Raw genomic sequence first — 140,204 nt, forward strand, 5'->3', positions numbered from 1 at the left:
CTCGTAATTACGGGCTGCTGTATGTACAGGGGCATTTAAAGCACACGGAGGTGACTCTGCAAACCTTTGCCAGGGCAGGGAGGGTTTGCCAAGTTCAGGGCCCATGTTATTGACAACGACGACAGAAAATAATCCTCTAAGTCAGTACTAGGGTCGGGCCTCCTGTGTCAATCTTTATTTAGGCACCAGAGACGTCTCCTTTCCAGTGCCATAGGCTGGAGCAGCTCCTTCATAAAGTAAATGCAGAGGGGCTGTTAAGTCGCTGGATTATACGGCTGCCGCCCGTGCATACTGAACCTGCTTAGTCTAAACCTTCCCAAAACTTTCACTAAAAAATGAATATAAATGTTCAACACGTTTGTAACCACCAAACCGAGCTGTTCAAACACAGCTTCGCCCCAGCACGGCACCACCGGGCACCCCGGGGCCCAGCCCGAGCACCCTCCGGCTGGTGGAAGTTCCAAGTCAGCTGGGCTTTAAAGCATCTTTAATTAAATAGAGGTGCACAAACCCATTCAAAAGCATCACCAGAGGTCCAGGCGGCAGCTCCAAAGCTGCTCTCAAACTCTGGGTTCTGAATTTGAAGCTGGAGCGACTTTTTTTCTGCGGGTGAGCAGGACCATGAGGTGTCCTGCACGTCCCTGGCCTCGGAGAAGGCACTGCCAGCATCCCCCCCAGGCCCTGGCCCCGCACCCCCCCGAGCACCCCACTCTCCTTATCAGCCGCAAGCATTTAACGCACCCAGGTAAATTAAGAGTGTGCTTAATTCCTTATCGTGCCTTTCCCTTCTTATTTTTTATCCAGGAACTTTCTTTTGTGGGAGTTTTTGTTTTGTGTTCCTTTGTTGTGTCAGTCTGCTGATAAAAGTGTGCCGTGAGTCGCATTGTGCCGTTAATTCTCCTTTTGGTGTGCTGGCTGCAGTGACTTATTCTGCGTCTGATATATGAGTTATCCAATTTTTGTAAGCTGATTTTAAATATGTTACTACGCAAACCCTTTGTACAGCCTGTGCAGCTTTTGATTATGAATGAGTGCAGACGTACACGCAGGAGTATTATTTATATAAAATATATAAGCAGGGAGAATCTTCATAAATCACAAACCGCTATTATCCTCGGGGTTCATGACAGCCATATCTTTTTGTACGGAAAAGCAGAATACATTAAACACCCCGGGCATCCGAAGGGGACGTTTCAAAAACTGTACAATTGCTGTTTATTCCATTCGTGTAGGAGGTAGCATTTAACACCTAAAGTCTGGTTTACGCAAATAAATCTTAAAATTAAGATTTAAGTAAGAATTTATTGAGGGAAGCTACTGTATCTGCCTGTAGTAATACTGTGGTTTATGACCTGAGGAATACAGCAATAAAAAGCAGCAAGCTTCAGCTGGGTGGGAGTTAATCCTGGGGGGAGAGCTTCCAGAAAGCTGTTTTACATCAGGCTCCGCGGGTGATCTCGTGCCTGTTTGGGAGCACCCGCGTGTGTACGGGCACGGAGCCCCCCGCGCCGAGGGGCTCTGCCGAGGCTGTGCCTGGGCCGGGGGGCTGCAGGAGGGCTGGGATAATGCAGGAGGGATGGGATGCTGCAGGAGCGCTGGGATGCTGCAGGAGGGAGGACTGGGATGCTGCAGGAGGGAGGACTGGGATGCTGCAGGAGGGCTGGGAGGCTGCAGGAGGGAGGACTGGGATGCTGCAGGAGGGAGGACTGGGATGCTGCAGGAGGGATGGGATGCTGCAGGAGGGAGGACTGGGAGGCTGCAGAAGGACTGGGATGCTGCAGGAGCATCGCTGTCCTGCGGTGGCACCTCACTAGATCTGTTACAGAAAGCCCCGTGCCTGGGTTGCCCTAATCAATAGCTGTGCCTACCAGTTTGCTGTACCGTTTAATTAAACAAATTTACCTTTTGAAGGAAAATCCATCACAAGCCATTTAGATGCTGGTGCATCGCAACCTTTTTGGAGGTTACTAGTGCTTTTAACCACTGTCTAAAGTGCATATAGTGTTAATTAGCATATTTAGGATTAAGTAGATTTACCATGCAGTAATCATTCTCTAATTCAGTAAGAACTATCTCTGGTGAATAGTGGACATTAATGACAGTTGCAAGAGCTTAGATATTACATAATCACTAATTACATTCCGCACAATTAGCGGAGACTCCTCAATGTGAATCGCTAATGGCTGATTCGTGTCAGCAGCCTGTTCTGGCTGTAAAGAAATATAAACAGCCTGCATAATTTTCTGGTGGCATTAGCACGGGGAAGGAGGTTATTAACGAAGCTGGGAGGAGCGGGGAGGGATGGAGCGCGTCGCCCTGCCGTACCCTGCCTCGACACGCACCCGATGCCGCCTCGTGCTGCGGGCGCTCGGCTCCCGGGGGAGGAAACCGGCACCCGAGGGGCCTCTGCGGTGGTCTGGGGGCTGTTCAGCTCAGCACAGGGCTAAGGGGTGCGGAACCGGCTCCTGAACCCAAACCTTCAGCCTTGGGGGGTCTCGGGCTCGGTGTATCGGGGACGGTGCGCAGCCCGCGGTGGCAAACGTAGGGAGAGGCCAGCTGAGCTGAAAGTGCTGGTTGACTCATTTTGGGGTTGTTTTTTCCACTACTCAGCCTTTGGCAAGCAAAAATGCAGTGTTTTCTTGCAGTGCTGTGTTCAGCAGTTCCTTACTTTGAACCATTTTCTAAAACTATGAAAAAATAGGCTGAATTTTGCATTTCCCCCCATCTCGTGGATAAAGCTGAGTATGTAGGGAGAGCACCTTCCTCGTTAGCTGAACACGACAGGTCTGGACAACAGCGAGGTGCCAGGCAGGCTTCACTTCTTCAAAGAGATAAATCTTTGCTCAATTGCTTTTTAGGGATGTTTGGATCAGGCCCAGAGTTTCTGACAAGCAGAGTTCAGCCTCCCGCGTTTGCTGCGTGATTAGAACGAGGAGCTGTGGTATTAAGGCAGGGGAATTGCTTTGGGCACACCCCAGACTGGAGACCAGCGCGGGGGCCCGTCCCTTTAGGTAGTGGGTGTTTTAAATGAAGATTGCACACGGTTTTAAAAGGCATTGTCGGAGCAAAAGCAATTTAACAAAAGGCAATGTATCTGGCGACGACTCTTCTGCCTGCCAAGTGCTCTTCTCCGCGAGCGCATTGTAGGGACGGCAGATTACATCTGCGGAATATTTTTGTCTGTCGCTCGGTTCATTTTCATAATAATAACTTGCATCCTCCTCTATCCTTTCATGTTGAAGGGCTGCAAACTATTACACAAACAGGCCCACTCCTGAGACGCAGCCACCTCCGAGGGGGAAGACGGCGGCTTTCGGGGAGCGGGAGGTGGCAGCCCCGCCGGGGACGCAGTGGGGAGCGAGCGCGGTGCCCCCCGATGGGGTGCCAAGGGCTTCGGGGGAGCCCTGGCTGCTCCACACCCCACCTTGTACCACCACCGTATGCCAAGGGCTGCGGGGGAGCCCTGGCTGCTCCACACCCCACCTTGTACCCCCAGCGTGTGCCTCGGCGCGGAGAAACCCGGAGCCCGCGGGTCCCCGTCCTGCCCGCGCCGCTGGGGCGAACCCGCGGAGGGGCCCGAGCAGTCAGCAAGCTCTGCGCTCGCTGCTGGGGCTGCACCTGGGTTTTGGGGGGAAAAGAGAAAATCCAGAGCATAACCAGCCCTTCTGCCCCACGGTGTGTGCGAACCCATCTGGGTCGGCGGCAGGAAGGGCTGGGCAGCAGCGTCGGGCGGGCGCGATGCGCGCTGAGGCGTCCTCTGCCGCTCCCACGTCAGCGGAGCGGGCTGCAGACAGAGCCTCCGCTCACCCTCGTCCCAAAACAACACCCAAAATACTGTTTCTCTGGCAGCAGAAGAATGGCTAGCTGCTTATTCAGATCCCTGCGTGTCATTGCTAACGAATCGTTAACGAACGGTCCCAACAGCAACACTTCAGACCGCTGCGAGGCTGCCGGGCTGCCCCTGCCCCAGCACACGAGTTGCTCCGCTCGGTTTCACACCACCAGGTACGGCTTTGAAAGGGCTTATAACATCTTTAGTGTTATTTCGCCAGCAGCCAGGATGGCAGAGCGTTCGTTCTCGAGTCTGAAAATATTGGCCTTTAAGTGCCTTGTCTGGAAACTCCACTTTTTATCTCGGCGGGGCCAGTGGTGGGGCTGACGGGATGAAGGCCAGCACGGCGAGCAGCGGTGGGGATGAGGCCAACCAGCTCGCTGCTAAAAGCAATTAAACAGTGCAGATGCAGCGCGGCAAGCACTGGTTTTAATTATGGATTCTTCAAAGACACATGTTCAGCGTTGCTGGTACCTTTTTCCCCGGTGTTCTGACCTGGCTAGCAAGGGCTGAGCGCCGTGCGTGCCCTCGGAGCACCCCGGCTGCTCCAGGGCCGGGCTGGAGGGTCAGTGCAGGGCCTGGCCCGGACAAGGACAGCATTTCCAGAAGAGCTGTTTGCCAGGCAGGTGCTCTTCCTTACATGATCGCCAGAACATTTAAATCTTAATGACTGGCATTGTTGTCTCAAAGACGGTGTTTTTCCTGCTGAGAAACTGCATTAGATTGGCGAAGGGGAGCTCATTTCCATTCGCTCGGCAGTCTCTCTAGAAATGACATGCAGTGCTTGAAACTGTTTATTTCCAAATTCAGGCCTCCTCCGCATCAGTCATCAGCTTCAATTACCAGTTTTCCGGAGCCGAGCCATCAGGCAGTCTGACACGAGGGTCCAACCTAATTCCCACCTTCTCCAAAGTCAAGAGCATAATGTGCAGATGAAAAGGTGGAAAATAGCCCGGAGTTCATTAGCATGCAGAGCCCGGCTGTTCATTTGCTTGCTGCGAATGGAAGTTCTGACACTCGGCGCCGGCTGCAATATGAGAAAAGTCCTCTTCAGAGTATATGATGTCCTCGCCAGCCAGGAAAGGTCATCAAAAAGGCAGGCGCTGACCTCGCTCCCTGCTCTTCATGACTAGTTTATTGATTCCAGGAACACCTCATTACATGCCGGATCAACATATTATTGCCATGTTCAGCGGCTGAATTGTTTACAAGTGTCTTTATAACCAGCAAAAGCCTTCTGGATGATGCATGACTACACTCATTTGGATGTGACCTGCCAATTAGATGTTATCCGATCCGGTGCTGTGTGCCTTGATCCCTGACCGGGCCCGCTGCCCTGCATCAGCACGGGCCCATTTACTACTTCTTTCTAACCGCTCTTTGGGAAAGTGTCCATTAGCCTGTCAGTCTGTAAATATTTTATTCCTTTTCTTCACCCCCGCTGCCGGCACCGCGAGCGTTATTGCTGTGTCATTTGCTATGCATGAGGTTCATAATCAGCCGGGGGAAGAGGTGGGTTTTTTTTATGGCGGCGCCTGATAACCCGCCCGATTTGCAGTCAGCGTGCACGGCGAGCGGAGCCCTGCCGGAGAGACCTGTCATATTTTATTCAGGCGTGAGCACTGCGAGGCCGGTGATTTATTTGCAGGAGGGAAGGTGGGAGCAAACCCCCAGCCTCTCCCTTCCCTGCCTCTAAACTTACCACCCAGCAAATGCATTTTCCTCTTCTACATATTTTTCCGTGGTTTGCATTCCCTAAAGATATTGCGATGCGTTATTTATCCTCGGCCCGCAGCCGGGTGACTTTGTGTAGCTCACATGCACACAGACACAAGAATTTCAGAGATAAATCACAGGGCACGACTACTATTTTAATTTCTCTTACAGACACTTCGCTGGCTCAATAAAGAGCAGCACAGCAAGTCCACAACGAGCGATCGCTCCAAAAAGTGGCACTGAGAAAGTGGCTTACACACACCCGTCGGCGCAGGCTTGACGTGCCTTCCCCTGCCTCTGGCTGTCACCAGCCTCCGGCGAGGACGCGGCGTGTGAAGGGCACGCGATGGCAGCGGTGCTGCTCGGGGATGCTCTCCTGAGCTGAACCAGACCCACAGTGTCCTCACACTGGTGTTGGCTGGTTGATCTGGTGCAGGACGGTGGAGCTCTGTGAGTGAGAGGCAGTGTGTCCCCACGGTGTCCTGTCCCACAGTGTGTCCCTGCAGCATCCTATCCCAGCTGTACAGGGTACGGTACTGCTTTTAAAACAAAACAAAACCAAAAAACACACAACAACAACAACAACCCCACGAAATAACCAGCTGGCATCACCTGAAGCTGTTTGGGAGTGCGTTTATTTTGCACCTACAGCGTACAGGTGGTTTTCTTTAAGTGTTTCACACTGGACCTGGCTGCGGTACAAGAGTGGTGACGGAGCGTGACAGAAAGCAGGTAGGGGTCCAGGTCCCTCCTTACAACACGGAGCGTTTGGGTTTGGGGGCTGTGGAGGAGGAATTTGAATTTCTTACAGCAGCCCCTTCAGCTTCCAAAATAAAACCTGGGTTTGCATGTGGCTTTTTAATTAGAGCTGGGGCAAAACACAGTCTCAGGTCAGAACAGCCTCAGGCTCTGGAGACAGCACAGCGCATTGATCTGAATCTGAATTTTGGGAAGGAGGGGAAAAAGCGTCCATGTCCCAGCAAATCCCTGGCTCTGAGCCGCCCTGGAGCTGCGGGTGTTGAATATTCAAGGGCTGATTCTCCACGGAGAGCCTCGGGGTTACGCTGGCGTGGTGCTGCCCAACGTGGTGCTGCAGCCGGGTAACGCCGTGCCCCGGCGGGGGGAATCCAGTCTGCAGACCTCGGTGGGGGTCCCCGCCGCGGCGCTGGGGCTTTGTGTCATTCCCAGATTCCTGTTCATCGTGTAAAGTTTCTCTTTAAAAGGGAGGGAAAAATCACCTCTCCACGACAGCAAACAGGGAAGTTACATGACTTAATAGTCATGTAACCTTTCCTCTAGCCTGAAGAACTTCCTAATCTTCTTAAAATCAACTTTTTATTAATTTTGGAGTGATGCTTAATGCCTGATGGAAGTGAGAAGCAGCAGCATCATCAGGGGAACGCTTTGCAACTCCTCCTGTGTGTAATTCCAGATCTGGCCTAAAGCGAGCGTGGCTGTGGGTGCTGTGGGAGCCGTGGCAGCCCCGCTGGCGAGGGCAGCTGTCCTTTGCCGTGGCCTCTCCTAACATTCCCATGCCCACAGGCCAGCTGTGGCTCCTTCAGACCCGCCGCTGACTCCAAGGGACTCGGGAACCAGAGCTGGCCTCGCCGCCCGTGGCTGCCGGGAGCCCACCAGCACGGCCGTGCTCTGGGGAGCAGGTGCTGCCGCTCCGACGGTCGGACAGGGCTTCCCTGGGGAGGGGGGACGCTGAGCGAGGATGATGTCCTCATCATCGGGAGGATGGTAACGGCAGGAGATGCCACAGCGCTACCTCTTGGCGGCCTCGCCGGGAGGCTCGTTAGCAGAAAAACGCGGTGGCCGCTGGGTTTATTAACAGCACCCTGTGTGCAAATTTAATTTTCCTTCCCGTTGCACTCCAGCAGAGTAATTGGACGTGCGGTCCAGGGCAGGGACAAAGGACAAGGTCAGTTATTTGTCTGGCAAACACAATTACACGTAGCTCTGAGGAGAACCCGCGTTCCCTGGCCGCGTCCCGCAGCGTCTCGCCCTACGTCAAGATCCTGGAGCGTGAGCTGGGAACGTGCCCCCTGCCATCCCCCCCGGGAGAGGACCCCGTCGTCAGCGCGGCCAAAAAGCAAACTCGGGAGGTGCACGAAGGGCGACTGCCCCCAGCAAACGCACCTCGGACGAGCCCACGTGGGGTTTGGGTGGCCACCACCCGCTCGGATGGCCGCGCTGCCCTGGTGCCCTGGCAGTGTGCACCGTGCTGGCCGCGGCCCCGCTGGCAGCCGGGTGTTCAACCTCTGCGGCGTTCAGAGATCCCTGCCAGGTGCCCTCGCTCCAGGACGCTGAGCCTCGCGCTCCTCACCAAGCCTACCCCGAACTTCCGTGTAGTCTCCAATTGCTCCGAGCGCTGTGGCCGCGCGTGCTGCGTTGCCCACAAAAAGGGATCATTGTGCACGTTCGGTTTAGCCCCGTGAGCTGAGGAGCAATCTGAAATCCAGCGAGGGAGGCCAGGCTGTTTAAAGGACGGATCCTGCTGGGCACCCGCTCCTCAGCCCGCCCCGCGCCCGCTGCCAGCCAAGGCGGCTGACTGCTGTACGCCGGAGCAAACGAGCCCTTCGTTCATCTTCATTAGCCACGCAGCTCCGCGGGGTCCGAGCTCACAAGTGGGTTCCCAATATCTATGGAAATCCTTCTCTTTCTACACGTCCTCACTCACGTCTGTTAGCAGGTACCAGGAGCGACACTCCAAGTACGCGCCGCGCAGGAGAGGAAATCAGTGAGGGCCGTCCGTGTGTGCGCAGGGTTATCGTCCCGCTTACGCCGTGCAGAGCCGAGCGTTTGGGCATTACCCCTGTAATTATTGTTCTTGGTTGGGCATGAAATGCGTGCATTTAAAAACAAACCAGGCGAGCCCAGCGCCGTCGCGGCGGTTTGATGCATCGCCGCGGGCCGTGGCGGAGGATGCGGCGGTCGGCCAGCGCGGGGCTGGACCTCTGCGTCCCTGCTGGGACGGGGGACGGAGCCGCCCCAGTTCCCCAGGACTGGGATTGCCCCTGGAAACCAGTGGGGGACCCCAGCCCCGCAGCAGCCCCGGCACGCACTGGGCCCTGCGCCCCGTGGGCTGCGGCCCCCTCCTGTACCCCTGCACCCTCCCACAACAGGGCTGGGGGGGCTTTTATTAATTACTGGCAATGGCTGATTTTACATAGTTATTGATGGTTTTTTGTCGCCAGTAGCTGGTTATATTTAGGAGGTAAGGAGGGAAAATGTCTGCCCGGGCAGCTAAATCACTGCAACGGGGCTACAAAGCGCCGGCCGCCGCCGCAGCCCTTGCCAAGTGTTTCAAAACTGAATAGTCATTGGGCTGGCAGATAATTCAGAAACTATTTGTATGAGCTGTTTATCAAATTATTAACTGCACAGATGTTGTTTGGTTGAAGAGCAGCTGAACCTTCTCTCTGCCAGCCGTGGAGACAAAGGTCTGCAGGAATAATTGGAGATGTGCGTGGAATATTAAATTAATTTACTGCTCTTAATTCTTATGCAAATCCTGACCTCTGATAGAGCCTATCAATTACCCTGCATACAGGGAAAAGAAAGGAGAACAGTTTCTTTCTTTTCTTTTTCCCCCTCTTCTTTTTTTCCTGTTGTTCTTCAGTTTGGGGTTTTGTTTCTTTTTTTTTTTTTTTTTAGTCCTCCTGTTTGAAAAGGAACTTGGAAATATTTGGAGGAGGGAAAAAGCCGTTTGTGGGAGCAGCAAAGGAGTGGGATTATTTCACTGACTCTCCTGGTCGCAGCGGAGTCCCCCGGGGGTCTGGCCGCGGTTTTTAAGCAGGGGGGGGGGGCCCGGCCCGGCTGACATCGCTGCACAGGCTCCGGGGGGGGCTTTGGGGTGCCCTGATCTGCTGGGGGGTGTCCGGGGGGGACACGCCGCTGGGAGCGGGGCTGAGCCCGCCGGTAATTAACGGCGAAGAAGAAAGGCAATTTGTCCTCAGGTCTGGTGTGAGAGCCCAGGTAAAATGAAGTAGGATTTAATTGGGCCTCGTTAAAAAGAGCTATTTTTCTAATACGGGGAGAAGGCCGCGTCTTGGGCGCTGGTTTTAATTGGGGTTGTGTACGCGCTGCTTAGTCAATGTTTAAAAAAGACTCCGGGCCTTATTCTTTCATCATATTTTCTAATAAGGGTAAATAAATAGGGTGAATAATGCGATCGGTCTATCCCCCGACCTCGGCGAGACCTCAGCAGCGAAATGATGTTTCAGGCTCCGCTCGCCACATCCAATATGCGCTGCCTTTGAGCTCCGCGCAGCCCCGACAAAAGCCCTACAACAATATCAATTAATCATGCGGCAGGCAAACAAGGAGATTTATTCCGCTACAAATAGCCTCACAGAGAGGCGCTGAATGGGCTCCATTAGCATGAGAAAAGGGGAGCAAAACTCCACAGTTCAACAGCTAAAGAGCAATTTGATGGGGCTGGGATTGGGAAATTACTTGATTAGTGTCTGTCGGCGGAGAACACGGTCCGGGCCCCGCCGCGGGGATGGGGTCTGGGGCCGGCCTGGCCGGGGCGGGGGGGAAAGGGGGGGGGGGAAGAAAAGGATTTTTTTTCCTTTTTTTTTTTTTTTTTTTTTTCCCCGGGAATCGCCGGGAGACTCCGCTCCCCCTCGCCCGCAGCCCATTGGGGTAATTTCATTTATCCCGCCAATCTAATTAGTAATCCGCGGATGACATTAATACCGAGATGATGAAGCCCGTGATGACCGCACCGGCAGGCGCCCACCCGGAGCCTTAAAGGCACATCGCGCCTCGGCACCCGCTTTTTAAAGCAGGGGGGCTCCTCTTAAATAAAAAACCAACCTAAAAGAGCCGGGAGGGGGGAGGAAAAGCCGCAGGTCGGGCTTAGCGGCTCCGACCGTGGGAGCCGCGCTGTGCCGAGCGCCGCTCGCCCGCCGGCCCCTTCCCGGCTCGCTCCCGTTCCCGTGGGGTTGTTCGGAAAGAAGGGGAGGGAAAGGGGAAAAAAAAAAAAGAAGCGAAAGCCCAAAGAGTCGCTGTGCAATTTGTTCCAATGGGTGGCTTTTAAGAAGCTGGCAATTTGAGGCGGCTGGGTGTTATTTAGTGCGATATGAAATCGAATGATCCTATTTCTGAAATAACAGTGTCTGGGAGGAGACGCGGACGCGCTGAAAAGGTAATTGTCTCCTGATGCTATTCCCATTACAGCCCGATCCCGGCCTAAAGGCTGCCGGTGCCGGGCTGGGAGCGGTGCGGGAGCAAGGACGGGCTCTCCGCCGGCAGCCCGGCCCGCTGCCCGCGGGGGACGGAGGGCACGGGCAGGGCAGGGGGCCCGAGGGCAGCATCCCCGGCACTAACGCCCCTCGCTCGGGGCAGGGGGGCTCTGGGGGAAGGCTCTGACCCTTCGTTACCGCCGGCCCCGCCGCGGAGCAGCCGAGGTAAGGAGCGCGGCGGGGGGACCTCGGGGCAGCCCGTTACCAACGGACCGATTCTGCACCCAGCCCGGCGGGCGTGTGTCCCCCCGCCCCGGGGAGCGGCTCTCGGGGTGCTCTGCCCCCCCCCGCTGCCCTCGCACCCACCCGAGTCGCAATCCCCGCAGCCCCCGGCCGGCCCCCGGCTCGCACAAGCCGCTGCCCTCAGTCACTGATCGTTACTGTCGGTCCCGTTCCCCCCGAGCCGCTGGAAACGCGGCGGGGATGAGCCCGGAGGGGTCCCGCTCCCCCGGCCCCGGCACGGAACCCCCGGAGCTGCGGTGGGAGCGAGCGGCCCCCGCGCTGCCGAAAAGATAAAATCACCAGAATGAAACCACTCGAGGGGAACGACGGGGGAAAACAAAAGAGACGGGAAGGCGGTGAGGAGGAGGAGGAGGAGGCAAAGCAAGCGGGACCTACCTGAGCCCGAGCGGGGCAGGCGCTGCCCGGGCCGGGCCCGGCGGGGGGACGGGACGGCCCCCGGTGACACCGGCCCCCGGTAACACCGGTGGAGGAGCGGGGACCGGAGGCTGCCCCGAGGAGCGAGCGGGGCTCCTGCAGCAGCTCCCCGAACCGTCGCTTTCCCCCGCGGCGGGCGGAGGGGATCGTCCTCGGGCTGCTCGCTCGGAGCGGGGGGGCTGTTCCCTTGCTTCCTTCTTTTTTTTTGTTCTTTTTTTCCCCTTTTCTCCTTCTGTTCCAGCCCCCCGGGGCGGTGCGGAGCGGCGAGCCCAGATTTCGCCCTGGCCCTTCGGCTAATTGCTGCCTAATTGCGGCGAAAGGGCCGGGCGTCGCCGGCAGCGCGGCCCCGGGCGCTTTGGGGAGCGGCGAATAAATGCACTTGTGCCAAAAAAAAAAAAAAGGCGAGCGGAGTGTATTAATTGAGCAAGAATAAAGGCTGGCTCGTGACAAAGTTTGCTGGAGGGATGTAATTGTCTGCGCTGCTCCGGGGGGGCAAGAACTTGCCCTCGGATGTGTGACACCCGAAGTCGCACGGGGCACGGCACTGCTGCAGGCGGGGGACACCGGGGGGGCAGCTGCGGACCCCCCCAGGGTCTGGCCCTCTCCTAATGCAAACAGGGCACCCTCCAGCCACCCTCCAGCCACCCTCCAGCCACCCTCCTGCTCTTGGAGGGGTCAGTACGGCGTGTGCGTCTGCAGTCAAGACATTTTGGACCCGAAGGCTGTAAGTCAGCCTGGACCTTTGCCACTCACAGGCCCCCTGCCCACCCAGCTGACAGGGGTATGTCCGCACAAGCAGCTCTAAAACGAGTTTTCAAGCACTATCTACACGCTCTGTTGGAATATTTTCCATCTCTTAAGCCTTTTTGCCAGCTTTGGGTTCCTATTTACTGTAGCACATACTGAAGGCAGGGCCCCGCGATGCCGAGCTCTGAGCACACACGGTGTAATTAATTTAACAGTCTTATGCTTGTTCTGCTTTGCAAATGAATGAATGGTCTATACGTACGGATCCTTTCATTCATCACCAGAACAATCTTCAGCGCAGGACAGAGGGGAAAATGCTTAATAATCACGGAAAAATGGCCTGGTGGTTTGGGGCAGGCAGTGGAAAAGGCCACATCCACTTGAAACTGGGATTCAAAGAAACAGGGAGTTCAGAGAAGCAGCGTCTGGTTATTGCCCCCCCTGAAACCTGGCCTGGCTCTGCAGGCAGCGCCTGCTGAACAACGAGGCAGCTTCTCCGGCACTTCGCAGGGTCCAACCTTCAGAAGTAGAAATGAAAAGGAGACAGCAACCACAGAGGGACCAGAAATCAGTCCAGGTTTACACATCATCCTGGCTCAGGGGAACGCGTTTATGTTCCACGCACGCTGCCACCGCCGTTGTGCTGATTTCTTCGGAGTCACTGATGACTTGCAAACATTCATGCTGAAATATAAACGTCTTTAACAGGGCTTAAATATTTTGGTTTACGGTAGGGAGGGATTCTCAGGAGCCTCTGTGTGTGTCTGGTGCAGCTCCCTGCCCGTGCGCTGGGGAGGAACGGCCCTTGGATCCTGTTTCCCTTGCCCCAAACAGCACGAACCCGCCAGGCTCGCCCAAGTGCCTCCCTTTGTTTCACACCCTTGTAGCCTGGAGCACTTGTTGAACTTGTCGACAAGTGCATCAAAGTGGCTGGCAATTATGAAATAAACAAATATAATCGGAGGCATTTTGGAGCAGAATGCGTAGATTACCTTATTGATGTCGTTATCGTACTGAATATTATTCATACTTGTGATATTTCTGCTGCGCAGCAGCGTTCCCTGCTCAGCAAACATGGAATTATCTCACTACGCAAAAGGCTTCATTAATCAAACCAGACAATAGGCCAGACGCTCTCCCTTTGAGCCCGGGGTTTTGGATCTCCCAGGCTTTTACCTTGTCTAAACGCCTTGTCCCTATCGACACCGAATGCAACTCTTCAAAACAGATCGCTGTAAAACGTGGTGCTAAAAAGGGAAACATTATCTAATCCACTTAAAAGAATTCCCCAGTTATTTCACATTTTCCTTTTAATTTTTCATGACTTGTAGAGGAAAAACTTTTTCAGTATTTCAGTCAGTACATGAGATTAATCCACTCATTTGTTAAAATACCACTGAAGGAGCCTGATAGATCTCTCTTTTAAAAGAGCAGCAGCAAGTGCTGAAATCAAGGATGGAGCTGGCTGGGTCACGCTGCAGCCTGCAAGCGGAGCAGTGCTCCCTGCTGCGGGACCCCAGCGGGCCTTTGTGGGCTTCTCAGTCCTGGGATTGCTTTTGGCTACGTGGCTGTGAGCCATCGTCGGCTGCTGGCTTTTTTTTGTTACCACAGGCCTGAAGGAGACATTCCATAATCTTCCAGAATAGCACAGTATAGTGTTTACTGCACAGAAATAGATTAGAAGTGTTTCAGATTGAGCAGCAGAAATTAAAGTAGTGGTTGTGTGGGGTGCTCCAGAGCACGAGGCAGAGATTTTGGAATTGAGCCTTTTGCTGTGAGTGCTCTAGTTCAGACTCAGCCTCTTGTCTCGCATCTCAGCAAACCTAAATTCAGCTCTCATTTCTCCAGGGACAGGGAAGCTCGACACCGTCAATCTCCTCTCCCCTCTTCAGACAACAGCAGACACTTAAATGGAGACTGGTTAATTCCTCGTGACTACGTCTTAGAAAACGAAGTGACTTTGAGTTACTGGGAAAGCAGAGAGCCCCGAAATCTGCCAGACACCCTCTCCAGACCCTTGGCCTTGGGAAAGCCAGAGAGGAGTCGGGTCATACCTGATCCCTCCTGGTGTTGGAGCCTCCCATGCCCCGTAGGAGACTCGAAAAGCACTTGCAGATGGCTGGAGGGAAGGGATGCTTCCCAGCTCTAAACTGGTCCCCTCCTGTGCCACGGCATTTCTGTTGCTCTGTAACAACACAGAGCTGTAAACAATGGCATGTGTCTAAATTCTCCGGAATTAATTCAAAATTCATTGATGACGACATTACTGGAGACTTTTCAATTATGTCAGTAGGCTTTGGATAAGGCCCTTGATAAACATTATATAGTTTTAAATGCTGTAGCCTTGTTCTTAAGTTTTTTATTTAATCAGCCATTATCGTTGGCTTCTGTGTTAACAAGTTCTTGCTGGAGGAACTCATTTCACCTGTCCTGCCCACAGCAAAACCCGCCTTCCTCAGTAAGCCAGTGTGTTTTCTATTTATGCATCAGAAACGAGTAATAATAGGTTTCAAGGAACTGTAGCATTTAATAAAAGCATTTTATTACATTTAAATTTATTAAAATTTAAACATTACATTCAACATGTTAATTACCATTTCCATGCATTGACACTGACAGTCGGAAATGGATCCACACAACTGCTCTGCTGAGATATGTTCACTGCTGCTATTTGCTCTTTGATTACTAATGTGTTATTAGTGCTCTTCATTTGGGACTTGATTCATTAACAAAAAGCCTTATATGGGCATTATGTAAATTTTTTGTGTGTCTTTTATACAGCTACCAGGGCGTGTATTGTGAATCTAATTGAAAAGGAAACAAATAAAATAGAAAGAAAATGTATTTGGTTCTGTGCTGACTTGTGGGCCGGCTCTCGGCTGTCTCTGGAGGCATGCAGTGGTCAGTCCCTCACCCTCTTTTTTTTTTCCCCTACAAAGATATATTCTTTTTCACTTCCTTTTCTTTTTCTCACCCTTTTTTTCTCCAGGTGGTGAGCACCCTCATCACAATGAGGCGAATTCTGCACCTTCCGGGGTGCTGTTACCTCTCCAGGGGAAAGCAGGATGCTAAAAGCACACGTGGTTTCCTCCCTAAATTAAAGAGTGTGTGTAAAGCTGTTAAGATTAGTGCACATCAATCCCTGCATCTGAATCAAGAGATACTTTTGTTCAGCAGCTATTGGGGAAAAAAACATAATTTCATTCAAAGTGCATTTAATAAGACAGAAGGAGACAGATTTGTTTCACAGTTTTACAGCCCTTATCAGATTACATTAAAATTAAATTAAAACAATCTAAAAGAAGTGTTAAGTACTGCAGGGAGAACACGAACAGAACACTCCTCTTTGTAGGCTTTCAGGGACGGGGTACTGATGCTAGTTATGCGGGATGTGAGTAACAAGATTATTCTTATAGGAATAATCTTATTATTTCTTACTTAGGAATACTTAGGAGCCCCTCAGCGTCAGCACGAGGGATCACGTCGCAGGCTGGGGGCTGCGGAGGGTGAGTGTGTGCCCTGCACCGAGACAAGGAGCAGAAGGGCAGGAGGAACAAAATGGGAGATACACTGGGGGACCAGGCCACGGCTCCTTATTTTTTGTTTAATAAAACATCAGGGTGTTGAGCCCTGTTTGCCACCTCCTCCTCAGCAGCAGCGCTGGCCGCCGAGCACAGGAGCACCCTCGAGCCCCCTGCCCCTCTCGTGGTCCACGACCTGCCAGCGATGGGAAGGGCCACCAAAGACACAGACTGTGCGGTCCTGTGAATCCCAGCTGAGCTGCCAGGAGATCAACCCCCTTCAACTGAAACCTGCAGATCCTGGTTTGGGAATCAGGCTTTCCAGGGTGTAAATCTAACGTGTGCTCCTCATTTTAGGTGGCACTAGAAGCGTTTGAAAGTTTTGATATTATTTTAGCAAGCACAAATATTTTCGAGAGCAGTTTAGTCTTCCAGAACCAAACCTGGTATGTCCCTGGTACAGGCTTAAGAAAGGCAGATTCTTTGCCTGTTTTGAAAAATAACAAATTTGTGGGATATGAAGGTGTTTTCTTATTCAAACGCCATCCAGCCTCTGACAGTTTTCTGCTCTGACAATCAGCGATGCGTTCCAAATATGCGTCAGCCCGACAGAGCGCGGTTCATGGCCGACGTTCTGGAATAACGAGTTCTTAGTGTCTCACCTCGGTGTCAAAGGGGAGGCTATTTATTTTGACGTAGATATTAGCCATGAGAGCTGTTATGAGGGAGCCTCCGAGGGGGAAAAAAGCAATTTAATGATGAAGCAGCCATGAAAACCTTCTTATTTCCATTTTATCTGTGCCCGTGACTGAGCAGGAGCACCATGCTGGTACAAAGGCTCCAGAGAAGCCCTAGCACTACAAGCAACTCGCAAGGAGGGCGGAGGATCACGTCGCAGCTGCGATGCCAAAGCTCCATTTCTTCCCCCACGTATTTTTAAAGGAAAGAGCAAGCCGTGGCGGACCTGGGTTGCAAAGTCAGGATGTGGGGAAAAAATGCCCAACTTTGGAACGTAGTTGAGCTCAGGCCCAGATCTCACCCGTCAGTTCTCGTGGAGGTGTGAACTCGCGCTGTGACGGAGCTGTCCGTAGCACGTCTGGGCTTTCAGTGAACAAGAGTGAGAAAGAACAGTACGTCTTCTGTTACAAGTGCGTTTTATGTGAGTTCAACAGTAAAAGGCTCCCAAATCTGCAAATCCTTTGCCTATGCATTTCTCGAGGAGGTAAGCCCTTAGGTGAGCTAAAGCCTGAGCCATTTATTTACAGCGGATACGCAAAGGCTCAGCCAGGCAGCAGCGGTGGTTAGTCAAGTGACAGAAGCTAATTTGGGGACTGTTAAGTACTGCTACATCAATTCAGCAAAGCTTTTGACTTCACATTTAAATGTGGTTTATCCGAGTTTGAGGCTGAAGGTGTTGAAAACCACCGGGAGCCCTGTGGCACGACAGGAGCCTGGCAGAGGAACCCCGACCCGCAGGAGCCCAGAGCTCGCCCTGGTGCTCTTGAGCCTCCCGGACCCCCCAGCGTGGGCACGTGGCTGGAGCCGTGTCCTCAGCCGTGCCGTCGCTACCTCGCAGCCACAGCTGATGCTTTCATGTGGCAGTTGTCGGACAGAAGTTCTAATGAAGGGTAATTACGCTGATGATCTCGTACTAATTGTATACTGATTGCTGTTCTAATTATGCTCAAGCGTTTCATAGCTATCCGCAATTTCGTCTATTGATGTAGCATTTCTTCTCCTTAAATTCAACTAATCTTGCAGCATTTGAACATTCTTTATTGGGGCACTGGCATTTAAGCACTAATTTGGCAACTTCCTTTCAAAGGGATCTAAGTTTTTATATGAAAACGAACAAAAATAGTGTTTTTCTTCTCCACTTTGTTTACCAGCTAGCAATGTGAATGCGGGGTTTGTCAGGGCTGGTCCAGTGGGCTCTGCCAGCTAGACAAAGCGCCAGTTCAGAGGAGGAATCGTGAATTTTATTGAGATGTTTGATTTCTAGATAAGTGGAAAGAAGCCACTTGCATTTTCTGGTTAGTTTTTTCCTGAAAAACATAGTGTACAATAAACCCAGTAAAACAGACTATTAAAGGGCGGGCCCCTGGTACCATAGTGGTTCAGCAGCTCCCAATTGTTTTTAGAATTAATGTCCTGGTGCCTTCCAAAGTCCCTGTTCCCCCCTTTTCCCGAGCCAGGGCGATTACTGCCTGCCCCAGGCTACCGACCAGGCTGGGCCCAGTTCTCCTCAGCACCAGGCTGGAGACATGACTGGGCATTACAGCCATTTCAACTGCTGTAGTAACACCGAAATTAACAGATTTAATAATGTTATATGAACAGATAAAGTAATAATTTAGGAATAAGTACTTTAAATCTCAATAGTCCCCAAACTGATGCAGATTTCCAACGCAACGGTGGGGAGCCCTCTCACGCCTCTCAGGTGCGTGCCCACCATCTCCCGCACTGGCAACGCTCTCCATAGCCCTCATTTTTAAGCCATTTTAAGCCATTAAAGGCTTAAAAATGCCTTAAAGGTGGCCCCCGGGGCGCCTCTGAGGAACACTGAGGAGGCCCCATTCCCTGCCCGGTGCTCGGCGGAGGGCAGCAGGCCTGCACCCGCACCCGCTGCCCAGCCCCTCGCCCGTTCTGGGTCTCCCCGTGCTCGCTGGATGGGGACAAGCCGGCTTCGCCCTCTCACACCTACAGGGTGGCCCAAGGCCACCCATCCCTGTCACCGCGGGCCCAGGGGCCCACAGGCCGGCGGGGCCTGGTCAGGGCCGCGGGGAGGAGCGCGGGCACCGCTCGGGGGGCTGCGGCCCCGCGGGTGCCCCCCCGCTGTGGATGCGTACGGGTACGTGTGTGTGTAGGTACGTGTGTGTGTATCTATGTGCACACGGATGTCCAGAGCCGCGCCCCGGGGCGGGGGGCCGGGCCGGGCCCTGCCCGCGCCTCAGCACGGCGGGAGGCGCCATGGCAACGCGCGCGGGCGGGGCGGGGAGGCGCCGCTTCCGGGGCGGGGCCGGCGCGGGGCACGGCGGGAGCCGTCGCTGTGGCCACCGGCGTAAACAGGGCGGCATGAGCGGGCCCGGCCCGGCCGCCCCCGGCGCCCCCCGCCATGGCTGCCAGGGGCTCGGCGGCCTCCTGCAGCGCCTCCGCCACAGGTGAGGAGACCGCGCTTCCCCCCCACACCCCCAGGCCCCTGCCGCCGGGACGGGGAGCGAGGGGCGGGCGGCACTCGCGGGCTGTCCTGCCAGCCGCTGCCGCCGGCCCGGAGCCGGCCCGCTGCCCCCGCCGCTCTCCCGAGCCGCAGGGCGGCTGCCGGGTCTCCGCCCCGGGCCGCGAGGACGCGGGGGAGGCGGGTTCTCGCCTTCCCGGGGCCGCGCTGAGGTGGGGGGAGCGCGAAGTGGGGCTCACGGGGGCTTTCCCCGGGGCGGGGGGGACAGCCCGGCGTCCCCAGCAGTGTCTCAGCAGGGCGCTGCTGCTCTGTCGCCTTCTGCCGGCTGGTTGTGTGTCGGGGGGGGGGATGCTTCAGCTCATCGGTACCCCCGACTCCTGTGTTTCCAGCCCGGCTGCTGTGCTAGCACAGCGGGGGGCTTCTGAAGGTGCCGTAGGGCCCTCACTGCTTGTCCGAGAAGTCCTGCAGCACTTCTGGCAATACCTACTAAATTACTTGTTACTTTAAGCAAACAAGCAAATAACATTAGGTGCTGGTATTTCAGAGCTGGCTAGCTGATGAAACAAGCTGGCTGGACGATGGACATATACAGATGTTTCTCCTACACACATCTTTAAAAAAAGATTTTTGGGGTGTTTCGGTTTGTGGGTGCTTCAGGGCAGGTCTGACCCTCAGGACAACAGCAGGCGTGTGTGGTGGTGGAAGCTTTCTGAAGGGGCTTTGGCCTGGGGGATGGCAGTCCCCGCTCAGTCCCTCTGAAGCTGTGCACAATTAGGGACGCTCCCGGCCTGTTCCTGCAATAACCGCGGTAATTGGTGTCAATTAGCGCTCTCTTTTCTGGCCAGAGGAAGTCTCTCCAGATCATTTATGGTATGCTGTTATGAAGTTGCTTTTTAAGCAGCCTATTTTATGTCTGATACAGCAGAGTGATTTGTGGGTCTCACGCTAGCACCTCCAAACGCAGTATTAGCAGAAACAATAACGCCGTGGCCACGAGAATCTACACTTGGATGTAGAGAGTGCTTTTACAGAAGTGCTGTGTGTATCTTCGCTAATATCCTCTTCTGGCCTGGAAGACCACTGGCAAACAACACAGAAATCACTTGCTGTTTAAAGGACTGGATAAGAACACAAAGTATACTTTTATTGTATAGAAATTATTAAAGATGTGGGCCCTAGATAGGGCAGACACTTTATCTAAATTGTGGCGTTAGAAAAGGAAGGGAGAGGGCAGATTGAAATCTGAGTGTTCTAGGCTGCGTGCTGCTGTAAACTGTCTCTTTGTGTGCAGATATCCCTCGTGTTAGGATTAGAGATGCCTTGTGCTTCCCGAGAGCCCGATCTGCATGAAGTTTTGTCACCTCTTTTTGTAGCTTCTCCGAGCTAGGGCTGAGCTCACGCTGCACAGATGCACTACCCCTCTTCAGCTCCTCTGGGAACATAGGACACTTCAGAGGTCAGCTCCTCTAACTCAGCTGCACCAAAAGGCTCAGGAGTTATTTGGGGAAGGGGGATTGCTGGCAGACAGCATGATTGCAGAAGCTGTGCTTCCTTTGGAGACTCAGTTTAACAGGTCTTGTGATAATAAACAGACCCTTCCTGCCTGGCACACTTCTGTTGTAGGTACTTTAAAATATAAAATAAACGATGTATTTGTACTTGCTGGTAATTTTTATGCCAGACTGCAACTTGTATGCCGCTGCTGCCTCTGGGAATGGTGCTGCAGAGGCATTTGCCTCTTCAGAATTTCTCGGAGTGATACCTTTTATCTAAACAACTCTTAAAATGTAAAATATAAAAACTTTTGTTAAACCACTGGAGCATTTCAGCTTTTTAAGTCCCGCTGTGGAATTCTGCGCTGATCTAATTTCAAGTCTCCTCTTCTAAGACCTGAAGTACCTGGCAGCTGTTTCACCCCTGACTGCAGCCCTGCTTTCAGCTCGCAGTTGTGCTTAAGCGAACAATGAGCCACTGCTAATAAGCTGTATGTGCAAGAGATGGAATATGGTGAGGGAGCTGCTGCTTGCTTCTGTTCCCCGTCTGACCTGGTGAACTAGAAGGGAGTTCTTATGAATATTTCTTTTCCACCTGCTCTCATAAATGTCTTTTTTCCTTTAAATATCTAAGTTCTGCAGTGCTTGAGAGATTAGCCACCAGATATTAAGCTTCTGATAAATGGTCGGCATGGACTGCCTTGAGGCTTGTGCAAAGCCTCCCTAACTGTACCTTCAATTCTGTGTAAGACTCCATTGGCCATGTTGGTATTGGTAACGCTGGTACTTTGTCCAATCTAAATATAAAAATTACTGCATGCATAGATCTCTGTGTGCAGGTCAGTGGTATCTGTTGTGTGCAGAATTGTACAGAATTAGGTTTAAGGTGTCTAGGGTAAGTGAAGTGGGGCAGAGAGCTTGCCTCCTGTGTTTTGTGCAGACCTGACCACGTTGTGATCACTCAGCACCCCATCTTCAGCGCCTGCTGGTGAGAAAGGCAGTGTCTGAGCGGTTGGGCGATGAAGTAAAGCACTGAACTATAGAATTATTAGTTTCAGAAATGTCTGCTGTTATCAGTTGTGTGGAGAAGGTGGTGCTAAACAGGCCCTCCCTAACCCACAGGGGGGACCGGCGCACTTGGCTAAGGCTTGAGCAGGCTCTGGCCAGGCTCCAGGCCAGTAAGGTGGATGCAGCTCAGTGCTCAACAGTTGATTTAATGTCGGATTGGTGCAGGAAAACAACTGTAAAAATAACATTTCTTACTTTTATGGGGAGATTGCGTTGCGCCCAAGTGTTGCACGATTTCTAGGTACTTATCTCAACAGGGTATTATGGCAGTAGCGCTGTTATTCCTACATTATGGATGTGGAACTGAAGCACAAAGAGACTAAGGCCTGGTATCTCAAAAAATATTGAGGCGTCTTAGTCCTGCTGGTTTAAATGGGAGGTGAGGGATCAAATATCACTGCAGATTGATGCCTGGTGAAATGCCAGATTAGAGAGAGCTTGTGGCTGACCAGGGAATTTAATTCTGCTCTCAAATCCCAAGCTAACACACTTTCTCTGTAGCCTGAAGATTCAGGATTGTTTGAAAGTGAGTCACCTGGATCCTTACAGAGTTCTCAAGTGTGCTGGTTTTGCCCATTTAAGAAAAAAGTAGATACCTATTTGCCCAACTTTAACCTAACACAAAACTGCGTGAACAAGTGCAAGTTTCAGGCCGAGCGCTTTGTTTTGCATGTGAAAAAAGGAGGTGGTGGTGCAGTGGAGAGGCCGGAATGATCCTTGTACTGCTTCAAGCTTCACTTCTGTCACTGGCACAGAGAAACTGTGCTGGAACCTTGCCACAACCTGGGCAAGCAAATCTACAAGTCTTGGTTGCCTCTAATTCAGTGCTTGGACAGAGCTGTGCTGCAGAACACCAGAAGCTGTGCCGTGATCGTTTTAGGCATCCATAATGATGGTACTCAGTGCTGAGAGGCTCTTACCTGATGCTTTTATACTGCTTGGTCTTGCCTTGAGAAGACCTTACTTATATATTTGTGTGCTAAGTAGCTGTAACAGACTAGTGAATGGGCCACGGAAAAACCGTGCTGGTGGGAAGGAAGCGATCTTTCAGGAGCTGAGGAATGTGATGTGCCACCTGTGGTATGGGAGGATGAGAGACAGGCCTGGAGCCAATGGCTGTTGGCATCCATCAGCTTTTACATCCATCAGGATATCGGCGTTCTTCACTGAGTCATGAAAATTACTTCTAGAGGTGTAAAAGCAAGATCTTGAAATCTGCTTTTGCTTGGCTGTCCGTCATGTAAAAGGAAATTGAAAGGATGAGATCCCAGATGAAGCGTGGCTTTTAAATTGCATGCATGACATGAAAACCTAATCTTGTTTCAGATGGTGGTGGGATCAGATGGGTAAAATGGATGCCTTGATCTCTCAGGCTAAGAAGCAGAAGGAGGTTTTTTCTTGCTTTCCTGTGCAGGGCAGCCGGGAGGAGGCAGATGTGTGTGGCAATGACATGGCCATGTTTGCAGGGAGCACACAAATCCACAGATGAGCATGCCTAGCGTATGGGTGCGTGCAGCCTCGGGTACCTGCCCGTATCACCTGCCTGGCCAGTAAGAATTTTAATTAGGTTTTAATAAGCAACTTGGGGTCCTTGCTTTGGTTGTTGCAGGGTTTGTGATGTGAATCTGCTGGCAGCCTTTGTCTTATCAACTGATTATTTTTTTTGCTCATGGGATGGTTGCTCGTCTTCAGATGCAATTTGTAATTATTAAATAATAGCAGCTTTACTCTTTTTCTCTTCCTGAAAGTAGATTCTCTTTGAAATAGATTATAGGTGAGGTATGGAGTTTGTCCTTAAGCAGTCTGAGCATCCCCATGGGATGCACCCCCATCCCCTGGCACTCCTTTGGCAGATACAGATGGCCCCACAGCATTTTCACAACCATGAATATTTTTGATGGTTACTTTTATCTGTTACCCTTTAGTCAGTTCTGGCAGGTAGTGCTACTGTATCTCTAGATGTACTTGGCCCTAATGCATAAGTGTGAAATATGTGATTTTAAGTTCAAATCATTAAATAAAATACTTGGATAGGACATTGGGTCTGGAAGCTGGGGAAGAGTTGGGATTTTTTGGATGTGTTGGTACATGCCTATGAGAGGTTCTGGGGAGCTGCCCTTTGAACAAGGCCAGCGAAGGATTTCCTGTGCTGAAAGAGGTGACTTGGAGCGGGGAAGGACGGGAGAGATGAGCTCATGAACCACCAGTCTTGGGGCTCAGAGCCCTTCCTGGGGCTGCTGGAGAAAGGGCTTGAAGCATCAGCCTAAGCTGGGCAGAAGCCTGGCTATTTTGGTGGGTCTTGTGTGGATATATACATGTTCAGGCAGCTTTTCCCCTTAAAACAACCTAGTTCTTCTTCCAACAAGGAAGAAAGAGAGAAGTAAAAGCTTTGAGGCTGTTTTTTTTTGTGATAAGCTCGGCTGGCAGATCAGTCTCTAAGGCTACCAATCTAGCAAAGATGTGCTCTCTGCTCTGAAAAGTTTATGCTCTGTGAAATGCTTTATTTCTTACATTTGCAGAATTTAAACTGTGAAATAGTCTCATCTTACTCTGTTGTTTGTTTTCTTCCAGTGAAGCCAAACGGCTGGAATTAGAAAGAAAACTGATGGAATACAGGAAGTCTGATGCATACCTGTAAGCCTGTTTAAAAGCTTCTTATGGGTTATTTTATTTTAGTTACAAAGACTTGGGTACCATGGAATGCATCTAGAATGGTTTCTTGAAGTTTTTGTTATAACAATAAATTTATATTCATATGTTAAGTATAATGTAAGACTTACGTCTGTAAGTTAATGATGAAATAAATAACTTCAGCAATAATATAACTACCTTATTCTGTTCATACTGAAATGTTGGTATCTTAGGAATAACTAACATGCAAGTTGATTGTGTGCAACTTCTGCAAAACCACTGTAGCATGGTTTGTGCTAGAAAGTCTTGAAAGTTTTGGGAAGTCCCAGAGGATATTCTAAGTTCTGGTCCTGCTCCTTGGATTGTTTCTGCATTATCTATTTAATGTAAATTGTATATACAGTCTGTACAAAAAAAAAAACAACCCAACCAACAACAAAAGAGGGCTGAGAAGTGTCTCACCCAGTGTTCCTTTCCTCAAATGTGTCTTGTGAAGCTCATAGAGGTGGCTCTTCTGTCTTGGCTGGATGGACTGAGGGCTAGGTACAATCATGGCCAATCCCTTAGGAACTCCTCTTCTGAAAGAGGGCCTTTAGGTTAGAAAATGAAGATGTAAATTTAATAAATAAATGCCTGAACAGGTGGGGAAACATGACGTGTCCTTTATTTTCTGTTTTTATTTGATTTATTTTAATCTAACAGGTTTTGAACTGAAGTTTCTCTGGAAATATCGTCAGCTTGGGGGATTTAGGTTGCAATTTCACAACTGATTTAAGCAGGTGTAGGCAGATGGAGACCAGAAGATGCTCCTGGCTGCCCCTGGTTCACGTTTTCCCTTTGCTGGCACTAACGCTTGCGTGGCTGCCCTGTAATCAGATAAGAAAATAGGTCTGGCTGAAAGTGAGTCTGATTTTTTTGGGTGGGTGAGAGCTGGTTTAGATGGATTTTCAGCTGGATTACTCTTGGCCTAATTTGCCATGTGGCCACACAGCAGATAGTAGTATTGGCACCAAAAAGGAAAGGCTTGGAGTGAGCTGCCTGTTTTGGTGGCAGCATGGATTTAGGGTGGCTTAAAGCAGTGGTGAAACGCAGCCTTAGTGTCACGATTTGTGTGGCTTTCAGAGCACGTTCTTCTAAAGACAATTTTGATTTAATGGGATACAAGTGACTAAAACATAATCCATTTAAAACTAATTAACAAGAGTTATTAATATACTTATTTTGAACACCAAACCCCCTGTTTAAACGTGAAGTTATGCAGGAGCCCTCCTGTCAGCTGTACAATGCAGGTTTGGACAGCTGTGCAGAACGTGTCTGCTCCTTCTTGGGGGAGGCAACTCCTACAGAAGTGTTGGTATGGATGTGTCTGCAGAAAAGTGGTTGTAATGGAGGTGCTTGTTGTAATTCCATACTCTTTTAAGTTACAGTTTCTTTTTCCCCTGTAGAGTGAAACTAAAATACATGAAGCTGAAAAAACACTTGAAAGAACTAGATGAACGGCACAAAGCAGCTCTCCTGCGAAACCAGACCTTTTTGAAGGAATTTGACCAGTTTGAAGCTCGTATGAAAACTTCAGGTTCAGAGATGATTCAGAAGGTGAAAGTAACTTCCTACAAGACTTAATACGTTCGTGTTTACTGTCATTACAGGGTTGCTAAGTTGGTTTTGTCTGAGTATTGTGCACATCAAGGCTTCAGCTGTTAGTAAAACCTCATCATATGTTTTGGAGTGCTTAAACTGGTAGTGTTTGGAAATTTGAAATGAACCCAACCTCTGCTAATATATGATGTACAGACCCTCCTGTAGCTGCAGAGGTAGTCAGCAACACTTCAGAGCTCTGCATTTAGCCTACAGTAAAGTGCCCTGTGCTTCTTGGAAGTGAGGGAGAGCTGAGATCCAGCATATGTGGAAATGGTTCATGTGTTTCTTATAAGAAACAGCCACGCTCTGAGGATTTTTGAATCATATTATTAATATGTTGTCTTGCTATTCACTGAAGAACAATTTGGGGTGTTGCAAAGTGATACAGATTGATAATGATGTCGGATTTAAAAAAAAATAGTGGCAGGTACTCATGCCATTGATATGTGGAGTCAGATTTTTTTGAGGAGCTGAAAACTGGGAGGGAAATGTTTGTATCTGCTTTCTAAGAGCAATAGTGTTCTTCAGAAATATCTGGCAGGGGCAATTCCTGTCCCTCTGCCACTCCCATTTTTTTAACTTGCTGGAAGAAAGGAGAGAAGGAAACAAATTGGTTGAGGTATTTAAAGCCCCTGTGATGTGGTACTGGCACACCACTTTTGTGTGGCTGTCGGGAGCTCAGTGGTGATTGGTTTTTATGTCTCTGAAATGCAGTTTGAATTAAAACAGGAACAGTGTTCTCAGGGTGTCCTGCTTTCCTCCCTCTCTCCTCTGTTCAGAGGCACACCCCGCTTGATCTGAGACAGCAGAACTTGGACTGTGATCCTCTTAACAGGAGGTCTCTGAAAAGCCTGGGTCCAGGTTCCAGGAAATGTGAATGTGCACCAGCACCCTTGGATGGCACTGGTGCAGGACTGGGAGGTGTGGGGTGGCTGAGGTGCTCAGAGACAGCAAGTATGTGGGGAAAAAAAACATAAGCACTTGTGAAAAAAGCTAAGAGGAGGAAAGGATCAGACTGCAACATAAAAACAGGGGGATTGGAAGGGGAAAAAGTATAAAATGATGTAGAAGTTTGAAAACAAACGAGCAAACCTGACTTCAAAATATTTTTGGAAACTTTTCTCTTAATATGCTCTGGCAACACCGCACAAGGAAGCGTTATTAGAGCTTAGCCTGGGGTAGGGCTGTGGAAGCAGCAAGGTACTTTATTTTGTAGGTTTTTTTCTCTGGTTTGGCTTTCACTAGGTGCATCCCAGTAAAGGGTAAGAAACCCTTTGTATGCAGTTCCTTCCTTCAGCTTGGTAACGTAGAGGTTACAGCCTGTCCCTGGGGGTGTGTGCATGACTGCCCCCCTCCTTTTATTTTTTAATTTTTATTTAAAGCAGAGCAGGACCAGGGCTCTGTTGTGATGCTACGTTTCCCCTGTTGTTTTTAAGGATTTTTTTTTTGCTGAGCAGCCCTAATGCACACCAGTTTGACCAGCAGTACGTTGTTGTAACACACTGGTGTGAGCCACAGTTGTGCCACGGGTGGATCTGCGTGCAGGGTTTTCATTCATTCCTTCCATGTTGATGTTTCTGTGCCATCCATTTTATTTTTGCTGGGTTAGACTTATTTTTCTGAGCTGTTGGAACAAAGCACGGATTACATATCCTCTGTGCTACAGTTATGAAAAGCTCCCTTGTTGTGGATTGTGTAAGAATTATGGAGCATGTAATCATTTAATCTATCATGGAAGTACACAGAAAGAAATTATTACTATTTTCTCTTTTTTTTTCATAAAGAAAGAACGCCCTTTAGGAGTGCTTTATCATAACGATGAGCACAGTTTACTGTATGGCTGTAGCTGACAAAACTTCGTTTCTTTCTGAAAAATTAACTTTTTTTTCTATGTGTGTCTGCAATTTGTTCAGTAATTTTTGGGAGTATTAGTAAATTCACTTAAGCTTTTGGGAAAATCTAGTAGTTACATTTGAGTTTATTTAGAGCATCTTTAGTTCTCATGTGGTTAGTTTTTGTTTCTTAAAATTTCATGTTTAAAATTTTATGAACAGCTTCTCTTACCTGGGAAATAGCAGCCTTGCTGAATGCACCACTGGAGTGAAGCGCAGAGCTGGTTAAGTTAATTATTCTAAAGATTTATTTCCATGCATATTACCTGATGCAAATAGGTGTTGAAGTGCTTTCACTCGGGGCCGATGTAACTTGTTATTGGGGTTTACGGTTCCTAACAAACAGGATTAATTATAGGTGCTGCCTGTGCTTGGCTTTCAAGCAGCATCCTGCTATGGAGGCGTTACGTTTGGTCAATTAAACAGTGGAGTGGAGGTGAGGACGGTTTGTGCAGTTGTTTGTTAGTAACACTACAGCAAGTTGCCCTTCATGCTGGGCTGCTCTTCATAACATCTGCCGTATATTTTCCTTATAATAGCTCAGTGAGTCTTAAGATGATTTATGTAAACCAAAAACAAATTCTAAAGCTCATTTCATCCCAAAGCAGCGGAGTCATTGTCTGGATAGAGCAGAAATAATTTGGCGTTACAATTACTAGTTGGGATGAAATAAATGTGAGTCAACAAGTTATTACTGTTCTGTAGGATTCTAAATTATGTGAATGAAAAAATGTGTATTAAAACCCTGCAGGAGATTGTGTGCAGGCCACGTCATTTGTTCAGAGGAGTGGAAAAGTTAGGAGGAAATGGGATCTCTGGCTTTTTAAATAGAGTCCAAGTGAAAAAAAGACATTACATCTAAAAGTGCCCAGTTTGCAAAGTGATACTTGTTGTTTTGTGGTGGGGTTTTTTTGGCCTTCAACTGTGTGTAATGGTTTTGTTCACATTTAGGCATGGTGTGGAAGAGAAATTAAAAGTATGTTGTTGCTTCAAGAGGGTGACTTGTCAGCAGAAGGTGACAAGGAGGAAGAATACAATGAGCAGGTAATGCGGAAGAAGGAGGGGGAAATGTGTTTTATTATTGCTGTGCTTCCCCCTGGGCTGCTGCGTGAGGCAGGCATTGCTGAGCAGCCTGTGCGTGGGGCATTTGGGGTGTGAAATACTGCTTAGTGCCTGAGCAAAGTGGAGTAACCTGGGTAAAAAGTGCAATTATTTCAACCAAAGAACTAGAATGAAAAAGGGGGGAGAACTCTGTGTTCATCTTCGTGTTGGTTTTTACAGATCCTGTGCTGAATAGTGTGAAAATGGTCTTGGCCGAGGAGGAAATTCTTAATGACTGGTGTTTTTTAAGATGCAGCAGTCTATTCATACGGCGTATTTCTAATTTTGTGCGTTTTGACCTTTTCTCAGAAGCAGCAAAAAGAGATTGCATATCTAAGGGACAGACAAAAAGACTGACAAGGAATACTTAAATATATTCTGCTATATATCTGCAGTAATGCAGGCTTCTAATCCCTCCTCCTATCTCCATATAAATGATACGGTTCAAGACCGTGGCTGTTTTCTTCACTAAAAGCAGTAAAGCTCTTTTAGATGAAATGTCTAAAAACATCTTGTAATAACTTGGAGCATGCTGGCAAGAGTAGTCACTTGTGACTGTGTGTGAAAGCCCCTCAGCCAGGCGATATTGTAATAAGCAGCAACGGTCGCATCACTCCATTATTCAGAGGAGCCAACAGCATGCTTGTCCCTTAGGCTACAGCCTTCATTAAGACAAGCTTACTGGGCTGAAAGCTGGGAGCAGATGATAACGGGATATGATTTTCATATTTAATGCATTCCTTGGAAGAGTATGTGTGCTGCAGATTGATAGAAGAATCAACTGCTACTTTACTAAAAGACTTTCTAGTTTGCCCTATAGCTACCGATGGAATCATTCAGCCAAGAAATTAACTTTTTCTCCTTTTACCTGCTTTATATATCTGCTAAGCAGGCTGCCTGGCTGCCAGGAAATGTTATTATGCAGTTAAATGTTTGGTATTTAAGACTCTTATCAGAAAAGAAACAGAGGCCACACTATTTTGTTTTTATAGTAGGAGGAAGGTTTTCGGTCTTCTTTCTTCAGTGCATTAGCAGTCGTTAATCTGAGTTTATAGGAAGTTTTCCCCATAGATTAAAAAGTTAAAAACCTTGAATTTAGAGCGTTCTTTAAACTGCAATATACAAAGCAATGAACCCGAGAAACCTTGACCTATATAAGCAGGCCTCCAGCAGTCTGCGAATAACGTTTTTAATTCAGACGTAGGTGAGAAGGTGAGTTTATTTTTGAACGCTAGATTCTTCGATTAGAAGCAGTCGGTGTAGGAGATGTGATTTCTAACCTGTGGAAGAGTTTACATAAATACTAGAACACCAGAGGCTCACGGCGTGACTTAGATTTTTAAAAACTGTTAGCAGATTTTGGACAGGACAAGAACTTGGTGCGTACCCAAATACGTCACTTTATGTTGAAGTACAGTTAATAGCTTGGCTGTGGAGTTTTTTCTCCCCTGTCTTCTTTCTCCTTCTCTTCTCCCTCCATAAATACAAAGGTAACTTCAACTAAATTGTGTATCCTCTTGCCTTGTCTGTGTGCTGTGTCTCAAATCTTACTCTGTAACTCTGTTTTTTTTTTTTTGGACTGATTGTGCCTGTGTCACTGTCATAGCGAGCACGTGTGGTTAGCAGGTGATATATCCAGTACACAAACCATCACAGCTTAGAACTGGTTTTATTTACTGCCTCTGGTATCGTGATGGTTTCCTTCAGGCTAGTCAGGATGCCAGTGACCATGTGATAACCTCATCAGTGGTGCATCTTGGAGACCAAGAAGGACAATCCCAGAAGCAATCTCCTAGAGATGGTCAGTATCCCAGTGCCCCGAAGACACCGGTGTGAGTATCTGGTACTTCTCTGAGCCATGGGCTACGTGCCCTTTTGATCACTCAATTTTTATGGGAGCCCTTAAGCTCGGAAATCATATACCCAAGCAGTGTTTGTCTAGAAAACCATGATTTTCCATGGAAAAGACTTGAGCACGAGCCTTTTGCAGCCCCGTGTAATGGCAATCCAGCGCCACAAGTTGGAGGAGAGGTCCCGTGCTGAAGAGGTCCTTCTCAGCTGGCAGAGCTGTATGACCTGGGCTTCTGAAACCTTTGTGCAATGAAGTCTGGCTTCTTCAACTTCAAAACACTTTTTTGACGTCTTTGAAGACTTTGGACTTGTGCATCTTGGCACTGCCATGTCTGTTGGACATAGGGCACCTCCCAGGAGCACCTTGGCTGGCAGAGCATCCTTCCCCAAGAAATGGGGTGTCACCAGATAAGAGGAACGCCTGGACCTGGAAGAGACAAGCCTCTGGCTCCACTTCACCTCCCTAGCTTTCATGTAGTGGTCTGCTGCGGGAGGAGACTGGGCCCTTTTGTAAGTCCTAATGGAAGGGTTTTTTTTCTTATCTCTGTTCTCTTCAAAACACTTTAATGCTAATAAAAATACAATTGTATTTGTTACTGGAGGAAGAAGTGGGGAGCCTGCACTCCACAGCCAAAAAGAGGATTGTAAGTGTGCTTTGTGCAGAGGCTTCATTTAACTCCCAGCTGAAGTGACATGAAGTTCAGTAATTTTGTTGACTGTTTTAGGTAAGTTATCTGCATGTTTTTACTGGTTTGGTGGCAAAAACAGGACCTAGACCAACGCTATCTGTCATACTTTTGCTTTGAGAATGCGAAGGCGGTGAAGAGATGATTTTTTCTTCTGCAATCAAAGAGGAGTTTTGGAGATGTGTGGCTGTTATGACTCTGCCAAGCACTCGTACCTGTTTGAATTGCATTTGTTTTGGAACACTCCATCCGGGAGCTGCTAAATCCATGAAGTACTTGCTAGATGTGTTTTAAAGCAGCAAATCCAAGACCCAAAAAGTAATTAGGAGGAACCTGAGAGCAGTGGTGATGGAATAAGCTGTGAACTTAATCTGAGTAGAGAACCTTTACTCCTGCTTAAGATAACTTCATGGCTTTTTGTTCTGCTTCTTGTTAGGTGGAATTTGAGCCTTTTAAATGAAACTTGGTCGCAGACTAGACAAGATGCCTTTGTTCCCTTTAAGCTCGGCTTGGCAGCTGAGTTTGTATGGTAGGAAGAGGTCAGGCAATGAAAGAGAGGAGAGAGGTGTGGAGGTGACTGTAAATTGTCCTGCTGTGGTTTGGGGCTGAGAAGTAAGCCCTGCTTAGTGTGAACAGTGGTATTACGACAGCTAATTTTGGCTTTGCATCAACTGGCAGTGACCTTTTAGTAGTAGTGGTGCAGTAGCCACTCCTCCTAAATTGTTCTGATTGAGTAGGTTTGCAAAGGAAAAAAGGCAAGTATTAAACACTGGGATTTAGAAGCAGAGTGGTTATAGTGTGGGGACTATTTTTATGCAAGTTCAGTGGTTCTTGGAGGAAAGCACCATTTAAAATGTTCCTGCTCGGTGCGTGAAGTTACCTTGTGGAAAATGCGATTTCATCTACGTGGCGTTGGCTGAGTAGTCGTTCTTCCCCTTTGGTGTGATTTAACAGGAAGGAGCAGAAGGAAGACAATGATACAGTGATTTTTGCCTCATTCTTATTTGCTTTGACATGCTGTGAGCAAAGCAGGATATATAGAGAAGTAGGCGATGGCAGATGGACGTTTCAGACTCTGGGGACCCTTCCTCACCCCGCTGCCTTCTAGAGAAGACCGTGAGAAGAGCGGCAGGAGGAGGTTGCTCTAAGCAGCTGCTGCGGGTGGCTCCAGAAAGGCACCAGTGTGCCATGGACACTGCCACGGGGTCCTAATGGTCACGTCTTGGCTTCAGGACGCTGCGGTCCCTAAGCCAGGGGCTGCCAGCGGCCGTGCAAAGTCACACACAACCAGAGCACAAGGGTTCCGCTCGAGTCAGTCACTTCAAGGTGTTTCCCGTGACTTCGGTGGGTAGATCTAAATGTCGTGCTTTGGTCCAGGGTCTTAAAAGACTTTGCAGGGATCTGATCTTAAAAGTTTGCCTTTGTTAAAAACAGTTACTGTTTAGATTAGTGCGAGTCCTTCATGTATTTCAGTCCCTTTTATGTGAGTTGTGGGTCCGGTGTGCTCTTGCCACTGGTTGTTCTGGCTCATGGAGCTTCAGTTGAGGTCCAGGCCCTCGTTTTTACACTAGGATGCAAGAAATGTGTGCCAGGTGTTTGCGTACTAATAACACCATACAAAATACTTGAACTCTGTGACACTTTTCTGTCCAGAAACCAACATGTGATCCTCTAGAAGCTTCGTTTGCAACACGCTGCGTGGTTTTTTTCCTTAAGCCATCTCCCCTCTGTTTCTCAGATGCTGCAGGTTGGAAGACAGGCAGGAATTGGCACTGGGGCAGCCGTGCCCAGAGGACTGTATCATCCAGCAGCAGTCTCTATGGGCCGCCACACATCAGCCGTCTCTGGAGGCTTGGGCATGCAGCAGAAACCCCCCCAGCCCACCGAGAGCCGCCTGGCACCCGACCCGCCTTCACGCTCTCCATCACCTGAAGGACTTGGTCCAGAGAGCAGAAGTGATGATTTAGAGAGTGATGCATCAGTGGAGGGAGCAGCGAGGTGCAGGGACCTGGCAGCCAGTGAGGAAGGCTCTGAGCAGCTCATCTCCTCAGCGTCTGATCCCGAACCAGCTGCCCCCGAGGAGGAACGGCCGCGGGGAAGCATCCCAGGTACTGTGGGGCGTGTGCCTGTCTGCCTCTGCCCGGCGCTGGGGCACACTCAGCTCAGCCAGAGGGATGCCCACGGCTGCTGGTTTCCCCTATGTGTGTTGCACTCTGGTTGAAGCATAGCAGCACTCTTTTTTTTCTTTATTTATCTTTTCTTTTTTTTTACCTTTTTGGTTTTTGTTGGTTTTTTTTTTAACTCCATTTCCTCCCAGGCTGCTCATCTGGACAGGCAAGGGCTTGCTGGGGGCTGAGGCTGTTCAGGTTCACTACTAGAAAGTGAAGATTTCTTCACTGCTGTGCCCACAGTTGCCTTGAAGTAGTCTGAGCCTCATTTTAAGAGGTTTAACGTGAACCTGCTTCACTGGCAGAGTACCTCACTTCTGTTTCGGGTTGCTTTCCTTCTCCTTCAAACACTTGTGCACAGTAGCTTGTCCATTTCTGAGAGCGGGATTTGGCAGGGTAGGCTGAGGATCGGCGTGTCCCTGTGTGTGGCTGGATTAGCTCCTGCTTGGTGGTGGGTCTCTGCCTTGTTCCCCGCTCGCCTGAGAAAGGCGATGCCAACCTCCCAGCCGAGATGATCTCGCTCTGGGACAAGATGCCCTTCCCTTGAAGGCTGTGTCCCAACGTCCCAGCCTTTCTTTTTTTAGCTTTTCCTTTTTTCCCCTATCTTTAAAACGTGTTGTCTCCTGTTTTACTGGCTTGCTTACTTTGAAGTAAGCCAATGGATGTGTTTTTGAAGCAGCAGCGACAAAGATTTGTCGCTAAGTAACAGTTTATTCCTTTTTTAAGACCTCGCAGAAACACTCTACCCTGCCTTGCCAGCTAACATAGCAATTTTCAACTTAAGCTATTTTTCCAAGCCCCATAGCAATTGCTAGAACGAGCTGTTTATGATGGGAACTGGTGGCAACCCTAATGATGCAGGGACTCCTGCTCTCCTGTAATGATCGTGGCTTTCTTTGTAGAGCAAAGCTGGCATCCCCATCAGATCATCTGCTGTGCTGCTTCCTGGGGGTTTTCTGGCATCCTCTGTTTGAGGTTTGTTTCCATTCCTTTTTCTTCCTCTAAGGAATTTATTTGCCTCTCATTTTGTTCCATCTGATGCATTTGCCACTTCTCTGTTTTAATGAAAGCCTGTCCTTACTGGTGCTGGAAGGAGACCAGTCCAGCCTGGCTTGTGTCAGCCCCAGGCTCTGCAGAGCGCCCGTTCCTCCCCGCGGGAAGGGCTGCGGTGGCCAGCATCGTGTCTGGGAGAGAAATACCCATTTAATTTCTGGAATGCAGTATCTCTGCCTTCAGAGAAACTGTGCAGTCGGGTTCAAAATCAAAATGAGCTTTTTGTCAAGCGGCACGGTAATCGCCTCAGACTGCCCGGGGGACTCTTCGTGTCTGTCAGCTGCCAGATGCGTGTTGCGAAGGGAACAGGCTGATGTGGTCCAGGTTTGGATGTCTGGAGGGGACTGGCTCGTTCCAGCTCTCGTGAGCCTGACCTTCCATGCTGCAGACGAAGGCAGCTGATGAAGGCGCTTGGCTGTGCTGTGCCTGGGCTCGGCATGGTGCTGCCTGCTCAGTGCAGAGTGGTGCTCGCCAGCCTCTCCTGCTGCTCCCTGGCTGCTGCTCGCCAGTGGCAGCACAAACAAATCCCGTTTCCCCAGGTTAAAAAAGCAAGAAAATGGCCCCTTTCTCCCCACCCTCCAAACGGGAGAAAAAACCCTCTGTTCCTTCGCGTCCTCATTTCCCAGCAAGTGCAGTCGTGACACTTCTGTTCACACGCTCGCTTCACAAATTGGGAACAAGGCTGAGAGAGCCCATCCTGGCACCAGCGACTGTTTGGCATAAACCTTCAGTGATTCGTGCCCAAGACAAGCGGAGATGCTGGTGCTGGAGCATTAGCAGGTGTGCGAATGCTGGTTCATTTGAGCCTGTGGTGAATTTTATGGAAAACTGGGAATTCAGGTGCACTTTTCCCCCCTAAGAAAAGCTTTTTCCAGCTTTTCTGTTTCATCATTCCTCCAGAGATGATTTGGTGAAGCAGCTGGCCTTCAGGCCGGTGACAGTTTTTGAGGTTTGTCTTGTCTCCCACCCGCTGGGAGCTGCAAACCCAAAAGGCTGGAGCCTCCCCGGACTCCCCCTTGTGAGAGGAGCGCGGAAGGACACGGGGCCCTGGGCAGGGAAACCCAAAGCGAAGGCAGAGCAGAGGGATGCTGGCTCACACGTGTTAGTGACAGACATGAACAAACAGCACAGGTAATCTTAGTTTAATTCCTTATGGTGCGATGTGCTCCTTGGTCCTGCTGACGGTTTGGAATAATTTATTATTATTATTATTTCTTTTACAGGACCGGAGCCTCACCTGAGTAACCGGTGGACTCGTAAGGAGGCGAGCTGGGAGAGCAGCACTGAGCTCCCAGTCCCTGCGAGCGCCGAGGAGGAGATGCTGAGCTGGGAGCGGGGCAGGGATGCACCAAGCCCTCCCGTGGCACAAGAGGAGCCCTCGGTCAGCTCAGCACTGGATGGGTACGTCCTTCTGTATCCTCTCTCTGCCAGTACTCATTCATTAGTGTGTGCCCCCAAGGCTGTTTCCACAGCCTGGCTGATGCGTGGCACTACAGCTCGCATACAGGTGGGCAAACTTCTTACCTATTTATTTAGTATCTCGCTACCTCTGTGCTAGCAGTTAAAGGGCTTCAGGTAACTCATTCAGGTCACACTTGGACAAGTTAAGTATGTTTGTTGTTAAAATGCAACAGATGTTCTTTAAATGTACGCAAATCTTACTTCAGTGAGTTTATATAATAGTACTTATAATTTACTAAACAGCATATTTTGTGTGGATTAAAATTTCCAGTTGGTTAAATTTCTTGAGCGTTTCATTTGGAAATAGAGAGAACAAGAGAAGGAGGAAGGGGTGACACATGCATGGCTTGTCCTCTGCCGCTGTGTGAAAGCAGTGGGGTTTTATTGCCAACAACTGCAATACCAGAGGGTAATATCAGTCACAGCTGGATTTTCAGCCTTGCAATGCCCTCGTGAGACAGGGAAGCACATCCCCACCCCGGCGGGGCAGTACCCACTATGAGTCCACGGGGCTTGCCCAGGTCCCACAGGAGGGCTGGCTTTGCTCCCTCGCTGTGTTTGGACAGCCCCACGCCATCATCCCTCCCTGGGTCCCCACCTCACCAGCGTCTCCCTGCTCCCAGTCACAGCAGAAATCCTGAAGAAAGCCTTTTCTGCAGGCTGTACTCCAGCGAGTGCTGCTCCCCTTGGCTCTCCCTGCCGTGTGCAGGCACTGTTCACAGGCAGATACTCCTAGCTGGAGCAGTTAACTGATACAGGGTGGTTACGTGGTGGCTGTACGCTGCAGAGAGACCAAAAAACCAGTGTTTTTACCCCTGGAGAATGAGGAGCACTCTTGTGCTGGTTGTGGGGTTTTTTTTTTCCCTTGTTGGTTGTTTGCAGCTTAATGCATCTATTCTTCTTACACTCGTGGTCACGTCGTCTTAGGTCCTGATTTCAATATTAGTTTGTATTTCAACAGATGACAGTCGAGCAGAAACTAGTGGCCATCAGTATGCACTTCTGTAACTTTATCATTTCACATTTGCATCAGGCTGTTGCTTGCTGTGGAAACATCATCTAATTTACATGTAAATAGCTTTTACCCGGGTTTTCTTTTGTATAACACCTGTTAATCATAACACTTTGTAGGGAGTTGCAGAGAGTGCCTGCCTTTGCTGGAGAAGTCAGAGCTGAGCGATGGTAATTTAACCTTTTGTTCTCTCCCTGTCGACGCTAGTGGTGCCTCGCTGTTCGTAAACTGATGAAAATACTGTGCAATGCTCTTGGAGCCCAGCTGAATTATACACAAGGTTTCACTGCTCGTGTTATCTCTGGGGCACAACCGAAACCAGCACGTGGAGGTTTCCTTCCTCTTGCATTATGCCAGGCTGAATACCTCCGTTCCTCAAGGCCGTGGAATTGCAGTCGCCGCTGTTAGCGTCTCTGCAGAAACGATACAAGTTTTAATTTGCTTTACCTGAAGATTAAAAAGCAGTTAAAATTTCAGAAATGGCAGGCACGGAGGGTCTCGTGGAGGGACAGGCAGCCTTTTCCACTGTTGTGCTTGTAACCAGGTGGGCTTTCCAGGTCCATCTTTCTGGTGCATGTGCAGCGTGCACGCTCGAGTCTTGCAAAAGAATTCATGAGCTGAAAGTCTTGGGGAAAAGTTTCCAAGTAATTAGCACACAAATTTCAATCATATAAATTACACAAACTATGAGAATGCAGCTTTTTTTGGTCTGAATACATCATGGCACAGCTTCACAGAATGAATAATGCCACAGGTCTTGCGACGTCCCTTCAGCCCGTGTGTTTTCCTCTTACGAAATCCCTATGCTGGCTGAAGAAATAGGCAGAAATTTTGCAAAGCTGTTTATATTTGTTGTCCTAAATTAAAATATCTGTAGCTTGGACTTTCCCAGCGCAGCGGTGTCACTGCTGTGGCATCCGAGGGAGGTACCATTCCTCGCCTCTTGGCTATGAAGGGTTATTTAGTGTAAGCTTTGTGCCTCGGTCGCAGTTCACAGTGGGGTGCTGCGATTATTTTCCAAAATCATGATTTTTAACACCTAAATTCCACGTGTCGGAGCACTGCTGCAGGGGTTGTACACACACCTCCTCGGGCTCGTCCCGCCAGCTCAGCCCCATGCCAGGTATTGTCTGTTCAGGTGTGCAGCCCAGGAGCCCGCTGGCGAGCGGGGGGGCTTGCCTGGCTCGTTGGGGTGGCACCACAGGCACCCCCTTCCCCTCCCGCCGGGGGAAGCCACCCCGTAGCCCTGGTCCTCGGCTGCTTGTCGCCGGTCTGAGCTCTGAACCGGAGGCGAAAGGCTCCGTGTCTTCTTACGGTTCCTTACAGCACCCGGCCCTTTCTTTGAGGGCTTAAACCCGGGGGGCAGGAGGGGGGGGAGAGGGTCTCGGAGAATTAGCGCCGAGAAAGATGATGACTATTTTAAGGCCTGTGCTGAGGGGGTGGAAAAAGGCAGAGCTTATGCCTGTGCTGCTTCAGCTGCATTGAAGAGGACTTAGCACAGATGGATTGTGCATTACAAAATGTAACACATAATTCAAGCTGTCAGCTTAATCAGACTGTTTCCAGGAAGCAACCTGTAAAAGAGAAGGACCTCTTGTTTGCTGACCTCTGATCCGTAGCCTGCTGCAGATTGTCATACATTTTGTTTTTCTTTATGTTGGTGTCCCTTCCTTCCCCTTCCCTTTTTATTATTGTATCCCTCTCGAGTGGCACCCTGGAAGGACCACCCAGCGGGAGGAAGACAATGGGAAACAAGCCGGCCACTAAAATACAGGGTTTGTAAGGCTGGGGGAGAAGAAAAAGCACTGTTTAACTGCATATGTGATCTCCCTGGTGTTGTTTTGCTTATTAAATGTCTAGGAAACTCAACTACGTGCACAGCAGCTCCTATTTAATTGTTCACTGTTGCCCAACAGTGCAGTGGAAAACACAACTCTTGGTGCAGCTTAACCTAACTGCAAAAATGGTGCAAGTTTTTGTGCATGGAGCTTTTTGCTTGAGGGAGTGGAAACCAAGGCTGACTGTATAAATATGTCAGCTTCTGCATACGGCAAAAAATGATCTTTATTTTGCCTGGGGGGCTCTGGGGGCGCAGGCCCAGCTGGGGCATTGCTGGTGGAGACCTGGCCTGGCAAGTCCCCAACAAAGCCAGCAGCCGGGCTGGACCTGAATAGCCATTTACACCCCTGTTCAAGGATTAGCCTGCTGCATTGTTTCAGTGTTTAAGTCCTGATTTGCATCATTATAGAGGTGCAGCTTCATCAGAACCCCTCGGAGGTCCCAGTTATGTCCCCGTACCTGTAGGTGGTCACCAGATTTATTCCGATTATGGAGGTGAAGGAATTAAACTACTCAGGGCAGGGTGATTTCAACGCAGCATCTCAGGCCCTGGCTGATTTTCGGATGGTTTGTTTGCTCCTGTGCTTTATTCTCTTTCTACAGAGCTCAAGCAGGGTGGGTTTTGCTGTTGTTGCTTTGAAAAGCTAAAATGAGCGTGTTTGTTTTTCCAACCGGTGCGATGGGAACGCATTTAAAATACCTGTCGCCACTCAAGCCACCTCAAGCCCTGTTTGTTGCCCATCCCCAGGCACCACGAGATGCTGGCAGGACTCCCCCGGGCGCTGCAGCTGATAGAAGACGTGGTGGTGAGGACGAGCCCCCAGCACCGGGCGCTGTACCGAGGCGAGCACGTGGGGACGATGGGGACGGCGGAGTTACTCGGGTTAGTGCTGCTTCCCCGCGAGCTGCCTCTCTTTAACCCCATCCCCTTGATTCTTCTCTGCTTGCTGCTGCACATCCAACATTAGTGCTTGTAATAATTTTGTTGTTGATTGCTTACACGCTTCTAATTGAGTTCAGGTGAGCGGTGGCGAGAGGCTGTTACCGAGCAGCTTTGCAGGAGCCTGTTGAGATTTGAGCCAGGGGTCCTCGCTCTCGAGGTGACAAATGGCCGGTGCAAAGAGCCAGCGGGCTCCTGCAAACAAACATCGCCAGTTGGTGAGAGGCCTCCCTCCCCTTCCACCGTTTTAATGTCATCGCAGAGCTGAAATATGGCACTTAGAAGCGCGTACGCAAATGACTCCAACAAATACTCTTTCCTAAACGTAGCACTTTTTGCAGCCTGGCTCCACAGGTCCCTTAGGTGAAGTAAATACTTATTTCCAAGAGTGAGAGCATCCCCTTAGCTAGTAATGCTAATATGATTTACTGAGGGAGACAACAATAACCAGCAAAATAATTTCTTCCTCGAGGTAAAAGAGCAAAGAGAATCACCAAAACTGGGGTCAGAGTGCCCTCACAGCACAGGCTCTTAATTACAAGAACTGGGAATGGCTTTGTAGTTTTATTTAAAATTATATGTCCACCTCCATAAACTAGGAGCACTTGATGGTGAGGGGGTTTCTAGGGAATCAGGATGAAGGGTTCCCAAACTGACCCGGCCCCTCCAGCCTACTGCTGGAGATGGGTTCCTGTGACATAACCCGGGCTGCCTGGCCAAGGAGTGGCTTCACCGAGTGCATGTGCACAGGTTCCTCTCTCCCTGTCAGAAAGCAAAGGTGTGAGATTAAACCTGGTGCTTTCTAAGTCCTGGCTTTGACCTCCCTGTCCTGTCTCCCTCCCTGATGTCTTCCGCAGAGAGCATCACAGATGTTTGTCCCTCTGGGCTGTCCCACTGTTCTCCCATTAGCTGGAAGTGTTACACATTCTGCCTCCGAACCGATGCTGGCTGGCTGGGCTTTAAACAAACGTTGCATGTGATACCTGCTTTATTTTGTAGCTTTTGTCATCGGGCTGACAGTCTGAAAGAAGACGACCTTGAAGCATGCGAAGCAGTCGTCCTTCATCAGCTTCGGGCTTTATCGCAGAGCGTGCTGAATGGGTGCCTCCTACCTGAGGAAACACTCGATGCTGAAGGTAGAGCGGTGGATGAAAAGCAAACCAGGTATCGCAGACACAAAACTTGTGCGTGATTAATATTCTTTTCTTTCCTCCCCACGTCTGCTCTGCCTCTCTGGTGCAGAGAAAGCAGACCCGGGGCCAGACCTGGAAAATAGAGACATCTGAGTGCTGATCTTTACACATCTTGGCAGCAGCCGTGCGACTCGAAATGAGAACGTTAAGCAAATTCATTTATTTTCCTTTTCATTCACTGATGGTGAATCTCATTCAGCCAGGCAGCACTCGGGCTAGGTCCCCCCATCGTGCCCAGTCCACAGCGTCTCCCACCCCAAGCTGCTCCGGCAGGGAAGGAAACACATTAACTTAGAGACCTCTTAGCCAGTAATTTCTGTGATCTTCAGTGCAAGTCTCAGGCACGCAAGGATGAGGAATGTAATTTTGAGAAGCAAATTATTTTTCTGTGAAGCAGAAGATGCATATAACCTTTAAAAACAATAAACCCCAGTTATTCAGAATGGTTTTTTCTTTCCTGTGTGTATGCCACAAGGACAAGCGAGAATTGATTTTTTTTTTCCTTAGGTCTCTAATACAGTTATGAAAACAATTTCCATTCTTTCTTACTTAGCTTCTGTCTAGACCTTCCTCCCTGTTCGAGGCTCAGCAGTGCTCGAGTGTTAGCAGGATCGGGGCACTTGTGAGCGCTGAAGAATGGTCTAGTTAACCATACCTGTTCTCTTTGGAGGCTGATGTGCCTGCGAGCGCTGATATGCTGTTGTGTTTCCTGAATGGTTTCTTGGGGACAAACACTCGTGGAGTTAATTGGAATGCACTCCTCTGTTTGGAACTTCATTGGAGCAACTGAAAAAACAAACATCTTGGGCAAACAAGATTGCAGTATTTATATTTTCTGCGTGAGAAGAAAAGGCACTTTTGCTCAAAAATAATAAAGAATTCTGTGGGGGAAAAAAAAAGAAGACAAGCCTGGGGCAGTGGGTGCCCAGCAGAATGCTGATGGAGTGAGTGCGGTCTGCCCAAGGTGGGGACTGGGGGATACAGAAGAGGTGTAGTGTCTCCTGACCCTGAGTCTCAGGACAGACCCAGGGGACAGACACGATTGCCCCTGCCTGTCCTCCCCACGTCTGCAGAAGTCACGAGTGACTTCTTACATTTTGCACATTTTTAAAAGAAAAAGTGGGAATTAAGGACAAAATTGTGATGGCTTTTCCCAGTGCATGGTGACCTGCTTGTCCAGGTCAAGGAGTAGCACGGCACCTGTGGGAGTCAAGGGTACGTGGGGTGTCCCGCTGACGGTGCTTGGGTTTGTTTCTCAGGCCAGACCAGCGGTGGGACGTGGACGTGCTGTGGACGTGCTTGAGCAACCATGCCTTGTTCTTGAAGAAGCACCAGGTTCAGCTCACCGAGGGGGTGGCGGAGATGTTTGAACGCCTGCTGGTTTCCAGCGAGGAGGCGCAGGACGGCCAGGTTGGCACTTGCATCTAATAATATCTAAATTAATGACACCTAGAGACTAATTCACACCGTTGAGAGGGGCCCTGTGCTGCTAACGTGGTCTGGTGGGGAGCTTTGAGGGGAACGACACGCAGCCTGCGTTCATTAATCAGCCTTGGAGATGGTTAGGAGGTGGGTAAGGAGAGAAACGAGTTCTTCAGTTGTCTCGGGGCAAACGTGTACAACACTTCATCCCATGAAGAAACCAGTCTCTTTAAGGTCTCCAGGAGGGTGTCTGTTTTCCACCCTTCAAACCAGTTATTCATTTAAACAAGCTCCCACGTTTGCTGTGGTGTGAATTTATCACAAGGCTTATATCATCTGTCTTTCTCCGTGCCTTAGTAGCCTTTTATCATGAATGATGTATTTTAATTTATTTTTTTAAAACAGAGTTATGTTTGGTACACTGAATATGCAGAGCATTTACAAATAGTAGCATGCTCATTTTTTTTAAACATTAACACAAAGGGTTATAAACTAACTCTTTAAAAAAAAAAAGTTGGTATTTGTTAGACCTGTGAGTGCCCTGACCTCTCTTCCTGCAAACCCAGAGCAGCCAGCCGTGCGGGGAGACAGGGTAACTTCTCTTTCTGTATGTGGAGAAGTAATTTGTATTCTGTCCTTAAAACCTTCAGGGAAGGAGAAGAGACGAGCAAGGAATGTGTCATTGCGCTGGTGGCAGATAAACAAATACCGTACATAAATTTATAATTGCATGCAAAAACTTCCACAAAGTCAAAGCTCAATAACACAAGCTTTATGGGTGAATATAAGCAGTAATAATCTGTTTATTGCTACGTGACACTGGGGCCCACACATAGCATTTAACATTTATATTATCTATTAAGTGGTTCCAGTTGGTTCAGTGTCATGCCAGGATGCATCCCCAACTCTGAAACACCTTATTTCCAAGCAGGTTGCACAGAACAGATCAGGATCAATATAAATTACACGACATGCATGTACAGGAACAGTTGCTTTACCATAAAGATGTATCTGATGTAGTAGTGAACTCCTAAGCAATCTGCACCTAAGGATATTAAATATTTACGACTCCAAAGTTTGAATTTTTGGCCCATGTTGATGATTTCTTTCTGTGAGGGCTTAAAGGTCTGTCAGGAACCCCCCTGGACGATGGTACTGTACAGTGAGGCAGCGTGGTGAAGGTGCAGGAGGGAGCTCTGAGCTCCTGAGCGTACAGACAGACCCGTCAAGTCTGCCAGCTCCATCCCCATCAGCACTTGTGGTCCACGGAGGTTTGGTGATGACCAGCAGCAGATCCACCTTCTCCTCCAGTGCCTTCAGCATCTCACCCATTCCAGTGCTCCACAGTCTGTCCACCTGCTTGTCTTCTCATCTCTTACCACTAAATTATGTCTGTCTTGCTGTCTATGAGTTTTTCTCTTCTCTCACAGATCTCTCCTGTTACCCCTGTTAAGAACACTGGGTATGGTTCCTGTGGACATGGGGCAGCCACAGGGAGCTGGTGTGGTAGGAACACCTTCTGTGGGCAGTGGCAGAGTCTCTTGGCTGTGGAAGTGGTGGAACCCAGTGCCCTTCTCAGCCAAGTTACGCTCCTGTAAGAATAAGACCCACGTGGCTCATGCAGCCTGTTAGATGTCTGCACGCCCTGGTGGAGATGTCAGCCACCCCGGAGTCACCTTGGTCCCTGTGACTCTGCACGCCAAGCTTTGGTTCTCCTGGTGGGAACCTTCCTTGTGCCTGGATTAATTAGTGTTAGAGTTTACACTGATTGCTTGTGTTTGGTGGTGGTGGTTCATGCCTGTTTGGACGTTAGATGATACTGCAATGGGTAAACGAAGTACTTCTGGTGTGAGAAACCCACGCTGAGATAAACTGCTCCATGGGAATTAATTTATTTCAATAGCAAAGATTTCCCAATCCTGCTGGTGATTTAAGGTGTCCTATACATTAGGAAAATGAGACTTTAAATCCTTGTTTTGTGGGTGAAGTAGCAGCTCACTCGCACTGATTTTGTGTGGAGACTTCCCATATGTAATTTTAATAGAAACGTTTGGCGAGCTATTTGCCAAAGACTGAAGAGTTGCCATTAGGCTCCTGAATAAAGATGGATTCATGAGGAGGGGGCAGACGCAGAAGAACACGATTTTCTCACGAGTCCAAAATGGTTTGGCTTGAAGCCGTTCCGTACTCTCAGGTCAGTGCGTATAAAATAAGTTACAAAACCTGGAGTTCTCTTGGAGATGTTGGTCCTCATTGCTGAAGGCTGATTGTTTTATTAAACAGATAATTAGGGCAGAAAACTTAGTAGATTTTAAAGATTCAAGTCCATATTTTGTGTTACAAAATAAACCCAAGAGGAACACTGTACAAGAAGAGCTGGGATATATAAAATATATAATATAATCAAATATAATCTGTTTTGCTTACCCTGAGCGTGTGAGGCAGGGAATACTGAGAATTTCCAGAAAACCTCATGATTAAAAGAAGAATTCAAAGTTTGTGTTACTTCAAGGCCAAATGCGATTCCTGATTTAACTCAGAGGTAATTTAACATCTAACAAAACCACCCTGGAAACAGATGACGCTGTGAAGTATGGATTAGCCTAAACGTGTGTTGGCAGACGCTCCAGACGAAGGATAACAGGGCTGCAGCTGGGTTCATTTTTGTTAATGCTGCAGGCTGTACCGGTGCTGAGAGAGGGCCTTCCAGAAGAGTCTGGTCAGAGTACTGAATCCTCTTGCAGCTTGCCATCGATCTCCGACGACGGCGGGGAGATGGAGCAGGCACAACACGCTGCCCGGCTCGCCGGCGCGGGAGAACCAGGTAACACGTGTTCAAAGGTCCGGCGTTAGTTAGTGTCTTCTCACTTTAGTGTCCTTCTCTGTGTGTATTTTGTGTCCACACCTGCAGGGGATGGTACTAAAGCAACCGGCGAATTAATGTATATGTGTAATGAACTTTGGGGGATCCTCCTAAATGTCTCAGTATGGTTTGTCATTCTTGTTACCTCTTAAAACGAGCGCTGCCTGGTGTGACTGGGTTTTGTGCAGGATAGAAGAGCAAGTGGCAGTCACTAAAAAGAGATCTGTAGGTGTGCACGTGTTTTAAGTGTGTGCCGTTTAGAAATCGTGGGGTACATCCGTTGCCTTTTATTATAAAGCCAGATGGCAGAATAGATTTTCCAAAATAAAAGGGTTCATCCTGAGAAAGGTGTGTGGTGCTGCTCCAGAGCTTCCAAGGTGAAGGCGTTTGTGAAACCCCAGCTAATTCCTTTAGATAAGGAAGGAATACCTTAGCCCGGCAGCGACGGCGACTCGCTCTGCTCCCAGAGCATCCCTCACATCAAAGCCCGGGAGAGACAGGCAATTAGCTTGCAATGCTCTTCACCCAGCAAATGTAAACAAACTGCTTTAGGCCTCCTAAATTCACAGGACTTTTATCCGCGGAGGAGACGGAGACTTTGATTTAAACTAATTTTCCTCCGTCGGTATGATATACGCTGCTGCTGTCGGGCGAGATCGCAGAGTTACTGTGGGCTGTTTGTTTCCTAAATCCCGTTGGGTCTTCAATAATTTAAGACATTTGGTTAGCTTGTCCTTTTCTCTGGAAGCTACAGAGAGGCAGGGCAGCCTCGCGGGCGAGGAAAGTTCACAGTGGGCGCCTCTTTTAAGAACGGTAATGGATAGTTTAGATCAATAAACGAGAGATAACAAAAGTGAGAAATTAAAGGGAGTAGGGCTTGAAAGCAAACAAACCAGTCTGATGGCTGCGACTTTGAAATGCGTTTCATTATGGTGTGTTCGCATCCAGAAGTCACAAGCTGGTGTGAAGATGAGAGCAAGGAAGAAAGCGCGGCCGAAAAGATTCCTATTACAGGTAAAAGTAATGGCTGCATATTAACCTCGAATCCAGTATTCAACTTTATTATATAATCAAAACATGGCATGTTAGTGCTTGGGGCCCGCTAATAGTGAGTAAATTCAGCTACTACACACTGAGCACAAAGATTAAACGCCAGATCATAAAGTCCACGCTCATGTTAACATACACCAAGATGGAAAATAACAGCGCCTGTTTAATTCCTTGTAATCATGTTACACGGCTAAACCATGTGAATATCCTGCCATTTAGCCTTTCGGGTCCCCGTATCCGTGTTACAGAGGTCAGCCTCCGTGGGGAAGATCCAGTAATTACACGGCAAACTACAGATGTTGCTGATTTGATTCTTTCCTTGAGTAATTGAATGTGTATCATTAGAATAAGCGCAGGGAAGAGCCCTGCTAGCCAGGACACTCTGCCTTTGCCTCCGCCACCAAAGCTGCCTGATAATGTTTTTAGCAATCAGGTTTTATCAGGACACGTTCAGATCCCCCCGCAGCAGGGAGGGTCCCGAGGTGCCGCCGCTGTTTGGTCCTGGGGTATCGATAACGCGTTAGCATTCAGGGCAGGGCTCTGCAACGAGCCTCACTCTGCTTGTGCCTGATTCCGTAACGTGGGGGGCTGCTTCCTTTTAAATTCTGATGTTTGGCTAAATATTTATGTATGCAGGTGCGTACTCAACAGAAAGGTGTGAGGGCATCTGCTTGTGCAACGCTCCCTGTTGCCTCCTGCTCTTTTACGGCTCCGAAATAGCCTGTCTTTGGCAGAGCAATTCATTTCTCTACGGAGGTTTTCCTCTGCTGCTTTTTGAGCCTCATTTGCAGCTGAAATATAAAAATGTGCTTCTCGTATTCCTGAATTATACCACAGCAATAATATTCCTGTGTTAGCCCAATAAAACATAGATTTTATTTTTTTTCTAGAGAGTAGAATGCTTCCCATTTTCCTGCTGCTTAAAAAGTCCTTCTGTCACGCGTGGCAACGTATTTTAAAACATGGGTTGCATTGATTTTCAGAGGAATTAAAAGCCACTTAAATCTTTCTCATGAAACAAACCACACTTCTCATTTGAGAAGTAATCTAAAATTTTGTAGATCCTGGGATTGGTTCGATTTTGTTGTAATCTAAGGGGATTCAAATTTGAGGATTGGGGTTTAAGTTCCCTAACCTGCAGAGAGTGCCAGCAAGAATGACGTCAGGAATGGTGACTCCCTCCAACTAATGTCATCACAATACTATTTTTATTTCTTTTTAAGGAGGATACTGGCTCTTCAGTTTGGATCTCTGCAGCTGCCAATGCTTTGGCTTTGCTTCTCCCCACCCTGAATTTTAAGACTTACCAGACTGGTTTTAGCTGTGATTTTGCATACACATTTGTCAGGGAGTTCTGTGTAGCAGTTTTTCCTGCTGGGGATGGTCTGCGTGGCTGTGTTGGAGGTCAGTGGGTCAAAAGCTGAGCCACGATGGACATCTCCCTTCCCTGCTTCTCCCGTAGCTTTCTTACCGAAGGGGCATGCAACTACTAATGCTCCCTGGTTGTAAAACACTGAGGAACTCCACCCAACCTAAACACTGAAACCAGCAACCTCCGTTTCAAATCCCTTCTTTCCGTGTCTGCTTTATTTACCGCTCTGCTGCGGCGTGTTCCCAGTGGTCGCAGTCTCCAGGCGTGAGGCTTTTCATATCTCACTTGAAAGCAAAGTTCCTCCTTTCAGATGCGATTCATCTTCAGCCCGTGATCTTCTCTGGGCTTCTTGTTCTCCTCTGGCTCCTTGCCCTTCCAGCCTGTCGCTTTCTCCTTTTTGCTCGTCATCATTTGCTGTAGGCTGTGGCCCTGGGGCTCTGAGATTGTTCCATGCCTAAACAGAGGCTTGGGTGAGGGTTTGGCTTTGTGGTTTTAGAGGAACTGATATTTAATGTCTGTTCTACACGCGACCACTTTGCTGTACAACTTTTTCTAAGCCTAAAGGATACACATTTTGGTTTTTCAGTACTTGCTGCATTCTGTAAGGGCTTTAAATGCTGGTTTGAAACACTGGAAGCCTTGGAGCTTTTGGGTTTTGATGGACTTCATTGTGAGAGCTGGGTGGATGTGCTTCACAGAGTCACAGAATCAATCAGGTTGGAAGAGACCTCTGGGATCATCGAGTCCAACCACTGCTTCCAGACAGTCTTCTGTGGTGGCACTTTACGATGCTTCTGTAGTTTTGGTTTCTTTTTCTTCTGTTACAGAAAAAAAGGACCAAATTATTATTTTGATGTTCTGTAAATACAAATATTTATGGAATATTTTTTCTGTAATGCCTGTAGGGGAGGAAGGAGATAGCTGTGTGGCTTTGAGGAAAAGGGCTTTGGCATCGTAGCTGGCGTGGAGTTGGGTGCCCCTTAGAGACAGCCTGTGTTGGTGCCTGAACCTGCCTGTGCAAGGACTGACTTCACCTGGAGCTCCTCTCAGCAGAGGCTTGGACAGAACCATCTGCTGAGCTGGTCCCATCCGTGGCAGGACAAACCTGCTGAGCTGGTCCCAGCCGTGGCAGGACAAACCTGCTGAGCTGGTCCCATCCGTGGCAGGACCCATGAGCTTTTCAAAGCCGCAGTCGGCTGGGGGCACTTTTATTGGGGGAAGAAATGTAAAACAAATTGTTCAGTTTTTTTTCTGTTCCTGAGGCAGGTGAATAATGTAAGATTAAAAAGAAAGGATAAAATCCATTATATTTTGTTCTGCTAGATGACTCTCAGAGTCTCATTTACAAGTAAGAAAGTGCTGATTTTATTGAAGGGGCAGGTTTGTTACACCTTTAACAAAACCAGATTCTCTCCCTACCCTTCCTTTCTGTCTCTGATTTAAATAGACATCAAAGCTATAAAGCATTTGAATAAAAATGGTGTTGCTTCTCCACTCATCAGGCTTCACTTTCACAGCATCTGGAACATCACATTCCATCTACTCTGCAGGTATAAAATCTCTAATGTAGAAATAAGGAGGAAAAACCCTCTTAAGAAGGAAAAAAAAATTCTCCCTTCTTTCTGTATCCTAAGGGAACATGAAAGGGCACAAATCCAGTTCTGGTTTCCTTTCCAGGTCACCTTTAATGAGCCAATAATCCTGCCAACGCCTCCCCACGCCCATGCGTCCTTCCCGGGGAGGTCCTCCTTTGAGCCTGAAGTCAAAAGGTTCCCGAGGTCCCACTTGGAGTGCGCTAATAAAGGCATTGATAAGTCCACCCAACTTTTTGCATCATTTGATACCAACCCACTCGCAACTGCTGTTATGGAAGAAGTTCATCTGTAGGTAGCTGATGGCTGCTGCTGTTGTGGCCTGACAGAGCTGTCTGTGAAAGCACTGGAGTCTCCTGCCCTCCCACTGCCTCCGTTTGCGTACAGGATTATTGATTGTTACTGGAAATGATGGGTGATAGCTCTTTATAGTGGCACACAAAGTGTTCTTGTTTCTCTCCTGGTAGAGCAGCACCTACTATACTACTTCTACAGCTTCCTTACATGCTTTGTTGTGTAGGTCTCAGATCTCAGCTTTGCTCACAGCCCGTATGGGATGTGCACGAGGTATTCCTGTTGTCCCAGTCTGCATTTTAAAAACCAGCAACCTTGTGCGTTACCTTTCCCGTTTCCAGACAGGCAGACTCAAGCACCTGGAGACTGTTCGTAGAAAGATGATTTGGTCTCTGCAGATGACTTTTCTATGCTGGGACTGTAGCTGCAGCGAAGAGCTTTAATGCTGGTTTTGATGTTTAAGAAGCGCGGGCTTCTTCCTCTGTGAGAGCTAATACAATTAGCAAGGTATAAATGTTGCAAGTACAAGGCTAAGAGCTTTCTTATCTCTTCATTTCCAGAAAACTACATCACATCAATTTTCTAGCCGCTGAGATGTTTGGCTAGAAATTGATAGATGCTGCGACCTAGGCCATAGGGGGGACACATGCAGAAAATATCTTCTTTTCAGTTCTGTGCTGGTACAGTATGTTCTGGGTTAAAGATCACTTTACCTGTTCAGCAGAACAAAATAATAGCAGTTCATTATGCAACAGTGGTGTTGTTTTCCTGGAATTGTTGGCTGATGGAGAAAACTACACCCACTTCGTGCAGAACAAAGCTGTAAAAGCAGACATGAAAGCTGCTTTGACCCATGCCGCCTGCACAGTTAATTCAGAGTTGAGAAGTGTGGGGTGTTTTTAATTGATAGTGGTATTTCAGATCCTGTGCTAGCTCTGAGCGGCGGGAACAATGCATAGGGAAAAATATTTCTTGTACCACCTTCTCTTTGCCCTGGATGTTGCACCGATCGCTTGTGCGTTCTCTCCCAAAGGCGAAGCCAGCACTGCTGTGTGCCAGGTTGGGCTGGTTTTGTTGCCAGCCCTGGGTGTCTGTAACAGAGACTCTTCCTTCCCACCACCTTATAGCAGGGACGTGTTGTTGAGGGCACAGGGATTGAGCGGGTGAGTGGGGCAAGAGGAGGTAAGAGCCAGGCAATTGCTCAGCACACAAAGCAGCAGTCGCTGCACATCACAGAATCCCAGAATCAATGAGGTTGGAAGAGCCCTCTGGGCTCACCGAGTCCAACCATTGCCCTGACACCACCATGGCAACTAGACCAGGGCACTAAGTGCCATGGCCAGGCTTTTCTTAAACCCCTCCAGAGATGGGGACTCCACCACCTCCCATCGACTGCTTACGTGTTGTCAGATGTCTCGTGGGTGCTGCAGCCCAGACGGATCGCCATGGCTGGCTTTCCAGGGGGTGAGCCGGTGGGCTTAGGGGTTCCTAGAAGGATCTCCTGTTGCTGTGGAGCATGTAGGATGTAAGTCAGGATGAAGATGCTCAAGGGCAGCGATGGGACTAATTGGCAAGGCAGTGCGGTGTAACTAAGGCAGACGTGGGGATTGATAGCCCAGCGCTGTACTATAATTGACAAGTAGGACAAAGCTGGGCTCTGAAGGGCCTTAAAGGTGTAGAAGAGGTAGTTTGTGTTCCTGTTTGATGAAGTGAAGGAAGGGGAGCCAGTGCAGGCACGGAAAGCTTGGGGGAATGGGCTTTTGAGGCTGGGGTGTGTGCAAGAGCAGTAAGGAGAGCTGCACAACAACAGTGGCCCAGTTTGAGTTTTGGTAGAGCTGGCAGAGACCTGGACTCTGTTAGCTGGGCACAACTCGCTCTGTGCGAGGCTTTCTCGAGGCAGAGGGGTGCCCTCCAGAAGCAAAGCCTGCTCTGTCCCCCGGGCAAGGAGGGAGCACATAATCTCTGCTGTGTTGCGTGTTGTAGTTTGAATCTGTGCATGAGGAGCCCTGAAAAAATCCACTGTGAAGTGCTTTGCTGCTGGAGTGAAAAGTAGTGTCTGGGAGTTGTGGCTTGATTGGATTGGGGAAGCAAAAGAAAAAGCTAATTTAAAGTACTGTACAAACAAGCATGACTGTTCCTTTGTGGTCAGGGGTTTCTCAGTGCATGCCCACGTGGCTCAGCCTGCAGCTCTGCAGCTCGCACCCAGGACACCCTCTGTGATCCCCGCAGCCTCTGCTCCTCTGCACGTGCACATCACGGGAAAGGCGGCGAGTGTGTTCCCCTTTTTTTCCCTTTTCTCTTTTTTTTTTTTCCCCCCTCTCATTCCTGCCACAGCAGCTCCTGCACCCGAGCTCTGCCATCTCCTGCACCAGCCAGATGTTCTGCACCCCTTTGTGGGACGGGGCTGGGGCTGGGCAGGATTTGTGCTGCTGGAATGCGAGCGCAGAGGGGTGTGATCTGCTGGAGCGGGCTGGCAACGTGCACGGCCAGTGAGAAAGCAGAGTTTCCAGGATGTACAGAAGTACTGAACTGTCCTGGGTTGGAACGGAGCTGGGAACAATCGGGGCTTGTTTATAATTTCTGGGGTTTTATATGTATATGCAAAATAGCCTTTTAAAGTGGGATTTGTACTTGAGCATCGTGTTCTTTGGAAGCGAGGACAAAGATGAGCAATTGTACAATTCCAGTGAATGAATTCATTTACTCCTCTTTTTTTTTTTTTTAAATCAGTCTCTACAGAATGGAAATGAGATACATGGAGTGGGGGGAAAGGAAAGAAAGGGAAGCGTGGATAAAAGATTCTTAAATAGTCGGGTCTTTGGCTGTTTAAGTCATAAAGATCCCAAGATTTGTGTCTCCCAAACGCAGCTCTATTTCAAGGGAATGGTTGAAAATACTAAGAGAACTGTAACTATCCAAAATAATCTGCATTTAAGGGGAAGAAGAATGAAAATAACCTTGCTGCCTGATTAACTGAAGTAAGTGAGAACTCGGGGATAAAAAACAAACAGTAAAAAGACCCCAGAAATCCTGTAAGTTTTGCTTAAAGTTGCCACGATGCTTTACAGCTCTTCAGAGGATCCCAGTGTTTGCTCTTTTTTCTAAAATTAGGTAAAACATGCAAAAAATTCCCTATTCACAAGGAATCATCATCAGATAACTTGACTGATAGTGAGGGAGTCCTGTTTTCTGTGTTTTTAACTAATGTCCACTCCACCACGAGCAAACAGCCTTGAGGCAGATGCCATAACTGCGTGGGGCTTTGCCATCAAACCACGAGTGTGGCCGTGGTGTGCATCTATTTGAAAACAAGATTTGCAAGGGCCAGCCATCGTTATTTGAAAATTTATCTTTCACATTTTTACTTCACAGGTTGGGATACTGGCGGTAACGGTTCCAAAGCAAAAGAAGGGCAAGAAATGCATTCGGAAACTAGTTCTTCATCGAATGAAGTCAGTCCTCCCCTCTCAAGGTAAAGTTGTTCAGTCCTTTAACACACTTTAATGCTGCTGTAGAATGAGAAACGCTGTCAGAAAATGCCTGAAGCCGCCATTGTTTTATTTCACTCCGTCTAGGGTTCAGGTTTGTATTTATATTTATGTAATAAAACATCCTAAACTGTGGTACACCTTAGAAAATATTTGTGCCGAAGCCAAGGATTGTTTTGCAGCTGTTGTTTTCTCATTTTAAAGCTCAATTGACATCTCAGTGAACCACAAATTAGCGTGTACAGCTGCTCTCAGTAGGGCTGCTCGGGGCCCAGACAATGGGAGTTGTCAGGAGAGGGGCAGGCAGAAAATGTAACGTCTTCAGGAAATAAAGTGGTGGGTTCTGAGATGTAAACTAGGTGTAACTGCATAACGCTTTTCATGGGCTCGGGGTTTGGGGGGGTTATATTTGATACTGGGATATTTCTAATGTGCCTTTCTTGCTTTCAAACTGAGTATGTTTAATTAATGGCCTTACATGGACCTAACGGGTACAGCTTGGTCTTTTTTTTTTTAAAAAAAAGAAAAAGAAGTTGGTTTATGTTTAGGTTTGTTTTGTGAACTGCAGCAGTTCCGCTTGGGTCCCTGAACAGCTCTGCTGGATGTTGCCTGTGGTCTTCATTGGCACGTAACGGTAATCAAAGAGCAGCAATCAAATTAGTGGTGAAGAAGCAGCAGAAAATAGGCTGTAACACAGCCATCTCCTGAGATATTGGCCGGGCTTTAGATCCTTGTCTGCCCGTATTAGAACAGCCCAGCAAGTGGGTGCTGCTGCTGCGCCGCTCCGGCCCTGGGCACCGCCGTCGACAGCACTCAGGGAAAGGCTTCAGGGTGTCCTGGTAAATCTTTACCTCGCTCTGTTCAGACAGCAGCACTGCCTTTGCGTGGCTTCTGGGCTGTTATTGATGAGGTCAGCTCTGATACGAGACAGTTCCTATTCTGCCAGCAGTGGTCTGCCTTTGGGGTTAAAATCGCAGCGTTCCTGTAGTTCTGCAGGTAAAGCCAGACAAGCCATCACACAACACTGGTGAATGCCATTCGTGCTTTTCTTTGGGATTAATTCTTGCACTCTTATGCTCAAGCCCTTTTTTTTTTTCCTTTTCTTTTTAAATTTTCTGGAACTTTGTTTGATATTTCAAACCCTCCTACCCAACGCTATGAAATGCGAGGGTGCTCCTATCCATGAATTTTTAAATGTTGAATTTTAGCTGTTCACTGAAGCCCAGGACAGCAGGAAGAGAGGGGTCAGGCCCTGAAGAACTCTGCTTACAGGATCACTGCTTAGCAGTAAAACATGTACAACTTAAAATCAACTATTTTTTTATTTTTAGAAAAGCCTCCAGCCTTTTTCCCCCTTGGCTGTTGCACTGCTCGCTAATGCGCTCAGCAACTCCTGCGTTTTTCTGACGCTGTCCATAGGGTGGACAGTTTTCTCTGCTGGTTTTTTCAGCTCCTTATTTGCGATAGCTTTTAGGATCCTTCCCTCTGCCCTATAATTTCATGCCGCTCGGCGCTGAGGAGCGAGCACGCTTCATGCGCTGATACTTGATGACGCGGCTTAAAAAAAAATCTCTTACAATGGCTTAAAGTTTCCTAAAAGAGCCCAAAATAGTGCAGCCTCCTCAGCATGAACTTTAACAGCTTTTGGGCACTCCACAGGGACGGGGAGCAGCAGGACCAGCGCGAGGGGCAGGCGGCCGGGCGCTCGGCGGCGGGCAGCTCCCCTTGGAGCGCTGCGCTCGCTGCAGTCACTCCTCGGCCTTTATTGCCTTTACAAGTGGTCTCCAAACCCGCTCCTTGAGGATAAACACAACTGCGTGGCGCTGCCGTGGTACTTCTCAGAAATTCTTCTGGGCTGCGTTTTGTCACTGAGCTGATGAGTGACCTCGCGGAGGACCCCGCTGGACCTCAATAAAACCCCAGGCTTCCTCTGATGTCCCCCAGACAATAATTACGATGCGCCAGTTAAGCCCGAACTACAGCTGAGGGATTTCGCTTTAAAGCGGGGGCTCGGGCGCAAAAATGCATTTATAGCTCTTTGTCTGGCACCTCATTATGTGTGGGCCTGATTCATTAAGTAATTGGTTTGCAGTTGTTTACATGAGTATTAAGGCTTTCTATTCAGCGGCCTTTGAGAGATACATTGTGCAAATGTTGCATGTTATGAATGCGGAATGAGGGGCAGGGGACGGGTCCTATTGGCCAAACACTGCGCTCTGTTGAAAAGCAAGAGAAAGAGATTGGGTGCTGCTTTGCATAGCAATGACTTTCTTAATAAGCTTTACAGATTAATACACACAAGCTATAAAAGATGCAAAGAGATACTCTTAGCACATTTATACATGCTCATTTCACTATTATGGTGCTGGCGACGGGAAGAATCGAGGGCTTTCATATGGGGGTTTTCAGTGCATGTCTTCAGTGCATGAGACTTAATAGAGTGCGGTGTTTATTGTATTATAAATCACGGGGAAGTGGGCAGATCGGCAACAGTTTATTATTAAAGATTCTTTCAATGTAAATCTTTTTCTGCCATTGTGTTTCCTACAGCAAAATCATTTTGTGGTTGAGTGGGGATGAAAGGCATAATGTACGAAGGAGTGAGTCTTAATAGGAAGCTGCTCTCCGAGTAAAGACCACTTGTTCCCTTTTGTTCGGAGGTGCATGCCAGAGCTTCCTCCTCCCCGCAGACGTACCCCTGCTCGACGTTTAGCTGGGAAACTACTTTCTCCCAGCTTCAGTTACTGGGGGGATATTTACACGCGTGGGGACGCAGCTCTCATTCGAAGAGTTGGCGTTTTGCAGCAGCAAAGAGCGCGTTAAATTATACAGTTGCTCGGGGGAGAAGGTATCAGAAGTCAGGGCTGCACCTCGGGGCGGGCGACGTGGGTGGCATCCGCGGCCCTGTAGCGATGGCTGCAGCCAGAGGAGGTCACTAGCTTTCTGGGTAACTCCCAATCTTTGCTGCAAGCAGTTTGTTTTTCCTCGATGTGTTTGCGCCGTCTCGTTTCAAAATGATCTGGAGCTCACAGATGCGTTATTGCCCGAGAACCAAAGAGCAATTTTAATTTGTCGGGACAGAAACACGGTGTAAAGTATTTTAAAGTTTGATTCATCTGTTCTTCCAGAAGTAATCAGCTCTGATCTCCGAAGGCTGGTTTTCAGTCGAAAGCCGCCTTCACCAAACACAGACGTGACAACATGCAAATAAAACTCAGCAGATTATAATTCATCTTCTTAATTATTCTTGAGTGTAATGTTTAGCACCGGGTGCGCCGAGGCAGGCTGGCCATGGGGAGGCACTCCAGCCCCACGCACCCCGGCACCCTGCTGCACCCCCCGGCATCCCAGTGCCCCCACCTTCCAAACCAGTCCTGACATCACTCAGCTGACTGGGGGGCTGGCTGGGGCCCTGCGGGCAGACCCCAAGGGTCTGGGACCGGGAGTGCTCAGGGAGCCCAGGGGCAGGGCTGTGAATTCAAGCAGGTTTTTCTGGCGTTACAGATAATTCTGTGAGCTCCGTTACCTAAATCTTACCATCCAGCTGTTGCATAAACTCTAATGTAGTGGTGACGCTCTGGGAATGCTGGTGAGGGATGGTTTGTGGAGAGAGGCCACAACATCTGTCTGCACACGTTGCCTTTGTGGTACAGAGCGAAGGGGGGCTATTTTTGCAGCGATGCCCGGTGCTTTTCCGACACGGCACTGCGGTGCAGGCTTTGTGTCAGCCCTTTCTCCAGGCAGGAATGTGTTTCCCTTCAGCGTGGTGTATCTAAACAAAGAGCGGTCTGAGTGTGGCTCGGTGCAGAGCTTCGCATCCTAAAATAAAGGTCATCCTGTTTTCGGTGTAATTACTTAAATTCAATATTATTACTGCAGCTCTGGCGTGATGAGTGGATTCTGTAGTTCATGCTGACTTTCCAGGGTGGAGAATGCTGCTGCGACGCCCAACTTCCAGTAAGGGATCAGCAGGAACTGCCCGAGCCCTCGGGCCTGGGCAGGGGGTGCCCGGCTGAGGCTGTGCCCTCGGAGGCACTGCCACGGAGCAGCCTTCTTTGGGTCTTGGTGTTGCTGGTTTGGGGGCAAACAGGTGTCTTTTTTTTTTTTTCCCTGGCATTTGGGTGTCTTTTTTCACTTGACACTAGAACAGAGGTTCAACAGGTGCTACAGCAAAACGATACTTGGGCTGACATAAACATTTTCTGCTGTTTCTCAGTGAACCACCTCTATTAACTCGGCTTTTGTTGCTCTGCTGTTTTCCTCTTAATATTAATTTTCTCTACAGAGGGAAAATTATTTTCCTGGAGCTTTTTCATTTCTTATTGTTGCAGCATCTTCAGTACAAAAAGCCTGTTTCATCAGAGCAGAGGAGAGATTAAAGGCCCTTTGAAGTTAAACGGGTTTGGGTTTTTTCTTTGTTAGAGCCTGGGTTCAGTTTGGAATTATTTTAGGGAAGAAGCAAATGTGTAAATGGATATCGAAGGGTCACGGCGGGGGATTAGTCGAGGCGGTGAAACTGGCCTTGCTTCATTTGTACTCCCCAAATTTCTCCGCGGAGGTCTGGGTGGTTATTGTGTGCTCGGCCTACGAGATGATAACTCTCGTGATTGAATTTGCCGATTCCTGAATACAAATGTTCTGCAGCGGCGAGGTCTCCTTGCATCTTCTCAGCCCTGCCTAACGCTCCAGACACGATTCAGGAGTTTTATTCCCTAAAAGGGAACCTCGCACCCTTCTCCAGGCTTGGTTTGGCAGAGCTGCGATTGCTGATCTGGCCTTTCTGGTGTCCCAGCTCCATTTTCGGTATCTGCTGAGCTTCCTACAGCCATGGTGGTCCTTAGACCACAATTTCTGTGTGACACCTCTGGCCTTCAGCTGGAACTAGAGCACCTTGTGGGGCTTTGAGCTGTGGAAGAGGACGGAGCCACCCGAGCCCGGGGCAGTCCTGCACTGGTGGTCCCGCACTCCACGCTGCGCACGGTGGTCCTCGGCGTGGCAGAGGCTCTGCACCCAAGTGACCAACCCCGTCGTGTTTGGTTTGGGCTTGAACCGTGGAGAGGAGTGGAGGAAAAAAATCCCTTCTAGGGATCTTGTTCTGCTGAGCTACTTGAAGATAAAATGGTTCTCGTGCTGCCTGCCACAGAAGTCACCTCTCGATTTGTGAGCTCAGCAACAAGTGGTTCTTGCTCTGCACCCAGGGCACAAACAATGCAGCCGCCAGAGCTGCAGCCTCTGGAGCACGTTTTTACGGGCTCAGCCTGGGGCTCTTGCAGCACCTCCTGGGAAAGGCTGAGGGTCCTGAAATCCCACCAAAGCGAGCAGGAGTTAAGGGCGTTCAGTGTGTTGCAGGACTCAGCCCAGAGGCTCCAAGTTAAAATACTTGGTGGAAATAGGGTGGAGTAGATGTATTTGAGCGAGAAGTTGAAGTGCAGCGTAGGGTGTGAGTGAATGGAAGGGAAAGGCCTTTGGAGGGCATGATAACGACGCGTCAGATGAGCATTCAAAGGCTAATGTTGTAAAGGGTCTTACTTAATAAGTCAATAGTTATGTCACTGTTAATAATCTACTAGTACTGTTACTTGGTATGAGTAGTTAAGCCTCAGCTTGGCACCTTTGTTGAACTCTGGCTGTGTCTAACACTCTATTTCTGGGATTTTTTTGTCTGTGAAGAGGGAGGCTGTGTGCTAACGGTGTGTAAAGAAGGAATATGATTTAAGCAGCGCGACCTTTCTTACTCAAAGGTTTCTGTAACGTAGGGAGCTGTAACGCAACGAGACTTCCCCCCGCTCCACGTTTAGCTTTCCAGCTGCACTCCCCAGTTCTTACTGGAGACAGTAGCATAAGGCAAGCAGTGAACCACTCTGCTTTTATTTTTTTATGTCTATCTCCTTCACAAACGCCTCCCCAACAGTAGTTAGAACATTTTTAACTCCCCGCCTTGAGCAATTCTGTATGAGCTGCTCTGTCTTTGCTGCATCTCCCTTAAACTGTATGAAATTTCTGACAGCTGATCAAGTCCTGTTTCGACTCTGGCAACAGCCTCAAATCACAGCTTGACATTTGCTTATATTTTACTAGTTTGCACAGTAATGTCACAACTATCCCCTGTTTGATCTCTCTTATTAAAATCAGCTGAAGCTTTATTTTTAGAGCTTATGGCAGGACTGTTAATGTAACAGTTAATTCTCCTACATCATTGCCCCCGTGTGATTATTTCACAGCGCCGACACAATACGCACGCTACACACAAAAGATCAAAATGATCCCAGCTTGTTTGGGAGATTCAAAAGGGCCTGTGATGCTCCAGACACAAGAAGGGGCGTTTAACAGAACAGAGCCGCAGCCGCAGGGACACGGAGGTGGATGAAAGGCAGCGGGGAGACGGCGCGTTTACACGGGGACGTGGGTGCTGCCGTGGGAGCGGGGTGGAGCAGGGCGCTGCCAGCAAAGGGCATCAGGAGGTTGGGTGAGCAGCCGTGCGGGGTGCTGGTGGTTTGGTTTGCGTTGTTGCTGCACTTTGCATTATCTGGAAGCTGCAATAGACGGGGCTCTGATCCTTCGTGCCCTTCACTCACTGCTGGGGTACATCGGCGCTCGTACCGGGAACGACTGCGCTTCACCCTGCCTGAACGTCTGGACCAGTGTCCCTGCTGCCTGTTAATTTCTTCACCTTTTAAGAGACATAAAGGTGAAGAAACCCTTTATAAAATAGTTAAAGTAGTTACAGAAGTTACTGATATTTTTTAAACCATCTCACAGTTGTTTTTTTTTTAAAAAAAAAGGCAATTTACAGTCTTTTAATTTTGTGCCGTTGTGTTGGTTATTTGAAATCTCTCTCTTTTACAGGACTGAAACCAGGAAGGGAATGGTAACTGCTATAAAATCCAAAGGTAAGAAACAAATGTTCTGCTGCTTAAAATCTGTGTCTTTCTCAGTGTAGAAAACCTCTAGGGACAACACTGTGGAACTGTGTAAAATACGAGCATGAGGAGATGGGAAAGTTGCCACAGGCAGGTGCCCAGAGGTGCCTGCGCACCCATTTGAAAGGCTCTGTCCCATCCCCAGCCCGTTCCCTTCTCTGCTGGGGAGTTTTGGGTTTTGGAGCCTCTTCCTGGGTGTGTGGGGTGGGTGCGAGCGCAGGGTGCAGGCTGGCAGTGCGGGGGGGCCAGGGATGTGGGATGAAAGATGCAGCTGCTGCATTTGTAGATAAGATGTTTATGTAGCTTGTGCCATCAAAAGCCCCGACCACGTGAGCGGTGCCGCCGCAGAACACCCCGTGAGCGCCGCAGGGTGCCGTGCTGGTCACTTCTTTTTGCGGGTCAAATGAATTTAGATATTGAAGAATCTCCAAATTTCAGTGTGCTCTTGTTTATTTTGGTGAAATCACTTCAGTCTTGCCTCTATTTGATCCTGTCACAAAGTGGTGGGTTTTCGTTGGTGACGTCACTGCCATTTTTTTGCCAACTCTGTGATGTCATGCTCCGGCTGTGACTTCACCGCGGGGTCAAGCAGAGGGAGAAAGTGGGACATAATAGACAAAGCTGTAATTCAGGCAGCAGCTGGTCAAGTAAATTGCTTGGAGTGGCAATGTTCTCTCCAGCCACCTTGAGGAACAATGAAGTGGGACCCCTGAATGAGCCCACTGTTTGGCCCCGTTACCGCAGACACGACGCCTCGACGGCACCCTGGGTCCGGAACACACACCGGGGTCCTGCCGTCCTCTCAGCTCTGACCTCCTCTATAAGCCGTGGTGTCCATCTGCCTCTGGGGAGCTGTGAAATGATCATGTCTGCGACATAAATGACATTAAACATGGAAAAGATTTTATAATTTTTCTCTCCCCCTCAGCTTTCTGGGGCGAATCTGACGACAGCAGCTCTGAGATCGAGGCCGCTTTGCGCCCGCAGACCCGCAGCACAGAAGCAGATGAATTTGATGACTTCTATGATTAAGATTCCTTCGCTTGCTTTTGGGAAGAAATCAACAACTTCATCTTGTACATACTGAGAGCGCCGCTGTCTAAAGTGCAGCTCATCGCTTTGTACTCAAAGAAAATTTAAACACAAAATAAACATTACTCGGTGTGATACACAGCTGCTTTGTACGTGTGCTTTCTCTTAGCTGCTGAGTATTCTCCTGGTGTGATGGCAACCCAAGAGGCTGAGCCTCACGGACATCGCAGTAATGGGGTGGCTCCAGGAGCTTCATGCATTTTTAATTTTCTTCTTTTCATTCCTTTTATCTAAAATTAAGTTCGTTAAACATGAGATTTTCTTTCGAAGGGAGAAACCAGGGGACATATTAAAAAAAAAAAAATCTGTTCATAATTATGATAAGTTCAAAAGCACAAACCAGCACCCCAGTTACACGCCGCTGCAAAGCAGCGCTGCGCCTTTGTGTACGGGCACCAAGCTTGGGGCCCAGTCCAACAAAACCCATTTAAAATGGAAACAATACTCAATTTAATAAAAAGAGCCTCGGATAGAAACACAGCAAAGCTCCCTCTGCCCTTGCCAATTTTTACAGCGCCAGCTCCCCGTGTCCTGTGGGACCACTGCCCCACGGAGAAGCCCCTGTGCTCTGGGATGGCCAGTTGGCCAAGGGATGGGAGGGGTGTGGAGAGGAGAAGGCAGGAGGGCTTCATCCTGCGGTAACTCATCCTGGCCATCAGGACGTTACGTGGCATCAAATCCGTGGTGCCGTCGTAGTTTTAAGCTCTTCCTGAGAAATTCCGGGTTCCTGATGTCAGCCCACTCGATATCTCCTTGCACGACACAAGGCGCCCCTTTGGTGCTCTCCATTCCCTCGGTCCAGCTCACCCCGTGACAGATGATGGATGGCTTTGGGAGCTGCTGCTGTGGCAGTATCTCTCCGTCGGTGTTAAGCGACAGCCCAGCTCCTCCGCAGCGGTATTTATTATACCCTTCTTCTGCACAGGCTCAGATGCAAAACATTCTGCCAGTCAACTTCATCCTGCTCCTTCACAGCTGTCACGCAGGTGACGGTGATGGACAAGGGGACAGCAGGCAATGCAGCCTTAGATCTAAATCAGCACGCCACTCACCCATGGAGAACGCTGCGAGGACGAGCCTTCCCGTGCTCCTGCTGCGCACCTGCAACGACTTGGTGCTGGGGTCGTTTGTCATACCCAGAGTTGTGAGGCCAACAACAACTCTGTTGTTCACGGCTCAACACTGCAACTCTTCGTTGCAGTATCCATTTTTTCAGCGCTTGTTTACGCAAGTAATTAAGATAAGACGATGGTATTTCATTTGCCTTTTCTTTAGCATTATCAGAAAAACAACTGATTGCCCATCAGCACAAACAAAACGTTAACACTAAGCTGTCTTACTCTGCACTGAATTCCAGGAGGAGCAGCGCTACAACAGGCAACTTCAATCAGGGTGCGTGTTGTAAGGAACAGATAAAGGACGGTCTGTAGCTGGTCCCACAGATGTGGTGCCAACACGAAGGTGCTGGGGAAATTTATTCAAGTCACAGATTTTATTAAGAGGAGTGACAACAGAAAATGGCTTAACAACAGCTAAGTGAGGCTAAGAATAATGAGAACTACACTACTGGGTTAATTTGTTCTAGAGCACGTTAGCAAGGCAGCGAGGTTCCTCTCCCCTCCCCAAATCAGCGGCCTTGACTCAACAAGCGCTGCTGAGGTTTTGTTATTTTTGTTAATGATTCCCAGGCTGCTTTCGCATGTCCTCGCCCCCACCACTGCCCTCCTAGCGAAGCCGGTGTGTGGTGACAGGACACAGCAGAGCACAACATCTTCCTCGTGTTAATCCCATTTAATTCCTGGAGGTTTAACTCCATTTCAACGTCACCGAACGGCTGACTTAATGGTATTTGCTTATGCAACGGGCAAAGCGATGGGACGGGGTTTCTTTGCGCTGCCTCCTGCGACCGTCGTGAGTCACACCAAGAGATTTTACACTCGCTGCTTCTGGCAACGTCCCCTTGGCTTCTGCTGCTCCTCCACGCGCCCCAGAGCTCCTTTTAAACCGCTGCCAACAGCTCCCTTCCTCCTCCTGAGGGGGAAAAGGCCTCTTCCCCAGCCTCGCCCTTCGTGCAGGCAGGCCTGGAAGGAACGCTGCCCCACGGCATTAGCTTTGACAGAGCAGCCATGCCCTGAATATCAATTCTGTTACCTGTTATTGCTGAGTTAAAAGTTAACCACAGCTTTTGCAGGAGTGCTAATAAGGAAAACAGTACACAATTACTAAGTTTGGGTATGCTAATAAGGAAAATAATAAACAAGATCAGGTATACTGAGTTCTGGAAGGTCAAATTCAGAACAAAGACGTAAGATTTCTTATGCACGTGGTCAACTTGGCAAAGAAAGCAAGGATTTAAGTATCCTTCGCTGAACTACCTGCATTAGAATACTAAAAATCACACCCACAGGTCAAAAAGACCCTCGGCCAGGTGAAGACCCTTCCCCTGAGCATGCGTAGATCGTGTAAGTATGACTAAGCGTTAATTGTAATCAGATATACTAACCAATGGAAAGCATGTTATGCAAATAGAGGGATGATTTCATGTAATTCCTCCTGTATAAAAAGGTGTTGGGATTTGCAGCAGGTGCTTGACTTGTGGGTGACTCCACTGAGCGCCCTGCGTAAAGACAATCTCTCTCCTGAGCGTGTGAGGTTGGTTCATTGCATGCCAGGCACAAACAGAATCACTTTTTCAGCCTAAACCACCCCACACAAGTGGGAAACCATCCCACACTGGCAAGCTACTTTTTAAGCAGGTTTTTCTGCTCATTGCAGGCAAGTTTTCACACCAGGCCCTGTCGGAGAGCCAGGACAGCCTGTGATGCTGCCTCAGACGCCAGCCTGCTCTGAGGCTCCTCCCTTCCGCCTGCCTTCAGGCCGTCCCCTCTGTCCTAAGGGGCTCCCCCACACCTTTAGGGACACGGTGGCGCCGCGGTGCCCCCAGGGCAGAGGCAGGTGAGCCCAGGCCGCGGCCCCGCCGCCTTCCCCCCTCCCCAGGCCGCCATCGCGCCCGCGCCTGCGCGCTGGGCCCCGCCCGCCTCTAAGATGGCGGCCCCGCCGCGCGCGCCTCACGTGACCGCCCCCAGCGTGCCCCGCGCTGCCCTTTGCCCCCGGAAGCGCCGCTCGCCGCCTCGCCCGGTGCCGCCGCCGCCGCCGAGCGCCGCGGCCCGGCCACCCCCGGCCCGCCATGGGGGTCCCGGCCTTCTTCCGCTGGCTCAGCCGCAAGTACCCCTCTATCATCGTCAACTGCGTGGAGGAGAAGGTGAGGCGGGCCGCGGGCCCCTGTGCCGGGGCGGGCCGGGCCCTCTGAGGGCCGCCCCGGGGCTCGGCGGGGCCGAAGGAGCGCGGTGCGGCGGGCAGGGCCGTGCGGGAGGTGTTGGCCGCCTCCAGCCCGCGCTGTGCTCTCCGGGTGCCTTTTCACGGGGTTTGGGGGTTTTTTTTTTTTGTTATTTGGGTCTTTTTTCTTTGGTGCTTTTGGTTTCGGTGAAGGCGGCCGGTGTCGGGGAGAAGTTAAGGCGCCCGCTTGGCTTTCTCTGCCGGTTCAGCGGCTGGGGAGGAGCGGGGGAGCGGGTCTCTCTGCACTTTTCCAGCCCTCAGCCGGCTCGCCGAAACGCGAGCCCTTGTCCCCTGCCTTTGTGGGGCTCCGGGCGAAAGGAGTAGGTGTTACGAGAGTGTTTGGCAAAACTTTCGGTGACTCGGGAGGAGCGGGGATGCTTTTGCTGTTCCTCGGTTTGTTTCTGTGTGTGTTCTTCATAGTTGCCACTTTTTAATAAGTCTTTTGTAAGTTACAAGCTGCAGCAAGCTGTAGGGCTTGTTGGAAACAAAAGTGAGCCTGCCTGTCTTGAAAAGAGTAAGGAAATGCCAGTGTAAATGGTTAAAAACACTGGAAACTCGTCAGTCTCCTGAGGCCACGCTGTTTGCAGGCGCTGGGATCCTGCTCCTGACGTGGGCTCAGGAAAGCCGGTGCCAGCACAGGAGTGAGGGCAGGAGCGGGATGTTTGAGAAGGAGCTGAGTAGCTGCACGGGTTTATGTAAGATTATAAGTGTTATTTTGGTGTGCGTGTGGTCGTACGCTTCCCTTGGGCTCTCACAGCGTTTGAGTACTTCTCACTTGTATCATTTTCAGGTCTCAATAATTATTTTTGTCAGTCTTTTCTTTCACGTATCGGTCTTTCTGTAGCTTCATACTTTACTCTGATTTTTGTGTGTGTCCATCAACACAGGATATCACGCGAGCAGCTTTAGCTTTTTTTGTCTCATTTGCTGGTATTTTCTAGAATGGGAGAAATATCTCCTGCCCAAACAGGGAGCTGATTTTTTCCAAAGACACTCTCTAAAACCTGGCTTTTCATAGCAACAGAAGATGCGTTTTGGTGAAGACTTAGTCCCAGCCTAGCTGCTGAACTCCACAGGTGGGCTTCACTGACCTGCAGCTCTGAGTAGGTCTCGTTTGTTGATTGCATTAAGCTGGTGACTGCCTTCAGCTGACGGCTTGTGTTTACTCTCTCCCTTGCACCAGCACGGAGGTTACTTCTAGGAAGTAACACAGCTGAAATAACGTTTGTTTATGTGTGTTTGCTAGGCAGGTTCTCAGGTAGGCTGGTTCCTTTGTGTGTGTCACTGCTGCCACGTGAATGCTTCTGCTGTCCTGAGGGACACGGTCGGAAGGTGACAGGGAGGATGGGGCTGTCCCCCTTCAGCGACAGCACAGGCTCGTGTTGGATTTGCATGTGATGGATTTGCATGTTGGATTCGCCTGTGAACACAGCAGGTTATTCTCCTCAGGGCTAATTTAGCCAAAGTTTTTCCAAGAAGACCAGCTCTTGGGTTCGTGCTTCCCAAATATTTCCCTGTACACTTCTCCAAATAACTTCTATTATCTTTTGTCAGGTTGTACTAGCTGTGTTCTGCTCTTCTTTGTAATGCTGTTTTTGAAAGTGCACGTGCTGTGCTTCTGCCTTTTTGCTACCTCCTGTCCTTCCCTGGGAGAGATGTGCCTAACCTCTGGGAAACACTGTACTGTGAAGGAGATAGAAATGCGTGGGCAAGGCAGGGAAGATTAGGGAAAAGAGGGTAAAGTGGCTGAATTGTGTGTTGCCACTGGGTTTTTTGACTGCATGCATTACCTGCCTGCCTTCCGCAAGATTTCAGTGAGTGCGAGTGGCAGGCAGATCAGTTTTAGTATTCAGTTACAGTCAGGGTGTTTTTGCATTTCAAATTCAGGTCATGAGACGGAATCGTAGATTTGGATTAATCAAATGTTGCACAGTTAAAACTGTGAGTTACTCTCTTGCTTTTATTACCGTTGTGGTTTCAGTCAGCCTCTCTCAGCGTGAGAGAAGTGTGAAGTTTATTTTACCTGTAGCTGCAAGAAGGGATTTTTTTACTCCAGTGGATAGATAAGATTTGAGGATTTGTCTGTCTGGGGGAACTATTACAGAAAAAGGCAGTTTGTGGGTTTACAAGCAGGGCTTATTAGCCACTCGTATGGATGCTTACTCTGGAGTAAGCTGTTGGCAGCTAGTAGTGGTTGTTCTGGTCACTTCACCAAACTCTTGGGTTTTGTGTCTCTGATGTGGAGGATCTGGGTAACTCTCACTTTGGAGGTCTGTCTATTTAAAAGCTGTCACAATTTAAACAGCAAATATATCTACAATCTGTAACAATTAAGTACAGTTTTCTCTAAGAGCAGGAGACTTATCTTTTTCATCACATTTGTAAACGTTTAGGTTAATCTTCATTTAATCAAAACTGCTCTAGTCTTTAGGTAAAGGCTTATATAGTCTTGTTTTTTCTGAGTTTGTGATTGTATGTCCTGTTTTTTTAGTAATTGAGCTTGTAATAGCAAATGTTCTTTATTAAAAGAAAAGGAAAAACATGACATAAAATAACAGAAGTATCAGCTCCTGATGCCCTCATCCACATTGCTTTGTTCTAACTGAAGAGCACGTTGCAGTTACAGTAAGGACAGCACATGGATAAATCATATTCATTACAATTTTTTGTATTAAAATCTGGTCATAAATTGGAGAGCAGGCTAGGACAGTAGCGAGAAGCTGTAGTTTGTCTTACTGGAGATGAACTGAAACTTCTCTCACGATGTAATCAGCTCTATGTGTAATTTAGGATTGCTTATAAATCTCTCTAATCAGAAATTTTATATCTCCTGGTAGCTTGTCTCTTTGGAATTTTATAAAGTTGATCCTTGTTCTCTTACCTTGCTAGATTATTCCTTTTCCTTAAATCTGATTAATCTTCTTCTTAAGCTGAGCGGGAAGAATAAGAGGAAGATCTTGAAGATAATATAAAATCCAGGAGAGAATATTCTTAATCAAATTCATACGAATTAATAAAGCTGCAACTAAAGTATCATATTTGAAGATCTGTTTTCAATGGTTTCAAAAGAGGCTGTAGATTAAAAGTGAACAGTTTAGCTATATCACAAGAGATATCACTCCCAGATACTTAAACCTTTTACAAGGCTGTTACATTAAAAATCTGATAGGTTTATGAGGATGTAATGGTGAAGCTGCTGACATAGCGGTATGCAGATGAGAACTGAATGGCTTTCGAAGCCATCTGAGAGAGATCATACTTATTTTGCTTTACCTTCAAGACTGAAAATAAGATCTGTGATGGGGGCGATTTTATTTTCCATATCACACACTTGCAAGCCTTTGATATCTTCTGAGTCGCAGTCAGCTCTGGCAAGAGGTTTGATGGAAGATCAAGTAGAACACAAGGCAGGCTTCTCGTCCCCTTATCTGATGGAAACCAGGAGGAATGCTCTCCTTCTGAAACCGTAGGGCTTGCCTGCCCAGAGTAACTTTATTAAAACTGCAAGCTGCAGTGTAGCATTTGCACCTGACAGTTAGTTTCTGCTAAAACCATGTGATTCTTGTGTGCGTGTTCTAGAAAGTTCAGTAAAGGAAGCGAACGGTGGTCAAGATTTCATCTGTCAGGATCTGACTAGTTTGGATGAGTTGTGTAAGAAAGATGTGAATTAGCAGAAACTTCACCTGTTTTAAAGAAGTGAAATAGAAGGGCTTAGTGTTCAGTTATTTAAAAATGACTTCACAAAACTGCCCTGAAAGAATTCCATACACCTATAACTCAAAAATGTAAATACCAAATAAAGACTTGTTTTGCTTTAGGGGTTTTAATTTTTACCTTTAAAGACTGGGATGAGTTCAGCTAGTTCTGCTACTACTCTAAGCAGGAAAATTGTGAGGAGGTCAGTGGTACAATCTGTAAGGTGTGTTTTCCTTTTGAATCTGATAGTTGGAGCTCTGTATTAGAGGTGAAACTTATTTAATGAGTAGTGGGCAGCCAGTCTGCAAGTAGAAGTTGAGAGGCAGTGCTTGGTGTTGGTTCATCAGCTGCTGAGAAGTTTCATGTGAATGAGAGAACCAGCAGTATCCCATTTTCCCCTCCTGTCTCATGCAATCCTGTGATCACAGCATTTACATTTGTTTTTTTAATTCTACTTTATGCCAAGCTGTTCAAGAGTACACTTCATTCCAACTTTGTGATATGTTATAACCCTTTCCAGTCATAATTTCTCTGAAAACCATTGGACTTTTTCTTGATCAGCTCGTGTCTCTTCCATCCCTGACGCTATTGGTGTTTAATTCAGTGGTTTACACCTTTGGCTGGTGGTATTGCTTTGAAAGGGACAGTGAGTTGCTCACAATGGCTGTGAGTGTTGCTAATTGCCTTTTGGCCAAACAAACGAACAAAAAGAAACAAGGAAACCCCAAACAAAAACAAACCAACCAACCAAACCCAAAGGTATTGCTAAGCCACCTTGTAGAGGAGCCACTCTGAAACTCTCGCCAGTGTTCCAGGACTGCTTGCTTTGACAGCTTGAGAGACTGGGGCTGCTTAGAGAGACTTTTCCCCGAGGTAGTTACCTGTCAGTGACGTGGCAGCATGCACAAAACAAGGTGGTATTATTTATTACTTCCAGTTCAGCTGAGATTTGTTGTCTTTGTACTTCTGGGTTTGCCTTGTGCAGCCTGTTGTAAGTGTGACCCAAATGTGGGATAAGGTACAAGTTTGTTTGGATGTGTCAGTCTGGGGAGCTAAGTGCGTAAAGTAGAAGGATTTTGATGCTTCTTGGTTGCCATGTTAAAGTTACAGCATCATGTTATAAACTTTGAAGTCCTTTTGCTGAATTTTGAGGGAGTCAACGTGGTCCTGGCAGTAGGAGGAATTGCCTTCTTGAGTAATATGAGGTATGGAAGCGTCTTGTTTATAATATGTTTTAATAGTGTGAGCATGCATCTTCAGGTAATTATGTGGGTAGCTTGTTGCTATCTTTTTTTTCCTACTGGCCTTGAAAAAAATAAACTCTTATGAGTCTGTATGTTAACACCTCTTGGTTATTTGTGATATTTCTCTAATCAAGTACTGAAATACTCGTGTCAACTGCATTCACAGGCTAAAGAGTGCAACGGCGTCAAGGCTCCAATCGATACAAGCAAGCCTAACCCTAACGAGGTGGAGTTTGATAACCTGTATTTGGACATGAATGGTATCATTCACCCGTGTACCCATCCAGAAGACAAGTAAGGCGCTTTTTTGTCTCTTTACAAACAGGATTTGTTGATAGCATTTCAGATGTTAAATTGAGTGCTCTATGTTTTAGGCCAGCACCCAAGAATGAAGATGAGATGATGGTTGCGATTTTTGAGTACATCGACAGGATCTTCAACATTGTGAGACCACGACGACTTCTTTACATGGCTATAGATGGAGTAGTAAGTGTTGATATATTTAGCTCCTGGTAATGGCTGTCTGTAAAATTAGGGTAGGTGCTGTCTGCTCTCGTAAGATCCTTTGGGAAATAGTTTTCTAAAATGAAAACGTGCAGGTAAAATATACTATTAATTTAATTTTGGTGAGAGTAATTAAAAGTATTCGTGTGGTTTATTGTCCCCAGGGTTATATGAGCTGGCTAATGTAGTCTACTACAGTCTGAACTTTGCTTCTGAAAAGCAGGAAACTTCTGTAAGACAGTAACACTCTGAAACTATTTATATTCCTCTGTTCTGTGGCTTTAGTGATAATTTATGCCACAGGCTGGGAAAGACCAGAAAACCATTTAAGCAGATGCACTTAAAATGGGCAGTGACTGAACTGTGCTGTGGAATATTCCACAGGCCAGCCATCAGGCACATTGGAAGGTGAAAGCTGCTTTTTTTTTTTTTACCTGATCCTCATCTCCCCTCGGGACATCAGTTGGTCTAATGAAAGATACCATCTTTTCTTAATAACTCTGCTTTACTGAGTATTTTTCTATCCAGATTGTGTAGTCTCGTTGAGAGATGCCAGAATGGCCTAGCAGGCTGCTGGGAGGCCTCTTGAGCTCTTGCTGTTTTTCTAGGCTTTTCAGTTTCTCGAAGGTAAAATGAGTATCATTAAGTAAAAAGGTTTTTAACCTGAATTCAAGTGCAGGAATTCCTGATGTATGTGTGTATATAGAAGCAATCCCAACTAAATGTTGGTGTATCCTTCTAAAAACCCCAGCATACCTGCAATAAGTCATAGCTAACTACTGTCTGCTGGAGTCTTTTATTTTCAAGAGTTAGGAATACAGTAGGAGTCTCTTAGTAGGAGTCTCCTGTTGGAGAAAGGATATGTAATAAATAATGCTTCTCAGATACATGTCACTGTAAGTTTCATTTATTTTTCAAGGGAAACTTTGACTCCTTGAGCACTGTGCATTTCTGAGATGGTGTGCATGCTGCTGGCTGAGCTCATGGAGAAGCTCGAGACACGTCTTTAGAAACATGTCCAGCTCCTTGTGCTGCCATATGAGAGCTAGTGGTGACGCGAGGGAGGGACAACGGAAATCCCTGTTTTAAATTTGTTAATGTCTCATTAAATGGTTGTGTAATCACAGACTGGCCAATTTCAAAAGACTTGTCCAGAAAGGAAACAATTGTCCAGATGCAATAACTGAACCCAGCATTATGATACCTTTTGTAGGCTCCACGTGCGAAAATGAACCAACAGCGGTCAAGAAGATTCAGAGCATCAAAGGAGGGCATGGAAGCTGCTGAAGAGAAGCAAAAAATAAGACAAGAAATTCTGGCAAAAGGTAGAACTGTGGCTGTATCTGAGGTTTTTCAAGGGAGAGTCACTTCTTGTTTGATTTGAATGCTTCAGTAAGGGTTAGAAAAGGGATGTCTTGCTCGGTGGATATTTGTGCACTGCTAGAAGGGGATAGCAAGCCTACAGAGGATGGATCTGTGTTTTACGAAGTTAAGATAAAACAAAATGTCACTTTTTTTTTTCTTCTTCTGTCTCCTGCCTGGAATGGATTTGTGTTGAGTACTCTTAATTCCTTTAGCAAAAAATTGAACAGAAGAGCAGGGATAAATGTAGCAGTGGGAAACTAACCAAACCTCTTATGGAAGGAAGTACAGATTTGTAGGGCATGGTGAATGGAGAGCTGAGGCTTAAAAGCAGGGATCCAATGTAAATACCACTGCACAGGAGTAGTGAACTGCGAGCAAGGGTAGTTACTTGACAGTGGAAACTCTAAACTCAGTGAGGAAACAAAGTCAGTGCAACTTTCTAAGGGTGACACATGAGTGAAAGGGGTGTGTGTAGCTGAAGCGTGCTGGCTGGAGCAATTAACTCAGGTGACTGTAGGAGGAATGAATGCTGTAGCCCAAGTGAGAGGGCTATTGTGTAACCTAGTTAGAGGCTAAAAAGGGAGGACAAAGACTTTAACATTTCTCCCTGTAGCATTTCTAGACTACAGAAGACCTTTTATGAAGCTCAGAGGTGAGAGAAGTTGGTGTAACCCTGTTTGTGAGCCCAAGTGAATAGATAGTGGAAACATAGGGGAGAATATGTAAGAAAATAATTATTTCCTAATGTTTTATCTCATTTAGCAAGCTTAGTTTCTTTGAGATTTCTTTGACAGAATAGGTAGTGAAATCACCTTTCTGAAGTAACGATGTTTGTAAATGTACTAACACCTTACTTTAAGATGGAGATAATATAATGATAAGAGCTGGTTTAAGCTGGTGGGTTTTTTTGGTTTTTTAAACAAACTAATTTTCAATAAGTGTTAATTGTTGTCAGGGGAACCATCTGGGTTTTTATCATGCAAAAGTGTTTTTGATGTTCCATATCGATTTACTTCTGTTAAATGTTTTTATTGCTCTAGGTGGCATTCTTCCTCCAGAAGAAGTGAAAGAGAGATTTGACAGCAACTGTATTACCCCGGTGAGTAATCTTGCACTTTAACCAGCAATTGCCAGTGTCTGAATGAAGGTTTAATTTATTTTCTTCCGTCACTTTTTAGGGAACTGAGTTTATGGACAATCTTGCTAAATGTCTCCGCTATTACATAGCTGACCGTTTGAACAGTGACCCAGGGTGGAAAAATTTGACAGTAAGTTTCACAGTTTCATACTTCAGGGAAATTAAGGTGATCTGTTAGGCTGGGTTTGGATGTGATGGAAGAGTATAAATTTAACAGATTTGTCTCATCTTCTGGCACTGTGCTGTTATTAATAATGGACCGACTTGCACGTTCTGCTGGGTCCTCAGAGGTACATTTCATCCTAATAACACAATCTAACAGCACCATTTGTTTTGATTTCATTTGAGAGCAATGAAAAGATTTGATAGTAGAAGCCACAATTTGATATAATGGGAGACAGTTTTAGGAATACTTTTTCTTCTTTTGGGGGAAAGTGTTAAGATACATTGTATATGTATTCTTTTCACTATTTCTTTTTTAACTCGTTTGCTACCTCAGGTAGGCTGCATTTTCTCTGTTGTTCTAATGATGGATGATGACAGGCAATGAAAATAATACATATCAGCTTTCTTACCTTTCTGGACTTTGAAATTCTCTCCTCCTGTTCCTTAACCACTCCACTCCCCCTGAGTCTTGTTTCTGACAGCCCTGTGTTTGCTCTGTACAAGAGGGCAGAACAGTCAATCTTCTCAGACGCAGCTGTCTGTTTTGTTTTCCACAAGTTGACTGTTAAAGCGGTCTAATTAGAGGGCAGATGACTCTGCTTAATGCCCTCCATCAGACATGAGTTTCACAAACGCTAATGCTCATCTGGACATCAGTGTAAGGAAGTGTATAATGTGATAATGTATCAGTGTGTCTACGAGTTCAGAAGATCTAAGCGGGCGTATTTCTGCTTTATCTGTTAGTTCTCTGGTGTGTATTTCAATTGCCCTGATAATTTATCAGGAAACTTCAAATATGTTAGTTAATAAAGTGATAATTTCAGTGGTATTTGAATCAATATGTCAGCTTCATCCTAGCATTAGTAGAGAAAAAAGATGGTCTATTCGTTGGTTCCGAACTCTAAAATTTCATTTTGAATCATAATATTTTAGTTAAAACTACAAATGAGAATTTCAAGTATTCATAAGTCAGATTCAATATTCAGTAAATGAACTACATAAGTTTTTTTTTTTACTGTGGCAGCATACATTGTCTGCATGATTGTTTCGCAGGTTATTTTGTCTGATGCTAGTGCTCCTGGTGAAGGTGAACATAAAATCATGGATTACATTAGAAGACAAAGAGGTAAAATTCGAATAAATGTGAACATTTCAGGTATGGTCAATAATTATTTTATGTCACTTTGGTTGACTAAATGTGTTGTTTTTTTTTTCTTCTGTATAGCTCAACCAAACCACGACCCAAACACCCATCATTGTCTGTGTGGGGCTGATGGTGAGTTCTCTTCTGCTAGCAGTATCTCCTCTTGAGCTTTCTTTGTGATTGACTTGGGCTGTAGTTTTTAGGCTTTCGCTTGTGTTTGTGTAAATAATCCAGTATATTTGTTAGTTTCTGAAAGCACTGTATAAAACATGGGGGAGGATCTAGCCCTGTCCATAGCTGAAGGGCTAACTGTCACTTAGTTGTGCTGTCTTGGGGGTAAGCACATCTGCGTGTGCACACTTGCTTAAGGGAGAATGTACTTCACTTTTAAACTTTTTTTTAAAAATGCTTAATAATGTTTATCCTTCATTATCTTTTATTCTTCTCTTTTGATTGGTAGCTGATCTGATTATGCTTGGATTAGCCACACACGAACCAAACTTCACTATAATCAGGGAAGAGTTTAAACCAAATAAACCCAAGCCGTGTAGTCTTTGTAACCAGATGGGTCATGAGGTTAAGGATTGCCAAGGTTTGCCCAGAGAAAAACAAGGCAAGGTAAGAATTCTGCTGTTTCTAGAAATTATTTTTATCTATAAGCTAACTTGTGTTTTAATGAGATCCTCAAATTGTTCTCGCTGTTGGTTTTGGCTGAATGCAAAATATATAATTGGGATTACCTAGCTTTCCTCTTATATTAATAAGTAAAAATTGTACTTTGTAGCACAGAAATGTTACGCCAAACCTAACATCCTCACTTGTGGTGTTTTGTTGGGTTTGTTTTTTCACTGGCAAGAGAAAATGATGAGTAACTTAACAGACATGCAAAGCAGCAAAATGCGTGCTTGGTGTAAGACCTTGAGAAACTGTACTTGTGTGCCTCTGAACTCCTCCCAGAGCAAACTGAGCTGGAGAAGCTTTAAGGTGAGCCTGGATGTAATGCAAGCCTTTCCTTTTCTTTTAGCATGATCAGTTTGCAGACAGTCTGCCTGTCGCTGAGCAAGAATTTATCTTCATCCGATTATGTGTTTTGCGAGAGGTATGTTGAAGCAGTTATATATCTGCTTTATATAAATAATATTTTTAAACTATACACAGTGTTTTCTAATGTCATTTTTCTTCTGTGTGTTGTAGTATTTGGAAAGAGAACTCACTATGGCCAGTTTGCCTTTCACTTTTGATTTTGAAAGAAGTGTTGACGACTGGGTCTTTATGTGCTTCTTTGTGGGAAATGACTTTCTTCCTCACCTGCCATCTCTGGAGATCAGGTAGATGGGAATAGATGCTTGCTTTTCCTGCAGGTGTAACTACTGTGGTTTTAAACCCTATGAATCTCATGCTCTTGTTTGTTTGTTTTTAGGGAGGGAGCAATCGATCGCTTGGTTAACATATATAAAAATGTGGTGCACAAAACCGGGGTAAATTGTTTTGCTTTTTCTTTAAAAATATCTGGGTGTTTGCTATGAAAATAGGCTGCTTTTTCAATGATGTTATTTTCTGATTTGCAGGGGTACCTCACAGAGAGTGGTTTTGTCAACCTGCAGCGGGTCCAGATGATCATGTTGGCTGTTGGAGAAGTTGAAGATAGTATTTTCAAAAAGAGAAAAGATGACGATGTAATTTTTTTTGTTACATTCTTGGAGTTTGCTTTTAATCACATGCGTTACTGTTAGACTGTGACACTCCTTTAACAGAACAAGAAAAAAAGCAAACTTTGTATTTTTTTTGTTATAATCTCTAGTGAATGCTTCCTTATTCAAAACAGAATGGTGTGCTTCCAGTTGATTTTCTTTTCCTGGACTGCAAGGCCTGTTTTTCTGATTGTTAACAGCAAAATGAAAACTGTGTGTGAGTTCTGTTACTACCTGCAGCTTTTTCAACAGCTGCTGTGAAAACTGAAGAAGGAATTGTTTGTCATTTCCTGCAACCTGTGACAGTGCAAGCCACGAGCAGGGGTGAAATACTAAATTTGAATTCCCAGTGCATTCTTGCCTTGCAGTACCTCGTGCCAGCTGAAATGTGTCCATAAATTGTTGTTCTTTTGGTCTGTCTCTGCAGTTTTTTGCAGACATATTCCAGTTTATTCATTAAGTACGGGGACAAAACACCTTGTGAATGAAAGAGCAGAATTGTATTTACTTTCCAGTCAAAAAATACTATGCCAGTGCTGGCAAAATGTTTATAATTGCCCCAGCCTGCACCTCTCTTGAAGTGGAGATGCCAATTTAATGTTCAAGTTTTCAATTTCAATGGCCCAAGAATAAGAAATATCTTTCCTTGGACCTCTTGTTTTCCTGTTTCTAGGACTTTAATGTCTCTCCTACTTTTTTTTTTTTTTTGGCAGCTGTTCCAGTGCAGGCAAGGAGCTTGTGTCCTTTGACACTGCTATCACCTTGGAGTAAGGCTATAGCTAAACTGAGTAGGTGATATAAGCCATTACCACATTGTGGGGCTTTGAATACACACCTACTTTTTTCCCCCCATAGGTTTTCAGAGTAGAGTAGAAAATTCTGTCCCATTTCCCTTGGATTTACAGGCACAAGAATTGACCTGTGTCTTATTCAGAACATTACATAAAAAGCTTACGGCCTTCTGGTCAGTAGAGGATTATAATGAAATATTTTTCCAAGAAATCTGTATGCTTAACTGACTTTATTTCTCTTTATTTAGGACAACTTTAAAAGACGGCAAAAAGAAAAAAGAAAAAGAATGAAGGTAAATTAATTCTTCACACAATGCAAAAACTAGCAAGAGTTAGAATGTATGCTGCAGCTTTCAGCAGATGGGTTGGTTGAAACTGCACTTGTAATCATGGTATCTTCTGGCCTGTGTGTAAACTATTCTAAAGGAGTTTTTTCATGGCTTTTTGTAGACTGAAGCTTTGAAAGAAGGAATTGCACATTAAAGGTTTCTTAAAAGGGAAAGGAGGGAGTGTGTTGGATGTGCTGGATGATAGCTGTGTGGTGTGTCCTTCAAATCTACCCAAATCCACACTTCCATGATTATCTAGTGATACTTCAGAACGGTCACTGTGCAGGAATTGCTTTTCCATCATTGTCACAAGTCTCCTCAGCAATTGTATTGCTGAGGGCAGTGGAGTTTAGCATAAGAGTTGAGGTTTAAGTGTGTGTTCCAGTTTGCATTAAATGGATTTGCTTGGTTAGAGGCATGTTTCTACAAAAACAAGGCTTATCCCAAACTCTAGTTATCTCACATTCTGCCTGCAAGCAAGTCAGCGTTGCCAAATCTCTCTCAAATGTAATAGAGAAGCATTAGCTGTTGTGTTTATTAAATTATGTATTTTCTGACTATCCCCATTAAGTGGAAGAGGTTATTCACTTTGCTTACAAAGAATATGTTCTCCCCAGTAAGTTAGATGAAGTCTTACTTCCCCACAAAACTGCCTTTCAGCCCACGTAGAAAGAACTTGGGCTCAAAATGCAGAGTTTGGTGGGTTTTTTTTAAAAAAGAGCTTAATAAATTGTAAGAATATAAGGATCTCACTTTTAAGTGTCATCTATGTCTGGGTGAGGTTGTTAAGCATAACTAATTTAAACTGAACTGAATGAGTAGATTACGCTTGTTTTATGTAACATGTTAATCTGAAAATTGTGAGCGAGCACAATCACACTGCTGTGGGGATTACACAGCTTTTTCAGTATACTTGTATATATTTATCTTTTAGAGGGATCAGCCTTCCTTTATTCCTGGTGGACAGTTTTCCCCTCAAGCTCTGGGAAATCGATCTAGTCCTCAGGCAATCAGTAACCCCAGACAAGCCGCCTTTGAGATGAGGATGCATGACAGACAGAATTCTGTAAGTAGATGTTCAAAGGTGTTTACACATAGAAGGGGAAATAATCATAACCTGTGTTACTCTGCACGCCTTTTTCCCTACCCCATCAAGCTTTCGTGAAATGCAGACACCAAAAAAATTATTTTTCAAGGAGGTGGCTTTTAATAACAAATTTTTCTGAGACTACTTGACTAAAATTGTGTTCTTTATTTTAACGTTTGATATGATACTGCTTGTTAAATACTTCTGGGCAGGAAAGTGTGGGTGGATGCATCCGAGTCAAATACGGTGGCTCTTCTCCTCAAGCTTGTTTGGCACTTGTGGAGTCAAACCTCCTGTGAGTACAGGTTTAGGAACCTCCTCAGTAGGTTTGTGAGAGGCACAAACTGAATACCTGAGCTGGAGGTCTTTTAATGTTCTTTTTGGAATTTGTATACACACACAGACATAGATATTTGTGTTTTGGAAATTTGTGATTTGCATAGCTACGTTTTGGTCAGCTGCTTTTGCTTTCCAAAGCATTGCTTTTCACTGGGAAGAGGAGAAACTTAGATGAAGCTTTTGGAAAGGTATTAAAAAATGAGGGAAAACTGGAAATAAGTTGAGTGCTCCGTTACAAGTCTTGATTGTTAACTTTAAATAACAAGTATGGTAAATATTTAAATAACAATTATGACAAATATTTTCTTTCTGGGCATAGATCTTCATGCAAACAGTAAACAAATTAAAGGTCCTTTTCATCATAAAGATGTGTGTTCTGTTTCTGAAGTCTAAATAAATACAATATGCTTTTTCAAAGTATAATTTCTGCTATTCTTCCCTTTTAATCTTGAAACTTTTGCACGTGGGTTAAGCAAATCAGTTCCTTTATGGAATGGGAGAAGTTTCTTTTAGACTTTATTATTAAAATAGATAAATTTGAAAGAATTTTAAAAGATCAATTGTGAAGAAACGTAGAGTATTTCTGCCAGTTCTGAATTACAGGCAGCGTTTTTATGGTAGTCTGCATGTGAATTTCTCACTGTTGCTGTAAACTGAATTTGTAACATAAGCTGTAGGACTAGAGACAACAGTTGTGTTCCAAAACTGGCAGATATCCAAACTGGCATGTTTTATCAAGTTATACTGGCTTGTTTATTGCGTTTTTTTTTTCTCAAATACAATGAAGTTTTTGCCTGCATGTATCAATGCCTGCCTTTTAGTACAAAGATGTGTTGTTCTTTTCTTTTGATGCTGAAGAGTTTAAGGGTTGTATAGCTTTTGCTGTGAGTTTTTGTGTGATTATCACAAAGCTGTTAATTTTAACTGAGATTTAAAATGCCTAATAAATCCTTTCCCCCCCTCCCTCTATTTATCTGTAATAATTCTGACCCTAGACAACTTCATCTCCAAATACCAGCCTCACTTCTGATGGCAGCCCGTCCCTGGGAGGAGGAATTAAGCGAAAAGCTGAAGATAGTGACAGCGAACCTGAGCCAGAGGATAATATCAGGTGAAGCCATTTTTTGTAGCACTTTGTTAGCAAATTGCTGAAATAGATGCAGCCTAATTAATGCCATTTAGCTTAGAGCAGCAGTGCCTTCAGATGCTTTTCTATGATCTTTTTATCCACTGGTAATTAATGTGGAGGGTTAGAATATTCAGTAAATTCCAGTGAGATGGGTAAGCTATAGCCGTTAAATCTAAGTATCCAGATTAGTATGCGTGCAGGTTTTCATCCTCCGAGCCACTGCTCCCTTTGAGACCAGGCACTAGATTGGCTCGACGTTCAGTGTGCAGCTTTGATTATGTGAGCTGAATGCTGCTGGTTTGCAGTTGAATTTTTGAGCTGTTTAACCCATAAAATTCAGTTGCATTCACATGAGCAGCATTATTTATCTCGACTGTCACAGTATGTTTTCCTCTGTCTCTGATTTGCAGCAGGTCCTGTTTTGTCTATGACAAGTTCTTTAAATGTCTTAGGACAGCTGATCCCTAGATGAAGGGATAGGAATTTTATGCAAATTAACTGACTTAGTTACCAGCGAGTCTGCATTTATCAAAGGTTTATATCAAGCTATCGCCCTTTAAATTGAAGATGAAGGCCCTTATAATTTTTTGTTAAAGGTTCTGCCCTGATAAATGCAACCAGTAGGTTTTTGTTTTCTGGAGAGTCAGGGCATGTAGGTGGACATGGGAAGACAAGAAGGGTTACTTCATTTTGATGCACTGATCACTAGTGTCCAGCACTGTTGTTGTGACATATTTGTGACATCTAACCCATCAGATCTCCCATATCAGATATTCTAGCTCTTTCTTTCCTGTATGTGCAGATCTGAATGGATTGATTTTTTTTTTAATCAAGCAAGCGGAATTTTTATCTAAAATCAGAATAAATTTTAATGTTGCTTTCCATTTGAATTTTAGCAGAGCTTCTAAAAGAAGCTTTAACAGTTTTACAGCAACTAATGTGAATGAACTGCGGTGATTTATGAGTACCAGTAGTTTTGACAGGCTTGGTATTGTCAAGCAAAAGGATATACTACATTCATCTGCAGTTGTTTAAGCTCTTTTGTAGCTCAGAATATTTATTCAGATCCTTTTCTGAGTGGAAAATAATTTTATGCTTCTCGTAAGTAAAAAAAAAAAAAAAAAAAAAAAAGCATAAATGTCCTAGATGCAACAAAGTTGTTTGGAAAAAATGTATTTAGAGTGACTTTAAAACTAGAACAAATCGTTCTAGTCAGCTGGCAGATTGGTTTTTGTTATCTTACAGAAAAGGTTTTTGTAATTTATGCAAGTGTCTAGCTGCAGGGAGCTCCCAGGGTCAGGTGCTCGTAGGCTGCAGATGTTCTTGACTCTCCTTCAAGACTTCAGTGCACGTAGCTCTGTCTTTGCTCACCTGGCTTGCTTAAACCCTTGGAAACATCTTGTCATTCCTCCACCTCCTCATCAGTTTGAATCGAATACCAAAATTCCTGTGGACTTTGAGATATGTGTGTGTAAAATGCATGCACTATGGTGAATAATAGGTTTAAATTAAAAAAAAAAAAAACACACAAACAAATCTCAAAACCAACCCAGATGGTTTTGTGAGGGAGGTGAGTTCTGAAGCAAATCATGATTGAACCAAATGTTAGGTAGAGCTTAATCTTTCTATTACTTAAACTAACTTTTTAGGTGGAGTCCGTAGGCAGTGATCCCTGTTGCTGCCCGTGCCCAGCACAGCTGTATTCCCCCTGCCTTCGAGTTTTTTGAGGAGCCTGTGGTCTGTGTTTACTGTTAACCTTCACGGAATATTCTTGCTTGAATTGTGGCACAGTACAGCACATTATTCACTTTTTTTCTTAACATTATACAGTAGAGCTGAGGGATTCAGATGCTTGTCTGTCAAAGAGGAGCAAGGGGTTGTTTTCCCCTGCCCCGTCTGTAGACAGACATAAGGGGGAGCTGTGTGAAGTGAGGATAAATGGTGTCTGAAATTGCTCTTTTGACTCCAATATCCATCTCTGGCATGAAAGATTGAAAATCCCTCTGTAAAAGGGGACTTGCTTGATGTGAGCGAGCAAGCACGGGATTCCTGAGCTGCAGATAATTCTGCTGGCAGTCATAGCTTGTCTGAACAGCAAGAGAGGACAGAAACCAAGCTACTGCTTATTATTTATTTGCTTACTTTTTATTTTGAGTAGCAGGGAAACTGTATCACTTTTCTGCTTGAGAGGGGTATTAAGAATAGGGGAATGAACTTGATGTGAGAAGATATTCCAGTAAGATAAAGATTTTCGCCTAGGGTAGATTAAACAATTCTGTGATTCTGTGAAATGAAATGAGGAAGGAGAAGAGTTTGTTCTCTTCCTAGTGGTTGGAAGAGTTAAAGAGCAAAGTTCAGATGGCGATTCCTGATAAGAAAGATGAAATTGCCAACTAGGAGCAATACTGCTCTGAAAAATCCTGAGAGCAGCAGGCACACGTTTGAAAATCTACCCTGCTCCTAACAAGTACTTTGAAGACGTGTTTATCAGGATGGTGGCTTCAGAATTTCATCTGTATTTTTTTATGCCAACCATCAAATTTTATTCTCTTGCTGTCGAGCATCAGTTTTTATGCTTTCATTTAAATTGTATGAAAATGGGAATTGAAGTAGCAAGTGGCTTTGGCTTATATTTTAATTCAGGTATGTAAATGTGCATATATTAACATGTATTGACATCTATTTGTGTGTGTTTATGCAGGTTATGGGAGACTGGTTGGAAACAGCGCTACTATAAAAACAAATTTGATGTTGATGCATCTGATGAGAAATTCCGTCGTAAAGTTGTACAGTCCTACGTGGAAGGGCTCTGCTGGGTTCTCAGATATTATTATCAGGTACTTAAAAATTTCTTCTCTGAAACTTCAATTTTCTTTTGTGTCTGCACCCTGTTTCCTTTCAGGAAATAATAATTATCCATTGCTCACTTTTGAAAAGCAGTGCTTTTTTTTTTTTTTTGAAGATATAAAATAAGCGTGAGCCTGTTCTATTTGACACTCAAGATTTGAAGGCTTTTTTTTCTTGCATACAGTAATGGCACTTGTTGGTTTATTGAGGACTGATGCATATTTTTCCTTTGCAATACATGGCCTTGCATAGTGAAATTGCAGATGACTAAACGAGTGAACAAAGGACAAAGGCTGTGAACTGCTAGTAGGAATTTGAAAGGAACAGAGTTGTCAGTTCCCTCCGTAGATTGTAATGATGTTCTATGAAGTGTGTTGTGATTGAAGTAATCTGTATCCGATTTAAATCTTTTGCTAATTGAGATGTCAGACTGGCAAGAGATTAGTTAGACATATTGGGGTTTGTTGCACTGGTGGTTAATAACGAGCTTCGTGCCCTGAAGACAAAGTAAGTTATATTTTGTGTGTGACCTGGGAACAGAATGTGCTCGAGATGATGACATCTGTCTCAGCAGGGCTGTGTAGCTTGAGTGCAGTGCCATGTTGATAAAACCACACGTTTTTCATAGGTGTGCCTCACACCTGTCCAACTTAGAGCACAAGCAGGGCAAATACCTCGCATGCCTGCAAAAAACTGTGCAGTATTATTATTAAAGTTGGTTTATTTGAACATGTACGCACTTTTTTCTTTTTCCTTTTCTCTTTACCCTCCTTGGAACAAAAAGGGAGTGTGTTCCCTTCCCTTCTACTGTATTAATTTGTTCTGAATTTGGGCTCCAGCTTGTACGTTATAGTGGATGAAAATCATAGAGTTTAAGGTCTGCAAGTCTGTTGCTGTTGATCTGCAGGAGAGCTGAGCTCTCCACATGCTTGAGCAGCTCCTTTTGCAGAGGACACCTTTATAGGTGGAGATACCCATGATCCTGCACACAGTTAAGGTCTGCTGAAGGCAAACTGTTCCTGTTAACTGTGGCAAGATGTGTTGAGAGGTTTGTGACGTTACATGTACAGGAGCTGGAAGACAGGCATGTGCCAAACCCAAACCAGTATGGGCAAGGCGCTAGTTCAGCTTGTAAAACCAATTTAGTTATTGAGATGTATGTCGGTGACTCCTTGTCCTTCTGAGTTTGTAGACGTTCTGGCTGAAGTGACTGATGCATGTAGAAGTGACAGATGATTACAGCTGCAAAGAAAATAAATTGGTGAGGTTGACAACAACTTCTTCAGGCAGGACCATAGTGCTCTCGAGAAAATTGAGGAGGAGTGCCAAGAAGACCTCAAGGAAAAGTGACTGTACAGAAAATATTGTCTGGTTTAGAAATGTTCCAAAGGAAAACTTGATGAAAGTACACAAATGTTTAGGGCTTTAGTTTTGCTCTTTTTCTTCATATTCAGATTACTCGAGAAGAAGGCAAGTCTCTCTCTAGACCTTATAAAAATTACATTGCAGACAAAGTAATGCAGCAATGAAATACTTGCACATGCTGCTGTGTGTACTTGCACAGGCAAGGTACCGTAACCTGCTGTCCATGGGCAGCCTGTTGATTTGGTGTGGAGCAGCAGTCGGGTCACTTTCTGCCCATATGGAAGTCAGATTATGAAGCTTTGGACTGGGGGAATATCTAAACAGGTTTGCTTGAGGGTTTTTGGTTTTCTTTTTTCTATAGTAAGAATTGCTTCCAATAACTGCTGCTCGTTGTCCATAAAACTTCTGACAGAATACATTACCTGCCTTTCTGTTCTTATAGAAAGTTAATAATGCAGAGCATGTTCCACCAGTGGGAACATCTGTTTGGAGAAGAGGAAAAAAAAAGGGGGGGGGAAGAAAAGAAAGAAACCAATCCACCTGGCTTTTGAAACATACTGAAGCCATCTGAAGAATTGCATCTAATAATTATAGTCTCTGTAATTTTATACCAAAAAGATCACTGGAGGAGCCTCATTGACATTTACTTGTTCAGAATTGGAAGTCAAAATAGTAGGCTTTTGTTTCAAGTGGTACTGCTAAGAAGAATAGCTGAGGAGGTGAAAACTTGACTTAGACCTTCTAGAGCCACGTTTCCTTTACAAAGTGCATTGTGTTCTGATGTGTTTTGAGTTTACTTTATTTTCTCCTTTTTGAGGATTATTTTGCCTCTTTCAAGTGAACGCACTTTATATTTCCCGATATTCAAGACAGAAGAATGAGAGGGGAAAAGCCAAACGTTACTCAAAGTGTGTGTTAGTGCTTGTGCTGAATAGAAGAGTAACAAAACCAGAATACTTTTGTACCTGCAACAAGTATTGTTCACATTTTCACACCTTGTAGAGTGTATCATATCAGGGTTCTCTGGTCCCCCACGTTCCCAAGTTAGCAGTGGGATTTTGCATTGAAAAAGAGTAGCGTAGACTGCTGCCAGAAAAATACTTCTGTTCCTGTTGAAACCTCCCTGATGGCATTGACTGGCATGATTCTGGTGTTTATACCAACACAGAGAACTTGGAAATTCCTCCTCTGTGTCGTCTGCATGTATTTCTCTGTTCGAGCTGTGGTAGCAGCTCTACACAAGTTGAAAACGTGTCTGGTTGTTACAGTGGTACATTAGTGTCCTGAAGCTAAGGCTGAGATTCTGCTGTGAGGTCTTTTGTGTCGTTCTGGTGATGGGTCCTGTCTCTCTGGCTGTCTCCCTTAGTGACCCAAACCTAGCACATAGACTTGTACGCCAAAGTACTCTTGCTGTACTGCTGAGGAAATGCCCGAGGTCTCCCTTCACTGCCCAGTGAACTCGGTCCCTCTAGTCTGGCCATGAAAAGTTAAGTCCTAACCTGAAGTCCAGAGTACCTTTAGAGGCAAGAGCTCTTTCTTTTCTAATCATGGGGACTCCTCTTCCTCCCGGTTGATGCTGGGCTAAATTCTGTCATCTTTAGTGACTGGGCTACACGATTTATATTTTTTTTCCTTGTACTTTTCTGATTTTGTTTCTCTTTCTATATCCTAGGGCTGCGCATCCTGGAACTGGTATTACCCTTTTCACTACGCTCCGTTTGCTTCTGACTTTGAGGGTATTGCAGACATGCCTTCGGATTTTGAGAAAGGCTCAAAACCGGTAGGGCATCTTGATTTATTTGTGATTTCACAGCTCTTTAGAGCTGTTAACATGTCCTACACCTACTTGTTTAATTCCAACAGTTTAAGCCTCTTGAACAACTAATGGGAGTATTTCCAGCTGCAAGTGGGAATTTTCTGCCACCAACGTGGAGGAAGCTCATGACAGATCCGGTAAGAATCCTTGTTGTATTCCTCTCTCTAAGGTTACGTCGTCTTGCAGTTGTGTGAGCCTGACTCGCTGGGTCTCACTTCAGGCAGAAAAATAAAGATCAGGAAAGAAAGTTTTTGGTAGATTGCAGAGATTCTTCAAAAATCCTTAAAAGTGTCTCTTTGAATTCAGATGTTTCAGTGAGAAAAATTATTTCCTGACTTTTTTACACTTCAGTAAGATGGTTTGCTTTCGTATAGAAACCTTGCAAAACTTAACTGGGGAGCAGTTAACTGCTTAACCTTAACTTAACCTTAACCCAGTTACCTGGAATTATTCTATCCTGCTTAATTTCTTGTTTTGATACTCTACATAATGGAAGTGCCCTACCACGCTTCGTGTTTAAATGGCATTTAATAAAACACGTTTCTATCAGTCAAAGTTCTTTAATCCTCCTTAGCTTTGTGTTTGCTTACCCTCTGCGAAGTACAGTGCTACGTGGCATTCTGAATCGATTTCATAATTGGCTTTAATGATTATTTTTATTCTCTCAAATACAGGAATCAAGCATAATTGACTTCTACCCTGAAGACTTTGCTATCGATTTAAATGGGAAGAAATACGCTTGGCAAGGTGAAATGTCAGCTTTCTTTTTTGTGAGCTATAGTATACTGACCTTAGGCTTAAGAACCTGTGTAAAAATAGGAAGAAAATTGAAAATTATCTTAGTGAGATAATGATGCACCAAGTCACACAGGTATCTTGTGTTACTTAGTGTGGGGGAGAAGTATTTCGCTGCAGGTATATTTTTGAAAAGAAATTAGTATGAAGAACAAAATATGGTTCCTATGATTTAGGATTGGCAATGATTATTAGTAATTTCAGCAGTCATTGTCGGTTTGTTGATTTGTCCTCTACTAGATTAATCTTTTTTCTATTTTTATCAGCCTTACTGTGTAATTGTCTTTTGTCTCCTTTGCATTTAATTAATGGATCTTGTTCTGTTCAATCAGTGGCTCGTTAGTACCTTGCGAAAAATGCTTTGGGGAATATAGAAATATTTGGATGCATACAAAGAATGGACAGCCAGCTACAGTATTTAATGCAGCTTGTTCTTTCTTTAGAGAATATTAATTTTAAAGGTCTGCCAAGTTTTGTGACTGGTTACACTGTCCAGCCAATAGTGTCACATCTCAGTTATAGGTGTATATATATATATGTATAGGACAGCGTTCCAAAGTCAAAGAGAAGGTATTACAAGACGTGTTGCATAGCAGGTTTTCACCGTGTAACTTGAAGCCCTTTCTTACCCCTGTTGTAATTCTGGCAACTTCCCTTAGTCCTTTTGTCCAGTTATCAAATCTACAGTCTAAAGTAGTGATGTTTTAAGTAGCTCCCACGTGCTTTCAGCAGCCTGTAACGTTACTTTTGATTCATTTAATGCTTAATTGCCTTATAAACTCTCTGTTCTGGTTTAACATCTGGAATTCTCATGCTTAAGAGGCAGTTGTGAAACAAAAAGTATTTTCCAAGCTGGAAATAGAGACTGTCTCAGTTAAAAAGCATCTAGTATACCTTGTCTCTTAATGAAATGTTTGAAGATCTTCCTTTTAGAGATGTGATGATGCTTCTGAAAGCTCAGCACTGATCCTTTTTGCAGTCTCCTGGGTTATGAACACTTCCCACTTTGTTGTCATTCCACCAGTGTGTGGTGAAGGTGAAAATAAATTGTTTGTTTTCCAGGGTAGGCTTATCACTGTTCCCCTTCACATGTAGCTACGTTCCAGCTGAAATCTGAACATGGCTGAGGTCTGGTGCTGTCTTTGATAAAGCAGTAGTCAGTCTGCCTGAAGGTTATCCTCATTCTTCATAAGCAGGGACAGGGCAGATCTCTTGTTTGGTGAGCTTGGTGACAGCTCTGCTCTTCGTTATTTTGCAGTAGGCTAAATAAAATTCTGATTCAGTTAAACTTTTGACATATTTAACACTATTTATGGTTTGTTCCAAAGTGGTTTTGTTAGGGAGGGTCCGAGCTTCTGGTGTAATTACACTTCAGGTAAAGTTTTAGGTTGTCCCCTTTCCTTCAGCTCCAGGGCAATAGCGTTTGTTTTAATAAAGCCACGTAAAGATCTAACTTGTGAAGCAAAAGTGTTTCAGGCAGACCAAGTTTTAGATCGGCAGTCTGGGTCTGTGGAAGTCCAAAGTCTCTGAATGTTATACCTGAGAGTGATGGCAAGCGTGTCTGAGATCTGCCTGCTGGATATGAAACGATGAATATCAGTTTAGCAGAAAGCCTTTGCTGTCATCTTGGTCAGGAAAAGCTCTGGTGTTCATGGTAAGGGAAATAAAAGCTAAAATTATTACTACAGATTCCAACTGATAATAAGGGTGACAGGAGTAAATCTCTGAAGAATTTTCATAGTAAATTTGTTAGTGCTTCTGTTTTATTTTATAATAGAAGAAAATATATACTGGAGCATAGCAGGAAAGGCTATTCTCCAACTTGATCCACTGGGATTGAGCAGACTCTGAGATGTGCTGCTTAGAGAGGGATTTTCATCCTGAGAGGAGCCTCCATGTTACCTTGGAGTAAAATTAATAGCTGGTATGAATAGTCTGTGATGGATAATATCTGTATCACCATGTCACTGAACTTGGAGTGATTTCCTCCATTGTTGTTTCTTAATAAATTAATTAGAATAAAGTAGTGTTGAGTTCTGTCAGGGGAGTATCTGTAGCAAATGAGACAAACAATGACTGTCATACTGAGCTCATCTTGTTCCTAAATGAGGCAGGTGTGGGTAGAGGTTACTGCTTCCCAGTGCCTACCTGGGACTGGGGAGGAGGAGGAGGATGGAGGGGAGCTTGGAGATAAGCTTCCCTTTTCTACCTGCACTACTACTGAACTGTTTTTCTCTAAACAGCCTGCAGGGTCACAACCTCTGAAAATGTAGGGTTTTCTTTTCTGTGACTGATGCAACAGTTGTTTCTTGGGTAAAGAATCTGTTGGAGCTTTCCATGCTTGTGTCTTTTTTTTTTCCCAAAAAAGTGTGAAAAAATAATGTTTTGGTTTTACCAGGTGTTGCATTATTGCCATTTGTTGATGAGCGACGCCTTAGAGCTGCCCTGGAAGAAGTCTACCCTGACCTCACTCCTGAAGAGAGTAAGAATTGTGATATTTTGTTTCAACTTGTTATTACTGCTGTGTTTCACCCTAAATGAGCAAGGTATAACAGACGTTTGGTTGGATTGAATTACGGCAGGCTGTAGCCTCTTCTTCATGGATGATGCTGGTAATTAGAATGATCCTCAGTGGATTTGTTTTTCTAGCTTTCACTTTTCGTTTACTCCAGTAGGCCTGCATAAGACTTAACCTGAAAATTAGATTAATCATATGAAAAGCTCCTACCAGTATACGCTGTCAAAGTACTTGTTAGATTAACATGTGGCAATCAAAAGAAAAAACTCTGTTTCCAAGGTTGGAGTTGATGGTAAAACTCGATAGGTGTATTGGCTGTTCAGATCAGTAGGCTGGCTGTGTCCAGCTATGATATGTAAAGCTTTGTGTTCATCTTATATAGGCAAATGTACATGTTACTGTTTCCATTGTACAAAAATAATAGCAGGTTCTTGTAGATGAACCTGGGAGGTGTGTGGGTTTGGGGGCTTTTGGTTGGCTTATTTTTTACCCAGCCTGTCTCTACCTTCAACATTACTCTGTTCTAAATTCAACATTCCTCCCACTGAACACCAGTTCCCATTGTTTTATTGTCTGCTGCTGCCCTTGTGACCAGAGGCGTGCTGTTCTGGGCAGAGACACTGTCTTTCCACCACTCAAGGAATGTTCAGAGCTTTCTCCTAAATCACAACGAATCTTTCCATCTGTGGAGATGTCAAGAGGACGGTGTGCTGGTCTGCTCTGTTCCTTCCTTCTTTGCTCTGAACTCTTATCCCGTTCTCTTCATCTTCTCTAGGCAGAAGAAACAGCCTTGGTGGTGATGTTCTCTTTGTTGGAAAACACCATCCACTTTGTGACTTTATTGTGGAACAGTACAAGACCAAAAATGCAGAGGTAGGTCACACTTGTTCTTAAGGGATTGTGTAAGTCCTGAGGGTGGAGGTCTAATAAATTGCTTCAGCTGAAAATGTATTTTTTCCATAGCCAGTGGACATACCCCCAGAGCTCTGCCATGGGATCCAGGGAAAGCTCACGCTGAATGAAAATGCCGTTCTTCCAGATCAGTGAGTAGGGCTTTTGGCACGGGTTGGTGGGTGCTGAAGGACGTTTTCTTCAGCTATGTCTGCATTTAAATAAAAATCTCTTTGTGCCCACAACGAGAAACCTAAAACTGATGAATCTTTGGGTTTGTTTGTCATTTCACCTCTGGAACACTGATTTTTATGTATTTAGTAATGTTTGAACTTCAATAGGTAAACAGGGCCTATATAATAAAAGTAGTGGTGATCAGTGGCCTTGTTCAGTAAGGTCATGTTGTTTTGGCCTCTTTGCCTTCGTGTGAATGTTAACTTAATGCAGTCTGATGTCGCTTCTGATAGTGCATGCTGTTTAAAAAAACCCAACAACTCTGCTTTTTGTATGCTAATCTTAATTGCATTACAGAAAAATCCAGATAGAGATTTATCAGATATATTTTGCCGTTTGCCATTTAGGCTATAGCACTAAAATCAGGACTGTTACCAGCTACACACACAAAAAATGCTAATATTTTTTGTTTTCTAGATAATGCACCTAGTTTGAGAAATTATCAGTCTCATCCTCACATTGTAGGATATGCATTTGTTTATCTAACTTTGCTTAGAGGCATCAGCAGGTGTTCAGTGACTCATTTGCATTAAATGTACAACCCCTCTGATTTTGTTGGGCAGATAATGTATCCTAGGTCACACTAACATGTTTCTCTATTCTTGTCATGGCTTGTGAAGAATATGAGCAAGTCAGAGCTGTTCTTGGAGGGAATAGCAATGCAGGAAAAAGAAACCTCTTCTGGCGTTGTCTTCCCTAGATAGGCATGAGAAATGGGTATTTTTTTACCTAGAGAAGTAGTTTGCTAGTTCTGTGAAGATGAGCAGGCATTTATATTGCCACTTCAAAGTAAGTCTGACTTTGCTAACAAGATTTGGATCAAATTCAGCCAGTGTGTGTGCAGTTTGTGACCTGTGTGTAACATGGGTCTGTGACAGTTGTGCGCAGTAGGGTGAACAAAGAAATCTGGTTTCTGATTGATAAGAGTAATTTTCTCGAGCATGTTGTTTGCTTGAGTTGAAGGGGTACAGTTTTCTGGAGGAAAGAAGGAAAGGGTTGAGATGCTGCTGCATGTCAGCCTGTTAAATCTCTGTTAGAGACTCTTTAAGTGCTGTGTAAAACAGCTGCTAAAATTTTTATATTTTTTTTTTACTTCAAAGCCTTTTTCTTCCTAGTGAAGCAGGTTTGTGTCTTCATGGTGTCTGCGTGTGTGTCTGTCTCTCTGGTCTTCTCCTGCCCTCTTAGAACCTGTTGGCTTGTTACAATCAAACCCCAGCAGTACGGGGAAGTTTCCAAGGTGCAGAATAGTCCTAAGGTTTGTAAACAGGCCACTGGGCAGTGGGAAGTGTGTGAACCCACTGTTAGATGCTAGAGAATCCACACAGGTCAGCTGCAAAAGTAATGGCATTAAGAAATAAGGATTCAGTAAATCCATTGCTTATAGAAGTATCTAATTTAGGGGAAGGCAAGTGAATTTTGAAATCCCTTTTATGTGTCGCAGGCTTAGTTGACAGAGGGATGGGAGTGGTAGCAACAAAGTGGAGCAAGTGGTGAGAAATACATTCCATGATGTTTTGACAGAGGTTTTTCTCTTTACCAGGGTAGTGGAGTCTCCTGTTCCAATGCTGCGTGATCTTGCACAAAACTCTGCAGTCAGGTGAGTAAACTCTGGGGTTTGATGCAACGGCGTACAAAATACAGCAATCAAAACTCAGTTTATTCTGAGTAAATCTTGTGGTCACAGAAGACTTTAATTACTCTTGCACTTGACAGCAAATTTCTGTAGATCTAGTGTGCTGTACGTCGTTCTCACTTAATTTGGCACAGTGTAATAGGTATGTAATGCCTGAGCCTATAACCTTTCAGTTCTTGAGCCTCATAAGATACTCGAGACACTGAAAATCACTTGTGATCCGTCTGCATAATTTTTTCCTCCAAGGAGGCATAGCTTGGTTCAACTAGAACAACTGTCTACAGGCAGTAAGAAATGCTAAGTTGTGGCTTGTCAGGATACTGTAGAAAGGATGTTCTGAAATGGGGATTTAGTTACTTTGAGTGATGAGTTAAAGGTAGTTTTTGGCTTTCCATCTGCCACTGGCAGGAGGTTTGAATTGTTTTGCGCTTCTGTCCATTTCTCTATTGCAAGGATTTTTCTTCCTGTCTTTTGAGATGGTATGAGCAGTCATGATTCTGCTCTTCAGTTCCTGTGACTTTGACTGAATTTTCCAAGGGACCATTACTCTCTTTCCTTCGAGCCTCATTCATTCTCTGTGCTGAAAAACAGATGTATTTCAGCTGGAAGAGTGAGATTATTCTGCTTAGCTGTTTGCTTTTATCTTTCTTGGCATCCCAAGCATTCTTCTACATCAAATGGTAGGTAGTGAGGGAACAGGAAGGAGGCTGGTGCTGTGCACTTCAAACATGTCCCTGGTGGGACCTACCTGTGACCTGGATACTTACACCAGGAGACTGGAATTGCTAGGAGTGTGGATGAACCCAAAGTGCTATATAATTGTACCAGCAGAAATAAAGCTTTCAGCCCCTTTTTGCTCTATTACTGTTTAGTTTGACTAATATTAGCTCAAAATGCAGGGTCTAGGAGATGTCACCAAAAACAGGGGTATATCCCTCCACGGGACCTGCATGCAACTGCAAAGCTGCCTTTCAGGATAAAAATTCCCTGGCCCAGGAAATCCCACTTGTAAGGGGTGTACACTTTTGAGTAGCCCACAGAGCAAGCTGGCATCCTTCCTGTCTGTGCTGGGCCAGCCTTTGAAGTTGATCAAGTACAATCAGTGCTTTGACTCGAGGATTTGTACTCAAGGGTCTGCAGAAGATGCTTTCATTACCATACACGGGACTCACTGTTTCCTAGACATTACACTTCCTTTTGGTCTGGCTGTTGATACAGGGGGGGAATAAGGTCACTCTGTGGAAAATAATTAAGACATCCATATAGTCAGTATATCCGTGTGCAAGAAATGCACTTTGCAGTTTAAATCATGAGTTCTTGAATCTTTTTCTGTTTGTGTGCATCACTGTTAATAAAGCAGCAGTTACTTTTTAATCTTGCTTGTATTAATTATCAAGTAAACCTAATCTTCAAATCCTTTCTCCTAGTATCTCTTTCAAAGATCCACAATTTGATGAAGGCTTTGTTTTCAAGGCTATAGTGCTGCCTGGTGCAAAGTAAGTATCAGCTGTCAGTTTTCAAATCATTCCATTTTCTCTCATTAATCTGAGTGTTTTCTCTGATAAGTATTTATGGAACTATTTTTAATATTAAGGAAACCTGCTCCAGTTCTGAAGCCAGGAGACTGGGAGAAAACCAACAATGATGGCAGGCCTTGGAGACCACAGCTTGGTTTTAACCGAGACAGAAAACCAGTCCATTTGGACCAGTCAGCATTTAGGACTTTAGGGTAAGACTGGCGGCGTTGTTACTGGCTGCCTTGCTCAGATGACTGTGCTTGTTTATTGCTTTTTTTAATTAAAAACAAAAAAATACAAAGGGCATGGGGATGGACTCTCAGAGATTAGGTGCTGGTGTTCCATGATGGAAACTTTGGCATGTGATATTTAAATTCAGTATTGATTAAAACTGTATGTTACTATAATTTTGCAGTAATGACTTGAGTTCTTCTTGATCTGGGGGGAGGTTCCACTAAATATTTCTAACTGGATTTCCCACTGTTTTGTTTTTTTTTTCAACTTGTTTCATGGTTAATTACTTGAAGTACAGAAGCTACAGTGAGAATATCGTACACAAGTGATAATTAAGACTATTAAGAAGACAGAAATGTCTTTTACACTTTTAAAAATGAAGAAGTTTTAAAAACCCTTGTATGAAGCATGTGTTACACCATTTGATTGTCACTTCTCAAGGCATCGCCAGAGTCGATTTTTATGAGTTCTCCAAAAGTCCAAGTAACTTTCTCAAGCACTGCAGTGTAGTAAGAGAGACAGGATGAAAGAATGAGCTGGGATTATGTATTACAGATAAAATGAAATGATTTTCCTTACCAGGGAGGGCAAGGAGCCACACATTTATCAGAGCCAGAAAAGAGAATGGTTTAAAGGAGGTTGTATTACTAGCAAATAAAAGTAAACTCTGAGCAACTGAACACGAGTGTCTCTTTAGGAAGAGAAAATACTTTCTTCTTGGGAAATGTGGCAGCAGTTCAGTTTTACTGGGCTCTTCCCCAGTTTGCAGGAAGGATGTGTTTTTCTGCTCGTTGTGGCTTGCTGTAGGACCTTCAGAAGTTTTGCTGGGACCAGCTCACCGAGCGTGTGCCTCGGTGGTGGTGTGCCTGGGACCCTGGTCTGTAAGCGAGTCCCTTTGAGAGAGCTGGGATGTTTGGGCTGGGTAGGCTGTGCTGTAAGATGGTGTTCATAAAAACATGCTCTTCTTTTTCCTTTCCATTTCTTACAATAGCCATACGATGCCAAGGGAGAGAGGGATGCCAGGAATGTATGCCAACGCGGTACCTCTTGGAACTTATGGGAGCCCCTACGCCAGGCCGCTGATGGCTGGGCAGCAGCAGATCCCTAAACTGCTGTCAAGTAAGTGGGTTCTGCTTTCTGCATTTCTGAGTTTGAAAAACGTTATGGTTTTGTCTTGGTCTGCTGCACTATTGCAAATAAAAAGTGGATTCAGGCATCCATCTTCATTAACCTTGTGTTGCTTCTCTCTGTTGCTCTTCCTTTATAGAACTGCTGTAGTGAAACGTACTAAAATGTAATTAAGTGCCTATAAGTGGGATCCAATTTTGAATATTGTGCCCAGTATTCAAAGGCAAAAATAGCACTTTGTCTTCTAAGGGTTCCTAGTGTCTGTTATCCGGAACGTGTTCAGTGTGTGGCTGAACCTCAACATCACCAGCATCAGCAGAAGCAGCAGCTTGGTGCTTGTGTCTGAAGAGAACAAGAGGAGGGTGCCAGCCACGGAAAATAATGAATGCACAAGGCATGGTGGCAGAGCAGGAGAGGTTGTAGGACTGACAGAAGAGCTGTGGTTGGTGCTGAGATGCCAGATTGAGCTGAAATTGCTAATTCACAGTCCTGTGTTGGCCCCTCCTGCCTGCAGTAGGTGTTGCAGCTTCTGGCAAAGAGGTGGTAGGAGATGGTCAGATCAGGGATGCCACCACTGGTGGCTTGGTGAACAAGGGGGTCACTGGAAGAGCTAAGATAAATCCTGTGTGACCTAAAGTTCTTCATCCTGGCAAGGAATTGCTTGTGTGAAGGGCTCCTAAAAAGGATGCTGGTTAAGCGTCCTGTCACTTCGCCTGTGATCAGGAGCTGCATTTCTGTGATGGTGGGATTGAGGCAGGAAGAAACGTGCCTAAACTGCCTGAAAAGGTGCTTTAAAGTAAGAAGTTCTCCCTGTTCAGCTGAATTCTCGCAGTACTGAATTCTGCAAGTGCTTGAAGTTTAAATAGCTGACACAGGTGATAAAGTTTGAACTCCAACATTTTGTCACATATAGAAGACCAGATGACTGCAGAGTGGAGCTGTCAGCCTTTTTATACTTGACTTGCATTTTTGCTGCGTAGGAAACAGTGAATGAATAATATCAATGGCCACTCTGAATTAAACTTATTGTCCAGTCCCAAAGCAGATGAAGTGTAGGTGAGTAGTGGGTGCAGAGCTTTCTTGTGCAAGGAATCAGATTGGTTTAATCTAGAGCTAGAAGATGAGAGCCTGGAGCTATTAACTGTGATTGAAGGACAGCAAGTGGTTTTTTAAACAAACAAGGAATATGATCTGTAAAGAAGAGTGTAGGGAATGGGAAGGCAGAGCTACCAGACAAGCATCACATTTTTGTATTAATCTCCAAAAAGAGAAAGTCTGCATGGGTTTGGGGAGAGAGAAACTGTTCGTGAGCCCATCATCCCTATACTGCTGTTCAAGGCTTCTGAAGCTCGTGTCTTGGTGCTTTGGGGGAAATACTTATTTCAGAGCAGTTTTCTCTGCCTTACGTCCATGGAGCTGATCTTACCAATTAGGTACTTACAAAGCTCTTGTCCTCATGGCATCCGAGCACCTTGGGTTGTGTAGGAAGCACTCCACATGCAAATATGCCCCGATGCCATCGTTCTTTCAAATTGAGGAGGCTTGAGTCCACTGATAGATGTGAAATCCCAGTCCATCTGCTGGCCTCAGAAAAACTGGTGGCTTTTTCATGCGGCCCTTCCTCCCCTCATCTCCTGGCCCTTCCTCACCCTCAGATTGGCTCGGGCATCTCCTGTTGCTGTTCTCCAGGTGTGCCTGGCAAATCTGAAAGCAAGGCTTTTTTTTTTTCTTTTTTTTTTCCTGTTGTGCCACCTTCCTCAATGCTGCAAACGTATTTTTGTGTCAGTTAATTTGGTTGTGTTTCTCCTCCTCTTCTGCTAATGATACCAAGCTGTCTCAGGAGATTAGTCTTAAACTCTAATTAACTTCTGATTTAAACTGACTGCAATGTGAAGTCTTTACAACTAACTACAGCAGCGTTTGACTTTGGAGATTGTCTTTCTTTCAGTGCCTCATTATTTAACCGAGGGATAAGGACAGTTGATGTCCCAGTCAGTGGGATGGATGCAGGTTAGACAGCATGAGGGACGTGCCTGCTCCGTAGAAGGAGTTCCAGAAATGCATCCTGCTGCCTGGTTGGTGGGTCAGGACCCAGCCCAGGCCACGTGGGACTATCCATGCCACGTGAACCATGTGTGGGCCAATTTCACCCAGTGTTCTGTCTAGGAGTACCACAGGGTGTTCCCAGATGTGACAGCACAGCTGTCTTCTTGCCTTTTGCAGTCACCCTTCGCACTTCAAACACAAATGTCTCTGTCAAAGCACAGATATTTTCAACTAGGAAATCAAGTTAGAAGCAGTGGGAAGGCATGTGCTGAGTTTTCTTAATGGGGTGGGTTCTTGTGTCAAAGTCGTGTTTGTCAGCTCTCTGATTGTGGGAGAACAGCTGTATGTTGTGGTGTAATTGGACTGGGGAGCGTTCTGAACCCACACGTTCTGAAAAACTAGAGCTGATGTGGTTAAAATTCCCACGTTTTGTGGGATTGCTGCAGAGCAACTTTTATGTATGATGTTTTTATATGTATGATGAGGTAAGATTAGACTCTAGAAGGGCAATGCGGTCAACCACAGTGCCACCTCTTCCTCAAGAGCCTGCTGTGGGTGTTCCTTACTGGTGTTCTCTGATTTGGCTTTGATGTGCCAATTTCCAGTTGATGAATAATTGTCTGCGCTGATAACTTGGGGAGTCAAGTGCAGTGTGGCAGTACTCTGTGAATGACACATTTGGTTTGTGCCACGCAGGATATCTGATTTATGACTTCCATTTCAGTCAGTAAACTTGTCAATTAGCTGCATTTGAAAAGTGATTTTGATTAGTGCAATCAGTAAACACGAAGTCTCGTCTTTGATTGCCACGCTGATTAGATAAATTGTTACTTGAGGAGCTGCTAGAGAAGGCAGTTTATTTGGCCTTATAGCTCTAGGAAATGCCCAAGTTTTGAAGACTAAAGAAAATATTAATTGTCGTTCCTTCTCCAATTTTGTGCCTTCTTGAAGTGCAATTCAGAGGTTTTTCCCTTCAAAGATTGTTCTCTGTCAGAGCTGTACAAATGAATAGTAATAAGGTGGCTTTAAACGTTTTTCTGATGATTTCATTAAACTCTTTCTTAAACTGTTCCCCAGAGCTGCAACAAGACGTGGTTACAGCAGGAGAGCTGGATCCTTTCTTTTTCAGATGGAAAAAAAAGTGGTTGAATAGGACACATGTTTTTAACTAGCCCTTAAGCAGGGGTCTGTGTGAATGGGGAATGCTCTACCAGGGCGAGACCAGCATCATCTCGCTGGGTTTCTCACTAGAGCACCATTTGACCCTGGCAGGGGAATGGAAGACGTGTTAATAAACTTCAATTAAAATGTGGAGTTCTGAGCGGGGAGGGAGAGCCTGTGTTAGTCTGTGTAATTGTCAGGATACTTGGGGTCTCGCCTAGCTCAGCCTGCGCAGAGCAGAGGGGTGGGGGAAGCACTGCCATTATTCTCTGTGGAATATAGGGTTTTTTTCTGGAAGTTTGTGTCTTGCAAGCAAAAGAGAACCGAGCCAGGCTTAGGAAACTGCAGGTCTGGTGGTGGTGGCAGAGCCAAAACATAGCCCTAATCCTGGCGGCTGCAGATGAAGAACTACAGCTGTTAGTAGCTACAGACGGAGGGGGTTTGTGCCTCTGGAAACATTTTTAGCAGAGTGCAGTGCTGCTGTGTTGTGTGCCCTTCTGTGGCGTGCTTGTGTCTGTGAAACTCTGAAATTATTAGGAATAAAAAGTCATTTTAGGATTTTTTTGGATTGAAAGTAGTGACACTCTTGGGCTTTACCAATTTATTCAATTTTTTAGCAATTTCATCTTTATGCTTTTTTTTTTTCCAGTTTAACCTTGTGTCTTAATTGCTTGTTTTCCCCCAGAGTAGCTGAAGACAGACAGCATTATGGGCTGGGTTTTCTTGTGTTCAGAAGCAAACACAGCATCACTAAAGCATCGTGTTAGTACAGCCTGGTGATGCCTCTGAAAGTCCTTGTAATTCACAGGTGGATCAGTATAAAAGTGACATTTTAGACTGGTTTGGTTACAGTGTATATGAAATAACCAACTATACCTGATTATGAGCATCAGTTGGGAACAGTATATATGTCTGTGTGTGTATGTGTGTGTATATATTGGTTGGTGTGTCTGTGTGTATATGTAATATTTGATAAATAAATAAAACACAGTGTGTACCCCTCTGCAGCTCAGGCTGGTGGTGGGCTGGCTTAGCTCTGCCCGGAGGAGGCTCGGGGGGGAATGGCAGAGCTGCTGGGCACCAGAATTTATTATTTCCCCTGATGAGATGGTGTTATCTTCGGTGGGGGCTGCCCACACCCTCCCCTGCACGCTCGAGTGCTGCTCTGAAAGGTTTCTCTCCGGGTCAGACCATTACAGCCTGCTACAATCCAGCCAGAGTTAGGAGAGAGGCACAGATTTTTCCTTTGACCATGGGGTTTTTTTTCCCCCCCTGCATCTTTTCTTTCAAATTAGTGCAAAGCTTTAGTGTACTTGAATATTGGCAGTTTAACAGGGCGTTGCTGTCCCATCGCAGTGCATCCATTAGACAACTTCTGGAAGCAGCTGTTGAAATTAGGTCACACTTAAACACCATTGAAAATAATCAAAGGTGTCACTGAAACTGAGGCTTTTGATGGGTGCACAATCTGAGTGGTGGGGGCTGACTGGGGAGCTATTGATTAGCCGTTTCTTTTATCCTGTTTACTGACCAGTTTATGTAGAAGAACAACAACCGTTTAATTGCGTGTCCTGGTAGAGCAATGTTGTTACTCCTACCTCTTTGTAAAGAGTTAGTTTGGGTAGAAGAGACAATTGAGAAGTGGGTGGTCTTTTTCATTGCAGTTCTTATAACTGCAGTGCTGTGTCTTTGGCCAAGTTTTTACCCAAAAAGGTTTAATTCAGTCTGATTACATTATCTGAGAGACCATGAATAGATTTTTATTATTATATTATCATTGCCTAGGTTAACTTTTCAATACATTTTTACTATCTTTAAATATATCTTTTAAAATATATATTTAAACATGAATAAAGTGGAACTGTTTGATTTATTACATGCTCTGGTTGGTCCTCTAGTTTGCTTTATAAAATCACCTCATCAGAGGGAAACTTGCACATATTGTGAGCATTAAATATTTGTTGCTCACAACCATGGTATGTTGTGGTGATGACACAGCAGTGTGTGTGTATGGATCTATATTTTTCATGTAGTGTAGTGATGAATGTACTTGTAAAAATGTAAAGATTAAATAAAGTCTTCAGTTGTTACAGTAACATAATTTGCATTTTTAAAAATTCCAGAAAATGGGTACGTGTATTTGGTTTGATATCCAGCTTGAGCTTTTCTGTCTGACCTCTTCAAACGAGTTCTGGGGCGTGTATAAGACCAAGCAGAGCACAGTTCTTTAAGTACACTCCCTCTTTTAATTTAACATTTTGTTTTACCCTCTAGATCTCAGACCCCAAGAGTCCTGGCGAGGTCCTACGCCCTTGTTTCAGCAAACACCGCAGAGGTAAGGCAGGAGGGGTTGAATTGTGTAAAACGTGGCCAGGAGGATGTTCTGCTGGGCTTCACAACTTTTTTTTCCTCTTTGTTTTGAACTTTGTGTTTAAATCATGCTGTACAGCAGGGTTTTTTTAAGCTAATTGATGCCCATGATTTATTTATATTTTGTGAGCGTACTGTGCGGTGTTCATCCTTTAAAAGGCTCGAGCACTTTGTTTTAAAAAAAGAAGGCAAAACCACTTTCCATTAAAACTCAGACTTCAAAATTAACTTTACTGTTGGTGCTTTGCTACCGTTCTTGGTTCTTTGGCCTTTATCTTATTGAAGCTTTTGAGATACTATGAAATTGAACACGGAGAGCTTAAAACTGCATTAGATTTTTGGACAGGCTAAACAAATTTCTTTTTAGGAGGGCTGTGGAGCTTAATGAGGCATAACTAATGGTGTTCCACTTTTATCATGTCTGTGCCGCAGCCGCAGCATTAGTACAGACCAGCCATTGATTCTTGCTACAAACCTCTTGAAGTCCTAATCAGCTTCTTTGGTACAAGTTTTTCAGGCCTGACAAGCCTATTGTAGGGCAGTGTCACTGTAGGTCAGTAGTTATTAGTTGCCACTGAAAACAGTTTCTTTAACTACTTAAGGCTGAACTGAATTAAATGCAGAAGGGACTCAGGGAAGGATTATGGAATCTGCAGTCCAATAAGTGCCATCGAATGGAAGGAATGTGACATGGTTTGGTAATAAGGGATGTTTTACGTGCGTTCCTTCATCGATAGGTTCTACATCCTTGAGTCAGATGGACTTTATATAAACTCCAGCGTACCTGTGGAAGCTATGAATAATGATATTTATATTTAAGGAGGAGTGAGAGCGCATGGGAGATCTTTGAAGCTGCTGCTCTGAGGCACAACTTTTTTTCATGGTTTTATTTGCAAATGTTAACCATTGAAAGTACGAGCCTGGGGAGAATTTATTGAGCTCTCTGCAATCACACTTTCCATGGCAACCTTTTGATCCCTATTGAAATAAGTCCGGCTCCCTTGTCCTGTGCCACGTCAGTGTGGAATATTGCATTATAAATTAATCTTGCATTACAAACTTTAATTTTACTTTGTCCATGGGAGTCGCTATTCCCACACCTTAATTAAATCCCATTTATATAGTACCATTTTGTGACATATTGCTACAGGTCTCTAACTTGTCATTGCTTTTACAGTGCTATACTGTTATCATTTTACCAGGCTGTTTATTTTTGCAAAGTGGAAGGTTCTCAGTTCACATATAAATAACTTCTTTCAGCCAGAGATTTTTTGATTCTCACTTGAAATACACATTATTACCATTGTAATAATCGACTGTCTCTCTGATCTCAGAGCCCTATCATAAGGTAGGTTTGTGCTAGTATTTTTAGAAGTGACCACACGCTGCCCAGGTGCTTCTGGTGTTGTGGTGTTGACCTCACTATTCAGCTCCCAAACTTGAGGAAACTGGTGTCCCCTGAGGTGACTTTAAACTGAGGATAAGTAATTTTGCCATGTTCAGGGAAGGTGTTTGATTTGGGAAACAAACCAAACGGATGCTTAGGGCTGATGTTGAGTTAGTTGCCATACAGAGATAAGCACGGAGCTTAAGCAGAAGTTTAAACAGAAACATAAAGGTGGATATGGTGTGGGGAAAAATGGCTGGATCTGTTGAACTGAACCCCCCAACAGGTTTCCAGTTTCCCAGTTAACTCCCTGGGAGCTGCCAGTTTCCCACACCGCTACCCCCAAGGCTGTGCCCACTTGCTGCTGGGGCTTCAGGTGCTCCAGGGGCAACAAGGTGCTGCCGGGGAGAGCGGTGAGGAATTTCTGTTCTCAGTCACGTCACCTCTGTTCCCGGGAAGAAAGAACAGAGGGAGAAGCCAGCCCCTGCTCCAGCCTTTTCAGATGAAGTGGGTTGGCAGGAGGCTGCGATACCCTTGAGTTGAGACATCAAGCAAGGGATAAGCGAGGAGCCCCGTCCCTGCCAGGAAAGCTTTGAGCTTTTGTGCTGTTTCAGGGATAGAGTATTGCAGCGGGGGCTGAACTAGCTCTTGCTTCACAGGCCTGGGTGGAAAAAAACCCAATAGCTTAAAGCTGCTTCTTCATAATCCAGATGATCTTGTCTCCTGCGTGAGATTTCTTTTAAATTTAGTGATGCAATTCAGTGCACGGGTGATCTGGTGTGTTTCAGAGTTTTTTTATATAAATATTTTTTTACATATATATACACACTACCTGGTTTCCTGACTGCTGGAAATTTGTCATCTGGTTAAGAAAGTCCTTTTGCTTAACCTGCTCATAGAGGAGATTTCCAAAGAGGCTGAGGCTGGAACACAGAAATGTGAACCCATGTGATATTCCAAGTGGCACAATTCTTTTTGTGTGTTGCCTGTGAGGCACAGCTTTGCCGCCTACAAATCTGCACCCTCAGGTAATACGAATCACCAATTAATATATCCGCTAGACAAACATGAAGTCAAGTGGTGTGAGGACTAAAATTTCCTGATTACCAGATGAAAATCTAAAATTTTGTTTTTTTAAAAATCATACATAGTCCTGTGAATTAAGAGCAGCAAAAAGGTGTAAGCTGCTTTTCTGGCTTTACCATCAGAAAATGCATTGCAGCTCTTTTTTTTTCCTTTTCCTACTAGGTTTATCCTCTAGAATATGTAGTGGTTCTGGCTGAAAATCACCAATTTCACTCTTTCAGATGGCCTTGAAGCAAAAACGCCCCAACATAACACGAGTTTCATTTGTTAAATATCCCAAATTTTCACTAAGCAGCACTTTATTAAAATAAAAAGTTTAAACTCTGTGCCAAATACATATCAATGACAAATGAAATTTGTGTCAGACTTTCCCGTTCCAGGCACGTGGCAAGTGTTGGCCTGTGATCATCAGTTGCTGAGGGTATTTATCACAAGCACGTTAGCAAAGTTGTAGGGACAGAGTGACTGTTGGTGGAGGTCCTGGAGCTGGGGCTCTGTGGGTAATTCCCTGTGGTTTTCCTTAAGGCTGAGCAGTGTATTCTTCCTGGAGAGTCTGCTGTTTTCTGGGGGGAAAAAAAGTACTCAGAACACCTAATCAAAAGGAATATCATACTTAGGATATGGATTTTTGAGTGTTTAGTCCCTGGAAGTGTAATGTGCTGATAACTTTAAATACAGTTAATACTTTAAATTACAATATCCGAATCGAATGAATGATTAGAATAACACTGTGCATTTCTAGACATACCTCTGAAGCTAAAAATAAAACCACACATTCAGTGTCACCACTGAGCCTTTGCATGTGTTCATTTTTAGTACACGTATCACACATCTTATTTACCAACTGCCTGTTTATCGGGTAAGACTCATACTGTTATAAACAGGAATCAAGTTATTTCATTTCTGGACTTTCTCTTGCCTTTGTAAAATGCAGGCAGGTCCTGATCTGAGCAGGTGGAGCAGCGCTTGTGCAGGCTTTAGTGTGAGACCAGAAGCAATTTGCATCCCAAAGCAGAAAGCCTTCACATCCAAAACACCTGTTTTCATTCATTTTGATCCTATTTACCTGTCTCAATTCCAACCTGGTGCAATGCATGTTTAAAAGTCTTCCCTCTCCCAGCATCGCTTCCTCACTTGCTCAAAGCTCCATTTGCCCAACATTGCACTGTGAATCCTCCCTTGGCCATGAAAGCCATACCTCCTCCCTGAGCTGCACGCGTTTGAAGGAATATATCAGCCTCTGAGTAGGGTTACTCCTCCCAGGCTGAAGTCCTGCCAGTTTAATCCACAAGCCTTTGAAGACGTACAAAGGAACGTGAGTTCAGCGGTGCAGCAGGTAGATGGGGAACGCAGCACTCGTGCTCTCTGCCGTTCCTGCCTCTCTGCAGGCTGGCCACACACTGACTCCCTCTTAAACAGGGGTCAGAAAAGATTAACTGTCTCGCCTATCCAATGTTTTTCCTTTACAACAATATATTGTACTGCAAAACATAACTGCTGTGAGTTCTGTGAGGAGTTGTACCCATGCTCAGCTTTAAAGCCTATATCATGGCGATATAATTTCTCTAAATATTTTTAATCAAACAATGATTTGACGCGTTATACCTGTTGCTTTATAATTGTAACGTTAAAATAGGTACTTGAAGGCAATTAAAACATTTCTTGCTGTCAGTAATCTCGGATGGCAAACTAGGTTGTAATGGCTGTCGAATTTGCGTTCCCATATGAACTGTACACCAAATGTCAGTCAGTCCGTGCCAATTAGTGCTTATGTTGCTAGGTCACCGTGGTCAATTGAAAACGGCATCAATAGAACTTGAAAAGGTTTCTTCCCGATCAGACCTTCTGACATATTGAGCAGAATAATGGATGGGAAAAAGCAGCCAAGGCCCCTACCCTAGATTCAGAATACTCGCCGTAAGAATTCATTTGCAACCTGCAATTAACTAGAAAGAATGGAGTCCCAGAAAGAGTCTGGACATTTAGAGAAGAAAGCCTCATTCTCCTGATTGCACGTTTACTCTGTGGATGGTGTGTTACATTCAGCTAACTTGCTGATATTGGGGGTTTAATCTGCGTTCGAGATCGCTGCGGATGAGTTGGCAAATTTGCCCCTAAAATAAAAGATGGACAGAATCCTTCCAAGGAATTTGGAAAATCTCTGGTTGGTAAAGTTGGTTTAAATCTCTGGTTCTGTAGCCCTTGAGCTGTGGGGAAGCAGCAAGCAATAAGCAAATGTCACCTTTCGGTAGGAGGGTCTTGGAAGATTATTTTTCCCCTCTTATTTGTCTCTAACGACTGGACCGTCTGCAGTACTGCTGCCAGCATAGTTGTGGCAGTGTGTAACTTGGAGGCAAATTGGGATCATTTATCATACAAGGCCATAGAAATTTGGATTTTGTGGTGTGAAACTTTCTCTAGGAGCTAAGTTCATGCTGCGGTGCGTTTCTTCTTTACGCAGGACTGCTGGGGCTGCTCCTCTCCTCGCCTGGAACCGCATGCTGCAATCCCAAAGTCAGTACCAGCCAAGTCAGTACCAGGGGCTGGGCGGACCAATGAGTTACCCACAGAGACCAGAAGATCGCATGGACAGGGGAAGACAGGTATGGAAACGTTGCCCCATTTTGTTCTCCTCCTTCATGTGTGGCTGTGCAGAGTGAATGCAGCACAGGCAGGTGTCCCCGAGCTGGTCTGAGCCCCGTGGCCGTGTCACCAGTGAGAGCACTGACAGGTAAACTTCCCAGTCGTGTCCAGCCCCTCCGTGTGTGCCCCTGGCAACAGGCCCAGGCCAGGACTGTGCCACTTTTTTTCATTAAAAGTACATTAAACGTGCTGCCAAGTCACTCGCTTCTTCCAGCCTGAGAAAGCATCATCTGAAGGCAAGTATTTCAACTAGAGTCATAGGTTTCCTTACAGAAAAACATCAGCTACACATTTTGGGGATAGGAGGGCTTCTCCCCAGTATGTCTCAAATGTAGATTCTTAAGACTTCATTAATTTTTCCCCTCAAGTGTTTATTGGCTTTCTCTTAGCTGAAAAACTACTTAAATGCAAATGTTAGATTCTAGCAGCCAGAAAAATAAACATGTCTGTGAAAAATAGCTGTGTGTGGTGAAATGAAAGCAAGTGAACGTGATAGGAGAACCTTGTCTGGAATTAGAGGTGACTTTGTCATCAGTTCATGAAAATGCTACAGAATGAAAATGCTTCTTGAAAGTAGCAGGTGATTTTGGATATGTGATCTCTGTGTGTGTGTGTGTTCCCAGTAAAAACATAGTCTGCATATACTTTTATACTAGAAAATTGAATATTTATGATGCTATATACTAGTTTAAAATAAATTTTGGTTATGTATATTAAACTTCTAAGTTCTGTTGCTGTTTTGTTAAGTCAGATCTATTGCTCAGCTGTGGGAAGGTTACTGACCAGTGATGGGGAAAGTGGAAGAAGAGTGCTCAGCTGCTTGGTGACAGCACTGTTTCCCAGTCCCTCATGTGGAAACAAGGCACAAGCTGTTTGAAATTTGCCTTCTGTTGGGAGGCTGAGGTAGCCCTATCTACCTCAGCCGTGACATTGTGATGGTGTGGGGTTTTGAGGCAGCTGACACAATAAAAACACACACTGTCACACCAAGTTTGTGAGAGAAGGGCCCTCGGCCTTTGCTGGGGAAGCTTTTTGCAGGGTGCTGTGTGCTTCTCTGGTGCAGCTCGTCAGGAGCAGGGCCCAGCAGAAGCAGCCTGGGAGCTGCTCATGCCCCTCTCAGCATTGTCTGCAGGATTACGTGGCACTGCTGAAAAGATCTATAGCCAGCAAGAGGTCTGCCCCAGCGCTCCCAGCTCAGCTCCTGTTCCACTGAACCCTTGTTAGCAGCGGTCAGACCCCCTCCTCCCCGCCCCGACTCCTACCCTGAAGCATTTTTAGGGCAGAGGAGGCTTTTAAGACCTTTAGCTCGTTCAGTTATCGTGTTGGTGTTGCAGCAAGAAGCAGGGAAAAGGAGAGGCAAGTATCCCACCGTGCACTCTTGCTCCAGGTGTAGTGGGGAGGAATTACCTGTACAAATCCTTCTGGGACTGCTTTTGGCTATAAGCAAAGCTAGACAGGGGGGGTTATGATCACGTTAGGCTTAATGGGGAAACAGTGGGGCCTGAGTCCTGGCTGTGCTGCCCAACTAGTCCCCAGTGGGTTTTTTTTAAGTATATTTCAAATCTGGATGAGTTTTTTCAAAAATCTTTCATTTTGTGTTACATGGGTTTACCCAAAACACTGGAGACAAAGGGATAAATGCATAATTGCACTAATCCATAACGGGGGCTGCTGTAATAACGTTAGAAAAATCAGGGGAGGATTTTGATGCTGGTGGAGTCTGGGTGGTATTTAATTAGAGTGGAAAATAAATACTTGAAAATAAGTCTGTCTGCCACGCCATACTCTGCTCTACCCTTTATCTGGGGTAGGTGGGTATGTTTGCCAAAGGAGTCAGTGCTTAAACTAGTTAATTCCCAACCTTAAATCTTCATGTGTAACAGCTCCAGCCGGAATCACAAAGGTGACAGGAATTGTCTTCCAGCACTGGCTGTGGTGTGGGCTCAGAGAGGGCACCCCTGTTGGATCCCGTTTGGGAAGCTGTCCTGTGACTGGGGGGTCTCAGAGCAGCGTGGGCATCGAGAGCCTGGCAGGGGCAGAGCCTCTGCCCTCGTGGCTCTCCAGCCGTGTGCCCTCGGGGATTAAACAGGAGGCAGAAGCTGTCTGCTGAGAGTGCAGCCTGCCCAAAGCATGATTTGCCTGGCACTGGCACGGGATGTGTCTGCTGGACCACGAAGCCAAACCTGGGTGGTGACAATGGGTCTTATTTGTATCCATATACGTGATGCTTATTAAGGACAAATCTTTCAGCTCAATTCGCTTCCTTAAAAAATTTCCCTTGCAGTTGTGTTGCTTTCCAACTGGTTTTTATCTCCTTTCAAATTTTTGTTGCCTTTTTTATTTTTTTTTCCTGGTTATTTTCAAATGAGCTCTTAGATGTCATTATTTCCTCAGGGCTGACAGCACTGGAGTAAAATTAGAAGCTACCTTAAAGGGTTTAGGGTGCAAAACCAATAATTGAATCTAGGATTGCTGCCTGTAAATTTCAAAGCTTTAAAGCCTTGAAAAGGGATTCAAGTGGAAGTGGTGACACATAGCAGCATAAATAATTATCTTTGGTCCCTTTCACCTCTGAATTCTTTTTTTACAGCATACAGAACATGGTCTGAAGAGGTTAATAAACGCGCTGCTGCAAAGTGCTTACAAAATTAATGCAACTGCCATGGATATGGGTTGCTCTGTGGTGGTAGTGGGTGTTTGGTGGTGGCTTCCAGCTGTGCCAGAAAACTAGGGAATAAACTGGATCGTGTTGTGCAGGTGTTTGGCTTTTTTATTTCAGTCTGTAGTAACACAGGGCTGAACGTCCAGATAAATGTCTTGTGCAGCTCGATATAGTCAACTTGTTTCCTTTTTTAATTGCTGAAATCAAACCTGGAAACAAACATAAAACCTTCCTGGTAGTGGAAACAGTGTATTCTGCACATCTCTTTCAAAACAGGGTGTAACAACTCTGTTTCTGTTCAGAAAGTCCCTTTGATCCCCCGACAGGAGCAGGCTGAGGCCAACCTCCACGGTCACAGGTTCGCTCGCTGCCTCTTGGGTCCCCGGGGCCGGCCGTGAGCCCCCACAGGACAGGGTGAGGATGGATTTCTCTTGCCAGACCTGAAAGGGAGCCCCTCTTCCCCTGCCCACCAAAAAAACCTCCAAGGAAGACCCAAACAAAGCAAGCCTAGGGCTGGCCTTAGTGCATCCCATCTAATTAACGTTCTGGTCCCTGCAGCGCATCAGGTTTGAAATAATTTTAAATGTTTCAAGGGGACTTTTTATGAAGTTTTAGGGCAGATTTCTCACTGATGTACAGAATGCCTTATCTAAATGTAAATACAAAAATGTACCTAGTGGGGAGCGATTTCCATGGTGGCATTTAGGCATCTTTCGCCTGTTATTTAAAGTGAATGAGTGCTGAAAAATGCTGCTTCTGTGACGATTTTTTATTTCTTTAAAATACTTACCTGTAAAAATACACCTTGCTTTAACGTAGCATTGCTTACAACTAAACAGAAAGCTGGTAGTTGAGGGAAATTATTTTTTTCCTCTTAAAAAATGAACCTGACTCATCCTGCTAACAGCATCCAGGCATTGTGCATCTCTGATACTCCGCAGAAACGACACGTACGTCGTTACTGGGTGTAGAGCCCATATTTCAGCAGGAATTATAAATTTGCCTTTCACATCTGCTCTTCAGGTGTGTGTGTGGGGGGGGGTTTAGCCTTCGGTACCTCTCTGCTCCCAGCAGCGCTGTGAGCGCGTTGGGAGCCATCCCGCTCGGCCCGGGGTACCTTCCTGCGCCAAGGACGTATTGTTGGGGGTTTGTGTGGCGCCTGCAGCTTGTTTACTGTGGTGTTAATCCAAAAAATAAATGCTTGCTTTTGTTTGTTTGTAGGCATACGGCCCCGGGAGGCCCTACCCGCTGCCCCCGCCCGCAGGAAGATACAGCTGGAATTAGCTCTGGACTTTTTTTTTTCTTTTTTTAAAGTATAGAAAATGTCCTTTTTTTTGTTGTTTATTTTTGTTCTTTTATTATTTGGGGGGGAAAAATGGAATCCTGAAGAAATATCCCTGTAGTTTTTAAACTATACTTGTTTTAAACGTGCACATTTCTTACCGAACTGATGATTTTTTTCTGGGGGGGGGTATTGCAAAATACAAGTGAACTAGACTTGCTAATTTGCCCGTGAGACGTTTGATGAGGTAGGAGTGCTGTTTTGTCTTTATTACGTGTACGAGCTGTGCTTCGCTGTGCCTGTCAATCTGAACTCCAAACATCCCTTACTGCACACATAAGAGCCTGAAAACAGACACGGAGTTTTAAAGAATGCCGAGAAATGGGATTTTATGAACTCCTGGGGAGGACGCAGCAGGCAGCCTGCGGAGCACGGTGTTTAAAGACACGTCTGCCACTATTCCTTGTCAGATGCTTCCTTCAGTTTCTCACAGCGAGGCGATTTTTTTGGACGTCGAAGTAAAACATTTCAACTTTTACAACTTGTGCCTGTGTTGGACTTTGTTATTGTAACACGCACAAGCACGGAAGGTGTGTTTGTCTGTTTTGATATCTGATTTAAAAGAGCTGCAAAGTACAGACTTCCCGTTCATTTTTAGCACTCTTTCTAGGGATTTTCTGTGTGAGTGTATCAAATCAGTAAATATTTTTATTTGCTTTATAAAGTGGCTTTTGAAATTCTGAGCAGCGTCGAGTGGTTTATTTCCACCCCCCTCCACACACAGTGTTTGTATCTTTTATCTCTACCTGCGTGCACAGAGTTGATATTAATTACCTGGAAAATAATTCCACGCAGCATCTCTAATAGCATCTTAAATCTTCGTTTGATCAAAAAAAAATGACAAGAGCATCTAGTTAAACGAGCAGCGTTAATGCTAATGTAACATCTTCCCCTTGTGCCACACTCAGACTCTTCCCTTAAATGCATCTATCGTGTACATCAGTAAACTTCAAAGCTTTGCTGTCACCCCAGTGCCAGGTTGCGAGGCACGGCGCTCCCCTGAGTGGTTTTTCAGCCCCGTCCTTCGAGGGCCCAGATGTTAATCACCAGCAACGAGGAAAAAGACCAGACCGCTGTAACCTTGGGAGGAAGAAATCATGAAACTGGATTCATTATTTTTCAAGTGATTTGAGGGTGGAGCAGAATCCTTCATTGTAATGCAAAGAGTTGCCATCCTGCCCGGAGCTGGGCAACGCCGGCAGCCCTGGCCAATGGCCTTCTCCCTCCGACGGGAAAAGATTTGGGTCTTAAAAAAGTAATTTTGTGTTTTTTTTCCAGCAGAACAAAACCGGCAGCGAAGATGAATTTTCATGCAAATGCGGTGGTTGAGTGGGAGGCTGGAGGAAGGAGCGGGGTGGCTCATCCTTACGCCGCCGGAGGTGCCCCCTGCTCCCGAGGAGGAACCTGGGGTGCGAGTGCCCTTTTGTCCCCTGCTCCCCCTGGTTGGGGCTGGGGTGGGGGTATGAAAATGGGGCTGGAGAAACACTCTGGGGGGCTGCTTTGGGGAGGGCTTGTCCCTGCAGGTTCCCCCTCGCCCACGCTCTTCACCCGTTTGGCTGACGGCCGCCAGTCTCAAAGCTGGCTGGCGTTCCCCAGCGGAGCCTGCCCTCAGCCCTGGGAGCTGTGGTGCCCACCCAGACCCTCAGAGGGGTGCTGGGGGATTGGGTTCTCCTACACCATCACACAGGGATGGGATGCAGGGCCTGACCGTGGAGCATCACCTCTCCTCTGGCCGATTGCTTCTGCCTCTGCGTCCCCTTGCCCGGGCGTGTGGCCCTGCTCCATCCCAGCGCTCTCCAGCACCCGCAGCCACTGGGATGTGCAGGGCTGGCCCTTGGGCACAGGATCCTGGTGGCAGTCCTAGAGCTGCTCCACCTAGATACATATTTTCCAAGCCAGGGCTGAGCCTGAAGCCTCTCATTAGCGGGGTTGGAGCGGGGGGAACTCACCTCACCGGGCTCAGGCGCATCCGCAGCCTGCGAGTCGTCCCCCGTGGGAGCCCGGCCGTGGAAGGGGGGAGAACCTCGGGGGTCCCTGCACAGCGCCCTGTCCCCTGTGCGGCAGGGGAAGGGGGGATCCCTGCCGTTCTCCACCCACGAGCCGTCGGCTCCCGGCTGGGAAGAGGGTCGGGAGCCGGTCCCTGGGCTCGTAGCAGCCGAAATCCGTTTTTTTTCCACCCCAGAATCGCTCCTTGACGGCGCAGCCAGGAGCAGCGCGGAGCCCCGAGGCTGGGGAGCGCCCGGAGGGGCTGCGGTTCAGCCAACCCGGGGGGCGCGGAACGAAATCCCCTTGGCGGCTGAGAGAGAGGGGGAAAAAAACGGGGGTTTGGGGATCGTCGGGGGGCGGTCAAACCGCATCCGTACGTACACCGAGAACGAAGCAGCCAACGCTTGAGAACAACGTTTCCTTTTATTGTAAAAAAAAAAAACAAACCACAACAAAAAAACCCTAAAAACAATTAAAAATAAAAAATGCCGGAAACTTCCCAGCTGCGTTTCCCGGTGTGCTGGATTTTCTCCGGGCAGGGGCCAAGCCCCGCCGCCCCGCTCCGTCCCGCCGCTCCCCGTCCAGCCGCTGCGGGGCCCGAGGACTGCCCCTCTCCCGGCGGGGAAGCGGTGACCGGTCCCGGGCGGGCTCCCGGGGGTCCCCGGGGTCTCCACCATCCCCGCCGCTCCTCGGCACCTTCGCCCAGTGCCGGGCTTGGCGGCGGCGGCTTCCCGGCGGCTGCGGGGGCCGCGCACCGTTCCCACGGGCGTACATTCATTTACTAAGCAATAATTAATAACAACAACGATAAAAACTGTTTTCCCCCTTAAATCTGAGCACCGGCGTCCGAGAGCTCTTCTGCCACGGCCCCCTCCGCCGCTGCCAGCCTCGGATTTGTTTTATTTCCTTGCTCCAGCCGCTCCCGTCCTCCAAAAGGCGGCGGCTGCCCGCCGCTCGCCGCCTCCTCGACCTTGAGTTACCGTTCAATTTACCGTCAATCAAATAATAATAATGAAATTGCACTTCAGGGGCACCCTCATAAAATTAATTCTGCTGAGTTAAGTTGCACTTCAGAAGATTTATTGTTCGCGTTCAAAGGGTCTGTAAGGTATACACGGGCTCCCGGGTGCCTTCGGGGGCGGCTGCCGGTGCCCGGCCGCAGGAGAGCGTGGCCGGGCCGGGAGCGGAGCCCCGCGCCCCCCCGGCCGCCCCCCACAGCCGGCCGGGCGCCCCGTCGGGGCGGCTGTCCCGGGCGGGCCCCCCGCGGCCGCGCACAGCCGGGACACGGAGCCGCGAACACGCGTGCACACGCACACACCGACACACGCAAGTCGCCGCGCAGACCCACGCCCGCAGCCCTGCGCCCACGCGGCCGCCCGCCCCGCTGCGGCTCCGCCGTCGGGTCCGAGTTCCCAAAACCCCGGAGAGTCTAAAAACACCGAAGCGAGGCCGGAGAGGGGCCGGGAACGGGGTGGGCGCCCACGGGGCTCCCCGCACGCCGGTGCCGCCGGACCGGGGCAGCCGTCGGAACCGGGAGGGTCCGGTCCTGGACGGCAGGGGCGACGCCGAGGCGGGGCGCGGTGGCGGGGGGATTACCACGTCCTGCCGTAGAGCAGGTTGGGGCTGACCATGCCGCCGTTGTAGTCGACGCCGGCCGAGTCCATGGGGGCCAGGGCGGGCAGCTGGCCGTGCAGCGCCGGCGGGCTGGGCGAGAGCTCCTCCAGGTCGGCCGCCTGCCCCAGCGAGCCGGGGTGCGGGTGGGCGGCGGGGGCGGCGGCGGGCAGCGCCCCGGCGGAGGCGGCGGGGGCCGGGGCCGCGGGCTGCCCGGGGGCCGGGGTGCCGCTGCCCGGCGGCGGGCAGGGCTTGCCGTCCTTCACCAGCACGGGCACGGCGACGCGGCGCGGGGAGTGCTGCTGGCAGAGGCCGCCGGCGCCGTCGGGGTGCAGCTGCTGGGCGGCCGCCTTGTCCTTGGCCTGGCGCTTCATCTTGTAGCGATGGTTCTGGAACCAGATCTTCACCTGGGTGGGCGTGAGGTGGATCAGGCTGGCCAGGTGCTCCCGCTCCGGCGCCGACAGGTACTTCTGCTGCTTGAAGCGTCGCTCCAGCTCGTAGACCTGCGCCTGTGAGAAGAGCACCCTCCTCTTCCTCCGCGGGGCCGCGTGGAGCGGCACGATGGCCTTGGCGCCCTCGGCGATGCCGCTCAGGCCGCCCATCCCGGCCACGTTCATCCCCGCCGACGGGCCCATGAACCTGGAGACTGAGCGGGACAAGGTGGCTCAGCGCTGGCGGCCGCCCCGTCGGGGGCCGCGGCTCCCCCCCGCCCACCCGCCCGCCGCCCCGCGCCCGCACTTACTGCTGGAGTAGCGGGGGTCGCCGCCGGCCCCGTACCAGCCGCCGCCCGCCGCCGCGCTGCTCCGCATCCCCTCGGGGTAGGCGGGCAGGTCGCCCATGTTGCCCAGCCCGCCGTTGCAGTAGCCCCCGACGGCGCCGTGCGCGAACTGGGAGACGCCGTGGGGCATGTGGTAGGCGGCCGCCCCGGTGGGGCCCGCCACGACGTGCTGCGGCACGGCGGCGGCGGCGGGCACCGGCGGCTGCCGGTAGGGCCCGAGGGGCGCGCCCAGCCCGCCCGCCCCGTCCATGCCGCCGAACTTCTTGTAGCTCTCCTCCATCGGGCTGAGGATGTCGGTGACCGAGAAGGGCGTCGTGTGCTTGGGGCTCAGCGACATGGCGGGACGGGACGGGCCGGGAGAGGCCGGGCCGGGCCGGGCGCTGCCGCCGGCACCGGCGAGCCGTGCGCGGGCGAGGCGCGGCGCGGGCGAGGCGCGGCGCGGTGGCCACCAGCCCCGGGCGCCGGTAGCTCGCCGTTTCTTTTAGCCCGGCGCCGGGTTTACGCCAGACGCGGGGGGGCGGAGCGGCGGCGGGCGGCCCCGTCCCCTCCCCGCCTCCCACCGCCCGCCCCGGCCCCGGCCCCCTCCTCCCGGCCATTGTCCCGCGCCCCGCCGGACGGCTCTTAAGCCCGGCCGCCCCGGGGCACCGTCGCAGCGGCTCCGAGCGGCCCCGGCCCGGGCCGAGCCCCGCCGCCCTCGCCCGTAAGTACGAGCCCGCTCCCCCCGAGGTGCGCGGTGCGGGCGGGGGGCACGGACTGCACCTGGAGGGGGGGGTGTGGGGGGTGTGTGTCTCTGTGTGTGTCTGTGTGTGTGTGTCCCCCAAAATAAACCCCCTCCGGGGCAGCGCGACGGCTGCGGCGCGGACCCGAACCCGAACTCGGACCCGACGGCGCGGACCCGACGGCAGGAGCCGGGGAAAACCCTCTCCCGGTGGGGTTCCCCGGGGGGCAGGAGGCCCCGAGCTGGGGCAAGGCAGCGGGCTGGCCCCGGCCCCTCGGGGCGGCTGGACGGAGCCCCGGGGCCGCCGCTCCCCGGCCCCGCTCCCGGCGGGGTGCGGAGCCGGGCGGGGACCCGCGCAGCGCCGGGTGCCCTTTTAAGGCTGGTGCTTCGTTTGCGGTTTTGGGGTGGTTTTTTGGTCGTTGTTCGTTGGTTTTGCGACAACGAAATGCTCCCTCGGGGCTGCCCGTGCCCCCGGCTGGGGGTCGGGGTGGACGCGGGACACGCTGCCCCCTCCCCGGGCTGCGGTGCCGAGGCTCCCGCCGCGTATCCCGGTGCCCGTCGGGGGGCAGCGGCCGGGGCCGCCTCCTGCTCGTCTCCTGCCGCTCCTGGCGGGCCGGAGGGAGCCGGGGGGGCTCTTTGGGGGCCCTTTGCAGGCTGAGCGGACGGGGCGCGGCCAGATCCCGCAGCCAAACTTTCCCCCGGTCCCCCCCCGGGTGCTGCGGGCTGTCTCTGAGGCGATGCGACGGGGCGGGCGGGCGGTGCCGAGCTGCGGACGGCGGCCAGAGCTCCTCTGCGCATCGCGGTGTGTGTGTGTGAGCTCCGCGGCAGCCGGCCGAGCCCGCACAGACGCCGCGGGAGCCCCGCGGGTTCGCCTCGATGTGCCCTCTCCGACAGCCGCACGCTGCCCCCGACCTGCTCGCACCCGCTGCCTGCGCCCCGCTGCTGGGCCGGGGTGCCGGGGGTGCCGGGGGTGCCCGGGGGTGCCGGGGGTGCCAGCCCACCCCTGCACGTCCCGTACCAACAGATCAAACTCGGTGCACGCAACGAGCAGCACCTGCACCGCACACCCAGGCGTGCATCCACCCGCTCCCGGGGTTTGCCCCTGGGCTGGTCTGGGAGGCACCGGCCACCCTCCCCGTGCCCCGCTCCCCATTTGGGGGAGCCAGGGATGTCCCGCACGTCGGGGTTCCCCTCCCATCTCCTGTCCAAGCCCCATCCCTTCCCTGACCCCTCCGCTGAGAGCTGCTGGGCAAAGCACCTCCAGCACTGGGTGATTATCAAAGAGAAACAAAACATTAATCAGAGAGAGGACAGTTCTGCTGCTTAAAGTTTGTGCTCCCTCCCTTAAACTTTGCAGACCCCTGGTGCAGGGCAGGAGGCAAACACGGTCAGCCCTCTCTGTGCGCTCTGCTCTGGCTGCTCGGCTGTCCGAGACCCCCCACTCCCCACCAATTTTGCCTGCAACACTTTATTCTGTTGCAATTTTCCCGCAGTTCAGGCACAATTCCTGGTGCCTGCACTATTTTTTCCTGTGTCTGTTCCAGCCTGAGCTGGGCTCAGCTCTTACTCTGCCAGAGTCTTCCTCAAAAGGTTGACAGTTATCCTTTTATTTTGTTTTTTTTTTTTATTATTTTGTTTTTCCTGAAGAGACTTTTCTGTCCCCTTTGGAAACTCCACCCTCCCCAGGCTTAGAGGTGCCCTTTTGTTGTCAGTGCAGGTGGCATCGCCCCAATGGATGGGGATCAGGGGCTGAGCATCCCCCAGGCCCCCCGGCCAGGCAGGAGGAGGGAGGGGGACCCTGCTCAGCACTGCGGGGAAACAGCCCTGGGGTTAACCTGCAGCTTGGCAAACCAAGGACCCCTCAGCAGCCCTGGCTCGGTGCAGGTGGGACCCCTGGGAGGGGGATGGATGGAGATCGGCGGGGAGAGGCGGTGAGCTGTGCTCCTGCTCCTGTCCCTGGGGACAATTCCCTGCAAGCCGCTGGGGCAGGGAGGAGGTTTGGGGTCTCACTGAGGCCTCAGTGCTGCTTTGGTAACAAATCAGGCAGAAATAAGGTGAAGGGATGAGCAGAGCCGGCCCCGTGCATGTGAGCCTGGCAGGCGTGACCTGGGTCTTTGGAGTCCGTAAGGACTCGAGTGATGGGCACAGCTCAGGCACCAGTGGCCTCCGCTTGTGCCCCGAGACATTTAACTGGGGACCTTGTGCACAGGGAGTGAAATCCAACAGGTCTGCGCAGGGGGAGAGCAGCCCAGGGAGGGGGAGCTGGTAGGAAAATGACCCTGAACACAACAGCCACGGCCAAACTCTGGTTAGGGGCGCTGGGACGAGGAGCGACGCGGGGTGTTTGACCAGGGACGGGGCTGGGACGGGCTCTCAAGGTCTGTGGCAGGTCCCTTGGGGCGCAGCATAGATTGCAGTGGAGGCTTTGAGCATTTCTCAACCCGGGCATCGTAACTTCCCTGCAGCGGAACCTTTTGGCAGGGTCGGTATCAAATCTTTGGTCCCTGTTGAAGTGTCAAGGTGATTTTTTCCCTTTGCTGTTTCACTCTAGCAGAAACCCAGCACACTCCTTTGTTCCAGCTCGACTTCAGTGACTGGATTTTCTGATGGGGAGATGTTTCATTTCATTAGAATGTGCTGGACTGGTGGTAAAGCAAATCCTATCGATATGGCAAATGTTTCACCAAAAAAATCCCTTAAAACGATCCTCACTGACAGAATGTGGAGTTTTCTAACTTCATCAGTCATTACCTGGAAGTGCCATGTGAAAGTGGACAGTGTCCCTCCATAGCCTGGGAAGATCAAGCTGCAGATCTCAAGCAAAGCAGGTTTGAAAGAAGATTTTCAAAAAGACCTAACAGATGCGATAAGGCTGACGGCGAGAGGACAGAACCTGCTGAGGAGTCATACCATTAGGTTTTAATTTTTTTGAGTTATTTTCCTACCTTCTGATCACACACCTCCCCCAGAAGGTCACCTTTATCGAAAGCTGTGGGCGTGCAGATGCTATTTCAGAGACCAGTTTGTCTTTCTGATAATAATGACATATTTTGGCTGTGCTCATTTCCACACTGAAGTTGTTCTTGCTATTTGAGACCGTGCCTATTACGGTGCAGATATTGACCTTGGCAAGACACAACTGACATATAGATAGAGGCTGATTTTTTTTTTTTGGGGGGGGTGTTTTTCAATAATCCAGTATAAATGCTAATTTAGTTCTGTGGCAGCTTGCCTAAAAGCAATAGTTTCTTCTAAATAATCAGCGATAGTCGCTCACTGCCCAGTTACAGCGATGGCAGTTTGCCTCGATTCAGCTCTTACCAATAATTTGCAGAGATTAAAAGGGTCTTGGAAACGGAGGTTTAAGGAATTGCTTTCTAAAGACGTTGTTAGATTGAAAAAGGAACCTGGGGTTTCCAGTGCACTCTAAGATCACTTCCACATAAACCCCAGATTTAGGAGGTTTAAGTGTCGCTGAACGGCCCGTTCCCAGGGAAGGGAAGATATTTATGCGGCATAAAGAGATCTCTGCCCCTGCTGCAGACATTGGGTGCGTGTCTCCCTTCCCGGGGGGAATCAGGCACTTCAGGAGTGATTGTGGGCAGGAATTATTGGCTGGGGTGTTCGCTCGGCGCGTGCCGGCAGGAGCGCCCGGCGGTGCCGCCGCGGGGGGCACGGCGGCTGCAGGAGACATTGCACGGGTTTGGGGGTTTTGCTTGTACTAAAGTCAACGCCAGGCTTATGGGGGGGCGTGTTATTCTCCCTGCCCCTGACATCTCTCCACCCTTAGGGTTCCTTTATTCTGCCTCTCTTTCCACAATGACCATCCCCATCGGACAGTCACCCTTCGCGGTGTTTTCCCTTGTGACTGTAGGTTTTCCTTATGTTACTTTTTGGGGAAAAAAAACCCCACTAAACATTCTGAACTTCTCAAATACTTCCCTGCTTGCTAGATGGATTTTTTCCCTTGGGCTTTTTTCCTGAGGAACCTTTCTCGCCCTGGTGCCAGCACCCGCAGCGGTGCCTGCGGTGCCTCATGGATGCGGCGTGTTGGGCTGAAATCGCCCCCTGAGCCCCGACTATCCACCCCCTCCACCTGACTACCTGCAGAGTGAGGATGTGTTTGCCTGGCTGACGGCTCGGGGCAGTGCCTGTCCTGCCCCCCGGGTGGGTGCTCTTGCCTGGGATCAGCTACCACCCCGTTAATGAGGGCTACGTTGACTTCTCCCGGCGCTGATCCTGCCTTCAGTGACTCCCTGGGGCCTGGGTTGGGTGACACCAGCAGTTACCTCCGCTGAGTGTGTTTTCCTCTCACTGAAGTAGTGACCAGGTTGTCCACCCCGGTGTGTTTTGCACGCTAACGGGCACCCACTCCGCTGCCAGCTCCCGACTCGGGCATTTCTGGCCCGCTGCAAGCCCCCAGGGATAAGTCATGGCAAGCAGCTGCTTGTGGCTTGCACAGATGTGGGCTGTTATTAGCCTTGATTGACTCCTGGGTGGAGCCACCCAAGCTTATTAAGGCCCATGGGGAGGGGAGATGGGCTCTGAGTGCCTCCTGCTTTGCCTGGGCTTCTGTGGGAGTCCAAGCCAGTTTTCCTCCTGCCAGTGGAAGGGGATGTTTCGAGCTACAGAGATCCCAGGTAAATATCTTGTGTCCTCAGCTCTGGCTGGGAAAAGTTTCGGGTGAGAGAAATGTGGTGGTGTGAACAGAGCTGCCTCCTGTGGGGCTCTCAGGTGCAGGGAGCGTTGGTCCTCCCAGTTAAGTGAAATACCCGAAAGCTGCTTTTAATATTTTCCTAATTATCGATGCAGTAGCGAATATCCCAGTGCTGTGTGACGGTGGCATCTCATCCAGCTTTTCCTCACATAACAGAACGTAAATATTTATTTGCCATCCCAGCCTTTCCCACAAGGTTCACTGAACCTGTCTGGCAGCGGGCTCGTGCCGCCCTGGGCTCCTTTGTGCCGTGCCGCAGCCTCCTGGCCAGCTTCCCCTGCTCGCTTTGTTGATATAGGGTTCTTTTATTCCATATTGTTTTCCCTTCCTTTTTAATTAGTGGGGTTGAATAATGAGGCTGGCTTCCCTCATCGCTTCAGCGTGGGGGGCTCGGTGGTTTCTCCGCAGGGGAACGCCGGTGAAATCTGGGCTCCTGAGTTACCACGCAGGTTATTTTCTGTGGCTGGTTGAAATTTCCACCTGAAATTTCCTCCTGAGCACCCACAGTTGCTCATTGCTGCTTTGCCTCTGGAAGAGGAGCCCTTTCCTGTGGGACATCCCTGTCTGTCCACCCGTGGTAGCTGGCTGGGGCTGTGCTTAGCACTGGTAGAGGGATTATCAAAGGTCTTCACGCTCCATGGCTGCTCGATGAGATGTGTCTGTGTGCACATCCAGGAGTCTGTGCTGCTAATAGCTTATTTAGCAAACTGTACAAAATGATTTATAGCCACAAGGAGCATTAAAGAGTCAATGCCTACCCATGTCCAGCCTGGAGAGCAGGTTGAGAAGTTGGTCTTCAGACACAGAGCTGGCTCTATGCAAAGCCCCAGGTAGGCATGTAGCAACACATGGGTTTTCTTTGGGAATTTAAAAAAAAAAAGTGAAAAAACCTCCTTACTCATTTGATGACATCGCCTGATGGCTTTTGTTGGCGTCCCTATGTCAGCGTGTGGCCAAGGTGACTCGTTGGGTTAGATTTAGATGCTGTGTGAGGATATCACAAAGCAGAGACCTCCTGAAGGATCCTCTCCGTTACCTTTGAAGTCAGAATAATATTCCTTGTGTGATTAGAAGTAACCATAGTTACCCAGAGCCCTGCTCCGGGAGGCTGAGCAGAGCCAGGTGGCAACCAGAGGGGGGAGAAAACAAACCTTAGTGGATGGGGGAGTTTTGGAGCGAGAGTTTCTGTGGAGTAGGAGCTGTGTCTGGTGGTCGTGTGGGTGCAAGGTGGCCCTTGGCTGGGAGAGGGAGTCTCTGTGCCCTGGTCCCGTCATTTCTGTGCCCTTTAGTGCAGAGGGAGGTTTCCCTTTAGGCTACCCCACGCCTGCTCGGGGGTGTCCAGGCTGTCCAACAGCTTGCGTGATGCAAGTGAGGTTTTTAGACCTCACAAAGGACCATAAACCCTAGTGAAAAATCAATGGGAGCTGTGCTCCTCATGGGGAGGTGTCTTCTGCAAGGGCATCAGGCACCTCGTGCTGCTGGACCACTCCAGAGCATCCGTGGCTCTGCAGCTGGGTACCGGCACGTCTCTGTCTTGTTGGGTGCCTGTCAGCATCTCCAGGTGCTGAAATGGCTTTGTAAACCCCAGCGGGGTGAACCAGCTCTGGTTTGAGCACTGGGCAGCCACCGTCTCGCCATTCTCTGCTGTGCCACCCTGCCTGGCCCAGCCCGGGTTCGTAGCTGGGCTGTAACACCGCGCTGATCCCACAAAGGGTCAGCCCCTCGTGCAGGCAGGCTTTAAATCTGATTTATACATCCAGTGAGGCTGTAGTTTATCACCTCGTGGCTGTCAATGCGTGTGAAGGTCTGTGGGACAGCCTGGTGTGGAGGTGATCGGATCCAGGAGAGCAGAGCGGTGCAGGCAACAGCTGGAGCTGGAAATAAGGTCAGGACTGAGTCAGGAGGAGCTGGTTATACTGGTTTTATGGGTGATGTGAACCTGGAGGAGGCTAGTTCTGCTCTCAGGTGGTGAAAGGCATCTCCTAGATTCCCTCTGTAGAAATCCCCACCGCTGTAGCCACCCTTGCCCAGATCCAAAGCTGTTGCACAGGGAAATTATCTTGCCCTTCTGGTGCCTTCCCAGCTTTTGGCACAGGCTGCTGCATCCCGAGGCGTGGTGCTCACGGGCTGATGTGGTACCCCAATGCCTGATGAACGTGACCGAGCTGTTATTTCACTGCTCTCACCCGCAGGAGGCACCACTTTGGGGGGAAAAACCCTGGAAAAGTCCCATGTTTGAAGTGCTGAAATATGTTGTTGCCAGGCCAGGCGTGTTAAAACAGCAGAGGCGAAGGAGAGAGAAGTTTGGTGCTTGAACAAAGCATCCAAGCAGATGTTTAAGAGGTGCTGGCCTCTTCCAGATTGCGTTAATAAAAGATTTCATTAGGTTAAAAAAAGAGGAAACTTAAGGACCTTCTCTCCTGTGCTCTGTGTTTTCTCATCCTCAAGGCTATCCTCTTTTTCATACCCCGGGTTACTGCTCCAGCTCATTGTTTCCTTCCCTTGCTGCTGCACGTGCTGCGCAGGCTCTGACCTGTGAGTGTCACAGTTCCCCGGTGCTGCTTGTCACCATGGAGTTGCAGTCTGCAAAGCCATAGTGGCATTTAAAAAAATAATAATAAAAAAAAAGACTTAAAAAGCAGCATTGCCTCCCCTAAGCAGCAAAGCAGATGGCACCGCTGCCCGGGGTGCTGTGGGGATGGGTGCCTGGCGGGGTGGCTTCGTTCATCTGTTTACTCTTTACCCCTGGAGGTCTCCTGCAGGTGCATGGGGAAGAGAGGGGAGCTAGGGAACCCACGCCTGAAAGGAGCCACAGACACCTGTAAGTTCCCCCTCTTGGTTTTCTTTCTGCAGGAGCCTGCTCTGCTCCAGAGCCCTTGGAGGGTCCAGGGTGGGAAATGTGCCTGAGCCCCAGGGTCATGTATTTTTGGGGTGGGAGCCATGCCTGGGTGCTCCATCATGCCTTGTAGGCTTATGAGGGCTGGTCCAGGGCCCACATCCCATCCACAGCAGTCCTGGGCTCCAAGTACAGGTGAGTACGTTCATGGTGCCTGCAAGCACTGGGCATATCTGCTCAAGGGGCAAGGGTGGGGCTGAGTGCCTTCTCAGGGGGCTTCTTGGGTTTTTCCTCTTGCCAAGAGCCAGTCTTGATGATGTTTAATATTTTTTTTAATTCACATTGTATGTTGGGTATAAGGCACTGGGTTCCACCCAGGTCTGAAAGCCCCTGGCTGCCTTGGTCCAAGGGGAAGCTGGTAACTCTGCACGATGATGTGCTCCTTTTCTGTGGGATGGGATTGCTGCCCACAGGAGGCTTTAGAAGGCATCAGGTCTACATGCAAAAAATGGCTGTGTCCTCATACCCACCCCACGCAAGGTGGGAGCTGTGTCGCAAGAGGCCCTGGGAAGCTGGCTGGTGTCCCCTGCCACGATTGTCCTCACTAAAAATCCAGAAACAAATGGTGTGGAGGTCCTGTCGTGTGAATATTTATAGCACCTTTGCTATGCTCATTCTAGCATTAAACTGCTAATTAATTATGACATTTGTACTACTTCATTTTTCACTGTGAATCTGCAGAACCTGGCAGGCAGTTAATTAGCTCTCTCTATGCAAAGGATACTAAGGAAAAATAATTGCTTGAGGAATCATCATCACGTTCTTTCAGAAAGGTCTTACCTACGAGCTGGCTTAAAGCTCGCTGGATTTGCACTTTGAAAGATGCCTCTGTCAAAGGCCAGTGCTTTGGAAGAGAGATGTGAAGGAAAAGGTTATCGCAGAGATGTGGCTCAGTGGGTGTTATTTAGTGCTTGTAAGTCCAAGGGAAATCAATTATCTAAACAACTCCCGTTCTGGAATGGATTTCTTTATTCTTTTCTAAATACATACTCATCTTTGTATTGATGTGTACAGCCAGCAAGCCTGAGATTGCAGCAGGCGATCTGTCCTCCTCCAGGCTTCTCGCAGCTACTGCCTGGCGAAGGGGGAGGCTCTTCCCCATCACGTTTTTATTTAAAAATAGGTTTTTTTTAAAAAAAAAGAGCTGTGGGGGAATGATGCTTACAAACAGCCCCTGGTTTCATTCACCTGTCTTCTCTCCCCAAATGTATCCTGACCTCACGAGCACCCAACCCTGTTGAAGTCCCTCAGAGGCTTCGGTGATGTTGCTGGAAGTGCTCGGGGGCTGATGGTTATGGTGTGTCCTGCCTGTCGGGTTGCCCAGGCTTTCAGATCTTGCTGCTCTTGGGGGGGCGTTTGCCCCCCCAAAAACGGAATCCCAGAATCAATGAGGTTGGAAGAGCCCTCTGGGCTCATCGAGTCCAACCATTGCCCTGACACCACCATGGCAACTAGACCAGGGCACTAAGCGTCATGTCCAGTCTTTTCTCAAACCCCTCCAGAGATGGTGACTCCACCACCTCCCTGGGCAGCCCCTTCCAATGTCCAATGACCCTTTCTGAAAATAAATTCTTCCTAATGTCCAACCTGAACCTCCCCTGGCAAACCCCTCGGAGCATTTGGCACCACATCAGGGCTCTCCTACCTGGAGCAGGACCCTGGGGCAGGTGCTCCTCTATTTTTCCCATCTTTGCTGCTGTCTAAGGCAGGTTTGTCATGGCCCTGCTGGTGTGCCAGGCATTGCTCCTCATGCTTTCTGGCTTCTGCTAGCACAAGAACAGGTCAGTGACCACCGCAGGCTCCTTGGGATAAGGAGCAGGTTTTTATTTTGGGGCGACAAAGACAGAATAATGAAAATGGTATTTGTGCCTCCAGGGATAAACAGGCATTTTCTTAACCAGATGGAAACCTACAGCAGGTATGCTTGCCCTCAGCACGCCCTTGGAGAAACTTGTTTTATTAGCAGATAGTTGCATGTTGGGGTTACAGAAGGAGCATTACAGTAATGGAGTTGACATCTATATAATGGGGTTGACATTTTATTGAAAAGGAAAAAGGGAAAAAACCTTACCAGAGTTCCCCTCCCTCCCCCTTTCTTTATTTCCTTATTTTGCTGTCGTCAATTGCAATAAGGTGCACAAACTTTGAACAGCCGTCAGTGCTGGCAGTTTAATAAAATTTCATACAACGGTAGGTGCTTCAGGCGTGTTAGCGGGACTAATCAGCCTGCTGTAGACTTGAACTCTGCTGAGAAATCAAGGCAATAGCTCGTTCAACAGCAAATCCTAACAATTTGAATCAATTCTTGGCAGCACGCTCTTGTTATTAGCTGTTACCTGCAGTCTTGGCTTCCAGTTTGTGTGGGATGCTTTTAGCAAGAAGTTCAGGAGAGGGATCTCGTCCTGGAGGACAAAGCTTTGTTTCTAAACTAGCTAATAGGTGGGCTTTGCTCTGCTGGGCAAAGATCCTGTATTGTTTTTGCCTTGAATTGGGCTGGGGTGTAAAGAAAATTCTTCGCATGCCAGATTCATTAGAGGGACAAACAAGCCCATCTGGTCTTACAAAGAGGAAAGAAGATGCCAACAGGATGGCAGAAAAAGGAATGGAAACACAAGAGCATCTTCAGCCTTTGAGCCCAGGAGAAGTGTTGATGAAGCATTGCTCAGACCCCGATCTCTGAGGGTGTATTTTGGGATTCCCACACTAACTTGTGACAACTGGGCAGGTGGCTACAGCTATGCTGTCACTAAGTGGCTGTAAAAGATGGATCCTCCTCCTTGTGGAAGGTGAGACATTCAGGTCTTTGTATTTCTGACTTGGGTGATCAAGAAATGGAAATGATCTGCAGTTCTCCCTTCTGGTTGCACCCTCCTGGCCTTCCCTTGTCCTGGGTGTAGCAAAAGGATCATTTGGGAAAAACAAAAGCTCTTGGCTCCCAAAATGCTTTTCAGAAGTAATATTTTTTTAATTAACACAAGTTTTACAGGTCCCTTGTTGCTTTCTGCTCTTCCCTCTGTTCTGTAATTTGAGTAACACATCTCTTCTTTTTTTCTTCTGGTAACTGAGGTTACTACAGCCCATTGACATTTGTATTTCTAATGTAATAATCAAATGCTAAAATAGAGAGATTACATTTGGATCAACACGTTCAGTTCTTAAACCCTGAAAGTAATTATCTTTTCTCATGTACAATGAAATGAAAATATTACTGTATTAACCATTAGTGGCTCTACTGTCTGAATGTCGGCTGGTGGCATGATTTGCAGTGTCATCCACTGCTTCTGTAGACTTAAACCTCAAGTTTTCCCACAGCTGGAAACTTTTTGGGGAGCTGTGGATGATCCTTGTTCAGGAACCACGACATAGGAGATGCTCAGCTCTTCCTAGCAGGTGATAATTGGCTCAGGTATAACGAAGTGTCCACGAAGTGATGAGGCTCTTCAAGACTTCATGGCCAAACATGGTTAACTCCATTCCTGACATCTAATTCATGGAAAACTTTCCAGAGCTGTGCAGCTGAACTGAGCCCCTCGAGACACCCTGGGGTGCCCAGACTTGATCATAGCTGGACCTGCTTCTTCCTGAGCTCTCCTGTGCATTGACAGCTTTCATGTTCCTTGAAAACAAGAAGCTGACAGACTTTGTGCTGTGTTTGAGATAGAAGCAAGTACTGGATTTCATAGTGGATAAATATGCTGAACAGTTCCTTGCCGAAGAGGTCACGTTTCCTGCGAATTACTGGGGAGTGATGAGGAGCTGTAAAATACTTTTGTGTATTTTAGGGGGTGAATGGCCCCAGGAGCAGCACCCTGGCCAGAGGGGTAGGTACCTTTTTATACCGAGGCTAATGCCACCTTCCCTATTCTCTTCCATCAGTTGGAAACTGGAATTCATGGGAAAAAAGTCTTGGGAGGAGCCCTCAAGTGGGGGTTACCTCTGAGCCCAGGTGGACCTTTGGAGCAGGCAGATGGAGACTGGACTTGCTGGGTGTCTGCAAAAGCCCCCACACTGCAAGGAACCATCAGTATTAACTGGTGACCTGCTTCAGAATTGAGGAAAAAAAGGGTTTTAGCCCTTTGGCTTCCTGATTTAGAGCGAGGCTTTAAAACGAGGGGAGTGCTTTCAGCACCGCGTCCGTGGACTTCAGCCGCTGTCCAGCACTAGCCTGTATTTCCCAGTTTAAAATCCCAGTTAAATTCCTTTGGTTTCCCAGCAAACCCAGCTAAATAGTTGGGATTCGGCTGCTGCTGCTTGGCCCACCAAGTGTCCTCCAGAGAGCATTTGATGCAGGGAAACTGTGCGAGTTGATAAAGAAGTCGATAACGGTGTGTGTCTGAAGTGGAACTTAAGCTAACTGCTGAAAAGACTTTGAAAAGCACTGACCACAATTAAGCACTTAATCAGGAGAGAGCTGCAATTTTCTGAGGCTCAAAGTACAAAAATCATGAAGTACAGATCCAGAGATATGAAGGAAAAATGTCTCTTTGGCAATTAAGATCCATTCTGCTCAAAGGCTGGAAATGGTATCGTTAAATTGCTTTTGTTGCACGGCTGATACACTGAATTATCTAAAACGTAAACCATTGTGCCTAAAATGCCACTCAATGAGTAAAACAGCTTCTCCTGCTCAGCTGTTACTCTGCTCAGTGAATTGCCTTCTGATGGTATCTACCTTCCCTTCTTTAACATTTAAAACTGACTCTTTTTTCTCCCCCAGGTAATAAAGCGCTGGCTAGAAGGACCCAGGCAAGAATACCAAGGATAAGGGGCTTTTGGGGAACTTTTCACGTAGATGCAATGCCTGCCCCAGAGCCAGTGGGCAAAACCCCTGAGGAAGGTGTTGGTGATCCCTGCCCCACTGTTTCTTTGCACTCATCGTTTGGAGGCTGGTTCATCCTCTCTTCTCGACCCAAAAGGCAGATATGGATTGACTTTGTCCCTTCTATCAGGTGTGCATCCATGCAACGCAATGGCCAATGCAATTGTCCAAGCCAGTGATATGGGTGGGTGAAGCAGCAGGTAAGAAGAGTGCAGGTAAAAGGGGGTGGTCACTACTGCCCACCAAGGAGCCCAGCAATCCTTGAACCCCCCCACAGATCACCCCCGATCACACAGTAAAGGAAGAGGAGCCTCTGTGGCCCGTGGAGATGGGCATGGTGTCTCCCAGCCTGTGGTTTTGGAAAGGCTGGAGTGCTCTGGCATGTGAGGTGGTTGAATTGCTGCATGGCAAGCTAAGGTGTTTATCTTGCAGGGGTCTGCTAGAAGGAGGGGTCCTAGCCTCTACGGGTCAAAGTCCCAGGCTCAACGTCACATTTGAGGAGCCTCTTTGGGAGGTGGAGCTGATGCTAGGCGGAAAATGCTATCCAAAGTACTCCACAAGCTTGCTGCTAGCAGGTATCAGCAGGAAAAGCCTGCCTACAAACCCACCTTGGCAGGAGCTGGAGAGAAGATGAATTCATGCTGCTCCAGACCTGGTGGCAAGCACCATGGTTCTCTGGCCAACAACAGCAGCGTATGACATGATGCCCTCAGGTCACACTGGGTTTGAAGGACCTTCTTGTCTTTGGAAGAGCCTCTCAGTTATGTGAGTGCCAGCTGGCCATCAGGGGCTTGGTAGCAAGGCAGTCACGCTGGGGCTGGGCATCGCTCAGGAGTGGCAGGTAGGATTAATGGGAAGGCATGTTCCCTTTGATGACTTTTTCCCCTCCTGGAAGAGCTGTTGCAGTGACTGAATCATTGCAAACCCAGGTCTGTTGTGTGAATGTCTCTGCTCTTATCCTCTGTAACCCCAACGTGGTGATAGCAGATCTGCAACAAGCACCACTGGAAGTACTTTGTGCTGCAACTGCTATTTCCACTTATTTTATGCTTGATTATAGATGATTTTGTACAGTTCTATTGTTGTTTTATTTTTTTTTACGTCTGTGACTTGTCAGAACTCCTTGTTACATCTCCAAGTGCCAATAAATGTGGAGCCTGTATCCAGCAGTCACTTCTTGTAGCTTGTCCTCTTCTGAGAGCCTGATTCAGTGTCTCGTGAAGTCAATGTGAGTCTTCCCATTGACTCCAGTGGATGTCAAGTCAAGCTCTTCTTTAGAGATGGCACTGTCTGAATTGGCTTTGAGTGTCGCACAGCTACTGCGGTGGGACCCTTGTTCATCTTGGGGGCCCTTAGAGATATTTTAACAGTGACAAGGAAATCATCCTAAATAAAATCAGATGAAACCATCTTATATGTTGGTTTTGGAGAGGCGTAGACAAAACTAGGATTACTCTAAGTGACCTCCCTGAGATCTGTGTAGAGCGTGTGCCTGCGTGTGTATTTTTGTGTAGGCAGTTTAGGAGGTGGGAGAAGACTCTAGTGGCATGTATTCTTTAATAAAGACTGATAAGGTTGATAAACAGTGTGGCAAACTAGTCATAGGTATTTTTAGTTACTCCATTCTGGTGTTCATCTCCAAAGGTTCACGAAACAGCGCAGCGTTACGCTAACACAGCCCACAGAGGAGTTAAGGGTAGCTTTTATCCTCTGCTGACTAACATGCTGCAGCCAGATGGAATGGTATAAATCTCTTCTTACACACAACGAAGCCAAAACAAATATTATGCAGTGATTAAGTGGCAACCCAAACAGAAGCAGGCGACCTGCGGGCTGAAACAGGAAATCTTGGGTTACAAAACTCAAGATACGTTAATTTAATTTGATTATATATTTGATGGCTATCTGAAGTGGCCCATGAATAATTGATGAAAGCTAGAAAAGCTGCTGTTTGCCTTTAAAATCAAGCTAAGAAAGTAGAAACTGAATATTTAGGAACGTAATTACTGTTTGCATGGGTGGTGTGAGAGGTCCCCACAGCTTACCACTGTCCCTGGCGGTGACCAGTCACAGGAGCTGATGGAAGAGCATATGTGGCACCTGCAGTGACCCTGTCTGGAAACCATGAGGGCTGCATCCTGCCAAAACACTAGTGAACACTCACATCTCATCCAGCAAATTCAGAAGAGTCATTTAACATGAACAAAAGGCACTTGGAGTTGGTTAGCACCCTCCACTACCAGTTCTTGAAGGGGAAGGAAAACTTTTGTTCGTGTTTCTGGCAAGGGGTTATGGTATAGTGCAGTTCCTCTCTGCAGTGGGGTTGACCAAGATGTTTCTTGTCAAGGAGTGGGTTGTTTTTCCTGATTGCTTTTTAATGTGTTTTACAGGCTGGGAGAAAAAGATTTTGAAGATGGGTACCATCTTTTGAAGATGTGACCATCAGCGTGGTAACGGCCAAGAAGCCCGTTCTTAAGGGTGAATCCAAGCCCTGCTCTGCTTTGCCATTGCTCTAGAGGAGGAAGAACGAAGTTCTTCAGCTCCTCTTGGCTGAGGTGGAACAGGAGCCTCCTGAAACCCAAGGTAGGTGTCGCTTTCTGCATCTACCTGGTGTAGCCGGAGTGTGAGCAGAGGATGACGTTGGGACTGAACTACTTCTCATGCTTTGCGTAGCCAAGTGTCTCTTCAGAAGATGCAATGACCTAAACATTATTGGTGGTGCTACTGGAAACTAAGTCCTTCACGTTTCCAAAACCTTTGTTTCAAATATATGCAAAGACCAATTTGCTTCAGTTCCTGAATTATATTAACATTTATCTTGCACGAAACACACCCAAATAATGACCATGTGAGCGAGAGCTGCGATGGTGGAGCTGCACTCACCTGATGAGCTGTTCTTAGTCTGAGCTGGTCCCAGATCCCCAACCAGCACCTCCAGCACCTGCCACCAGTCCTGTGTCCCAGGTGGTTGGTCACCTCCACCACCAGCACAAAGCTGATCCCTGGCCAGGCAACTTAGCCATCGGAAGGGGCTGCCCAGGGAGGTGGTGGAGTCACCATCTCTGGAGGGGTTTAAGAAAAGCCTGGACATGGCACTTAGTGCCCTGGTCTAGTTGCCATGGTGGTGTCAGGGCAATGGTTGGACTCGATGAGCCCAGAGGGCTCTTCCAACCTCAGTGATTCTGTGATCTGATGAAGGATGTTTGGCTAATAATGAGTCCTGACTGGTGCACGTGGTGAACGAGATTGAAGGGTAAGAAGGCAGATCAAACCCAGTGGAAAGCTGGAGACATGGCAAGGGGCAGATGTCAGCACTTTACCTGAAGGACTGAAGAAAGCGTGGCAGGTTTTTCTCCCAGGGAAGGTGCGTAGCTCAGCTCAGAGCAAACAGCGTGACCGAAGGCTACGTGTCCTTACTTGCCAAGGAGAGGGCTGGAAAGAAAGGGGTTACCTGGCAGGGACCTCTTGCTATTGTGAGAGGTGGTAAACAAGATGAAGGTAGAACAGGGAGGATGGATAAATAGTCATTCTTCAAATAAACTAAACATCAAACTCCCATTTGTCTGGGCCTTTGAGGGAGCACGGTAACCGCAGGCGCGTGGGGAGGGCAGAAAGCATTATTTACTCCAGGAAGCCGTCATGAATTATACAGAGCGTTGTCCAGGAGCTCCTCCAGACCTGTGACCTGTGGTGGTTTGTGAAGAAGAGAGCATGTTCGCAGCGGTTTGCTCCCAGCTGAGACAAGTGTTACACCCCACAGGCTCTAATGGAGAGCTGCTGGTTTCCACCAGCTGAAGATCTGACCTCAGCAGTAACTGAGAGGTAAAAGCAAGTAGGTGGAGAACAAAAGCCTGTCTTTAGCATACTTTAAAGTCCTTAACCTGGATACAAAGCATGGCTATAAATGAAAAGGCAGCCCTAGAGTTTTAGTTCAAGCCAAACAAAATTGACTGGCCATGGAAAAACAGTCTGATGTTGTTTACTGCCAAGCTTCAGCTTTACACTTGGCCTGAAAGGGGGATAAAGTTTAACAGTGGCTGCTTTTAGGTTCCTATTTAAATACTTGCACAATGGCTTTAGCTGAATGGGAAGCCTAAACTAATTCAGGTTTTTTATGACAGTGGTAAAAAACTCATCATATATTAGGCCAGATGGCTTAAAACTTGCCGTTGGGTTGATGGAGCCAATCAACCAGCACCTTTACAGATGCTGGGGTGTCTAGAAAAAATATTTTCCAAAGCCTAAGTCTTCCAAAAGTGTTCTTTAATGAGGTTAGTAGGTGTCTTCAGACTCGGTGGGCTTGGGAGCAGCAGGAGATGGGCCCATAGATGGAGCCTGATGTTCATATGCTTTTAGCTGAAGCATTTTCCCAGGGCTGGTGTGCAACTGCCATAGTCCTTTTCTTTAAATCTCATCCAAAAATCTATGCTGATGCTGAAGAAAATAACGTCATGATTTTGTGATCATGTGTGCCAGCTGGCAGTCTCTACTTTGAGTTTGGACAGACCAAGTTTCTGTCAAATTGGACCACTCAGCACTGAGGCTGCAGTTTAATACTCAGGTTGTTCTTTACAGGTTGCAAACACAGAAGTACTTGGTTCAAGAAGAATGGAGAAGAAAAAATAATCCTGAATGTTCTTTGTTGACTCTGGGTTGAGTTTTGGTTTTCCCTCATTCTGCAACACTTAAGAGTGCCAAAATGCAAAAAGCTGGGGATGTTTCAGTTGCTGTGTTGCCCATAGTGTGGAGATTTAAGTGGCCACACTTGAGAGGGACAAATCAAGTAGTCTTCTGCTAGCAGACAGCTGCTATCCAAAGTTGCTGCTAATGATGACATTGAGTCCTCTTCTGCACTGGGTTTTCATCCAGCTGTTACCTAACTCTGAAAGGGACCATCAAAGGCAAGCTCTGCATTTATGCATTGTTTCAAAAAGCATTGTATAGGCCATGAGCAAGTCTTTATTTTGACCTTTAAAACCTTTGTCTTTGGAAATCAGTGGTAAGAACCTCATGAACCTAATATATTTTCATCCTGGCTGAAATGCTGCTGTGGCAGGAGTAAGTTAACGAGACATCTAGCACTGCCAGCACCCCTTCCCTTAAATGTGCATGTAAATTCATGCATGTCACACATATAACCACATATAGACTTGGATTATTGGTGGTCATGATGGATGAGCGTGTGAAGGCAGCATCAGTGGGGCTGATGAGGTGGGATGAATGAGTGATCTGTGAGGGTGGGATTGATGGCAACAAAGGCACACCACCATTTTCCCCTTTCTCAGCCCATTTGGTGGATTTGAGGACCCCCTTGCCCACCTCCTGCCTGGGAGGGTGTGCTTGGCTCTCCAGGGACTTCAGGGCACAGCTGGTGATGTGAGTTGAGCGTGATGGTGCAGGGTGAGGTGACAGTGCTAGGCAGTGTGCTCTTTCCACTGGCTGTTACCCCCAGGAGATGGGTGGAAGGAAGGAAGGAAGGAGATCTCAGCTCTGCAAAACTTGGGCTGGTTTCTGACAGAGCCAGGACTTCCCCCAAACATCTCTTAACAGTTTACTAGAAGATGCTGAAGCTGTGGTTACCTGGCATGCATGTGTAAGCAGTGTGCAAGAGGGGAAGGACTGTTGAGTTATTCCCTTGACCTGGGCTCTGTGGCAACCTCTAAAATCACCAGTAATTCCCTCTCCTTCCTCACCGACCATCGTGGTACTTGTGTGTGAAAGTGGTCTGATGTGTGGCCACTGCCTCTCGCCTCCTGGGAGGAAGGCAGCATGGGAATTCCAAAAGTCTTTTCCAAAGAGGGAATTCCAAAAGTGACTTTGAAGTTGCTTGTTTTTTATATAAATGGGTCTTCTAGGATCACTCTGTGGGCTGCAACTTACACTCGTTTCAGTTAAGGGGACTACAATATACTTTTAACTGGGCTCTTATGGCTATTGCTGCCTTGTGTGAATATACCTGGGGAAAAAACCCTCAAGGTTTTATTTGAAAGCACATTTCAGGATGATTCCTGCCATATTTTCTGAACTGAGCGTGTTTCTGCTCGTGCGTAGGTTGTGGAGTCCTTCCTTCAAGACGTGTACGATGCATCCCGAGGGTCATGGGGAGAGAGAAGCTCACCTGCGTGTCTCCATCAGCCTCGGTGAGGATTCACATCGGCAGGGGGCTGGGGGACACAGCCCCTGCCGTGACCTCGGGGATGGCACTGAAATGATGCTCCAGTAACCCAGGGGAGAGGCAGGGACTCTCCTGGCACACTGTTCTGAGGAATGGTCACCAGCACCGCTTATTTTACTGGTACAGACACAACCTTAGATGCTAAAAGGATCCTGTGCTTTAAGTCCCTCAAACCTCCCACCTCCTGTATGTTCTGTGTGGTCAGAGTGGGGTTTGGTATGTTATGATGCTTAAATTCTTTGTATGTTTGTGAAAAATTAGTATTGCCAAAATACTAATGGACATACACTGGTTTCTTTCAACTGTTCTTCCCTTAAATAGTTGAAATAGCTCAGCCTGTTTGACCAGCCTGAGCTGTGGTGGTGATAATGTGATTTTACACAATTTATTCTGAGCAGCTTTGCTTGTGGTTTTAATCTCGTGGATAACTTTCTCCCTGGAATGGTGCTACACCCCATGAGATACAGCAGACCTCCATGCAGAATCGAGGGACTCTGTTTAAGTGAATCTGCAACAATTCAAGGCAAGTTTCTCTGGGCTCTTGGATTTTTACATCACATTGGCATTTCTAGCAGTTAAATCCCAAATATATAAGTGGAACTAGGGCCTGTTTTATGCACCCCACTTACCTCAAACTTTTTATTTGTGTAAAACAATAAAGTGTGTTAAACATTAAAATGGAGATGTGATAACTCATGTTTTAAAGTATTTTTGCCTGATGTGTAAAAGCTTTTTTAAAGATTCTATTGTCAGATTTGCACACCAGTGTGGCCCCGTGGTGCCTCGAGGGGTCCTGCACATTGATGGTCACTGTTATCTGTGGGACAGACTTGTGGAGTGTGTGGTCAGCCTGGGAGCCTGCAGGGAGGGAAGGATGCTGTACCCAAGCTCTGACCCCCTCTTCAGGCTTCAATCCTTTGTTTTCCCACCAAACACTTGTCCTTTGCCCCTGGAGCACCTCAGGATCTCTGAACCTGCTGGTTATTCAGATGTCTTGGGGGGACCAACCTGTCCCAGCCATGGGTATGGCCGGGAAGGGAGGGAGGAGGGGGGCTGCTGCCTCAAAGGGTCATGGGGGTGAGGGGGGAACCAAAGGGAAGGTCCCTCCTGTCCAGCCCTCCTGGGCCAGCTGGTGTGGACAGCGTTGAAGAAACCTGGTGCTGGGAGCTGCCTCTGAAGCCTTTTCTGTTGGGAAGTGGGGTGACAGCCACCCCTCAGGTAAGGTCCAAGCACCCAGGAGTGGCAGAAGAACAAACACTCAAGTGTCACCCCAGGTGAGTGACAGCTGCCAGGCCAGCTTGTCTGCAAACCAAAGGAGGGATGAGGGGTGGGTGCACATTTAAGGGGCGGCTGGCCAGTGAGGTCTTCATCCCAGTGACCCCAGCCAGTGGGCACTATATTGGGTTTGCTCCTAGGTGTTCTTTTATACATATATATATATATGTATGTGTGTGTATATATACATAAAAAAAATAAAAGAGCCAGAATTGTTGGCTCTTAAATATAAAAGTATCGTTAGTTAACTCCTGAAGCCTTTCCTAAAGGGGTCAGCCTGGGGAGGTCCCTCGAAGGAGGGGTGAGCATGCAATTCTGCTCTCAGGAATGAAAGCTGATGCTTTCCCAGAATTGAGGGGGTTTTGGTTACAAAAGTGTCCTAACTTGCTTGCTGTGAGCTTTAACCTGCTGCTCAGATACTTTCAAAGGCCAGAAGTGGGGACAAAGCCATAGCTTGGACTCTTGTTTTTGACACAAAACGTGAGTATTGACATTCTTTAAAAGCTTGTTTTGGCTCACACAGCAAACTGAATAGCAAAGAGAGGAAAAAAGCTCAGCTGAGCATCCCTGTGGCTACCGCACGGTGAGGTGGGCTATCTGCTGGTGGTGGGGAGACTTGCCAAAGGAGCAGCAAGGGCAGCCAGTGGCTACTGCTTATTTGGCCTTTTCCTAAAGCACTTTTGAGTTGGATCATTCAGAAGAAGGGATGTCCTTAAGCACCTGTCTGCCATGCTTGGAAGCCTCAACACCTTTGGGTGTGTGAGCTGTGAGTGCCCCCAGGGCATTCAAAAGCCACCCCAGTGGCCCCCAACACTCTGACTTCATGCAGGGGTGAGAGGAGATGGAGAGCTGGGAGGAAACTGTGTGTGCACTGTCACTTCATCTTCAGCTCTCTGAAAAGCTGTGATGTCCTCACTGGTTGGTTGGTTTGTTCTTCTGGTGTGGTTGATACTCATAATTACATGAAACAGGTGAATGCCTTGAATCAAACCCTGCCTAGGACTTGGAGAGATGGTATTTGCCCAAAAGATGGTTTACTAGCCCTTGGGGGTCTGCTTGACCCCCGGGGCTGAAGGGGTGGAAGGGGCAGCGGTACCACGAGGGTGGGTGGGAGGAATCCCCGCTCCTATGGCATCTTACCCCAGATCAGGGTTAGGGGATGGATATTTTCACATCGGGGGGGGTCCCGGGGGGAGCCCCGGGGGGGCGGCCCCCACGGTGCGTCCCTTATCCAGCAGCGCCCCCGTGCGGCCGCCCGCGGCTCCGCCCCGACGGCTCGAGGGTCGGTGCGCATCCCCCGGGACCCCCCCCCAAGCCCCGGGGGGCGCGGAGGGGTGATGGGCCACAGCCCCGTCCCCCTTCGGTCTGTACGGGGCTCTGCTGCCTCCCCGCGGCCGCCGTCCGGGGAAAGGGGGGGGATAGCACCCACTCCATCCCTCCTGCTGCAGAAAGTAATAAACCCCTTAATTGTTTCCTTTTCGGGGAGCCGGCGGGGGGGGAGGGATGGGGATGGGGGCAGCGGGACCACCGCGCTCCCCAAACCCCAAGCGTACGTTCCCCCGAACACCCCCCCCGGGGCCCGATCCCGCCGCACCGGGCAGGGCGGAGGGGAGGGGGGGCGGCCCCCCCCGTGTCCCCACCGACCCCTTCATCAACACCGCCGAGAATTGCCCTTATACTTTGTAAATATTGGCTTAGCTTTTCATTGCCCGGCTCTCTTGAAAAGACCCGAAAAATCCACACCGGTTCCAAACTAAGCCCAACAGTCAATAGGTGACGAAAGTAAGTTATTTCCAGGGCTTAGCGGGGCTTCCAGCTCATTATCGGGTGATCTGAGGCGCCTCGAGGGCTTCTTCCCTACGAGAGGGTGGAGAAAAGGGGGGAGGAAAGGCCCGGTCGTGCCCCAGATCGCGATCCGCGGAGCGCTGTCGCGATCCACCCGCGGCGAGCGGCTCGCAGCGCCCGGGCGGAGGAGAGGGGCGCACCGGGGAGGTGGGGGGACAAACTGGGGGGCTGCTGCCAAAGCTGCAGGCAGGAGGGGGGGGGGGGGGGGCCCCGCAGGTGCCGGACCCCCCCAGCTGAAGCCTCATCCCCGCACCAGTTCAACCCCAGGGCCCAGCAACGCCCCCGCGCAGCGCTGCGCACCCACTGCCTGCGGCGCTGAAAATGCCAGGGATGGGTGGGCTGGGGGTTCCCCCCCTTTTTTTTTCTTGTTTTTTTTCTCTTGTTTTTTTTTCTCTTTTAAATTTTTTCTCTTTTCTTTTTTTAATATTTCTTTTTTCCTTCTTTTTCTTTTTCTTTTTCTTTTTCTTTTTCTTTTTCTTTTTCTTTTTCTTTTTCTTTTTCTTTTTCTTTTTCTTTTTCTTTTTCTTTTTCTTCTTCTTTTTTCTTCTTTTTTCTTCTTTTTCTTTTTTCTTCTTTTTCTTTTTTCTTCTTTTTCTTTTTTCTTCTTTTTCTTTTTTCTTTTTCTTTTTTCTTTTTCTTTTTTCTTTTTCTTTCTTTTTCTTTTTTCTTCTTTTTTTTGTCTGTTTTCCTTTTTTCTTTTTTCCCCCTTTTTTTCTTTTAATTTATTTTCTTTTTTTTTCCCTCTGGCCTCCCTTTCTCTCCCGCTCCCTCTCTGCCTGCCTGCCTTGCACAACGAGGAGCCACGACAAGAAAGAGCCGTTTCTCCGGGGAAGAAGCGGGACGTGCCAGCCCGCCGGGCGGTACGGCCGGGCCGCGCAGGGCTGCAGCCTGCATAACATTACCGGCCCTGAATGCAGCCTTGTTCTGCTGCCCGCAGCAGCCTCCGCGCAGTGCGGGCAGCGCAGGCAGCGCGGGCAGCGGAGCTCGGCTGGGGGCGCAGGAGCGGGCATCGCCCTGTGCTTTGCGGGGGAGATGGGCTCGGGTGTTTGCGGGGGGGCTGGCTAATTTCCTGTGAAATGAGAGAGAAACTTGTGAGCGGGCTCTGGGCAGAGGGCCTCTGCTAGCCTTCAAAGAGAGAGGGAGAGAGGGAGAGAAAGAGAGAGGGATTCTTTTTCCTTGTTTCCCCCCCTCCCTTTTTTTTTTTTTTCCAGAATAGATATAGCACGAATTTTTAATTCGTCTTCCTTTCACAGACAACAATGCTGGTTTTGAAAGCTGGGCACAATTTGGGTTTTGTGAGGGGTCCCCCGGCCCAGCTGGCCATATGGGATACAACATGTAGAACACGCCTAACAATGAGCACGAGTGACAGCCCGAACAAAACGCAAAGGACACTGCTCCCTGACTCCGGGATGGACTGCCTCCGTAAATGAATTGAATGGCCCTAAAAAGAGGAAGGGGGGGGGGAGAGAAGAAGGGAGAGAAGGCACAGGGAGGGGGCCCACCTCCCCCAAACTGTCTCTCCTTTTTTTTTTTTTCTCCCCCTCGCAGCCCTGGCTGCCTTTGCCTCCGTCTCTTTAATATGCACGCCTCTAACATGCTCACCTCCCTGCCTCCCCCATTGTGCCGTTTTGTGAAGTCTACTGTATATTGTGCAAAGATAGACTGCCCGGAGCTGGCCCGGCAGCATGGGAGATATAAGGCCACGGAGGTTAGGGCCACACAACTGGTTTTATAGACTTAGCAGAGCCTGAGGGGAAAGGAAAAAAAAAAAAAGAAGAAAAAAAGTGACAATTTTCCCCTTTTCCTGCTCCTGGCTCGCCCTGGGGCTGGAGAGGAGAAAACCTGCGCTTGTCCGTGTACCCCCCGAGCTGGGGCGAGGGTCCGGGACCCCGGCGGAGCCTCTCCGGGCTGGAGAGCCGGCTCCTCCGCTCGCCGGGCTCCGCCGGTGCGCAGGCAGGTCGCCGGCGCCGGCCCCGCCGTCAAGCCGAGCAGCTCGCCGGCCTCGGGTGCTTCGGGTAGGGGCTCACCCGGCGGGGAGGAGGAACAAGAAAAGAGGGGAAAAAATAAAAAAAAAGAGGAAAAACAACGCGGGAGCCGTGCCCGGGGCTCTGCGGTACCGATCGTCTCTGCTTTGGGCGTTGAAGTGAACGGGCTCGGCTCGGCCCTGCTCAGCCCCGGCGGGACGGGCGCGGCCCCAGCCCCGTCACACCGGACAAGCCCTTTTATTTTATTTTTGGTTTAAAGCATCTTTACCATCCTAAACGGCAGGGGAAGGCGAGGGAGCACACGGCTGTGTCCAAACCCTCTCCGAGCCGGGGGCTGCTCCTGCCAGAAACCGGCCGCAACTTCACCCGGGCCGGGCTCGGTCCCCGTTTCACCTTCCCCCCGACCTGCCTGAGCCGCCGGCGCATCCCCGAGGGCTGAACCCGACGTTTCCGCGCTCCCCCCGTGCAAACGGCCCCCATCCCAGGGAGGGGGGCAGTGAGGTGATGCCGGTAGCCCAGACTCCGCGGCCAGAGGTCCTCAGCTGCGCGGGGGACACTAAAGGCACAATCACAGACATAAAATAATTATCTCCCCTCCTCGTTTTTCGCCGGCTCCGGGTGTTGCGGAGGAGCCGGGCTGAAGCCGAACTGCCCCCCAAAAATCCGCTTTCCTCCGAAAAAAATAAGTTGTGGGCAGGGAGGGGGGGCCGTGGGCCCTGCTCGGCCGTGTCTCCCCGCGGGGGCCGCCCGGTCCCCCGGCCGCAGCGAGCGGGCGAACAAAAACCGTCCGTCGTTGTTATCGGTCCCTTCGCTTATTTTTTTTCCCTGAAATATAGCATTTTTTTAAATTAAAAATTGTTATTAAAACACCGAAAGCCTGGGTTTGCACACCACGAGCCCGCTGTCCGCGGCCCGGAGCAGAGCGGGTTTAATCTGCGTTTCTTTTTGGTGGTGACTCGGGAATAGTTGTGCGCGAACCCCGAATAAAAATAAAACAAAATGAAAGCCCTGGCTGCTGCTCCTGGCAGCGCTAATCACAACGAGATAGGAAAACACGCCCGCGAATAGTTGTCCGGGGTTACAGGAGGCCGAAAACCGTCCTCGGAGGGGAGCGATCGAGATGTCGGTGCCGCGGTGCCGGCGGCCGCGCTGCGGGCGCACGCCCCTTCCCCACAAAACCACAGGACCAGCGGGGGGGGGGTTTATGCTTTATTTTTTTTTTTTTTAAATTCTGACGATCCTCCCCCCCCCTTTTATTTTAGTCGTAGGTAGACAGGACCACTCTGAATGGCGCAAAAAATTTCTGTAAACAATGACGCACAAAAACACCTCCCCTCTCTTCCCCCCCCGCCTCCCCCCGAAATGAAACCGAGCCCCCCCAAAAAATGGAGGGGAAAAGAAACGAGAGAGGGAAAAAAAACCTTAATAATAATAATAATATAATAGCAATAATAATAATAATAATAGCGTTTCCCTCTCCATTCCTTCCCCCGCAGTTTTGATTTTATTTTTGGAGCATCAGTCTGTCTCTTTCTCTCTCTCTCTTTATTTTTTTTTTTGTTTTTTTCCTCCTTTTTTTTTTTTTTCTTTTTTTTTTTGCGTGGGTGCGGGCAGTGTGTGCGTGTGTGCGCGCTCCCCTCCAGCGTTCACCAAGTCCATTGCTGAGCTTGTACCAAATGGTGTGCCGTGGGGTACTGGGGGTTGCTGGCAGCGCTGTACTGGGCGTTGTATTGCATATGCTGTAGAGACTGGGCGCTATAGGCGGAGAAGGGGATGCCCGTCTGGAAAGTCGCGGCTGCCAAGTCCTGAGCTTTGAGCGTGTGGCACGGCTTGCCGTCCCTGACTAAGACCGGCACGGCCACCCGCCGCGGGGAGGGAAGAGGAGTCACTTCCATACCTTTCTCGGCCCGGGCCCGCTTCATCTTGTAGCGATGGTTCTGGAACCAGATCTTCACCTGGGTGGGGGTGAGGCGGATCAGGCTGGCCAGGTGCTCCCGCTCCGGCGCCGACAGGTACCGCTGCTGCCGGAACCGCCGCTCCAGCTCGTAGGTCTGCGCCTTGGAGAAGAGCACCCTCCTCTTCCTCTTCTTCCCCGCGTCCCCGCCGCCCGCCGCCTCCTTCTCGTTGTCGGGCGACTCGTCGGCCGACGGCTCCGGCGACTTGGCCGAGGGGTCCTGGCCGCCCCCCGCGGCCGTCAGCCCGTGCACTGCGGAGAGGCCGCCCGAGAGCACCCCGTCAGCGGGGGGGGTCCGCGCTGCGCGCCCCCCGCATCCCCCCGCATCCTCCCGCATCCCTCCCGCCGCCCGGGGCAGCGCGGCTCTCCCCCTCCATGGTGGGGGGGGGGGCATGGAAGCACCGGCCGGGGCTCAGCCAGCCGTGGCTAGCGGCAAACATCCCCCCCTCGCCCCCCTCGCCACCGGGGAAGCCCCCGCGGGCGCGGGGCAGCGCGGCGCTGCCCCGTCCCCGTCGCCGCCGGTACTCACGGGAGTATTGGATGCCCTCGGCGCTCGCCAGCCAGCGCGTGTAGGGATTATCGCTATTATCATAGAAAGGGTTCTTCAAAGGCAGCGCCTGCACAGCGTCCAAGGGGGTTTGTCCCAAAACTCCCGCTTTCTTGGGCGGCTCCGGCGCCTCGCTCTCTTCCTCGCCGCCCTCCGCGGCGGAGCCGTCCTCGTCGTTGGTGTCGGGGAGGTCCAAAATGTCCTTCACCGAAAAGCCCGTCTTTGTGTTGGTCAGAG

General features: G+C 47.8%; 4 protein-coding genes across 6 annotated transcripts in view; 2 read left to right on the forward strand and 2 right to left on the reverse strand.

Annotated features, from left to right (window-relative positions):
* The first annotated feature begins 18,755 nt into the window (after positions 1–18,755).
* KIZ (kizuna centrosomal protein) lies at positions 18,756–61,106 on the forward strand. 2 transcript variants are annotated; one of them, XM_068406738.1, is made up of 14 exons: positions 18,756–18,889; positions 24,036–24,098; positions 25,541–25,691; positions 28,580–28,672; positions 33,005–33,374; positions 35,711–35,888; positions 39,548–39,682; positions 40,739–40,903; positions 42,192–42,342; positions 45,034–45,178; positions 46,166–46,231; positions 52,898–52,997; positions 59,860–59,903; positions 60,862–61,106. In XM_068406738.1, exons 1-14 carry the CDS (start codon positions 18,804–18,806, stop codon positions 60,963–60,965), a joined length of 1,851 nt encoding a protein of 616 aa, XP_068262839.1. In that variant the 5' UTR covers positions 18,756–18,803; the 3' UTR covers positions 60,966–61,106. The 2 variants fall into 2 exon arrangements, with proteins under 2 accessions (XP_068262839.1, XP_068262847.1); XM_068406746.1 differs by lacking the exon at positions 46,166–46,231.
* Positions 61,107–64,162: 3,056 nt separating this feature from the next.
* On the forward strand, positions 64,163–109,341 carry XRN2 (5'-3' exoribonuclease 2). The gene is made up of 30 exons (XM_068399775.1): positions 64,163–64,287; positions 69,468–69,595; positions 69,676–69,787; positions 71,019–71,130; positions 72,211–72,269; positions 72,349–72,438; positions 73,527–73,599; positions 73,699–73,749; positions 74,078–74,235; positions 74,642–74,716; positions 74,812–74,945; positions 75,038–75,095; positions 75,186–75,293; positions 76,348–76,392; positions 77,363–77,494; positions 78,850–78,965; positions 81,685–81,820; positions 84,868–84,975; positions 85,059–85,148; positions 85,686–85,758; positions 88,205–88,288; positions 89,100–89,197; positions 89,288–89,367; positions 90,990–91,046; positions 92,510–92,578; positions 92,677–92,811; positions 93,825–93,952; positions 99,443–99,503; positions 104,473–104,614; positions 108,538–109,341. Exons 1-30 carry the CDS (start codon positions 64,213–64,215, stop codon positions 108,598–108,600), a joined length of 2,850 nt encoding a protein of 949 aa, XP_068255876.1. The 5' UTR covers positions 64,163–64,212; the 3' UTR covers positions 108,601–109,341.
* Positions 109,342–112,236: 2,895 nt separating this feature from the next.
* Positions 112,237–113,370, reverse strand: NKX2-4 (NK2 homeobox 4). Of its 2 annotated transcripts, XM_068411318.1 has the most exons (3): positions 112,998–113,370; positions 112,447–112,901; positions 112,237–112,377 (listed from the first exon to the last, which is right to left on the reverse strand). In XM_068411318.1, the coding sequence occupies exons 1-3, from the start codon at positions 113,368–113,370 to the stop codon at positions 112,237–112,239; spliced, it is 969 nt and encodes a 322-aa protein (XP_068267419.1). The 2 variants fall into 2 exon arrangements, with proteins under 2 accessions (XP_068267419.1, XP_068267411.1); XM_068411310.1 differs by having other exon boundaries at positions 112,237–112,901.
* Positions 113,371–139,112: 25,742 nt separating this feature from the next.
* Positions 139,113–140,204, reverse strand: part of NKX2-2 (NK2 homeobox 2) — a 1,096-nt gene continuing 4 nt past the window's right edge. Inside the window, exons 1-2 of the mRNA XM_068413924.1 lie at positions 139,950–140,204; positions 139,113–139,672 (exon numbers count right to left, since the gene is read on the reverse strand). The exon at positions 139,950–140,204 is cut by the window's right edge and continues 4 nt beyond it. Of these exons, the coding sequence (XP_068270025.1) occupies positions 139,113–139,672; positions 139,950–140,204 (815 nt within the window). The remainder of the gene's footprint in view (positions 139,673–139,949) is intronic.

Source organism: Nyctibius grandis, chromosome 1, assembly GCF_013368605.1.
Source record: "Nyctibius grandis isolate bNycGra1 chromosome 1, bNycGra1.pri, whole genome shotgun sequence".
Taxonomy (NCBI): Eukaryota; Metazoa; Chordata; class Aves; order Nyctibiiformes; family Nyctibiidae; genus Nyctibius; species Nyctibius grandis.

Coding starts and splice junctions, on each gene's coding strand:
- NKX2-4 (XM_068411310.1), bottom strand. CDS start 113,370: ATGTCGCTGAGCCCCAAGCACACGACGCCCTTCTCGGTCACCGACATC. Junction 112,902..112,997: donor CGACCCCCGCTACTCCAGCA/GTAAGTGCGGGC, acceptor TGTCCCGCTCAG/TCTCCAGGTTCATGGGCCCG.
- XRN2 (XM_068399775.1), top strand. CDS start 64,213: ATGGGGGTCCCGGCCTTCTTCCGCTGGCTCAGCCGCAAGTACCCCTCT. Junction 74,946..75,037: donor CTGCCATCTCTGGAGATCAG/GTAGATGGGAAT, acceptor GTTTGTTTTTAG/GGAGGGAGCAATCGATCGCT. Junction 75,096..75,185: donor ATGTGGTGCACAAAACCGGG/GTAAATTGTTTT, acceptor TCTGATTTGCAG/GGGTACCTCACAGAGAGTGG.
- KIZ (XM_068406738.1), top strand. CDS start 18,804: ATGAGCGGGCCCGGCCCGGCCGCCCCCGGCGCCCCCCGCCATGGCTGC. Junction 42,343..45,033: donor AGGAGGCGCAGGACGGCCAG/GTTGGCACTTGC, acceptor TTAATGCTGCAG/GCTGTACCGGTGCTGAGAGA. Junction 59,904..60,861: donor AACTGCTATAAAATCCAAAG/GTAAGAAACAAA, acceptor TCTCCCCCTCAG/CTTTCTGGGGCGAATCTGAC.